We start from the raw sequence: 106,545 nt of genomic DNA on the forward strand, positions 1-106,545 counted from the left end.
TTGTCATTAATATATTTGTAAAAACATTTTTTGTTGTCTCTCATGACAGTGGCCAGGTTGAGTTCTAGCTGGGCTTTTGCCTTTCTAATTTCCTCTCTGCATGACCTAACGAGATCCCTGTACTCTTCTTGAGTTGCCTGCCCCTTCTTCCACAAGCAGTAAACTCTCCTTTTTTTCCTGAGTCCCAGCCAGAGCTCCCCGTTCAGCCAGGCCGGTTGTCTTCCCTGCCCGTTCTTACAGCACATGGGGACAGCCCGCTCCTGTGCCTTTAAGACTTCCTTCTTGAAGAACGTCCAGCCTTCCTGGACCCCTTTGCCCTTCAGGACTGTCTCCCAAGGGACTCTCTCAACCAGTGTCCTGAGCAGGCCAATGTCTGCCCTCCGGAAGTCCATGGTAGCAGTTTTGCTGGCCCCCCTCCTTACTTCACCAAGAATCGAGAATTCTATCATTTCATGGTCGCTAAGCCCAAGACGGCCTCCGACCACCACATCTCCCACCAGTCCTTCTCTGTCTGTGAACAGCAGGTCAAGCGAGGCACCTCCCCTGGTAGGCTCGCTTACCAGCTGCGTCAGGAAGTTATCTTCCACACACTCCAGGAACCTCCTCGACTGTTTCCTCTCTGCCGTGTGGTATTTCCAGCAGATGTCCGGTAAGTTGAAGTCTCCCACGAGAACAAGGGCTAGTGATTGTGAGACTTCTGCCAGCCTCTGGTAGAATGCTTCATCTGCCTCCTCGTCCTGGCTAGGTGGTCTGTAACAGACTCCCAGCAGGATATCTGCCTTGTTGGCCTTCCCCCTCATCCTTACCCACAAGCACTCAACCTGATCATCACAATCATTGAGCTCTAGACAATCGAAGCACTCCCTAACATACAGAGCTACTCCACCGCCTCTCCTTCCTCGCCTGTCCCTTCTGAAGAGCTTATAGCCATCCATTGCAGCACTCCAATTGTGAGACTCATCCCACCATGTTTCCATGATGGCAACTAAGTCATAGCTATCCCGCTGCACAATGGCTTCCAGCTCCTCCTGTTTGCCGCCCATGCTGCGTGCATTGGCATAGATGCACTTGAGCTGGGCTATCGATTTCGCCCCCAATATTGGCGTGCCGCCCCTAGGCTCTAATCTAGTGAGCCTGGTTTTATCCCCTTCCCCCTTCGATCCTAGTTTAAAGCCCTCTCGATGAGCCCGGCCAACTCATAAGCGAGAATCCTTTTCCCCCTGTGAGACAGCTGAACTCCATCCGTGGCCAGCAGGCCCGGTGCTGTGTAAACCTCCCCATGATCAAAGAAGCCAAAATTCTGCCGATGGCACCAGCCCCTGAGCCACGTGTTGATCCGATGAGTTTTCCTGTTCCCTTCAGTATTCTTCCCTGCCAGTAAAGGGATTGAGGAAAACACTACCTGTGCTCCTGATCCTTCCACCAATTGCCCCAGTGCCCTGAAGTCCCTTTTGATCGCTTCGGGACTTCTCTCTGCAACCTCCTCACTGCCAGCCTGTATAACCAATAGTGGGTAGTAATCGGAGGGCCGTACCAGACCAGGGAGTTTCCTAGTAATGTACTTAACCCGGGCCCCAGGGAGGCAGCAGACTTCCCTTGGATTGACTAAAAGACCCTTGGAAAAAGACCATTATTTAATGAAAAAGCCTGTAGAGCTGGTAACCAGCAGCCACCTGAGACCCTACCATGCAGTGACCCTTACTTCAGTTTTAATTGCAGATGACATCAGGTGACGAAAACACAACTAGAAGGGGGGGGGGGGGAAAGACCATTTCAGTTTTAAATACACTAACGAGATATTACTGTAAAAACTAAAAAGTTTTCCAGAGCACTAAATAAACCTTTAAGATAGCAATTTATCATAAATAGGTGAAAACTTAATAAAAAATTACAAATACAGAAACCCTGCTAAAACACCATCACTTCAGTGTTTATGTCATAAGTTTCAGAGGAATGACAAGTAGGAGAAAAATTGTTAAAAATAATTGCTGGTTTTGAGATTGGATCCATGCTTAAATTTCTATTCTTCAAGTTCAAATGCACAGAATTTTATAAGATACAACACCATGTATTTTTATTTAGAACAAAAAGGTTTTGTTAGGAATAAAAATCAGAGCCAATTTTTTACTGGATGATTTTTATACTTCCCCCCTCCCCCCCCCCGATGATGGGGGGGCAGTTCTATTTGGGGAGGGGGGGTGTTGCAAGAATGCCATAGCACTTCAGAACAACTCAATACACATGGGAAAAACCTGCTCAACCTGAAGTCATTGGAAGAAGTAGACCTCACTTCACCAAGCCCAAGATGTCATTCTACATCCTAAATACCAGCAAAATTTTAAGAGCTGACAACTAGACAGGAAGCATTTCAGCAGAAAAGAACATTCTGACACTACAGGAAGTCTGTGTTATTAATACTGTAAAGATTAAGCTCACGAATTAGGGGATACATTTTTATATATAGCTTATATTATGCATTTTATATATTTTCTATTTATTTTACATATTTTGTTATATTGCATATTAATATACTTAGAACATTGTTTATATTTTATTATTTTACATATTTACTAGAAAGATGAAAATTTAGCCAGGAACAGAAAAGTGATGGTACAGTGTGCTCTGGCAGAGGGTTACCTGCATATACATTGACTCATAAGTGAAAAAGACTTACCACAGTTCTTTGTGGCTTAGTCAAGAGGAGACTCTTCTTCCTTTTATTCCAACCTTTTGATAATGTTGTCAGATGTGGCAGTTGGGACTGACATAACAGACAGGCTGTACGCTAGGCACAATTCTGTTTGCACAACACATGACCAGATCAAGTGTAACTACATACGTCGATCCACAGAAGGACAATTAGAATTTGACTGGCGTTGATGTTGCCCATACATTTTTTTCAAGCTGTTCCTTAGCTAGATATTCTGCAGTGCCTGGTCACCAACTCAAGAAGAGAATACTTCCTCTTGGGTTTTGTTCCTTTCTGTCTTTTTTCTCTCTCTCTCTTTTTTTTTTTTAATTGGCTGCATCTTTCCTTTCTCTGCCTTTGATGTATCTTTCTCTACATCCACATTTTCGTCTTTAAGACAAGCCTACAAATGCACAGAAGATCAAAAGCACTGTTGTGAAAAACACATTTCTGTTGACTCAAACTCATGGTGCAAGTCAATGCTAATGCTACAAAGGGGATGGAGATCAGCATGGTAGTGGCAGAAATAGGACCTTCCTGATGGCTGTCTCATGGCTACACATTATAGGAAAAGCCAACATCTAAACCCCACTTAAGAAGCATTATAGGGTAACATAGGCAAAAGTCAGCTACAAGCATCTTGCACTCCAAGATAACAAGTTGTCACTTCAAATTAACCTCTCAATTTTCAGATGAAAAAGCACAAGGCAGAGAAAGAAAAATTCTGCTGCCTGTGCTCACCTAGGCACCATTTCCACATCCACAACAGACACACAAACTATTTTCTCTGATGCCAGACTATTAACTTCTTATATATATATTTATGTGAAAAAAGTGACATCCAGTGGCTGGTACAGTCAATTACTGTTCAACTCTCAAGCCAGGTGCTCCAGCATCTGGATCTTTCTCCCTCCCTTCTGCTCCCTGCTTACTCCAAGTGCCCATAGCAAGTCAACCAGCTTTTCTGTCTGAAGGGAACTGCTTCAGGACCCTCACTGAAAAAAATCACAAGGGAAAATTGACACAAGAATTAGGGAGGTAGACAGGAAGCCCAGATCACATTTAAATAAGGATTTCAACATTACATAAAGACCTAGGAAATCATCTCCTTAATCTGTTTTTACTGAACACTTTTCACAATAACATCATATGGGCAGAATTTATACACCATGGAAGACGGGGCTGGGCAGATCTCTAACCTGGATACACTGGAATGATTTCAAGAAAATGAGAGATCTCCTATAACAGTCTCAAGCATAAGGCCCAGTCACAGCATCTGGGACTTACCATACCTTACTGTTGTTCTTATAATTGATATCAGAACTAACTGAAAAAGAACACAGCACAGAAAAGAAGCTAGGGTCCCATCAAAAGGTAGCCACTGACCATTTCTGTCATAGGAAAAGCTGCTAGAATTAATATATTACATGATTACCAAACAGCTTTGGGATAGCAGGCATTTATTTTATTTCATTACCAATGAGCAAGACAGACTGGAATCCAGTTAAGTAATAAGAGAATGCAATTAACTACGTGATTCTGTAACAGACTGAAATATTTTAGTTAATTTCAAAGAAATATTTGTTAAAAATATTCAAACCAAGTTCCCTGGTCTCAAAGACATCAAATGCTAGAAAACACAATACAGTATTTAAAAAACTTCGACTTTTTTTCTACCTTGAAATATCCTCTATACCTGTTCACCATGCATGCACAACTTCCTATAATTGCTGTAGCTTACTTACAGCAAGACGCTTCAGTTTTTGCTGTGTTTATAGTAAGAATTTAAAATAGAATGCACGTTATCTAAGAATTTTCAAGATTTTAGGATTTAAAATGAGAAGGTTAACAAACATTGCTGCCAAAGAAAAATAGGCAAAGTTATATAAGAATAAATGCAAAAAACCCACACCAGATAGCTTTAATACCACATTAATATTTAATATTTTTAGATCCCATATCAATAAGAAATGTTAGAAGGTACAGGTTTGCCTGACATACCACAGAAAACAAGCTTTGTAAGAAGAAATAATGTAAGACCAAATGATATAGCTGGGAAAAGAACCAGACAAGCTTTCAGGCTGACACACCCTTCGAGGCTGAGAACAAGGCCGTTTCCAACTAGAAGAAGAAAACGAGATCTGAAAAACGTGTCTATTCTTTTCTCAGCTACCTCAGTTTCCTAATAAAAGATGTCAACTCTCCCTTTCATTTTTAGTCTGTTATGACAACAACAAACCACCAAACAATAGCAACAACCAACTCCCAAAAAAGGTCCTTTTCAGAAGACGATGTCATAGCTGCTCCATTACACATTCTGCACAAGGATTATTTCTCAGGGGTAATGGTAACACATGCTAAGCCATAGAGAGCCAACTTTGACATTTCTGGAACAGGAAATCTCTAAATGTGTAACCAGGCAGCAGCGTAGATAAAAGTCATAGCTGTTTGAGCAAAAACGTGTTCATAGAGATAAATATCAGCTGAAACCTACATTTTGGCAACTCACATTTACATACACCAATACACGTACAAACAGCCTTACCTCCACTGTTTGGACCTCAACAGCATTTATTCCCACAGGATTTTAATAAATGATGGCAACACATTAGCATTAAAAGATGTGCTTATTTTGTGGCAACTCATATTCCACATACTGAACCCTCACGTAGTGCTTGGGGTTACAAAGATCCTAACTCCTCTTGTAAAGCAGAGGTATTACCTTCACTGGGCAGTCATGAGGCAAACTAGGACTCTCCTCCTCAGAGTATCAAACCCTGGGACACAAGGGTCTGAATCATACTGTTCTTTAAGGGGCTTCCTTTTCAACCATCCCCTATTTTGGGCTCAAAAAAAATCTTTTCTACACAAGAAATACAATCCAGTATGGGGATAATGGTTTGTTTTATCTATACTTTAATCAGAAAACATGTGTTTCATATTGCATAGATAAAAATCTCAACATTTACATTTCTTAAATTCCTCTATTTTGACAGCTTGTGAATACTGACATAAATTACAAATAATTCCTATTAGGAGCACTCAAATTTGTGGATACAGCGTCAGATGCAGGCTAGATAAAGTATCTTCTTGTGTTTTTATTTTGATGAAACTTTAATATACAAAAACCTAAAATTTTCACACACACACACACACACACACACACACGAAAAGCTGTTTTAGATGCCCAACTCTTATTTGTCTCTGTTCCCTTCCTATTATCTTTGTATTCAACACAATTTAATACTTGGAAACCACGGTAATTTTTTTTGTGTTTCCATTCCTATTAATCATGGCCACCCCCTCCAACATAAAATGCAGACAATTAAGAAAATAACCGAAAGTAATTTTCACCCACAAAATGAACCCAATAAAAGTTATACTGCAAGTTCATCAGAGTAATTCCCAAACCAATTACAACTATTCTTAAAAGAGCCGTATGGGAAGCAATTTTTGGAGCTAAATAGACAAAAGGGAGTTGATATTACCTCTGCTTGGAAATTGAAAAATATTAATGAATTTAAACTCTGGCAAAATGCTTCAGTATTCCCTGCAAAGAACATAAGTCTTCAGGTATGATAAACTTAATGTCAAACTGATCACAACCTAAGCTACTTACCTAATAATATATTAGGTTAGGACAGGGAAGTCTAGCTGAGAGTCAAACCAGTATATTTTGAAGGTAAAAAAAGATACTGGTTGAAAACTAAGGCTCAAATACTGACTTTTGCACCTCATCAACATGCTTTTTTTGGAGGGGGAAAAAAAGCATTGCCTGTGGGAACAATTCCAACAAAACATTTTCTCAAAGACATATCTTCCAAATACTAGAACTTATTTCTGAATTAAAGAGACAAGTAAGCTAAAATGCTTTTACAGCTATTTGCAGTGAAGTTATCTTATTCATGGAAGGATTTGGTATGGGGTTATTGACAACTAATGGTAGAATACAGCCTAACAAAACACAAAACCAACATGGGAGAAGTCTGGAGACTATGTGTGTTCCAGGTTCTGGTTGGTAAAAGATCCAGCTTTCTTCTTTTTCTTTTTAAGAGCTGACAATTTTAAAGGCAATTATTTTGAGAAGAATGCGTGCACAGAAACAATGTGTTGCTAAGGCTACTACTTATTTTATTTTATTTTAAAAATGGTTGCTGTTTGTAAGCCATTGTACATTTTCCGAGATGGAAGGATATCACATCCGTTCAAACACTGAGATTTAACTGTTCAGCCCAAAGCCACAGAGCTGGTCCCTGAATAGAGTGAAACAGAATCGATTGTTACAGAAGTCAAACTCACCTCCTCTTGAAAATTTCCTCATTGCTCATGTCATCAACAGAGGACATAAAGCTTCAGATGCCTCCTTCTCGTCCAGAGGGGTACACTGCAATTCATCAGGGAGACCAACCTGCAGGACAACCAATGCAAGTCTTTTTACCTCCAATGTTACACCATTTGTTAAACTGAGCTCTGAACTGTATTTTGGTCTTCAGTCACCTCAGCTTTACCCCAGCATTGTTTTGCTCAACTTTTTATTAAAATCCATTTTAATAATTCCGGTTTAATCTGAGGAATTTCAATATGTGTCTAACATGAGGACTACGGTAATCTCAAGGTAATACACCAGGGTATGTTTCCAAACTAAAACTGAAGTTTCTCATTCACATCATCTCCCATTCGGGCCATATTCACTCTACTCAGATTTTTAATGAACATAAGGAATTTACAGCTACCTTAAAGAGCAAATGAGCAGGTTTATGTTTGAAAAGAAATGTTAGAAAGGGCAGTAGAGTAACATTTTAGGACCAACCACAATGATCAGTCTACAGCAGAGATGGGAAGCTGCCTCTCTTTTCTAGCTTGATAACAGAGTTTTAGATACAGAACAATAAGGTGGAGCTACTGTATGGTTTCCTGTAAGATCAACTCCACAAAAAAAATGCAAAGATGACCACCTCCTTCAGAGGACAACAGAAATTAGATCCCTCAGCAAGAGTTCACATTTAAATACCAAATGCTATAATGATTTCACACAAACCAAAAAAGGGACGAGTAGGTAAAAAGGCAACAGATACCTACTCTTGCTCCATCGCCCTGCAGAAGAAAAATAGTTCTGAGGTCTACAGACAAAATTCAGCGACTTCATGGATAACTTTAACACTGTTCACAAATCTAATTGACCAGGTAGAAAGAGTGGTTTACGATATCTCTGAAAGTTTAAGAAAAGACGACAATGTTACATCAGGAATATAACATGAAAATTATAGCAATACTTAGCACATTGCACTATGTTGATTACACTTCTCTGGTTTTAAAATTCAGATATAATTAGATCACCTCATATCTTATGTTTCACTAAACTAATATTCAATGAATACATTTGGGGACAGAATGCTGATGAAAAATAAGGACTGTTGATGTGCCTATAAATTAGAGAAAAGCCAACTTCCTGCGTTGTGTCCGCACATTAACAAATCCACCATAAAACACTTGAAAACTTAAGTTCGTTGTACCATGACCTATGACAACAATGAGAATGTAAAATCAGAAAACCAAATGGTTTTTCCTATCCACATCTGTAATATTTTAATAGGGAGAATGGGCAACTGCTAGTTATTACTGCATGAGACAGCTTTAACATCTGCTTGATCTTTTTATGTTCACTAGCTTTTTGTTTCCACTCTGCTAGGGATTTTTTAAGTTATGGGTTAGACTGACCATGTAATAGAATAACTTAATTTCATGCTGTGCTAGAGTTCAACCACAATCTTCTTCCAAAAGATATTTCTTACTGAGTGTGAAGCCTCCTCAGCCCTTTTGTCCTCCAGTTCTTTTGTTGCTTCCTTCCTTTAATAGGGAAAGGGTTGGATAATAACCAGTTTTATGGGTTTTGTCCACAAGGGACAGGAAAAGAATTTCAAGAGACACACAGAGCCTTTTCCTGGTCTCACGCCCAATTGCAAAACATCACACTGTTAGTAAATGTCATATTCAGCACATATAACAGAAGTGCATCATGTATAATCTTATTTTCAAAGCTATATTTACACGTGATCTTTGCAGCATGACTACTGTACTTCTGACATACAATTCCTTCCACATCTTGTCTGACCCACTTCAATCCTATTTTCAAAATGTGTAACAGACATATTTTATACCTCTTGTTCACATAACGTCCAAGACAGCTCTAGTTGGTAAATAAGGTTTAAAAGTTATTTTCTATATCCTTGTCTAACTAGAACTGCTTTGCAGAAGTACAATCTACAGAGTTGAAAAAAGTGTCAAGAGGTATGAATTAAAAAATTAGCAATGTAGAATTCGGAGAGCCATTTCTCTAACAGACAAGTAAAACTGGGTATTAATTTATAATTTATATGTGCTGTGCAGAAAATTGGACTGCAGAATGCTAGGTTTTGGAGTGATGTACAGGGCTACATGCAGTCTTGGAGTATATGGGAAAAAATAAAACTGATCAACCGTCATTAAGGGAAGCACGCAAACTACCTATGCATATGTTCAGTTGAAGAGTATGATCCCCCTCATTCTCAGGGGAATCTGTCTCCAGGTAAAAGTGAAACAGAGAAAGCAAAATAGTTAAGTCATGTTTCCTCTAACAATTTTTTTCTTCACTCTCTTCTCATTAGCTAACATTTCTCATTATCTTTGCAACTGGAGAAAAAAAGTTCTTACTTTAGAAGTCATTATGATGTTTACCCTGGAATAAAGGCTATAAATTAGTGTCTGAATTTCACAAGTAATACTTTAATGTTTTAGGACTGGTTTTGACACTTCAAAACATCACCCTTTTGGGAATTTGGAGCTTCGAATATTACTAAGCCCATTTATGAAAATGTGTAAGTAGATATCTTCCTCTCAGAAAGAACCATGTATCACATTAGACTAACACAGTTAATGTAATATATCCTCTGGGCAGCTACAGAGCAGTTTGATTATGCAAGTCATTATCTTTTTTTTTTTTTTTTTTTAAATCACCCCACACTAGTGATATTGTTGGAACAATACTCATTGCAAGTCTCATGAAATGAGTATTTGAACTGCACTGCTTAGGTACAGAAGAGAGTGCCCAGATCTCCCAGTATTCAAATTCCTTCCTGTAAAGTTTTCCTGCAGAATTTGAAAGCTTACACAACAGCATACATGTGTCAGTGGAGCAAAAATCTTTTTTATTTTGGGGTGGCTTTTTTATAAATTTAAATTTTAAGTTAACTTATTACAAATAATACAGCCCTAGAATGGAAGAAAGTGAATTACACCCTCTAATCTCTCTCTCATGCTCTGGACATCCGGCAGTCTACCTTAGCAGTTATTTTGGCACAATAGAGAAAAACCTGGCAAACAAAGCACTCAGTGCTGAGGATATGTGTACTACAGGGACTTAATCTCCATCTACAGTACGTAAGAGTTTTGATTGGGCAGGGCCAGCTCGATTAACAGATCCCCTGGTGTTGACTAAGCAGGTGGCTTTTGCTAAATGTGTGTCCCAATGCTTGAATGTCCCACCACCCATTGCTCTCAGCGTAGTCTTTAGCAGTCCGTTTTATCGTTCAATTTTCCCGGAGGCTGGTGCATGGTAGGGGATGTGATAGACCCACTCAATGCCATGCTCTTTGGCCCAGGTGTCTAGGAGGGTGTTTCGGAAATGAGTCCCATTGTCTGACTCAATTCTTTCTGGGGTGCCATGTCGCCATAGGACTTGCTTTTCAAGGCCCAGGATGGTGTTCCGGGCGGTGGCATAGGGCACGGGGTATGTTTCCAGCCATCCGGTGGTTGCTTCCACCATGGTGAGCACATAGCGCTTGCCTTGTCGGGTTTGTGGGAGTGTGATATAAACAATCTACCAGGCCTCCCCATATTTATATTTCAACCATCGTCCTCCATACCAAAGAGGCTTTACTCGCTTGGCTTGCTTGATGGCAGCGCATGTTTCACATTCATGGATAACCTGTGCAATAGCGTCCATGGTCAAGTCCACCCCTCGATCACGAGCCCATCTGTATGTTGCATCTCTTCCTTGATGGCCTGAGGCACCATGGGCCCACCGAGCTATAAATAATTCACCCTTATGTTGCCAGTCCAGATCCACCTGAGCCACTTCAATCTTAGCAGCCTGGTCCACCTGCTGGTTGTTTTGGTGTTCTTCAGGGGCCCGACTCTTGGGTACGTGAGCATCTACGTGACGTACTTTTACAGCCAGGTTCTCTACCCGGGCAGCAATATCTTGCCACAGTGCAGCAGCCCAGATGGGTTTACCTCTGCGCTGCCAGTTGTTCTGCTTCCACTGCTGCAACCACCCCCACAGGGCATTTGCCACCATCCATGAATCAGTATAAAGATAAAGTACTGGCCACTTTTCTCGTTCAGCAATGTCCAAGGCCAGCTGGATGGCTTTCACCTCTGCAAACTGGCTCGACTCACCTTCTCCTTCAGCAGTTTCGGCGACTTGTCATACAGGACTCCATACAGCAGCCTTCCACCTCCGATGCTTTCCCACAAGGCGACAGGACCCATCAGTGAACAGGGCATATTGCTTCTCGTTTTCTGGTAGTTTGTTATACAGTGGGGCCTCTTCAGCACGCGTCACCTCCTCCTCTGGGGATATTCCAAAATCTTTGCCTTCTGGCCAGTTCGTGATCACCTCCAAGATTCCTGGGCGACTGGGGTTTCCTGTTCGGGCCCGTTGTGTGATCAGTGCGACCCACTTACTCCACGTAGCATCGGTTGCATGATGTGTAGAGGGGACCCTCCCTTTGAACATCCAGCCCAGCACCGGCAGTCGGGGTGCCAGGAGGAGCTGTGCTTCAGTACCAACCACTTCCGAAGCAGCTCGAACCCCTTCATATGCTGCCAATATCTCCTTCTCAGTTGGAGTGTAGCGGGCCTCCGATCCTCTGTATCCCCGACTCCAGAACCCTAAGGGTCGATCTCGAGTCTCCCCTGGTGCTTTCTGCCAGAGGCTCCAGGTAGGGCCATTCTCCCCGGCTGCGGTGTAGAGCACATTCTTCACATCTTGTCCTGCCCGGACTGGCCCAAGGGCTACTGCATGAACTATCTCCTGTTTAATTTGTTCAAAGGTTTGTTGTTGCTCAGGGCCCCATTTGAAATCGTTCTTCTTCTGGGTCACTTGATAGAGAGGGCTGTAATTTGGGATGTGCATTCTCCAAAAGCCCACAACGCCTAAGAAAGCTGGTGTTTCCCTTTTGCTAGTTGGTGGGGACATGGCTGTTATTTTGTTGATCACATCCGTTGGGATCTGATGACGTCCATCTTGCCATTTTATTCCTAAAACCTGGATCTCCTGTGCAGGTCCCTTGACCTTACTTTGTTTTATGGCAAAACCGGCCCTCAGAAGGATTTGGACTATTTTCTTCCCTTTCTCAAAAACTTCTTCTGCTGTGCTGCCCCATACAATGATGTCATCAATGTATTGCAGGTGTTCCGGAGCCTCATCCTGTTCCAGTGCAGTGTGGATCAGTCCATGGCAAATGGTAGGGCTGTGTTTCCACCCCTGGGGCAGTCGATTCCAGGTGTACTGGACGCCCCTCCAAGTGAAAGCAAACTGTGGCCTGCACTCTGCCGCCAAAGGGATGGAGAAGAATGCATTAGCGATATCATTTGTGGCGTACCACTTGGCTGCCTTTGACTCCAGTTCATACTGAAGTTCTAGCAAGTCCGGCACGGCAGCAGCACTCAGTGGCGGCATGACTTCGTTCAGGCCACGGTAGTCTACTGTTAGTCTCCACTCTCCATTGGACTTCTGCACTGGCCATATGGGACTGTTAAAGGGTGAGCGAGTCTTGCTGATCACTCCTTGGCTCTCCAGTCGACGAATCAGCTTATGGATGGGGACCAGGGAGTCTCGGTTGGTGCAATATTGCCGCCTGTGCACTGTTGTGGTAGCAATTGGTACCTGCTGTTCTTTGACCTTCAACAATCCCACAACAGAAGGGTCCTCCGAGAGACCAGGCAAGGTGGACAGCTGTTTAGTTTCCTCCGTCTCCAGGGCAGCTATACCAAAAGCCCACCGGTACCCTTTTGGGTCCTTGAAATACCCTCTCCTGAGGTAGTCTATGCCAAGGATGCACGGAGCCTCTGGGCCAGTCACAATGGGGTGCTTCTGCCACTCATTCCCGGTTAGGCTCACTTCGGCCTCCAATACAGTTAACTCTTGGGATCCCCCTGTCACTCCAGAAATACAAATGGGTTCTGCCCCTTTATAGCCTGATGGCATCAGGGTACACTGTGCACCGGTGTCTACAAGAGCCTTATACTCCTGTGGGTCTGATGTGCCAGGCCATCGAATCCACACAGTCCAGTAAACCCGGTTGTCCCTTTCCTCCACCTGGCTGGAGGCAGGGCCCCTCTAGTTCTGGTCATAGTATCTGTTTCTCACTTCTTGCAAACGCGAGTCAAGAATTTCTTCGTTACAATCCAAAGTAAGATCAGCCCTTCTACTCTGTCTGGGGAACTGTTCACTGGAAACTGGACTGTCGTGAGACAGGTTTTTCCTGAAAACTGGAGCAGCATTTTTCCTGGGAGAACCCCCTTGTTTGATTTTTTTTCCTTGCAACTCACGTACCCGTGCCTCTAGGGTCAAGGTAGGTTTTCCATCCCACTGCCTCATGTCCTCTCCGTGGTCACGCAGGTAAAACCACAGGGTGCCCCGGGGTGTGTACCTTCTATATCCTCTCTCTTGAGCAGAAGAACGCTGACTCCTAATGGCTGAGATACTGGTCCGTACAGGTGGAGAATAGGACATATCCTCTTTGAATTGCTGGAACTCCCAGGACAGTTTCTCCACAGCCGAGACAAGGGAGGAGGAGACAGTTTCTTCATATTCCCAGAGTCTGCCAACCACGTCATCCACCGTTGGTGCTTCTTCCTCTTTCCAGGACAGTACTGCCTACGAACTGGCATACGATGCTGGTGCGCTCCGTACCAACTTCCACCACATGGGTTGCATGCCCTGGACTTCATCTGGACCTTTGGGCGTTTGGTCGTTGTCCAGGTCACTATAAACCACCTCCAGTACGCCTAGTTCTCTCAGGTACTGGATACCTCTCTCCATAGTGGTCCATTTGCCTGGGCGATATATAACATCTTCCTTGAAGGGATACCTTTCCTTCACGCCTGACAGCAGTCGCCTCCAGAGGCTGAGGGTCTGTGCCCCTTTTCCAATTGCTTTGTCAATGCCCCCTTCCCTAGAAAGGGATCCCAGCTGTTTGGCCTCCTTCCCCTCTAATTCCAAGCTACTGGTCCCATTATCCCAGCATGGGAGCAGCCAGGTAACAATGTGCTCGCCTGGACGACAGCTGAAATCTTTCTGCATATCTCGCAACTCATGCAGGGATAGGGATCGGGTGGTTTCCGTCTCGTTTACGAGTTCTTCCTCTTCCTCCTCCCCTCCTCGTGATGGCCCTGATTTTCCATCATCCCTTTCTTAACGACCTGACTTTCTCTTCCAAGATTTCTTCTCCTCTACAGGGGTGACGGATACCAGCAAGGGTTGGTCCTCTGGTTCAGCCACAGTGCTCGTTGTGGGGGTTGGGGTAGCTGCAGTGCCCATCGTTTTGTCATCAGATCCCGAGACCTTCTCTCCCCCTTGAGAGGGTTCTGAATAGTGTTGAACAGGGCTCGGTAGGCATGGGCCAGGCCCCAGCACATTGCAGTGATTTGTGTTTCTCTGGAATTGCCAGGGTGACAGCATACGTTTTCCAAATATTTTACTAGTTTTTCAGGATTCTGCACTTGTTCAGGGATGAAGCTCCAAAACGCTGGAGGTGACCACTGTCCTAGGCACTTGCCCATACTATCCCACACACCCTGCCACTCATAACTATCCAGCCTCGGGGCAGATCTCTGTGTGGTATTCTTAAATAGTTGTTTTACTTTAAACAGGGCCTGAAACACATTCAGGAGACATAGCAATAGGAACATGCTGGTTTGAACATCCCAAGGATTTTCAAAATCCTCAAGAGCTATTGTAATCAGCCTGCAGGAGAAGGGGAAGGTGAAGGAAGGTGTCTCCCCAGTAAATTGGCTCTCCAAGGAGAAGGGGTAAAAAGTGTAATTATTAATAGTTTCCAAAAGATAGCTCCTGAAGAACAGGGATGATGGCAGTGCTGAGTACAGTCCCCTGATCAATAATTTATCATACCATAAGCCAGTGTTACACAGTGTAGCAAAGCGATGACCTTAATCCATCTCCCAGAGATGACCAACCCCACATAAAAACTGATAATCAGCAGTATAGACAGCCAGTAAGGTGCTACATACCAAAACTCCAAGAACAGATCCAACAACTCTGAGAGCAAATAAACCAACATTGTGACCAGCGAGTACTAAACTGATATAATGAATGCTTATAACCAATTTGTTTTAACCCGTTCGGGTCAGTTGTGTCGTTATCTCAACCCTTCGTGCCCCACAATGGGCGCCAGAAAGGACTGTCATGGTTTAACCTGGCAGGCAGCCAAACGCCACACAGCCGCTCACTCACTCCCCCCCACCCCCAGTGGGATGAGGGGAGAATCGGGAGGAAAAATAAAGTAAAACTCGTGGGTTGAGATAAAGACAGTTTAATAGAACAGAAAAGAGAAAATAATATTAATAATAATGATAGAATATACAAAATGAGTGATGCACAACGCAATTGCTCACCACCCGCGCTGACCGATAACCAAGTAGTGATCGCTACTTCCTGGAACATGCCTACCATTCATATACTGAGCATGACATCACATGGTATGGAATACCCCGTTGGCCAGCTGGGCCAGCTATCCCGGCTATGCTCCCTCCCACCCTCTTGTGCACGGGAAGCTGAATGTCCTTGACTAGCAGGGTACTTAGCAACAACTGAAAACATCAGTGTGTTATCAACATTCTTCTCATACTAAATCCAAAAGACAGCACTAGGACGAAATTTAACTTTATCCCAGCCAAAACCAGGACAGTATGAAATCCACCTCTATATGTTTGAGGGTGTTTACTGTGGACTACCTCTAACCTGGTCCTGCAGACTGAATGTTCATTCACAGCTCAAACTCATCTTCTAGCTTAGTATCAAAAGAAACCAAGTTTGTGTGCTCCAAGACTGCTCCTCAATAGAAACCAAGACATAGCAAGTGAGGGGGGAACAACAGCAGTCACCCCACCCAAAAAAACCTACCCAAAAAAACCCTACCCCTGTGATTCACTCCAAAAGCCAACTTTTTATTCAAACTAAAATGCAGAAGTAGGTTCAGTCCCCTATTTCCTCTACGTGAATGGACCAGAATCACATGCTTGCTACGAGGAACTGATAGCAGGATATGTATGACTCACTAGATTATAATATGGTTTCTAAAACTCCAGACTAAAGCAAGAGTTTGAGAAACTTATTGACAGATTAATAGATCACACAACTGCAAACTCATCATTTTTTAATCAGTTAAATTCCCCTACTTATAAAAAGTTACAAAGCCAATGTACCAGCACAAAACAAAACTTCATACTTTTCAGGACAGAAAGTAAACAATGTATTTGCTAGAAACAGCAGCTTTTACAAAGTTAGAATTTAATTTCCGATCTGAGTAATAAGTCACCAGCTCAAGAAGGGCAAGGGGGAGAACAGGGAAACAATAGGCCACACAGCCTAACCTTGACCCTGGGAAGGTTACATAGCCAACTCTCCTGGGAACTTCATGAAAGACAAGGTGACTAGGAACAGGCTGCACGATTTTACACAGGTAAATCATGCCTGACCAACCTGACTGCCTTCTACAGTGAGATGGCTGACCCTGTGGACACAGGAAGAGCAATAGATGTTGTATACCTTGATTTTAGCAAGGCCTTTGACAAGGTTTCCCACAGTTTCCAGGCACGTTTAGTTTGCACAGGTGGAATATCAACTAGATGGAAAACTAGCTGGTCCACCAGACTCAAATGGTTGCGATTGCAGTATAAAGTCCAGCTAATGGTGAGGTACCAGTAGCATTCATGAGGGGATCAGTACTGAAGTCAACACTTCAATGTCTTTATTACTGACCTGGACAATGAGAAGGAAAGCACTCTCAGCAAGGTCACAGATTTTAGCAAATTGCAGGAACAAATATACTGGAGGGCATGACTGTCAGAGGGACCTCAGCAGACTAAAGAAACAGGTTGACAGGAATCTCATTAAGTTCAAAGGCAAATGCAAAGTCCATTATTCGGGACAGAATAACCCCATACAACAGTACAGGGTGGGGGCTGACTAGCTAGAAAACAGCTCTGCAGAAAAGGTCAAGATGGTCCCACTGGACAAGTTGAACACGAATCAGCAGCACAACCTTGCAGCAAAGGCCAACTGCATATTGGGCTGCATCAGTAAGCATATAGTCAGCAGGTAAGGGAAGTGATAATTCCCCTGCACTTTGTACTTGTGAGACTGCATGTTCAGTACAAGAAACCATTGACATACTGAAGTGAACCAAACTGGGAGCCATCATTCACACATTACATACAAGGAGAAACAGAAAGAACTGGGTTTGTCAGTCTTAGAAGGATAAGGGGAGAATCTTCTTGTTGCTTTCCATGAGACAGTGGAGAAAACAGACTCTTTTCTGAGGGGCACAGCAACAGGATTAGGCTAGGTAAAACACACAAGTTGCAGCAAAGGAAATTCCAATTAGATATCAAAAAAATTTTGTTCACAATAGGAATAACCAAACACTGGAACAGGGGAACAGAGAGGCTGTGGAATCTCCAACCAGGACATGTTCAAATCAAAGCCTGGAGCAATCTGATCTAACTGGATCTGTTTTGAGCAGGGGGTTGGACCAAATTATCTCTAGAGGATCCTTCCAACCTAAATTCCTCTGTAACTTTAATAATGCAACAACTTCTATTAAAAAACAAAGATTCAAGGTGTCTCGAAGCCATGGACACACACTGCAAACTGGAGGAGTTCCACTAGGTGAACAGAAATTAGTGTCTTCCATCCTCTCTCCTTTTGTTCTTGCTGCACTGCTTTGCCATGATCTGATCAGAACAGATTTTCATAGCCTGCTTGAGGCAGGCTAGAGTAAATACCTCTTGGATGATAATAAGCAGCTGGAGACAGGAGAGAGTAAAATCTTCAAACTAGCAGTCAGATCCACAAAAGGCTATGGCTTTACCATTTGTCAGACTACAAATCCATATACTGTGGGTACATGCTCCCCAGGTGGGCTACTCAATCAAGAGGAAAGAGAGGTTACCTCATGAACACCAAGCTGCAGCCTCTAAGAGAAGCCTCGAGTCTCAGCTTGACCAAGGCTTGGAGAAAACGAGTTGCATGTCAGACTTGTGCAACTATACAATTGAACAGACTATCAGATGGCTAACATTATTCATTTATCGTTCACTTTGAAGGTAGATACTGAAATCATCATAACAATCAACTTGACCACCTTGTAGAACTAAATAACTAAGAACTGAAGCAAACTTATATGGTATCAGGCTCAGTGGGATAGGATTCATCTCACACCTCAGCCAATGGAAAATGAAACATTTAGCCAAGTTAAAAAAGAAACATATTGGGATCAACTGCTCTCAGCAGTTGTCTAACCCTCTTCAATTACTAGAAGAGCTCATATAAAAGTTGCTAAGGTCAGGTGATATCAGTCATACCTAGAATGAATATTTTAAAGAACCCTTCAAAAATAAAATTAAAAAAATGCATATTTCACTATGATTCCTTTTCATTACATTCTTTAATATCAACATCCTTCGGTGGCATTTTGATCTTCTAACTCCCAGAAAGAATGTCAGACTACTTATCTACTCAGGAAATACAACAGGAGAGAAAAGAGACAGTGATCGATAAAGAAAAATAATCAACATTTTATTAGCACTTCAACAATTACCTGGTGTTCCATGGTAAAGCATAGTTTTAAAGATAACACTGGTACCTCTGATCCAACATAACTGTATGATTTTTTCCAAATACAAAGGAAAAAATTCCCCTCCTTTTATTTTTTTTAAAGAAAAGCTAAGTCTTATATTAGCTACTTATAAGCAGAGACACATTGCATACCGCAGTTAGATACTTCAAGTTTGACAAGACAAAAATTAACATTTTAGTATGTTAAATCCTTTCAAATCCCTTTTTGCTTAGTTGTGAGGGAGAGAGGATCGTTTCCTAGTCTTCCCCCTTCCCCCATTTCCCTCTTTTTTTTTTGCAGACCTAAAAGAAAAGTTGAATACAATGAAATCAAGAGGCCACACGTGCTACATTCAAACATAGCTGCCACGATGTTTTAATTTAAAAATTAATTACAAGTATTTTCCTGCAGTGTACAACATATTAATGCTTATGTGATAATTTTTATTTCAAATTATATAAAAGATTTGCAATAAGGGTAGCTTCTTTCATACACTGTTACATTTCTTAATGCATTACCTGCTCAAAGTCTGGGTTTTAAGTGATCTTCACATAAAAACAGAGGTAGCTAAGTGGAAATACTATATTTTATATGAGGTCTCAATACATGGTGTAATAAAAAAGTTTGTTCTATCAATCAAGATGGATTAATTTCAAGACTGACTTCATAGTAGTTTGTCTTACCCAGATATGAATGCTTTCTAACACAAAGTACAGCTATTTCTATTTAGCCTTTGTCACCATGGACAGTTGCTAAATCATTATGGAAACATGATAAATTCATTTTATTAGGCAAATATTTGAGTTCCACTCAAGTACACTTAACATAAAAACAAAACAGCAGTCTGTATCATCATTTAATTTAATTCTTTACTGAACTTATTATGGGAATTTAACAGTGCTTTTAATTAGATTAGGGAGAAGTCAAATAATCAAACCACTGGATTTTAAGTTTGGTATGTTTCTGTGCTGTCCAAACAATAGCTTGCTTACTTAGAAAAATTCTAATAAACTCCAGCATCTTAAATATGTTCAAAAGTACCTTTTCCAGCATCACAAAAATGTTAATTCAGAAAGCATCACTAAATTTTAAAGTAGCAAATACAGTTAAAAGTTTAAGTTAACAACAACTGAAACACTGTGGTCCAAATTCTGTGAACAGATCAGGTATGCAAGATGTTCTGCCTGTGCAGAACTGGACCATATTTTTCCTCAGACAGTTAAAAAGGCAACGACTGGAAAAGATGGAGAATTTAGCAGCTGCTGAAAACAGTTAAGCAGTGCAAGTAAGTGTACATTTCCTTGTCAGGCTTGAAGATCACTTGGTGTGTCCCTGAAATCCTGTGTTTTGTTTTACACAATGTAAGTGAGCACTACAAAAAAGTGGAACTGTGTTTTAAAGAAAAATAACTTTCCTAAAGTGTTCCTGATTCACAGCATCCATACAACCCACAAAAGAAAGAGTTCAATTTTTTTTTTTTAATAGAGATTTAACAGAATATTATGTTTAGTATCTCAAATCATGTAAGCATCTGTTTGCAACTCTGCTTTAAGTTTTGATGAAATAAATAGTTATTTTTGTCCATACTGGCCAAAAAACAGCTTTGATGATAAGACAGAACACAATTTTGGCACAGTAATTTTTAATGAATTTCCATGACAGAAGTACAGACAGTTAGGAGGAGGAAGCCAATAACTACTTAAAGATGACAAAGAGTAATTACTTCCTTCTTCTAACAGCTCAACGTTAACCTTAAAAAGTACATTTTCGTTCTTTAATGCATTGCCTCATGGGAGATTTAGTTTGAAGGGCCAATGTGCCCATCCTTTCATAAAAGCCTACATCCCTGACTGAACTACGTCTCCTAGGAGTCAATGCAGTCTTCTCCAAATGCCGGCTGCATTACGACAGTAAGAGATTCTTCTAACTCCTGTTTTCCATTACCTCTGTGACAAAACTGTAGTCGCAATTATGAGTGGAATATAAATTAGTATTTAGCTTTGATATGATTCCCTGACTTTGGCCTGTAGGGCATCACAAGTCTTCTTAGCATCTCCCAACAACATGGCAGTATTGGGTTTGTAGAAGATTGGATTGTCCACAGCTGCATAACCAACTCCCAAAGATCTCTTCATTACAATGACCTGCATATAAAGAGTTCATGTTTGACACAGTGAAAACCAACCATCATTCCCCCTCAAATGGAAGATGACACAAAACCAACCTCTACAAATGAAGGGAGAGGAAGAGAGATCCCTGGCCAAAATAGGGTGCTCACTGCTACAAAACTGTATTTCTGTTGTGGTTTAACCCGGCAGGCAGCCAAACACCACACAGCCGCTCGCTCACTCCCCAGTGGGATGGGGGAGAGAATCGGGGGAGGGGGAGTAAAATTCATGGATTGAGATAAAGACAGTTTAATAGAATAGAAAAGGAAGGGAAAATAATAATAATAATGATAAAAGAATATACAAAATAAGCGATGCACAATGCAATTGCTCACCACCTACCAACCGATGCCCAGCCAGTCCCCAAGCAGCGATCGCTGCCCCCCAGCCAACTCCCCCCAGCTTATATACTGAGCATGACGTCATATGGTATGGAATACCCCGTTGGCCAGTTTGGGTCAGCTGTCCTGGCGATGCTCCCTCCCAGCTTCTTGTGCACCTGGCAGAGCATGGGAAGCTGAAAAGTCCTTGACTAACGTAAGCACTACTTAGCAACAACTCAAACATCAGTGTGTTATCAACATTCTTCTCATACTAAATCGAAAACACAGCACTATACCAGCTACTAGGAAGAAAATTAACTCTATCCCAGCCGAAACCAGGACAATTTCAAATTTTAATATACCAGATAAATTGAAATCTGGACCAGTTTCAGAAATGTTATTGTTAAACACAATATCACATGTCAGATGAAGTGACTGTGGACACTACATCTATTCATATAAAGTCAAAGCAAGATGGGCACCGATGATTATAACGTAGGTTTTTGAGGCTTTTTCATTTTTAAACTATTTTAAGAACCCAATTCCCTGTCAACACCACGATTCAGATGAGCGTTCACATCAATACTTGGTGCAATGCTCTCTGGTACTTCTCCAGACTATTACTCTGTATTACTTCATACATGGGATTAAAAAAAAAAACCAAAAAACTAAAATAAATTTCAGCCAGTTTTAGCCATTAAATGTCAAATTAGTTAACCACTGCACCTTCAGCAGAGAAACTGTGAAGCTGTACCAACTTTAAACATGTAAATGTTTATTTCTCAAATTGCAACACAGCTATGGACAAAACACTGATTAATGTATGTGCCTATGACACTGAGTACTTGAATGGTTCAGAATAACACTGAACTCCAAAAAAAATTCACAAGGGTGCAAAGGAACAGTTAACCCATAGAAGAACTGAGCCTAAGATTGGGTTCAGAAAAAGAGATCAAAAATTTCACATCAAGGAAACTTGATGCAAGCAGAACATCATTTGTTCTAATCACATTTTTTGAGCAGAAGTACTTTCATTGGTCTTTTCGACTGCAGTCACCATTAGTCTCACTAAAGCACTTGCTGATGATTATAAAATCATGAACGCTGCATCATACTTGCAGAGCACTGACTGTTTTGTTGGACACCTTGCAGAAAAGTTTCTCGTGGAAACCAGAAGAGTAAGATAATCTTGTTAGTTTCTCCTATAAACCATGTTTTTAAAAGCATGCTATCCATAGGTAGGTGCTAACACAACCCTGTTAATCTCACCTGTTTGGACTTCCAGACCTCAAGAACTGGCATTCCAGCTATGATAGAGTTCGGATCTTCCTGAGCTGCTGAATTAACTGTATCATTTGCACCAATTACAAGGACCAAGTCAGTTTCTGCAGCAAGAGAAAGAAAATAAAACTGATGAAAAATTATCTGAAACCTGAACACTCAGGCTGATATACATTTGCATGTTAAACCCGATCTTTAGAGGCAGAAGAACCCCTTATGGTAAGCACTCTACAAACATTTATGGGGACTTCATTCACAAATATTTTACAAACTTATCAAGGCAAGTTATACATGAGAGTCCAAGTGTGCTACCAACTACCCCCAGCAAACTGCAAGCATCTAGAACCCCATTTCAAGGGGCTCATTAGGCCACTCTGCCACACAAAGTTAAATCCTTTGATATTTAAATGTGGTTTCATACACACATAGTATCAGCGCTTTCAAATCTCTCTGTGCCTGGCTTTTCCTTTGAATATTCTTTAGAAAAACCTTTTACTAGAAACTTTCTTATTTTTAAATAGAGATGTAAGAAAGCAAGACGTTGTATGTACATTGCTATACTGGTTTGCAAGATATAACAGGATCAAATCATCTGCAGCACCTGACCTAAAGAAATAACAGTAGCTTTCCTGTACAGAGCAGTAACAATCATAAAAAAAAGACACAGCATTTATCATTTATTTCACAGCTATAAGCAATTAAAAAAAGTTCTCTTGGTTCTGGAGGAAACAAGTTTCACAGGCCTATTTATCCCTCTCCCTTCAATACCTACTCTTTTCCATACTCCTGAATCCAATATTTCCCTTTGCTTTAACCTGTCTGTACTCTCTGCTTCTCAGTTTTCTGCTTTTGAGTCAGGCCTTTTCTTGTATTCCTCTGTGCTCACTTGCCATCAGCTGGGAGAGCACTCAGATTGCAAGAGAAAGACCTCTGCTCCTCTACAGTGGTATCACAACAGGCACAAAGAGAAACTGAATAGACTAAGATTTTCTATTTTTAAAATCCTTGTGTGATGTAAAAACAGAAGAATCAAATAAAAATTGACAAGATCAAATCCGATCTACTAGAAACTTATAACTCGCATGCTAACCTGGGAAGTCTTCATTGATCTCATCCATTTCCAGTACAATATCGTAGGGAACACCAGCTTCTGCTAGGAGTACATTCAGCTGACCAGGCATACGGCCAGCCACAGGGTGAATACCAAACCTAACAGGAAAAATTCCAAACCCATTAATAAGTACTGACTACTCTGTTTTATATAACAAAATTGCCACCTGTGACCTACAAGGCTGAGAAGTTCTTAAAGTATAAGCACACATGCCAATTAATAAAAAGAAACAGTTAAATCTTAACAATACTGTAAGTACTTTTCCAGCGTTGCAGGGAACTGAGTGGGTGGGAAAGGGAACAAGGCCCATAGATTTAACTCTTCACCTGGAGAACAACTGTTCCTTTTCTGGAAAGTTGAAAGTATGACTGACACAACAGGTATGCAAAAGAATATGCTCAATTCCCAGTAAAACTAAAAAAAGCTAGGAGTACATTTTCAATCCTTCCATCATAAGAAGACTCTTTCAGAAAGTTGTTGCACCTGCAAAGCGGTTTTGGATAGCCTACTGCAATAAAAATGCCAAGGACACTTATAGTGACAACACGGAAGGAACTAGTAGCCAGAAATGCCCGGAAACACATCACTGCAGGATGGACCAGCAGAGTAAATTTTCCCCCAGCAAAAGCTTATACCAACAAGCTCGGTGGGTTTTCTTCAATTACTTTTTAAAGTAATAGGACTATTTTACCATTCTGTCTGGCTACAATCATCAGCCCGAGCCACATCACGCACAGCAAGCATTCGCATCCACCTTCCAAGCAGTACCGTATTTAAAACCTTGTGACAGATATCTTTAGTTCTTTATGAATAAGCCCGTTTGCTGCAAAACCATCACCCACATTAACATGCTTTGCAGGTCCCTTATTGAAAAGTGAAAGCACCACAGAGTAAGCGAACTGGCTACAACAGAACACACTTCATAAAAAGGCCAAAAGTGTGCAGCCTTCCTGAAGCAAAAGCACTCCTAGACCTAGAAATGTACTTGGCAAATGACCTTTTTGACTCCGGTATCTCTAGAGTATACATGGTTATCACATCCTAACACTCCAATCCAACAGAAAAATTAGCAGGTACTCGACTTCAAGCTCAAGACAATGCTTTGCTGAATTAGGTTAACATGCCACTTTCTTCTTATGATTGATCTTAAGAGGAAAAAGAAAAAAAATGCAGGGGAGTGAGAAGATAGAGAGCTAAGAAGCTATACCAGTTTAAGCATAACAACTTAAGAAATGTTTTCAGAACAGCTCAAAACCAACTTACAGAAAATACACTGCTTATGAGTTACTAAAAACTCAGACAGACACACAGGGTGTCAGCAGGGGGGTATTAAGGCATGACTGCAGGTCTGTAAGAGTAAAAACCTGACAAAATTCAGAACAGACATGTTAAACTGGTTTAGCTGCAACTCCCAAAGACGTATTTTGGTCAGAAGCAAACCTATTTCTTGTGGGCAGATTGTACTCTTCTGCTCATCTACTGGCCCTAAATAAACTAGGCAGATCATGCAAGCTCTCCTGTGCATTTTCTGTCTTTCCAGCTCTGAAGCTATCACCAAATGTAATGCTGACTCAAGCACACCAGAAATGCCTCAGATGAATGTTGTATAGGGCTGAATCTAAATGTTTAATAAGGAAGTCTACACGTATTTTGGAATAGACAGAAAATATCCAAGAAAAAACTGTAAATTCTTGGATTTCTGAACAGAAATTCCTGAGCAGAAATCCAAGTGAGTCAGGAATGCAATAAAAGGACTTCAGACAGACTTCTTGAGAAATCAACTTGCCATGACAGAGGGATTGTCACATATTTTTATTTTCAACTCCACTGCGACGGAAGAGGGCCATTAGTGATGTGTTATCCACAAGTCACAGTCCAATCAATTGGTCAGTCGCCAAGGCGAGCTGCTCCAGAGACGGCCCGATCCACAGAGGAGCGGAAGATCTTGGCGTACAGGTGTGTTTCCTGAGACAGGGAAATGCCAGGGCAGCAGAGGCACCCACCAGGAGCCAGCAGCTCTTGCGAGAGACACTGAAGAGGCCTGGGCGTTGCCAGAGCAACCGCGGCCACCTACACACATATAAAAAAGCAGCCTAGGGAGCGCAGCAAACAGAGCGGGCAAACAGAGCATGGCGCAATAGCCAGGGCATGGCGTGGCAGTTTGCACGGAAGGGCGCGCAGGAAGGGCATCGTCACCCTACCAGCTCAAGAGGTGAGTTCAATTGGTGGTCATCACCCTCTCAGAAGGAGCTTAGCTATGGTATCCACCTGGCAGAAAGCTATGTCCTTTCAACTCACCAGAACAGATGTGGCTACCCAGACAGAGCTCCCACAAAAACACGCAGCCATCCAGGTCTCAGGCTGCAGGGCATGCCAGAGCCTTTCACTAGTAACAGATGGCAGTAGTGAGAACAGCTGTGCGAGGTGTGACCAAGTAGATGATCTGCTCAGCTTGGTGGCAGAGCTATGAGAGGAAGTAGAAAGGTTAAGCAGCATCAGGGAGTCCGAGAAAGAGATAGACTGGTGGAACCATGCTCTGCCCTCCCTGAGACAGAAACAGGAACAGCCACCAGAAAAAAACACAAGATCAAGGGGATCCTGTATCCTCTCCCCACCAGGATGAAGGCAGTAGCTTAAAGGAAAGGAGTGAATGGAGGCAAGTCCACACTCGGGACAGCAGGCGAACCCCCTCCTTGCCTACCTCGCCTTCCCAGGTGCCTTATACAAGTATGAGGCTCTGGATGTGGATGGCCAGTCAATTGATGGTGTGGATGATGGTCCATCTACACCAGAGGTGTTGCCAAGGTCAGAAAGGCCTACCCCCCATATCACAACCACCTCCACAAGGAAGAAAAGACGGGTTATAGTTGTAGGTGACTCCCTTCTGAGGGGACCAGAGTGTCCAATATGCCGGACAGACCCTCCTCTTAGGGAAGTCTGCTGCCTCCCTGGGGCCCGGGTTAAGGACATCACTAGGAAACTTCCTAGCCTGGTACGGCCCTCGGACTATTACCCATTATTGCTCTTCCATGTGGGTGGCGATAAAGCCGCAACACATAGTCCAAGGGCAATCAAAAGAGACTTCAGGGTTTTGGGATGGTTGGTAAGGGAATCTGGAGCACAGGTAATTTTTTCCTCTATCCTTCCAGTTGCAGTGACGTTGGAAGAAACAGATGGACCCAGTCTATTAAAACATGGCTCCGTGGCTGGTGTCACCAACAGAATTTTGGGTTTTTCAATAACGGGATGGTCTACATGGCACCAGGCCTGCTGGCATCAGATAGGATTCATCTTTCTCAAAGGGGGAAGAGGGTATTTGCTCACAAGCTAGTGGGGCTCGTTGACAGAGCTTTAAACTAGACTTGAAGGGGGATAATATCAGGCTTGCCCATGGCAAGCCAAGGGACAATACACCAAGGTTAGAGGGATGGGGTGCTAGCGAGGGCCCTCACCCTGTTGCTCCGAGACTTGCTGGATACACTGGAGCACACTTGAAGTCTTAGAGATGAGCCAGGGGCTCCTGAGGTAATAGGAGCCAACAGGGAAACACCAGTGAAATACCTCAAAGGAATTAAGGGGTGTTCCTCTAAGAAGGTGACACAGCCGACAGCCCAGCTGAAGTGCCTCTACACCAATGCACGCAGCATGGGCAACAAACAGGAGGAGTTGGAAGCCACTGTGCTGCTAGAAAGCTACGACCTAGTTGCCATTACTGAAACTTGGTGGGACAAATCCCATGACTGGAGTGCAGCTATCGATGGCTACAAGCTGTTCAGAAGGGACAGGCGAGGAAGGAGGGGTTGCCCTCTACGTCAAGAAATGGATAGATTGTGAAGAGCTGCTTCTGAAGAATAGGCACGAGCAGGTTGAAAGCTTATGGGTAAGAATTAGAGACCGAGGCAACAAAGGGAACCTTATGGTTGGTGTTTACTACAGGCCGCCTGATCAAGGGGAGCCTATTGACGAAGCCTCCTTACTCCAGCTACAGGAGGCATCGCGCTCGCAGGCTCTCATCCTACTGGGGGACTTCAACCACCCCGACATCTGCTGGAAAAGTAGCACGGAGAGCTACAGGCAATCCAGGAGACTTGGCTTGCCAAGCCACTCTCCATCATTTACCAGAAGTCCTGGTTAACGGGGGAGGTCCCGGACGACGGGAGGCTTGCCAATGTGACGCCCATCTACAAGAAGGGCCGGAAGGAGGATCCGGGGAACTACAGGCCGGTCAGCCTGACCTCGGTGCCAGGGAAGATTATGGAGCGGTTTGTCTTGAGGGCGCTCACAAGCCACGTCCGGGACAACCAGGGGATCAGGCCCAGCCAGCACGGGTTCATGGAAGGCAGGTCCTGCTTGACCAACCTGATCTCCTTCTATGACGAGGTGACCCGCCATGTGGATGAGGGAAAGGCTGTGGATGTGGTCTACCTGGACTTCAGTAAAGCCTTTGACACTGTCTCCCACAACATTCCCGTAGAGAAGCTGGCAGCTCACGGCCTAGACAGGTACACTCTTCGCTGGGTAAAAAACTGACTGGACGGCCGAGCCCAGAGAGTTGTGGTCAACGGAGTTAAATCCAGTTGGCGGCCAATCACGAGCGGTGTTCCCCAGGGCTCAGTACTGGGGCTGGTCCTGTTCAATATCTTTATCAACGATCTGGATGAGGGGATTGAGTGCACCCTCAGGAAGTTTGCAGACGACACCAAGTTGGGCAGGAGTGTTGATCTGCTCGAGGGTAGGAAGGCTCTGCAGAGGGACCTGGACAGGCTGGATCGATGGGCTGAGGCCAACTGTATGAGGTTCAACAAGGCCAAGTGCCGGGTCCTGTACTTCGGCCACAACAACCCCATGCAAGGCTACAGGCTTGGGGAAGAGTGGCTGGAAAGCTGCCCAGAGGAAAAGGACCTGGGGGTGGTGGTTGACAGCCAGCTGAACATGAGCCGGCAGTGTGCCCAGGTGGCCAAGAAGGCCAATGGCATCCTGGCCTGTATCAGAAATAGTGTGGCCAGCAGGAGTAGGGAAGTGATCGTCCGCCTGTACTCGGCACTGGTGAGGCCGCACCTCGAATACTGTGTTCAGTTTTGGGCCCCTCACTACAAGAAGGACATGGAGGTGCTGGAGCGTGTCCAGAGAAGGGCAATGAAGCTGGTGAAGGGTCTGGAGCACAAGTCTTATGAGGAGCAGCTGAGGGAACTGGGGTTGTTTAGTCTGGAGAAGAGGAGGCTCAGGGGAGACCTCATCGCGCTCTACAACTACCTGAAAGGAGGTTGTAGCGAGGTGGGTGTTGGTCTCTTCTCCCAAGTAACTAGCGATAGTACGAGAGGAAATGGCCTCAAGTTGCGCCAAGGGAGGTTTAGATTGGACATTAGGAGAACTTTCTTTACTGAAAGAGTGGTCAGGCCTTGGAACAGGCTGCCCAGGGAAGTGGTTGAGTCACCATCCCTGGAAGTATTTAAAAGACGTGTAGATGAGGCGCTTAGGGACATGGTGTAGTGGGCATGGTAGTGTTGGGTTGACGGTTGGACTTGATGATCTTAGAGGTCTTCTCCAACCTTAATGATTCTATGATTCTATGGAGTGCATTGAGGATAACTTCTTGTTGTGGTTTAGCCTGGCAGGCAGCGAAATACCACGCAGCCGCTCGCTCACTCCCCCCTCGCCACAGTGCGACGGGGAGAGAATCGGAAGGGTAAGAGTGAGAAAACCTTGTGGGTTGAGATAAAGACAGTTTAATAGAACAGAAAAGGGAAAAATAATAATAATAATAATAATGATAATGATAGAATATACAAAATGAGTGATGCACAATGCAATTGCTCACCACCCGCGCTGACCGATAACCAAGTAGCGATCGCTACTTCCTGGAACACGCCTACCATTCATATACTGAGCATGACGTCACATGGTATGGAATACCCCGTTGGCCAGCTGGGCTAGCTGTCCTGGCTGTGCTCCCTCCCAACGCTTGTTTTGTTTTTTTAAGCTGAATGTCCTTGACTAGCAGGGTACTTAGCAACAACTGAAAACATCAGTGTGTTATCAACATTCTTCTCATACTGAATGCAAAACACAGCACTAGGAAGAAATTTAACTCTATCCCAGCCGAAACCAGGACACTTCTTAAGCCAGGTAGTAGACCGCCCTACCAGAGGGGATGCGATACCGGACCTGATGGTCACCAACGCAAGTGAGCTAATCGGTGACGTCAAGACTGGAGGCAGCCTGGGCTGCAGTGATCATGCACTGGTGGAGTTCGCAGTCCTGAGGAATATGGGACAGCTGAAGAGTAAAGTCAGGACCCTGAATTTCAGGAAAGCAAACTTCCAGCTGTTCAAGGAGTTAGTCAGTAGGACCCCCTGGGAAACTGCCCTCAGGGACAAGGGAGCAGAACAGAGCTGGCAGATCTTTAAGGATGCTTTCCATAGAGCGCAAGAGCTCTCGATCCCCAGGTGTAAGAAACCAGGAAAGGACAGCAAGAGACCAGCATGGACAAGTTGAGACCTGCTGGTCAAACTAAAGGGCAAGAAGGAAATGCACAGGCAGAGGAACCAGGGACCAGTATCCTGGGAAGAGTACAGGGATGTTGCCCGGTTGTGTAGGGGTGGGGTCAGGAAGGCCAGGGCGCAGCTGGAGCTGAACTTGGCAAGGGACACCAAGAATAATAAGAAGGGCTTCTACAGGTATGTCAGCCAGAAAAGGAAGGTCAAAGAAAGCGTACCCCTGCTGATGAACAAGACTGGCAAACTGGTAACAACGGACGAGGAGAAGGCTGAGGTACTCAACAACTTTTTTGCCTCAGCCTTCACTGGCAACCTCTCTTCCCACACCTCTCGAGTGGATGGACTGCAAGGCAGGGACTGGGGGAGCAACGTCCCTCCCACTGAAAGAGAAGATCAGGTTCGAGACCACCCGAGGAACCTGAACATACATAGGTCTATGGGACCCAACGAGATGCATCCCAGAGTCCTGAGGGAATTGGCTGATGTAGTTGCCAAGCCACTATCCATGATATTTGAAAAGTCATGGCAGTCAGGTGAAGTCCCCGGTGACTGGAAAAAGGGAAACATTGTACCCATTTTTAAAATGGGTAGAAAGGAGGACCCTGGGAACTACCAACCTGTCAGCCTCACCTCTGTGCCTGGGAAGATCATGGAACAGATCCTCCTGGAAGCTATGCTAAGGCACATGGAGGACAGGGAAGTGATTTGAGACAGCCGGCATGGCTTCACCAAGGGCAAGTCCTGCCTGACCAACCGAGTGGCCTTCTATGATGGAGTGACTACATCCGTGGACATGGGAAGGGCTACGGATGTCGTCTATCTGGACCTCTGTAAGGCCTTTGACACGGTCCCCCACAACATCCTTCTCTCTAAACTGGAGAGGTATGGATTTGATGGGTGGACTGTCCGGTGGATGAGGAATTGGTTGGATGGTCGCATCCAGAGGGTAGTGGTCAACGGCTCAATGTCCAGATGGAGATCGGTGACGAGTGGTGTCCCTCAGGGGTCCGTATTGGGACCAGTACTGTTTAATATCTTCATCAATGACATATAGACAGTGGGATCGAGTGCACCCTCAGCAAGTTTGCAGACGACACCAAGCTGAGTGGTGCGGTTGACATGCCTGAGGGACAAGGATGCTATCCAGAGGGACAGGGATGCTATCCAGAGGGACCTGGACAAGCTCAAGAAGTGGGCCCATGTGAACCTCATGAGGTTCAACAAGGCCAAGTGCAAGGTCCTGCACCTGGGTCGGGGCAACCCCCGGTATCAATACAGGCTGGGGGATGAAGGGATTGAGAGCAGCCCTGCCGAGAAGGACTTGGGGGTACTGGTGGAGGAAAAGCTGGACATGAGCCGACAACGTGCGCTGGCAGCTCAGAAGGCCAACCGTATCCTGGGCTGCATCAAAAGAAGCATGGCCAGCAGGTCGAGGGAGGTGATTCTGCCCCTCTACTCTGCTCTGGTGAGACCCCACCTGGAGTACTGCGTCCAGCTCTGGAGCCCTCAGCACAAGAAAGACATGGACCTGTTGGAGTGGGTCCAGAGGAGGGCCACAAAAATGATTAGGGGGATGGAACGCCTCTCCTATGAGGAAAGGCTGAGAGAGTTGGGGTTGTTCAGCCTGGAGAAGAGAAGGCTTCGGGGAGACCTTATTGCGGCCTTTCAGTACTTAAAGGGGGCTTATAAGAAAGATGGGGACAGACATTTTAGCAGGGCCTGTTGCGACAGGACAAGGGGGAATGGTTTTAAACTAGAAAAGGGTAGATTCAGACTAGATATAAGGAAGAAATGTTTTACAATGAGGGTGGTGAAACACTGGAACAGGTTGCCCAGAGAGGTGGTAGATGCCCCATCCCTGGAAACATTCAAGGTCAGGTTGGACGGGGCTCTGAGCAACCTGATCTAGTTGAAGATGTCCCTGCCCATGGCAGGGGGGTTGGACTAGATGACCTTTAAAGGTCCATTCCAACCCAAACAATTCTGTGAATTTAACACTGTACAAATACATCCTTAAAAGGTCAACTGAGTGCTCCATCAGCAAGACAACATGAAGAAGATGCAAAGATGAGACAATTGGAGCTCCAGAAACTAAATTACGGACATATGATTAATCCACATAATGCTAGATATACCACAATTTAAGCTCTACGTCAAACAGCAAGATAAAAGCTAGCTTTAAAAGGAATGCTTTAAAAAAAAAAAAAAACCCCAAAAAAAAAACGCACAACAGAGAAGAGATTGTATTCAGCTAGTAAACATTTGGGATCCTGTTGCAAAGGATAATACCTAGAATCAGAAAAAGGAGAGCAAATATACAGGACTAAACATTAACAGCTTACATTTCACACCACTCAGTAATATAAACAGTGTGTAGTATGGCAGCTAGACCTGTAGTGTACCAAATTCAATCACTTACAGTACAATAGAGAACTCTTATTCTGAAGGACACTTGAAAAAGCCCATCACTCCTCTGGCAGCGGAAATAGATTTTCCAACAAAATTCTCTTTTGTTACTAATATAATTATTTGAGCGTCTTTGTGACAAAGGCTGCTTTGGCAATACACAAAACAAAATACTTGTGAGGTTTCTATTAAATACTATATACAATCTTATTTCAAGGGCTGGAAAGTCAAAATTTAAGCTGCCAAGAGAATGAATTTCACCTTTGAATTCACCATTCCTGGCAAGATGCAAAGAAAGAAAAGAAAAGAAAGGGACAAGTGATCTTAATTCAGGAAGAGTTATGGCATGAACCATCAGTAGTTAGAGACTTCTGACAGACTCTGCTTGAAACCACATACTGCATATTCACAAAGTTTGAGAAAGCTGCTCATACAAAAGCCTTTTGGACAAATATTGAAGCGACTCCCAGAAGTCTGCTTCTGAGAGCCTGTTAACCAGATAAGAGAGTAGACTGCCAGTACCTCTTGAAACTGGATGTGTAAGTGTGTCAAAAAGCATCATAAAAAATATGCTCCTCTCTAAGGCTTTCATTATTTCATAAGACCAGACCTACATATCTCTGGAGTGAAATTAGCCTGTCCAATTAAAAGCAGAATTCAGGTAAGCATGGAAGAGAGATACCTAAAATCCTTGATGGCTCACAGCATGTCTAACAAGCTGTGTATCTTGCTCCTGACTCTCAACAGCAGCAGTTCTTCAAAGCTACGTCCATTATGGCAGAAATATTTTGTCACATATGCTCTCCCAGATGTTCAAAATATGAGCCTCATTCATATGTAAAAATTCAAAACATGAATCATTGAGAAGCATGTTTTATGGTAAAACTGTTTTAAAGTGAAAAATTGCTAAGTTTCTTTGATATTCTTTTAAAATCAATTATGCAAGAACTCCCTTAGGTTGGTTGGTTTGTTTTTAAATCAAGCAGAAATCTCACTCTTTTTCACTTTCTGTTTACATGACATTAAGTTTTCAGTTTACATATACTTTACCCAAAACAAAGATTCACAATCATGCTGTGTCTGAATCGAAACATTATTCTGGTAGTTCACTGAAACACAGAATTCACCAGGAATTTTCTCTCTTGACCCTGACTGTATAACGTGGGGCTTGCTTATCACCTCCAACTGTCAGGTATACTGAAGTGAGCGTACACCTCCTTGCTAGTAACAGACTTCACACCTACACAGTATGAGTACCTGTCGTGGTTTAACCCCAGCCAGCAAAAATAAACCCCACACAGCCGCTCGATCACCCCCCAACTCCGGTGGGATGGGGGAGAGAATCAGGAGGGCACAAGTAGGAAAGCTCCTGGGTTGAGATAAAAACAGTTTAATAATTGAAATAAAACTAAGTAGAACAGTAGTAATAACAATGAGAACAACAACAATAACAGAATACACAAAGCAGGCAATGCACAACGCAACTGCTCACCAACCGCGTGTCACGAACCCGGGGGGTGAGCCCCCACACACACCTGGTTTTTATACTGAGCATGATGTCACATGGTATAGAATACCCCATTGGCCAGCTGGGTCCACCACCCCAGCTGTGCTCCCCCTCCCCGGTACAAGCATCACCCAGCAACAGCCAAAGCATCAATGGGCCATCAAGGCTCCTCTCATACCAAACCCAAAACACAGCACACCCCCAAGCTACTGGGAAGAAAGTTAACCCTGACCCAGACGGAACCAGGACAATATCCACCCCTTATTCTATACCATCTACATCATGCCCAGGTCTCACATTTTCCCACACATTCCAACTAGTCATCGCCACTTTTCCTGCCTTTTCATATATACACACACAGGGTTATCATTCCCTTAGTCCATGGGCCATCCCTCTAAAATGTCCGTTGAATTCATTTACTCCATGACTTAGGGTTCCATCTGTCATAACAGTCTTTCAGGGCAGGACAGATGGTGTGGTGTTGGACTCTTGCTTGTGGAGGCCAGTTCTGGGCGCTCGTCCGGTTCTATCATCGTTGCACCTTGCTCGGTTTCATCGGAGTTCATCCTACATTAATCTGGGTGATTCTTACTATAATACTGTTAATATGGCATATGGTAACCATAGAAGTAATGACCTACACTATTATATAGTAACTAACATCATATAATTCAGTTCATTGGCTATTTTCACCCACAATTAAATCCCCTTGAAGTACACACCGGACTTGCCAACCTTTTGCATCACCCACCAAGTGCACCCAGGTCCTTAAGCAAAAGCAATCCCAGAGATGGGTTTTCCCTTGCCAGAGGCAGAAGTAACCCAGACTGTCTTCCCCAGCATATTTCTCATATAGAGGACAGGGACTTTATCCCCCTCTACAGTACATAAGGGTTTTGATTGGGCAGGGCCAGCTCGAGTGACAGATCTGCTGATGTTGACTAACCAGGTGCCCTTTGCTAAATGTGTGTCCCAATGCTTGAATGTCCCACCACCCATTGCCCTCAGTGTTGTCATTAACAGCCCGTTTGTCGTGCCTTAACCTGGCAGGCAGCCAAATACCACGCAGCCGCTCGCTCACTCCCCCCCACCCCCAGCGGGACAGGGAGAGAATCGGAAGGGTAAGAGTGAGAAAAACTCGTGGGTTGAGATAAAGACAGTTTAAGAGAACAGAAAAAAGGGAAAATAATAACGATAACGATAAAATATACAAAATGAGTGATACACAAAGCAATTGCTCACCACCCGCGCTGACCGATAACCAAGTAGCGATCGGTACTTCCTGGATCATGCCTACCATTCATATACTGAGCATGATGTCACACGGTATGGAATACCCCATTAGCCAGCTGGGCTGGCTGTCCTGATTATGTTGCCTCCCATCTTCTGTACCTAGCTCAGTCAGTAGGCATGGGAGCGGTCCTTGGACTAGGAGGGCACTTAGCAACAACTGAAAACATCAGTGTGTTATCAACATTCTCCTCATACTAAATCCAAAACACAGCACTAGGAAGAAATTTAACCCTATCCCAGCCGAAACCAGGACACCGTTGTATAGTTCAGTTTTCCCAGAGGCTGGTGCATGGTAGGGGATGTGATATACCCACTCAATACCATGCTCTTTGGCCCAGGTGTCTAGGAGGGTGTTTCGGAAATGAGTCCCGTTGTCTGACTCAATTCTTTCTGGGGTGCCATGTCGCCATAGGACTTGCTTTTCAAGGCCCAGGATGCTGTTCCTGGCGGTGGCATGGGGCACAGGATATGTTTCCAGCCATCCGGTGGTTGCTTCCACCATGGTGAGCACATAGCGCTTGCCCTGGAGGGTTTGTGGGAGCGTGATATAATCAATCTGCCAAGCTTACCCATATTTATACTTCAACCATTGTCCTCCATACCAAAGAGGCTTTACTCGCTTGGCTTGCTTGATTGCAGCGCATGTTTCACATTCATGGATAACTTGTGCAATAGCGTCCATGGTCAAGTCCACCCCTCGCACACGAGCCCATCTGTATGTTGCATCTCATCCTTGGTGGCCTGAAATGTCATGGGCCCACCAAGCTATAAATAATTCACCCTTATGTTGCCAGTCCAGATCCACCTGAGCCACTTCAATCTAAGCAGCCTGGTCCACCTGCTGGTTGTTTTGATGTTCTTCAGTGGCCTGACCCTTGGGTACATGAGCATCTACGTGACGTACTTTTACAGCCAGGTTCTCTACCCGGGCAGCAATATCTTGCCACAATGCGGCAGCCCAGATGGCTTTACCTCTGCGCTGCCAGTTGTTCTGCTTCCACTGCTGCAACCACCCCCACAGGGCATTTGCCAACATCCATGAGTCAGTATAGAGAAAAAGTACTGGCCATTTTTCTCATTCGGCAATGTCCAAGGCCAGCTGGACGGCTTTCACCTCTGCAAACTGGCTCGATTCACCTTCTCCTTCAGCAGTTTCTGAGACTTGTCATACAGGACTCCATACAGCAGCCTTCAACATCTGATGATTTCCTACAAGGCGACAGGACCCATCAGTGAACAGGGCATATTGCTTCTCATTTTCTCGTAGTTGATTATACAGTGGTGCCTCATCAGCATGCGTCACATCCTCCTCCTCTGGGGATATTCCAAAATCTTTGCCTTCTGGCCAGTTCGTGATCACCTCCAAGATTCCTGGGTGACTGGGGTTTCCTATTCGGGCCCGTTGTGTGATCAGTGCGACCCACTTACTCCACGTAGCATCGGTTGCATGATGTGTAGAGGGGACGCTCCCTTTGAACATCCAGCCCAGCACCGGCAGTCGGGGTGCCAGGAGGAGCTGTGCTTCAGTACCAACCACTTCCGAAGCAGCTCGAATACCTTCATATGCTGCCAATATCTCCTTCTCAGTTGGAGTGTAGAGGGCCTCGGATCCTCTGTATCCCCGACTCCAAAACCCTAAGGGTCGACCTCGAGTCTCCCCTGGTGCTTTCTGCCAGAGGCTCCAGGTAGGGCCATTCTCCCCGGCTGCGGTGTAGAGCACATTCTTCACATCTTGTCCTGCCCAAACTGGCCCAAGTGCTACTGCCTGAACTATCTCCTGTTTAATTTGTTTAAAGGCTTGTCGCTGCTCAGGGCCCCATTTGAAGTCTATCTTCATCTGAGTCACGTGATAGAGAGGGCTTACGATCAGGCTGTAATCTGAAATATGCATTCTCCAAAAACCCACAACGCCTAAGAAAGCTGGTGTTTCCTTTTTGCTAGTTGGTGGGGACATGGCTGTTTTTTTGTTCATCACATCCATTGGGATCTGACGACGTCCATCTTGCCATTTTATTTCTAAAAACTGGGTCTCCTGTGCAGGTCCCTTGACCTTACTTTGTTTTATGGCAAAACCAGCCTGCAGAAGGATTTGGACTATTCTCTCCCCTTTCTCAAAATCTTCCTCTGCTGTGCTGCCCCATACAATGATGTCATCAATGTATTGCAGGTGTTCCGGAGCCTCACCCTGTTCCAGTGTAGTGTGGATCAGTCCATGGCAAATGGTAGGGCTGTGTTTCCACCCCTGGGGCAGACGATTCCAGGTGTAGTGGACGCCCCTCCAAGTGAAAGCAAACTGTGGCCTGCACTCTGCCGCCAAAGGGATGGAGAAGAACACATGTCAATTTTGGCGTACCACTTGGCTGCCTTTGAGTCCAGTTCCTATTGGAGTTCTAGCATGTCCGGTACGGCAGTACTCAGTGGCGGCGTGACTTCCTTTAGGCCACGGTAGTCCACTGTTAGTCTCCACTCTCCATTGGACTTTCGCACTGGCCATATGGGACTGTTAAAGGGTGAGCGAGTCTTGCTGATCACTCCTTGGCTCTCCAGTCGACGAATCATCTCATGGATGGGAACCAGGGAGTCTCGGTTGGTGCGATATTGCCGACGGTGCACTGTTGTGGTAGCGATTGGCACCTGTTGTTCTTCAACCTTCAACAACCCCACAACAGAAGGATCCTCCGAGAGACCGGGCAAGGTGGACAGCTGTTTAATTTCCTCCGTCTCCAGGGCAGCTCTACCAAAAGCCCACTGATACCCTTTTGGGTCCCTGAAATACCCTCTCCTGAGGTAGTCTATGCCAAGGATGCACGGAGCCTCTGGGCCAGTCACAATGGGGTGCTTCTGCCACTCATTCCCGGTTAGGCTCACTTCGGCCTCCAATACAGTTAACTCTTGGGATCCCCCTGTCACTCCAGAAATACAGATTGGTTCTGACCCTCTATAGCTTGATGGCATCAGGGTACACTGAGCACCGGTGTCTACAAGAGCCTTAGACTCCTGTGGGTCTGATGTGCCAGGCCATCGAATCCACACAGTCCAGGAAACCCGGTTGTCCCTTTCCTCCACCTGGCTGGAGGCAGGGCCCCTCTAGTCCTGGTCATCATATTCGCTACCCACTTCTTGGAAGTATGAATCAGAAGTCCCTTTGTTAAGGTCAGAAGTGGAATCAGCCCTTCTACTCTGTCTGGGAAACTGCTCACTGGAAATTTGAGCAGCAGTTTTCCTGGAAGAACCCCCTTTTGTGGTTGTTTTTCCTTGCAACTCATGTACCCGTGCCTGTAGGGCTGAGGTAGGTTTTCCATCCCACTTCCTCATGTCCTCTCCGTGGTCACGCAGGTAAAACCACAGGGTGCCCCGGGGTGTGTACCCACGATGTCTCCTCTCTTGAGCAGAGGGACGCTTGCTCCTAATGGCTGAGACACTGGCCCGTGCAGGGGGGGAGCAGGACATATCCTCTTTGAGTTGCTGGACCTCCTGAGACAGTTTCTCCACAGCAGAGACACAGGCCCGTAGGGAGGAAGAGAGACTTTCTTCATATTGCCAGAGTTGGCCAGCCAGTTCATCCACTGTTTGTTCCTCTCCATCTCTCCAGGTCATTACTGCCAATGAGTTTGCATGCGACGCTGGTGCGCTCCGTACAAACTTCTGCCACATGGGTCGGGTGCATTTGACTTCATCTGGGTCTTTGGGTAACTGCTCGTTGTTCAGGTCATCATAAATCACTTCCAGCACACCTAATTCCCTCAGGTACTGGATACCTCTCTCCATGGTGGTCCACTTGCCTGGGTGGCATATAACATCTTCCTTGAAGGGGTACCTTTCCTTCACGCCTGACAGGAGTCGCCTCCAGAGGCTGAGGACTTGTGCCCCTTGTCCAATTGCTTTGTCAATGCCCCCTTCCCTAGAAAGGGATCCCAGCTGCTTGGCTTCCCTACCCTCTAATTCCAGGCTACTGGCCCCATTATCCCAGCATCGGAGCAGCCAGGTGACAATGTGCTCGCCTGGACGACGACTGAAGTCTTTTTGCATATCTCGCAGCTCACCCAGGGATAGGGATCGGGTGGTTACCATCTCATTTACGGGTTCTGCCTCCTCCTCCTCCTGTTCTCGTGATGGCCCTGGTTCATCTTCATCCCTTACTAGACGAGCTGATTTTCTTGTGTGTTTTCCTTTTTGTATAGGGGCGACTGATACCGGCATGGGTTGGTTCCCTGTTGCAGGGGGCAGAGTAGCGGAGTAGCTGCTGTGCCTGCCGTGGGGGGTGGGGTAGCCACTGTGCTTGCCATGGGGGGTGGGGTAGCCGCAGGGCCTGTTGCTTTGTCATCAGCTGCAGAGACCTTTTCTTCCCCTTGGGGGTTCTGAGTGATGTTAAACAGGGCTTGGTAGGCATGGGCCAGGCCCCAGCACATTGCAGTGATTTGTGTCTCCCTGGAATGGCCAGGGTGACAGCATCCTTTTGCCAAATATTCTACTAATTTTTCAGGGTTCTGCACTTGTTCAGGGGTGAAGTTCCAAAACACTGGGGGTGCCCATCGTCCTAGGCATTTGCCCATGCTATCCCACTCACCCTGCCACTCATAACTATCCAGCCTTGGGGCAGATCTCTGGATGACATTCTTAAATTGCTTACTAACCTTGGATAAAACCACAACAATATTCCCAAGGAGTACCAATAGATGTATCTTAACTACCCAGGGATGTTCAAGGTACTGGCAAGTTATTTTAATGAAGGAGACGACATCATAGAGGAAGGTAGTGAGGGTGCCATTCTCTATTTCCTCCATAAAAAATCTCTCCGAGGAAGAGGTATAATTGCTAATGGTCTCCATGAGGTGGTACCCGAAATACACAAACGGCTTCATTACGAATCCCAAATACCAAATAACCCCCAATGCCAGCGTTTTAGTAACAAATCTCCCAGGCAATACATCATTAATCACTGCAGAGCACAGCAGACTACAAAACCCAACTCCAATCTTTAACAGGTACAGTAAAAACAAGAGCATGGTGCAGAACAAATTAATATGTTACCAGATATAAATTCCTTAATATGCTCTAAATAATCTGTCGTTATCTCAACCCTTCGTTGCCCCACGTTGGGCGCCAAAAAGGACTGACGTGGTTTAACCCCAGTCAGCAAAAATAAACCCCACGCAGCCGCTCGATCACCCTCCTCCTCCGGTGGGATGGACAGCTGATGGTTTCAGCACAGAAAGCATTTAAATTCGGAGGGTGGAGTTAAAGTATTTTGAAGTTAATTATATTAGTATGAAAAATACAACTATTGTATTAAAAATTACTGAAAAATTTCAGGATGGAAATTACTTTTTCTATAGTTCATAAAGTCAGCATCTATCTTTATTACAACTGGCTAGATAATATTCTTGTAATAAATGCTGAAAGAGCTAGCACCTATCTATCATTATGCCAAAACTGGACAGAATGATGCAAGTAACATCTGGCTGGTGCCTCATTTAGCTTACTCAACACTTTAGAAGTTGTATATACAGAGAATAATTTGCCCAAGGGTTTTGCCTCACCCCCTCTTTCCCCCCATTCACTTTGTGTTTTGACACCTCTCCACCTCTGTTTCCAGTACAGACAATAATCTGTTATTCAAGGTAACAGGAAGAAGAAAGGAGGAAAAACAAAACCAAAAAACAACCACAACACACACAAAAAAACAAACAACCTAGATGAACTAAGAAGTACATCATTCAGATATTCCACAGCTTGAATCCTGCCATATAACAACAGTTACAGTATAGCACGACTTTCAAGTATCACAGTATAATGCTCTCATCACACATTATAGATGACTATGTAGATTCCTAGCATCAAAGTACATAGCTAGCTAAGCTAGCTCAGGCCTGGTGACATGCCTGAGGCAAAAAGATGTCCCCAGGAACAGTACTTCAGCGTGGACTAAGCTCAGTGGCTCTGCTGGGGTCAGGTCAGTTAAATTTAAACTGAATTTAATTAGTTAAATTAAGCATACTTAAGTGAGGGTTGGTACTGGCTCCCTATTTCTGACCACTATGGTTTATCACAGCAAGGGCAAGATCCAAGTACATGGCATGAACCTTAGCTCAATGCAATAACCCTCCCAAGAACCCAACTGCAGGGAAGAAAGAAGAGCCTGCCTCCACAAAGCATCACAAACTGACCTAGTAAAGTCACCCAGAGCTGAGCTGACCCATATGGAACCAATGGCATACCTACAATACACCCCCAGGAGCATGGAGCTACAGCTGCATCCTTGCAGAAGCAGATCAGGTACAGCAAGGTTTGCTAGTTCTCTCTAGCTACACCGATATGGCACTTGAGCTAACAGATCTGCTGGACTCCATTTGTCCCTCCATCTGCAGCATTAATAATTCAGAACCCACCCAGTTCTCAGTTTGTTTCTTATAGTCAAATTAACTGACACACACATACACACTTAGTGTCGTCTTAGTAAACATACTTCAGCTTCCTAGAAACTTGCATCAGCACACATTGTTCTTAAGCTGCCTATCAGCACTGTGACAGTGATTTCCACCTTATGCACACCTGAGCTATGCAGTATGTTAAGATTGATTGGGACAGCATCTTAACTGCTCATGCTTTAAAATTCTTCCAGATTTTCTTGTAGAGCAAAGAATGATGACTGTAAACTGAAATAATTAAACAATTAAAATTACTCAGTTTTATTTATTAAGTTATAGAGCGATGTGCAAGTGGTACCCATCCACATGTTCGATTACTCACAAGCAATTAGAACCATGGATAGAAAAAAAACTAGAACCCTAAACACATTTGATTAGAGCTCAGGTGTAGAGGTAACAATAAAAATTCAAAAATGCAGATATAACACTAAATTCATTCTGTCACATTTTCAAATATTTAAGAAAGCTGTGTTTCCATGTGCTCAAAAGTAACTAGATTCTCCAGCATCAGAAGACAGAAATGCAAGTCCTGCAAGATATCCACCTATAAAAATTAGGTTTAAAAAAACCCCCAAAAACAGCAAACCCACATAAAACACACTAACATATTAGCAACTAATTTGAAAGGCTGTTAAAGAGATAATCTGCATTTCCCTCAACTATGAGAGTTACCAGAAAACCACCATACTTTAATTATGAGTCAGATTTAGAAAGTCCATACAAAGCACAATTTTAAGAGTCCTTGCACCCTGGAATTCAATTTTATTATTAACATTACTATGCAGGGGAAAAAAAAGCGCCACATTGATAGAAAAAGTCTTAGGAAAGTTGTGCTGTGGCAAAAGCTAAGATACTTAACTTTATGTGGACACGGACAGTGTCAATTACCCATGCACATATGAGAACGTATACAGTTTTAAACTGTATTATAATACTATAGAAAAATTTTATATTCTATATATAGAATTATTATAGAATATAATTTAATTTTATATAAGAAATCTGAATTTCACAAATAGGGGCCTACAAACAACACAGCATATGGTTGAAGAACTTTGTTGCAAGTTCTCGCCTTACCAATTTACTCAGTTGCAACTTTGCAGAAATACAGTGCTAGTTGTAGAACAAGTATTTCCTCTCCAAGGCCAATGAATTCCAGGGACTGCGGGATTTAGCCTATGAAAAGTTTTGTTGTTTTACCCATCCATAACAAGGAAGAGCTATAATGAAGAGTCAGCAATACCCAGCTTTCTATGTGATCCTACTAATGTATTAAAGATGTGATCTGCTGCAAGACCATCTTAAGTAAGCGATGATATTAGCTACGCAATTTAATAACTAAAACAGTCTGAAGTTTCCAAACTCTCCCATATTTCTAAATTTAAACCCTAGTCATAAAAGATTATGCATCATGTTATATAATCTGTGCTCTTCACTGAGAATATTATACCTATAGGCAAAGTAAATGAAAACAATGGTGTCTCTGGATCAATCATGAACCATGAAGCAACAAAAGACCATATGACAGAAGCAATTTTTCTTGGCACGGTATGGGCATTACAGACTGATGACAATCGTATGTCCACACTGGCACCCTTCCACAGCGGATGTGCGAGAGTGTCACTACATCTGGATGGTGAGCGTACTAGGGTCCAGAGGCACTCCAGGCCTACTGAAACCAGAGGGGCAGCAGCTGCATTCAATGAACACCATGGGAGCTCCACAAAGTGATGAAAGGCCTAAACGACCACAAACTGTAAATACAGATTTATTTCATTAAAATACTAGGTAACCACTGCAGTGATCCCTTCCTGAAATTGACTCATTTCAAGTATAAGCCAGTTATTTCAAGAATTCATTCACATTTCTCCCCTGCAAAGCCAACATAAAAGGCAAAACCCAATAATCTTATATATCACCAAGGTTGGTAAAAAATAAAGCTTGCCCACACAGAAGCACTGAAGGGAAAGCCAAAAGCATGCAACACTGTCATCGCATTAGCCAAGAAAGGTTCTTTTGTTGCACAACTAATGGGTCTTCAAAATTTTTAATGCAATTTGGACACACATACAGCTTTTGCTAAACATGGAGGAATAAGGTGTTAAGAGAACTGCTCCAGGAAGCAGATACACCAGCACGCACCCTCATTTCTCATGTATGCATGCACTAATACACCTAAAAAGCAATTTTATATGCAAAATTGTGACATTCTGGGTAAACACTAACAAGTAATTGCTGCTAAACCCTACAACAACCCTGCTGTTATCCATCACAATACATGCTGTAAAACACTTAAGACTTATATACAACTTTTCCACGAACTGGGAAAAATAGTGGAAGAAGAAAAGCAAAACCAAAAAAACCCCCACTAATTGCTGGAGTATTGATTCCAAAGGAAAGTCACCATCTGATTGAAATAAACACATGGAAATCGGAGAATGAGTCTGGCTAACCAGCATCTGTCCAAATATCTTGTTTCAAATGAAAACTGAACCTTGACTAATTTTAAAATATTAAATTACCATAATTAGAAAATAGTTTCCCAAACAATCAGCAAGGGAGGCATGATGTTAGCTTTCCAGTACTTTCAATACCTATAAGGTCTATGAAAAACTGAAGGAGGAAAGGACTTGGGCCAATACTAGCACCTAAGAATTATCTCTGCTTTTTGGAGTAGCACTCCAGCAGAGTAAGTCCATGGGACTGGCCAAGTGCACTCCAATAATCCTTCCATGCAATACTCAAAGAACTCTAATAACAGTATTGCTTGCAATAGCAAAAATTTATGGGAACCTGATAAGAGTAGGTCTAAAATGCTTAAGGGATTGGAGTATTTGTCACGAGAAGAGAGGCTGAGAGCTGGGATTCTTCAGCCTGGAGAAGAGAAGGCTCAGGGGAATCTTATAACTGTGTATAAATACTCCCCTCCATCAGTAAAGAAGACAGAGCCAGATTCTTCTCAGTGGTATCCAATGAACAGACAAGAGGCAATGGTCACAAATTTAAATATAAGAAAAACCCATTTTACTCTAAGGGTGATTGAACATTGGAACAGATTGCTCAGAGAGGCTGTCAAGTCTCCATCCCTGGAGACTGGATATTCAAAACCCAACTGGACAAGATCCTAAGCAACCTGCTCTAGTTGACTCTGCTTTGAGCAAGGGGGCTGGCTGAACTAGACCATCTCCAGAGATCTCCAGCTTCAACTGTTCTGTGATTCTGTGAAGATTCAGGTTATATTAAAATAGTGACAAAAGTTTACATCTTCAGACCTTCCTGTGTTCACTGGCTGCTTTCTAAACAAATCAGACTTTAGAAACCTTAAAAGCATGGTGTGAGAGAAGATACCACAGCCCTAATGCTTGGAAGAGGCAAAGGGAATTCAGGCAGTATATCCTGTGGAAGCTAAAATCCTGCTGTAACATAAGATCACATGGATTGACTTATGAGGATTTCGAGGAATGTAACAGACAGGAGATCTACTTTTAACAGAGACACTATGTGCAGCACATCAGTCCAAACACAGGAGCTCTTGAGCATCTGCAAGACACCTCTCATCAATACACACTGAATGTCTTTAGCTATCCCAGAGCGCAGAAGGGGTTAGTGGAAGAGTAAAAAGGTAATGTAGACCGTGGATTTTTAACTAAAGAAGGAGGACATCTAACATTACAGCGTGGTTAAATTTTTTCCAGCATTGTTTAAACATGCCTGTCAGAATTGGATGTTACTGTCCATTTTTTTGTGGGGTGGTGGTTTTTTGGGTGGGATTTTTTGTTTCTTTGTTTGGTTTTGTTTTTTTGTTTGGCTGGTTTTTTTTGTTTTGTTGGTTTGTTTGTTTGTTTGTTTGGGGTTGGTTTGGTTTTGGGGTGTTTTTTTTTTTGGGGTGTGTGGGGGGGTGTGTGGGGGGGTGTGTGTGTGTTGCTATTAACGCAAGTCAGTTATCCCAGGAAAGAAGTGAGTCCTGTGTACTTGGGTGCAGAGGCTGCTACCTTCCATTTCATACCAGACTGACCCCAGCAAACACTTTCTCCATACTGCAAGGAGGCCCTCATTTCCTGCCTAGAATCCTCAATTGTTCCCATCGCACCTCTTTAACTATTCCCGAACAGTTTCACAAGCAGAGCCGTCAGTTTCCTTAGGAAATAAGGACTTTAAAAAAAAAAAAAATAAAGCTACTTTAGCCTAGGTAAACAATCCCCCTTAATGGAGGTTTCTCTAGGATGCAATTCAAAGCACTTAAGTTAGGCCTGTTCTCTCTCCTCATTGACTAAGCATAGAGAAAAAACTATTCTCCCTGCACTGAAGTCAGCTGTTGCGATTACTCCGCACAGTAACATTTTTTTGACAGAGTGACTGCTTTCACAGAGTTCTCCAAACTACACCTTTAGAAAAGGCTGCTAACTGTTCTCTTGAACAGAATACAAAACGCTACTTTGAAATTTTACTTTTAAAAAAATTTCACTGCTTTTTTTGTAGAAAAGTAGTACTATATCTAAAGGCAGAGCATATGTATCTAAAGGAGCTAGCTAACTTACCTTACAAAAAAAAGTAAGATTTTGTTGCTACAAGAAAACAGCATTAAATTTTAAAGCCATTCTTTTTAACTAAACTTCAGCATGACACCAAACAAAGAAACAAGAAATAAAATTATTCTCCAACTGCTGGGGCTACTTCCAAAACCCAAATTTAAGGACAGTCTAAACTATCTTAATTCCCTGAAATAGTAAAAGGTAGAAATACCTTTTACACTAAAGCATGAAATTTCTAGATATTCAGCTATAAGTTAATAAGACTAAGAGCACTCCTCCAGCTAGTATTTCTGAGAGAGATCAGCATAAGAATGACAGCTGAAAGAAAAATTAAACCAAAAAAGACTTGTAGAAGATTTTAATGGAATGAAAAAAAAAAAAAAAGAAAAAAGAAAAAAAAAAGAGAAGTAATACTTTTCATCAAGTAAAGTACTTACCTGACATTTTTCCCTTGTTCTCTCAACATCTTCACTAGATCAGCTATGGGGTACTGAGCTTTTGCTGCACACAAACCATAACCTGAAAGAATTTCCAGATTTTAAACTATTTTTCTGTTTCAGTGCAGACAGAATAGTTATGGGAAATAAGCGTATCTTCCACACAAACAGAAGCTCTCATAATTAAAACTAAACAAAAAAGCAATATATACATCAGATACTCATATATTCCCCGGGGAGTTTCAGCCTAACCACTGTAATTCAGTAGCTGAATATGGCTTTTAGCAGCAAATACACTTTTCAGTCTTTCTATCTGAATTAACTCAGCAGACCAATAAAGCCCAGGAAAAAAATACAGAATATAAATTATTAATGGTGTCCTCAAGGTTTGACCACAGGAGCAAGAAACAAGCTTGTCTTGGTTTAACCTGGCAGGCAGCCAAACCACATGCAGCCACTTGCTCATTCCCCCCTCGCCACAGTGGGACGGGGAGAGAATCGGAAGGGTAAGAGTGAGAAAAACTTGTGGGTTGAGATAAAGACAGTTTAATAGAACAGAAAAAGGGAAAATAATAATAATAATAATGATAGTGATAAAATATACAAAATGAGTGATGCACAATGCAATTGCTCACCACCCACGCTGACCGATAACCAAGTAGCAATCGCTACTTCCTGGAACACGCCTACCATTCATATACTGAGCGTGACGGCACATGGTATGGAATACCCCGTTGGCCAGCTGGGCCGGCTGTCCCAGTTGTGCTCCCTCCCAGCCTCTGCGTCTGGTAGGGCATGGAAGCTGTCCTTGACACGATACTTAGCAACAACTGAAAACATCAGTGTGTTATCAACATTCTCCTCATACTGAATCCAAAACACAGCACTAGGAAGAAATTTAACCCTATCTCAGCCAGGACAGCATCCACCCCTTATTCTATACCATTTACGTCATGCCTAAGTATCACGTTATTCAATACATTCCAATTAATCACCACCACCTTTCTTGTCTTTATATTTTTTATATATATATATATACACACACACATATATACACACACACATATATACACACACACATATATACACACACACACACAAAGAGTCTACGGGCCATCCCTCTAAAGTGTCCATTGAGTTCATTTAGTCCATGACTTTGGGCTCCATCTGTCATAACAGTCTTTCAGGGCCAAAGAAATGCTGTGTGGTGTTGGAATCCTGCATGCTGAAGCCAGTTCTGATTTAGGTATTGCTGCGCTCGTCCAGTTCTATCACCGTTGCACTTTGCTCGGTTTCATAGGAGCTAGCTCATTCTTCATTAATCTGGGTGATTTTTACGGCTATACCATTGATAGCAACCATAGATAATAATGATATAAAAAATCATAATAACAATTGACATCATACAATTCAGTTCATTGGCTATTTTCACCCAAAATCAAATCCCCTTGAGGTACACACCGGACTTCCCCATCCTTTCGCATTACCCACCAAGGGCACCCAGGTCCTTGAGCAAAAGCAACCCCACGGATGGGTTTTCCCTTGCCAGAGGCAGGAGTAACCTAGACTGTCTTCCCCAGCATATTTCTTATGTGCACGACAGGGACTTTATCCCCCTCTACAGTACGTAAGGGATTTGATTGGGCAGGGCCAGCTCGAGTGACAGATCCCCTAGTTTTGACTAGCCAGGTGGCTTTTGATAAACGTGTGTCCCAATGCTTGAATGTCCCACCACCCATTGCTCTCAGTGTAGTCTTTAGCAGTCCGTTTTATCGTTCGATTTTCCCAGAGGCTGGTGCACGGTAGGGGATGGGATAGACCCACTCAATGCCGTGCTCTTTGGCCCAGGTGTCTAGGAGGGTGTTTCGGAAATGAGTCCCGTTGTCTGACTCAATTCTTTCTGGGGTGCCATGTCGCCATAGGACTTGCTTTTCAAGGCCCAGGATGGTGTTCCGGGCGGTGGCATGGGGCAAGGGGTATGTTTCCAGCCATCTGGTGGTTGCTTCCACCATGGTGAGCACATAGCGCTTACCGTGGAGGGTTTGTGGGAGCGTGATATAATCAATCTGCCAGGCCTCCCCATATTTATATTTCAACCATCGTCCTCCATACCAAAGAGGCTTTACTCGCTTGGCTTGCTTGATGGCAGCGCATGTTTCACATTCATGGATAACCTGTGCAATAGCGTCCATGGTCAAGTCCACCCCTCGATCACGAGCCCATCTATATGTTGCATCTCTTCCTTGATGGCTGGAAGTGTCATGGGCCCACTGAGCTATAAATAATTCACCCTTATGTTGCCAGTCCAGATCCACCTGAGCCACTTCAATCTTAGCAGCCTGGTCCACCTGCTGGTTGTTTTGGTGTTCTTCAGTGGCCTGACCCTTGGGTACATGAGCATCTACGTGACGTACTTCTACAACCAGGTTCTCTACCTGGGCAGCAATATCTTGCCACAATGCGGCAGCCCAGATGGGTTTACCTCTGTGCTGCCAGTTGTTCTGCTTCCACTGCTGCAACCACCCCCACAGGGCATTTGCCACCATCCATGAGTCAGTATAGAGATAAAGTACTGGCCATTTTTCTCATTCGGCAATGTCCAAGGCCAGCTGGACGGCTTTCACCTCTGCAAACTGGCTCGATTCACCTTCTCCTTCAGCAGTTTCTGAGACTTGTCGTATAGGACTCCATACAGCAGCTTTCCACCTCCGATGCTTTCCCACAAGGCGACAGGACCCATCAGTGAACAGGGCATATTGCTTCTCGTTTTCTCGTAGTTGATTATACAGTGGGGCCTCGTCAGCACGCGTCACCTCCTCCTCTGCGGATATTCCAAAATCTTTGCCTTCTGGCCAGTTCGTGATCACCTCCAAGATTCCTGGGCGACTGGGGTTTCCTATTCGGGCCCGTTGTGTGATCAGCGCGACCCACTTACTCCACGTAGCATCGGTTGCATGATGTGTAGAGGGGACCCTCCCTTTGAACATCCAGCCCAGCACCGGCAGTCGGGGTGCCAGGAGGAGCTGTGCTTCAGTACCAACCACGTCCGAAGCAGCTCGAACCCCTTCATATGCTGCCAATATCTCCTTCTCAGTTGGAGTGTAGAGGGCCTCGGATCCTCTGTATCCCCGACCCCAGAACCCTAAGGGTCGACCTCGAGTCTCCCCTGGTGCTTTCTACCAGAGGCTCCAGGTAGGGCCATTCTCCCCGGCTGCGGTGTAGAGCACATTCTTCACATCTTGTCCTGCCCGGACTGGCCCAAGGGCTACTGCCTGAACTATCTCCCGTTTAATTTGTTCAACGGCTTGTTGTTGCTCAGGGCCCCATTTGAAGTCGTTCTTCTTCCGGGTCACTTGATAGAGGGGGCTTACGATCTGACTGTAATCTGGAATATGCATTCTCCCAAAGCCCACAACGCCTAAGAAAGCTTGTGTTTCCTTTTTGCTAGTTGGTGGGGACATGGCTGTTATTTTGTTGATCACATCCATTGGGATCTGACGACGTCCATCTTGCCATTTTATTCCTAAAAACTGGATCTCCTGTGCAGGTCCCTTGACCTTACTTTGTTTTATGGCAAAACCAGCCTTCAGGAGGATTTGGACTATTCTCTCCCCTTTCTCAAAATCTTCCTCTGCTGTGTTGCCCCATACAATGATGTCATCAATGTATTGCAGGTGTTCTGGAGCCTCACCCTGTTCCAGTGCGGTGTGGATCAGTCCATGGCAAATGGTAGGGCTGTGTTTCCACCCCTGGGGCAGTCGGTTCCAGGTGTAGTGGACGCCCCTCCAAGTGAAAGCAAACTGTGGCCTGCACTCTGCTGCCAAAGGGATGGAGAAGAAGGCATTAGCAATGTCAATTGTGGCGTACCACTTGGCTGCCTTTGACTCCAGTTCGTATTGAAGTTCTAGCATGTCCGGCACGGCAGCACTCAGCGTCAGCGTGACTTCGTTCAGGCCACGGTAGTCTACTGTTAGTCTCCACTCTCCATTGGACTTTCGCACTGGCCATATGGGACTGTGAAAGGGTGAGTGAGTCTTGCTGATCACTCCTTGGCTCTCCAGTCGACAAATCAGCTCATGGATGGGAATCAGGGAATCTCGGTGGGTGCGATATTTCCCCCGCTGCACTGTTGTGGTAGCAATTGGTACTTTGACCTTCAACAATCCCACAACAGAAGGGTCCTCTGAGAGACCGGGTAAGGTGGACAGCTGTTTAGTTTCCTCCATCTCCAGAGCAGATATACCAAAAGCCCACCAGTACCCTTTTGGGTCCTTGAAATACCTTCTCCTGAGGTAGTCTATGCCAAGGATGCTCTGGGCCAGTCACAATGGGGTGCTTCTGCCACTCATTCCCGGTTAGGCTCACTTCGGCCTCCAATACAGTTAACTCTTGGGATCCCCCTGTCACTCCAGAAATAGAAATGGGTTCTGCCCCTTTATAGTTTGATGGCATCAGGGTGCACTGTGCACCGGTGTCTACGAGAGCCTTAGACTCCTGTGGGTCTGATGTGCCAGGCCATCGAATCCACACAGTCCAGTAAGCCCATTTGTCCCTTTCCTCCACCTGGCTGGAGGCAGGGCCCCTCTAGTTCTGGTCATAGTATCCGCTTCTCACTTCTTTCAAACACAAGTCAAGAATTTCTTCATTACAATCCAAAGTAAGATCAGCCCTTCTCCTCTGCCTGGGGAACTGCTCACTGGAGACTAGACCGTCGTGAGACAGGTTTTGCCTGAAAACTGGAGCAGCATTTTTCCTGCGAGAATCCCCTTGTGTGATTGTTTTTCCTTGCAACTCCTGTACCCGTGCCCCTAGAATGAAGGTAGCTTTTCCATCCCACTGCCTCATGTCCTCTCCGTGGTCACGCAGGTAAAACCACAGGTTGCCCCGGGATGTGTACTTTCTATATCCGCTCTCTTGAGTGGAAGAATGCTGACTCCTAATGGCTGAGATACTGGTCCGTACAGGTGGAGAATAGGACCTATCCTCTTTGAGTTGCTGGACCTCCCGGGACAGTTTCTCCACAGCTGAGACAAGGGAGGAGGAGACAGTGTCTTCGTATTCCCAGAGTCTGCCAACCACGTCATCCACCGTTGGTGCTTCTTCCTCTTCCCAGCAGAATACTGCCAACAAACTGGCATATGACGCTGGTGCGCTCCGTACCAACTTCCGCCACATGGGTCGCGTGCACTGGACTTCATCTGGACCTTTGGGCGTTTGGTCGTTGTCCAGGTCACTATAAACCACCTCCAGTACGCCTAATTCTCTCAGGTACTGGATACCTCTCTCCATAGTGGTCCATTTGCCTGGGTGACATATAACATCTTCCTTGAAGGGATACCTTTCCTTCACGCCTGACAGCAGTCGCCTCCAGAGGCTGAGGGCCTGCGCCCCTTTTCCAATTGCTTTGACAATGCCCCTTTCCCTAGAAAGGGATCCCAGCTGTTTGGCCTCCTTCCCCTCTAATTCCAGGCTACTGGCCCCATTATCCGAGCATGGGAGCAGCCAGGTAACAATATGCTCGCCTGGACGACAGCTGAAATCTTTCCGCATATCTCGCAACTCATGCAGGGATAGGGATCGGGTGGTTTCCGTCTCGTTTATGAGTTCTTCCTCTTCCTCCTCCCCTCCTCGTGATGGCCCTGCTTTTCCATCATCCCTTTCTAAACGACCTGACTTCCGCTTCCAAGATTTCTTCTTCTGTACAGGGGCGACGGATACCAGCAAGGGTTGGTCCTCTGGTTCAGCCGTAGTACCTGTCGCAGGGGTTGGAGTAGCCGCAGTGCCTGTCGCGGGGGTTGATCTCTGGACAGTATTCCTGAATAGTTTTTTAACCCTAAACATGGCCTGAACCACGTTCAGGAGACATAACAATATGAACATGCTTGTTTGAACATCCCAAGGATATTCAAAATTCTCAGGGAATACTGTGGACATCTTCATGAAGAGGATAGAAGAAAAAGGAGTTTCTGGAGATATGGAAGGGAAGATGAACAAGTGGGAGAAAGTGTCCCATCCTGTCTCCCCCCTGAATTCATTCTCCAAGGAGAAAAAAAACTGTAATTACTAATATTTTCTAAGAGTTGGTTCCTGAGGTACAGAGATGACGGCAGTGCCGAGTACAGGTACCACATTAGACTTATGATCAATGATTTTATCACCTCATAAAACAGCAGGAAAATGATAACCTTGGCCCAGTTCCAAATAATGATAAAGAGCACAAGAGGTAACACATACTGCAAGCAAGCTATTACATGACCCAACATTGAGAGACAGCCCCACAACTTTGAGAGCCAATAAATCAACATTGTGACCAATCAATATAATGAATGCTTATAACCAATTTTGCCTTAACACGCTTTGGTCAGATCTATTGTTATCTCAACCCTTCAAGGCCCACGTTGGACGCTAAAAAGGACTGTCGTGGTTTAACCTGGCAGGCAGCCAAATACCACGCAGCCGCTCGCTCACTCCCCCACACCCCCCACAGTAGGACGGGGAGAGAATCGGAAGGGCAAGAGTGAGAAAAACTCGTGGGTTGAGATAAAGACAGTTTAATAGAACAGAAAAAGTGAAAATAATAATGATAGAATATAAAAAATGAGTGATGCACAATGCAATTGCTCACTACCCACGCTGACCAATAACCAAGTAGCGATCGCTACTTCCTGGAACATGCCTACCATTCATATACTGAGCGTGACGGCACATGGGATGGAATATCCCGTTGGCCAGCTGGGCCAGCTGTCCTGGTTGTGCTCCCTCCCAGCCTCTGCATTTGGTAGAGCATGGAAGCTGTCCTTGACAGAGCACTTAGCAACAACTGAAAACATCAGTGTGTTATCAACATTCTTCTCATACTAAATCCAAAACACAGCACTAGGAAGAAATTCAACTCTATCCCAGCCAAAACCAGGACAAAATTCCTTGAAGATGTTTGCAAGCTTTGTTTGAAACAAATGTAACTTCCCAAATTAGAACCCTATCTCACTGATGTTTTCATTTAAGCTGAAACAAAATGAAAGACTACTTTGGTTTTTAGCATTCTTCTCATTCCGATGCTAAAATATAAATTAACACAATAGTTGTGCCATTCAGTTGAAGAAAAACAAGTCTTGAACTACTCCCCACCTGACTTCTCCTAACAGAAAATAGGCTTATATAGTTCAATAGCACATGGCCAACATAAAAGTTTCAGAGAACTCAGGATTTTGGTTGTTGGGGGTTTTTTCCTCCTTTAATTCTAGTGTTTATTGGATACTAATTAAGTTTGAGATTTTTTTTCTGCAGGCTTTTTAACAAAACTATGCGGAATTGAGCAAGTAGACAAGAAGCATAAATAAAAATCCTCCCTTTCATTAACTTAAAGGACAGATATTTTGTTATTGGTACTGTGGTAGTGCTTGGAAACTCGCACCACAACAGCTGTACACAAAATTAACTGTAAACATAATTTACAAGAGACAGTCTTTGTCCTGAAGAATTTAAAATCTAAATAAATAGGACAAAGTTTGAAGAGACACACACAAGGAAAAGTGAAGTGACACACACATTTCTACAGAGAGGAATGACGACTAACCTGTGAACAAAAACAGATCCCACAACCCCAGTCAACATTTGACATGCTGCTGCTATGTTGCAACTGCAAGACAGACTACAGGTTTTTTGTTTTGTTTTGGGTTTTTTGTTTGTTGTGTTGGTTTGGTTTTTTTTAATAATACATCCTCTGAACATCTTGCTGTATGAGTCAAGAGTGTCTTACCTGGAGTAATAATAATGTTATTGGCTTCATTTATCATTTCAATTGCATTGTCCACATTGATTTCCATGTGGGTTCCAGTAATTTCCATGGGCTTCCCACCAGCTGTTGATGTGGTGCCATAGCCCCCTAGAATCACATTTGCAAGGGAACGGTTCATAGCCTGAAAGACAAGAGGTTTTTGATCAGCTAAAGATGAAATCCAAAAAACAAAGGAGAGGAGATGACCACAAATAAATCTTCTGAATATATTAAAGCCTTCCTGACAATAGTCTTTGTCTGCTGGTTTTGCCTGTTTTCAACTCAAAACTTCTTAAAACAGGCTCCTTAAAACAGAGACCCAGATTAAAACAGCAATAGCCAAACATCAGCTTCTAACACATTACACACGTAACAAGAGATCATCAGCATTTCCCCAAGGCAAAGGAAACAACACAAATTAAAAAATACACCTCAGCAAATATTGGTGTGTCTGTTCTTAAAAGGGAGGGCTATAAAAGAATGCATATTTGTTCACAGATATATATATATTAAAATATATAAAAATAAAATATACACACTTTTTTTGCAAGATATTTTCTTAAGTTCTTGAGCAATTCAACACATAAGCACAGAACTGCTATATGACAGCATGGAAGCCACATAGCTCTTACAGGTGGCACAGAATCAAAGCTCCTACAGCATCAAGACAGAAAAGAACAGAACAAAGCTAAGTAGCCACACAAAACTAACCAAATGCTAACTCAAAACACACTGTAATGAACTGAAAGGGGCCATTAACTGTCAGAGCACCAAAGGGGAACAAGAGATATTAAAATAGGAGCTTTAAGAGAACACATCCTGAAAATTCAGCTCTGTAGGTACATAGCCAGGAAAAGCCACTGGCTAAATGCTTTCACTGGCACGTCTCCTTGTGAGCCTGGTCCCAAAGCAATATCTGGAAGTAGGCAAAACTTGTAGTTGCAGTAAACTAAAATTTAGAAGCAGGAAAGGAACAGGATAAATCGCTTCTTAAAACAAACATGTGTGTCATACATCTGCTGTGCTAGCTCAGAAACCACAGCAAAATTTAAGAATGGATCTGGAGAGGCACACATACAAGCAAGAGGAAACACCCCCACAAAAGTATGCTTTCAAGTGTCCATTTTCCACTAACATTTCAAATCATGCAACTCCACAGGTTTTTTCTGTGGCCTGAGAAGATGTACGATTCTATGAAATTCAGCATCTAGCAAATAAGCACAACAAAGATGTTAGAAGAACTTTTGTTTATCCTGATACATCATTACTGTTTCAGATACTGTAAGGCAGGCACACAAACTCAGGCTCTGTGAAATCAGCATCTTTCTACTGACTGCAGTGGGCAGTAGTTCATATCCTCTAAGAACACACTGCCTTTGACGTATATCACAATATTAAACCTTCAAAGAGAAAAACAGACTACTTAGTATATTGCATCAGTTAAGTGTCAGGTAAGACAGTCTAGACAGAAGAATACCCTCTTCAGATGTTACACACGCTAAGCTTACAAACAGCAAAGCACTTTCTACTCATATCTAAACCAAAAGACAACAGTAAGACCAGACCAAAGGAAAAAAGTTCACATATTAGAAATCTGAGCATCCACACAAAGCAAGCATGAGATTGAAGCACCCTTGCCTGGCTATGCACCACAAAGCGAAGGAAAGAGGAGGGAAATCTGGCAAAAAGGGGGTGGTACAGAAGGCTTCAAAATGAGCCAAGACCTCATCAAGCAACAGTTAACCAACGCAGCTAAGACCTACCCAGCACAGCGGCACTGTGGTAAGTCTTCTATAGCCTCTTTCACCTTCTTTACCATCACAGACCGCAAACAAAGTGCAGGCTTCACCATTCACAGATAATCCAACTACCAGCAAAAAGCCCTCTCTGCTGTGCATACACAGGTGATACTGGCCAGGAGCTTCCAGCCAGGGAAAACCAAACCCTTCATTCCCTGAGAACTCCAGGTCCTTCCACACTACACTGTGCCCACATAAACCACACAGCTAGTACAGGTGATGGGCCAGCATACAATTTGTAAGATTAACACAATTTGTCCCTTCTCTTGCTCTCTTTCATCACTCCAATTAATGGTTCCTCTTCTACTGTTGGAGTGACCACGGGTCGGAATAGGAGCGCGTTCCCGGAGTAATGAGGAGTCCCAATGTGGGTATGGTCATTCTCCTTTATTTCAAGATATTGTGCTACTTTTATAAGCTAGCCACACTAACACGCGCATCTACGAATCCTCTATTGGTTTACAGTCAGCAAGCACACGAATCTTAACATACACAGATTGGTCAAAAGCAGGTGTCCACGCGAACGCTTCCTGCGCCTGCATTCCGTTACATAATCTACTGATATTTACATTCCTCAGCCTGTTTTTCCTACTCTACTATCACTTCAGAGACTCTAAAACTACAATTGCTCTTTAGCAGCCTTATACTATTACTAACAAATCCTCAGTGCTTGGAATGTTCATAGGATGACCGTTATTTAATAAAAATCCCTCCACATTCTACCTGAAGCATTTTCCCCATCCCTAAGCATACTGATTCTAATACTACAGTTGGAATCATCAAGTATTCACTCTGGGGAGGGAGAGGAAGGGAGGGCGGGGGGAAGAAAAAAAAAAGAGAGAGAAGGGAAGGACATGCTAATACGATCAAATGTTCTGAAAAAGTCACATTGTGTTAGTGTTTTAAAAGAAGTCACAATTCACAGGAAGAGTGACTAGTACAGACCTCTGCTTTTTTGTTTTGAAGTTAATTTTTTTTGTCCTTAACTCACCTCAATAGGCACAAAAGAGGGATGGGTGGAAAAATCAAACTAATATGAGTGCAAAAATTAAGATATTATCTGAATATATGTTGGCCAATTTTATCAACTCATGTAAAAGCTTGAAGAGATTATCTGGACAGGCTTTGGAAGATTAAGCTACAGTTTTATCACACAAAGTAATTGGAAATGTTGTAAAAAGAAGTTTTCAACCATTAAGATGTTTCCACAAACACCTTTTAATCTGTAGTAGATAAGCTTCAATAAATATACTGCTTTAGATGAAAGTCATGGGGGGGGGGAAACTGTGTTGCTTCATTAGCACAGGTTACAACAGCCTAAAGCAGAGTTTATTGACACTCTTGAACACTTATTTCTCCTGAAACACAGCTTGAAGACAATGATATTGAATCCCTTGATTATAAGAATGCTTTTAAAGGTAAGGATTTCCATTAAAGGAAGTAAAGCAGAAAAGAAAAATGCTGGGGGAGAAACAAGTTATTCTGCTTATTGTTTAGAAATTATACAAAATAATTTTAATTTTACTACCTGATCAACTTTAATTGTCTAAGCTTATGTGAAGCAGCACAAGATTCCTAGAATATTACCTCAAAAACTAAACTTCCTGAAGCTTGAGAAATACATAGAGGAAAGCCACTCTGTCACTGCATAACTATTTTGCTAATTATTTCCCCAGGCTTCCTATTTACCTACATCCTTCCAAACAACAGATGCAAGTATCTCAAAATTCTGTGAGTTCTGAGAGGAGCTAGCAATAAAAAGGGGACAGTAAAAGAAAAATGAAGCTATAGAGTTACTATGCCTACTGGTAAATACATATCCAACAGATCATATTTTCATCAAGACTTACAAGCATTTGATCTTTAAAGAGCATACTTTTCATACCTGTGTTACCCCATAAGCATCATCTTTCTACTGATATTGACTAAATTGCTGACTATATACAAAAAAAAATATAAAAAGATAACCTATAAGCCACATAATCTGATTTCCTTTTGATAAGGATACACAAAATGTTCAGGAAAGAACAAGATTCTTTAAAATTCATACCTGGGATTGTTCGTTTGAACTCACCTCCATGAAGCTGCACAAAAAAACTTTTTTAAGCTTCTCTGAAATTGTTCCTCAAGAGAGATGAAAACGAATGATACTGAACATTCCTAACGTGATAACACCACCATTTATCAGCAGAGAGGAAGTAAAAGACGACAGCCAGGGATGACCATAGAAAAACATCAGGACAGGAGAACAGCGACACTGATCATACCAGAACACAAGAGCAGAAGTGAAACAGAATTACAAAACAGAGAATCAGGAGGTTGGCAGCTGTTACACTGTGAACAGTTTTCTTTAAGTCGTTACCTCTTCATCTTCAAAAACAAAAAGGAGACACACATGAGACAATGCAATACAATTAACACAGAGTTGAAGCTCAAGTTTGCTATGACACAGACGTTAGCATCAGCAATACATTAATGCAATCCTGCTGCCACCCCGTGGTACTTCAAAGTAGCTGTTCTGAAGAAAGTAGCACTCTCCCCTATAATACAAAAAACAAACTTTAAATCACTCTCTAGTCAAACCAATTGTGTTGGTTTGTTGTCGTTGTTTGGCTTATTTGTTTGGTGTTTTTTTTGTTTTGGTTTGGGTTTTTTTTGGTTTTGTTTTGTTGGGTTTTTTTGGGGGTTTTTTTGGTTTTTTTAAAGGAACTCACTACTTAAAATATCTCCTGCTGAAAAATTTTAAATTTAGTTTAAATTTAATAACACTGCAGAGGGACATAACTAAAAAGACAGCTGAGCACAAGAAATCATATCTATTTGAGCCCAGATTCAAACCCTGAAAGCCCAAATCAATGCAAAGGCTTTCCTCAGTTTTAAAGTGGGTCTCTCTCCAAACCAGAAAGAGATACGACTGACATCTAGTCCAAAAGTTTCAATCAAGAATATTCTAATCTCTAAACACCCAGCAGTCTGGTCTTCTGACTGCTTATCTTCCTGCTGTCGCGGTTTAACCCCAGCCAGCAAATAAACCCCACGCAGCTGCTCGCTCACCCCCCAACTCCGGTGGGATGGGGGAGAGAATCGGGAGGGCACAAGTAGGAAAGCTCCTGGGTTGAGATAAAAACAGTTTAATAATTGAAATAAAACAAAGTAGAACAGTAATAATAACAATGAGAACAACAACAATAACAGAATACACAAAGCAGGCAATGCACAACGCAACTGCTCACCAACTGCGTGTACACGAACCCGGGGGGCGAGCCCCCCCACACACCTGGTTTTTATACTGAGCATGATGTCACATTGTATAGAATACCCCATTGGCCAGCTGGGTCCACCACCCCAGCTGTGCTCCCCCTCCCCGGTACAAGCATCACCCAGCAACAGCCAAAGCATCAATGGGCCATCAACGCTCCTCTCATACCAAACCCAAAACACAGCACACCCCCAAGCTACTGGGAAGAAAGTTAACCCTGTCCCAGACGGAACCAGGACAATATCCACCCCTTATTCTATACCATCTACATCATGCCCAGGTCTCACATTTTCCCACACATTCCAACTACTCATCGCCACTTTTCCTGCCTTTTGATATATACACAAACAGGGATATCATTCCCTTAGTCCATGGGCCTTCCCTCTAAAATGTCCGTTGAGTTCATTTAGTCCATGACTTAGGATTCCATCTGTCATAACAGTCTTCCAGGGCAGGAGAGATGGTGTGTGCTGTTGGACTGTTGCATGCTGAAGCCAGTTCTGGGCGCTCGTCCAGTTTTATCATCGTTCCACTTTGCACGGTTTCATCAGAGTTCATTCTACATTAATCTGGGTGATTCTTACTGAAATACTGTTAATATGGCATATAGCAACCATAGAAGTGATGACATACAGTATTATATAGCAATTAACATCATACAATTCAGTTCATTGGCTATTTTCACCCAAAATCAAATCCTCTTGAGGTACACACCGCACTTCCCCATCCTTTTGCATTACCCACCAAGTGCACCGAGATACTTGAGCAAAAGCAATCCCATGGATGGGTTTTCCCTTGCCAGAGGCAGGAGTAACCCAGACTGTCTTCCCCAGCATATCTCTCATATGCACGACAGGGACTTTATCCCCCTCTACAGTACGTAAGGGTTTTGACTGGGCAGGGCCAGCTCGAGTGACACATCCCGTGGTGTTGACTAACCAGGTGGCTTTTCCTAAATGAGTCTCCCAATGCTTGAATGTCCCACCGCCCATTGCCCTCAGTGTAGTCTTTAGCAGTCCATTGTATCGTTCAATTTTCCCAGCGGCTGGTGCATGATAAGGTATGTGATATACCCACTCAATGCCATGCTCTTTGGCCCAGGTGTCTAGGAGGGTGTTTCGGAAATGAGTCCCGTTGTCTGACTCAATTCTTTCTGGGGTGCCATGTCGCCATAGGACTTGCTTTTCAAGGCCCAGGATGGTGTTCCGGGCAGTGGCATGGGGCACAGGGTATGTTTCCAGCCATCCTGTGGTTGCTTCCACCATGGTGAGCGCATAGCGCTTGCCGTGGCGGGTTTGTGGGAGCGTGATATAATCCATCTGCCAGGCCTCCCCATATTTATATTTCAACCATCGTCCTCCATACCAGAGAGGCTTTACTCGCTTGGCTTGCTTGATGGCAGCGCATGTTTCACATTCATGGATAACCTGTGCAATAGCGTCCATGGTCAAGTCCACCCCTCGATCACGAGCCCATCTATATGTTGCATCTCTTCCTTGATGGCCTGAGGTGTCATGGGCCCACTGAGCTATAAATAATTCACCCTTATGTTGCCAGTCCAGATCCACCTGAGCCACTTCAATCTTAGCAGCCTGGTCCACCTGCTGGTTGTTTTGGTGTTCTTCAGTGGCCAGACTCTTGGGTACATGAGCATCTACGTGACGTACTTTTACAACCAGGTTCTCTACCCGGGCAGCAATATCTTGCCACAATGCGGCAGCCCAGATGGGTTTACCTCTGCGCTGCCAGTTGTTCTGCTTCCACTGCTGCAACCACCCCCACAGAGCATTTGCCACCATCCATGAGTCAGTATAAAGATAAAGTACTGGTCATTTTTCTCATTCAGCAATGTCCAAGGCCAGCTGGATGGCTTTCACCTCTGCAAACTGGCTCGACTCACCTTCTCCTTCAGCAGTTTCTGCAACTTGGCATACAGGACTCCATACAGCAGCCTTCCACCTCCGATGCTTTCCCACAAGGCGACAGGACCCATCAGTGAACAGGGCATATTGCTTCTTGTTTTCTGGTAGTTTGTTATACAGTGGGGCCTCTTCAGCACGCGTCACCTCCGCCTCCTCTGGGGATATTCCAAAATCTTTGCCTTCTGGCCAGTTCACGATCACCTCCAAGATTCCTGGGCGACTGGGGTTTCCTATTCGGGCCCGTTGTGTGATCAGTGCGACCCACTTACTCCACGTAGCATCGGTTGCATGATGTGTAGAGGGGACCCTCCCTTTGAACATCCAGCCCAGCACCGGCAGTCGGGGTGCCAGGAGGAGCTGTGCTTCAGTACCAACCACTTCCGAAGCAGCTCGAACCCCTTCATATGCTGCCAATATCTCCTTCTCAGTTGGAGTGTAGTGGGCCTCAGATCCTCTGTATCCCCGACTCCAGAACCCCAGGGGTCGACCTCGAGTCTCCCCTGGTGCTTTCTGCCAGAGGCTCCAGGTAGGGCTATTCTCCCCAGCTGCGGTGTAGAGCACATTCGTTACATCTTGTCCTACCCGGACTGGCCTAAGGGCTACTGCATGAACTAATCTCCTGTTTAATTTGTTCAAAAGCTTGTTGTTGCTCAGGGTCCCATTTGAAGTCGTTCTTCTTCCTGGTCACTGGATAGAGAGGGCTTACAATTAGGCTGTAATCTGGAATATGCATTCTCCAAAAGTTATTTTGTTGATAACATCCATTGGGATCCGACGACATCCGTCCTGCCATTTTATTCCTAAGAACTGGATCTCCTGTGCAGGTCCCTTGACCTTACTTTGTTTTATGGCAAAACCAGCCTGCAGAAGGATTCGAATTGTTTTCTTCCCTTTCTCAAAAACTTCTTCTGCTGTGTTGCCCCATACAATGATGTCATCAACGTACTGCAGGTGTTCCAGAGCCTCACCCTGTTCCAGTGCAGTGTGGATCAGTCCATGGCAAATGGTAGGGCTGTGTTTCCAGCCCTGGGGCAGGCGGTTCCAGGTGTACTGGACGCCCCTCCAAGTGAAAGCAAACTGTGGCCTTCACTCTACCGCCAAAGGGATTGAGAAGAACGCATTAGCGATATCATTTGTGGCGTACCACTTGGCTGCCTTTGATTCCAGTTCGTATTGAAGTTCTAGCATGTCTGGCACGGCAGCACTCAGTGGCGGCGTGACTTCGTTCAGGCCACGGTAGTCTACTGTTAGTCTCCACTCTCCATTGGACTTTCGCACTGGGCATATGGGACTGTTGAAGGGTGAGCGAGTCTTGCTGATCACTCCTTGGCTCTCCAGTCGACGAATCATCTCGTGGATGGGGATCAGGGAATCTCGGTTGGTGCGATATTGTCGCCGGTGCACCGTTGTGGTAGTGATTGGTACCTGTTGTTCCTCTACCGTCAGCAACCCGACAACAGAAGGGTCCTCTGAGAGACCAGGCAAGGTGGACAGCTGTTTAATTTCCTCCGTCTCCAGGGCAGCTATACCAAAAGCCCACCGGTACCCTTTTGGGTCCTTGAAATACCCTCTCCTGAGGTAGTCTATGCCAAGGATGCACGGAGCCTCTGGGCCAGTCACAATGGGCTGCTTCTGCCACTCATTCCCGGTTAGGCTCACTTCGGCCTCCAATACAGTTAACTCTTGGGATCCCCCTGTCACTCCAGAAACACAAATGGGTTCTGCCCCTTTATAGCTTGGTGGCATCAGGGTACACTGTGCACCAGTGTCTACTAGAGCCTTAAACTCCTGTGTGTCTGATGTGCCAGGCCATCGAATCCACACAGTCCAGGAACCCCGGTTGTCCCTTTCCTCCACCTGGCCGGAGGCAGGGCCCCTCTAGTTCTGGTCATAGTATCTGTTTCTCACTTCTTGCAAACATGAGTCAAGGATTTCTTCATTACAATCCAAACTAAGATCAGCCCTTCTCCTCTGCCTGGGGAACTGTTAACTGGAGACTAGACCGTCGTGAGACAGGTTTTGCCTGAAAACTGGAGCAGCGTTTTTCCTGAGAGAACCCCCTTGTGTGACTGTTTTTCCTTGCAACTCACGTACCCGTGCCTCTAGGGTGAAGGTAGCTTTTCCATCCCACTGCCTCATGTCCTCTCCGTGGTCACGCAGGTAAAACCACAGGTTGCCCCGGGATGTGTACTTTCTATATCCTCCCTCTTGAGCAGAAGAATGCTGACTCCTAATGGCTGAGATACTGGTCCGTACAGGTGGAGAATAGGACATATCCTCTTCGAATTGCTGGACTTCCCAGGACAGTTTCTCCACAGCCGAGACAAGGGAGGAGGAGACAGTGTCTTCGTATTCCCAGAGTCTGCCAACCACATCATCCACCGTTGGTGCTTCTTTCTCTTTCCAGCAGAATACTGCCAACAAACTGGTATACGACGCTGGTGCGCTCCATACCAGCTTCCTCCACGTGGGTCGCGTGCACTGGACTTCATCTGGATCTTTGGGCGTTTGCTCGTTGTCCAGGTCACTATAAACCACCTCCAGCACACCTAATTCTCTCAGGTACTGGATACCTCTCTCCATGGTGGTCTATTTGCCTGGGCGATATATAACATCTTCTTTGAAGGGATATCTTTCCTTCATGCCTGACAGCAGTCGCCTCCAGAGGCTGAGGACCTGTGCCCCTTTTCCAATCGCTTTGTCAATGCCCCCTTCCCTAGCAAGGGATCCCAGCTGTCTGGCTTCCTTCCCCTCTAATTCCAGGCTACTTGCCCCATTATCCCAGCATCGGAGCAGCCAGGTAACAATGTGCTCGCCTGGACGACAGCTGAAATCTTTCCGCATATCTCGCAACTCATGCAGGGATAGGGATCGGGTGGTTTCCATCTCGTTTATGAGTTCTTCCTCTTCCTCCTCCCCTCCTCGTGATGGCCCTGCTCTTCCATCATCCCTTTCTACAGGACCTGACTTCCGCTTCATAGATTTCTTCTTCTGTACAGGGGCGATGGATACCAGCAAGGGTTGATCCTCTGGTTCAGCCACAGCGCCTGTCACAGAGGTTGGAGTAGCCAGTGTTTGTTGCTGGGGTTGATCTCTGGACGGTATTCCTGTATAGTTGTTTAACCCTAAACAAGGCCTGAACCACATTCAGGAGACATAGCAATATAAACATGCTTGTTTGAACATCCCAAGGATATTCAAAATTCTCAGGGAATACTGTGGACATCTTCATGAAGAGGATAGAAGAAAAAGGAGTTTCTGGAGATATGGAAGGGAAGATGAACAAGTGGGAGAAAGTGTCCTATCCTGTCTCCCCCCTGAATTCATTCTCCAAGGAGAAAAAAGTGTAATTACTAATAGTTTCTAAGAGTTGGTTCCTGAGGTACAGAGATGACGGCAGTGCCGAGTACAGGTACCACATTAGACTTATGATCAATGATTTTATCACCTCATAAAACAGCAGGAAAATGATAACCTTGGCCCAGTTCCAAATAATGATTAAGAGCACAACAGGGAACATATACTGCAAGCAAGGTATTATATAACCCAACATTGAGAGCCAGCCCCACAACTTTGACAGCCAATAAATCAACATTGTGACCAATCAATATAACGAATGCTTATAACCAATTTTGCCTTAACACGCTTTGGTCAGATCTATTGTTATCTCAACCCTTCGAGCCCCACGTTGGGCGCCAAAAAGGATTGTCGTGGTTTAACGCAGCAGGCAGCCAAATACCACGCAGCCGCTCGCTCACTCCCACCCACCCCCAGTGGGACGGGGAGAGAATCGGAAGGGCAAGAGTGAGAAAAACTCGTGGGTTGAGATAAAGACAGTTTAATAGAAGAGAAAAGAGAAAATAATAATAATAATAATAATAATAATAATAGAATATACAAAATGAGTGATGCACAACACAATTGCTCACCACCCACGCTGACCGATAACCAAGTAGCAATCGCTACTTCCTGGATCACGCCTACTATTCATATACTGAGCATGACGCCACATAGTATGGAACACCCCATTGGCCAGCTGGGCCAGCTGTCCTGGCTATGCTCCCTCCCAGCCTCTGAAGAGTCCTTGACTAGTAGGGTACTTAGCAACAACTGAAAACATCAGTGTGTTATCAACATTCTTCTCATACTGAATGCAAAACACAGCACTAGGAATAAATTTAACTCTATCTCAGCCAAAAGCAGGACACTGGTCTTCTGATTGCTTATCTTCCTAGCAAACATGCTGAATAAGGTTTCTCATTACTTGGAAAACAAGCACAATTTCTGCTCACTTCTTACCACACACATGATGTAAGAGAGGATGGCGCCAGAGGAGCCAATGAGTGCACCAACAATGGTCAACAAGTTGTTGTTCAGTAGGAAGCCCTCAGCACACAAAGCCCATCCAGAATAACTGTTCAGGACAGTAATAACTACAGGCATGTCAGCACCTCCAATAGCTGCTGTTAAAGTAACACCCTGGAAAAGGAAAGAAAACACACACTTCAGTATAAGCCACGACTAAGGAGAACATGCAAAGAGGACAGTCTGCCTGCAGCATTGAAAAATAAATATGAAGTTTCTTAATAACCCAATCCAAGTATTTTCAACATAGGAGACATCAAGCTATGGCCCGAGCATTTGACTTACTGATTCTGCCTTCTGAGAGGACAGGAAGGTACTCCACTGTCCTCATCCTGTACTTAGTCACATATTTTTACTCACAAAAATATCCCACCAGCTCCAATGAATTTTTCATACCAGTAAAGTATTCATACTGAGCAGACTTTGCAAGACTCGGTTTACAGAATGGTAATATGTAGGGTAAATTTTGCAACAGCCAGTGTGAGTGAATGGGGGAAGTTACACATGGGGATAATCTTATTAAGTTATCACGACAACCTGTACATCCAGTGCCTTTATAAGTATTTTAAGGATGAACTTTTTAGAAAGTCTTTTAAAATATCAGTTATTATTATCCATTATCAGTTATTAATATCCATTAAGTCATAGCTGTAAAAAGAAATTATATACATACGTGCCTGTTTTTCGGAACAGTTCTGTTTTACAGCTAGATTTAGTAAAGTCAGTTGCTACTTGCTACTGCAAGTTAACATACAGACACTATGATGATAGTGACTCAGGATGGTAAAATACAATCATCGAGAGGAAACTTGCAAAGCTGAAGAATGAACCGCTTGTTTAATTTGTTTCACCTCCTATAATTTCTCAACTTACCATTATGGCTGAGAGAGCTGAGACAGAACCTAAACAAGTAATTCCCATAGTGTAACTAGGATCAATCATGTATGGAACCATTCCACCAATGCTGGCAACTAGTAATCCTGCATTCAATGCATGTCGACCAGGCAAGAGCAGTGGTGCAGAATTCAGGATACCTGCAGTCAAATGCATATTCAGAGATTGATACATACATGCAGGAGAACCTGTCTCTTGCCCCAGAGAAGACTGAATACCTCAGCAAAAGAAAAATTTAAAAAAGAAGAAAAAAAAAGGGAAGAGCAGAAAATAAAACAAGTTAGTTGAAGCTGAGACCTTGTGCTGACTCAGTATTGCAACACATTCCAACTTATACCAGATTCTCAAATACTCCTGTTTAAACTCGTTTTACTTCCTAATCTCTCTTAAGTGTTTCAGAATAATCACAAAGACCTCTTTTCCTCTTGAAAAGTGCCCTTTTTTTTCCTTTATTAAACTTACTTAAATTCTGGCCCCAAGTCTTTGCATGCTGTGCATGAAGCTCTGTAATACGAAGCTCTTAGCTGGAACTTCTTACTACAGGTATTATTCTCAGTCTCTCTGTCCTGGTTTCGGCTGGGATAGGGTTAAATTTCTTCCTAGTGCTGTGTTTTGGTTTTAGTATGAGGAGAATGTTGATAACACTGATGTTTTCAGTTGTTGCTAAGTGCCCTCCTAGTCCAAGGACAGCTCCCATGCCTACTGACTGAGCTAGGTACACAAGATGGGAGGGAACATAATCAGGACAGCCAGCCCAGCTGGCCAATGGGGTATTCCATACCATGTGATGTCATGCTCAGTATATGAAGGGTAGGCGTGATCCAGGAAGTACCGATCGCTACTTGGTTATCGGTCAGCGCGGGTGGTGAGCAATTGCATTGTGCATCACTCATTTTGTATATTTTATCATTATCATTATAATTTTCCCTTTTTTTCCCTGTTCTATTAAACTGTCTTTATCTCAACCCACAAGTTTTTTTCACTCTTACCCTTCCGATTCTCTCCCCGTCCCGCTGGGGGGGCGGGGGGAGTGAGTGGGCGGCTGCGTGGTATTTGGCTGCCTGCCAGGTTAAACCATGACAGTCCTTTTTGGCGCCCAACGTGGGGCTCGAAGGGTTGAGATAACGACACATCTGACCCGAACGGGTTAAAACAAATTTGTTAGAAGCATTCATTATATCACTTTAGTACTCGATGTTCACAATGTTGATTTATTTGCTCTCAGAGTTTTTGGATCTGTTCTTGCAGTTTTGGTATGTAGCACCTTACTGGCTGTCTATACTGCTGATTATCAGTTTTTATGTGGGGTTGGTCATCTCTGGGAAATGGACTAAGGTCATTGCTTTGCTATACTGTGTGACACTGGTTTATGTTATGATAAAATTATTGGTCACGAGCCTGTACTCAGCACTGCCATCATTCCTGTTCTTCGGGAGCTATCTTTTGGAAACTATTAATAATTACACTTCTTACGTCTTCACCTCAGAGGATGAATTTAGTGGGGAGACAGGATGGGACACTTTCTCCCACTTGTTCACCTTCCCCTCCATATCTTCAAAAACTCCTTTTTCTTCTATCCTCTTCATGAAGACGTCCACAATATTCCCTGAGAATTTTGAATATCCTTGGGATGTTCAAACAAGCATGATCATATTGCTATGTCTCCTGAATGTGGTTCAGGCCTTGTTTAGGGTTAAACAACTATTCAGGAATACTGTCCAGAGATCAACCCCAGCAACAGATACAGCGACTACTCAAACCCCCACGACAGGCACTGTAGCTACTTCAACCCGCACGACAACCACCGTGGCTACTTCAACCCCCAGAACAACCACTATGGCTACTCAGACCCCGGCAACAGTCACTACAGTTACTCCAACCCCCGCAACAGGCACTGCAGCTACTCAAACTCCGCCAACAGTCACTGCAGTTACTTCAACCAGTGCGACAAGCACTGCAGCCACTCAAACCCCAGCAACAGTCACTACAAATACTCCAACCCCCGCGACAGGCACTGCAGCTACCCAAACCCTCGCGACGGGTACTACAGCTGAACCAGAGGACCAACCATCGCTGGTATCCGTCGCCCCTGTACAGAAGAAGAAATCTTTGAAGCGGAAGTCAGGTCATGTAGAAAAGGATGATGGAAAAGCAGGGACATCACGAGGAGGGGAGGAGGAAGAGGAAGAACTCATAAATGAGACGGAAACCACCCGATCCCTATCCCTGAATGAGTTGCGAGATATGCGGAAAGATTTCGGCCGTCGTCCAGACGAGCATATTGTTATCCGGCTGCTCCGATGCTGGGATAATGGGGCCAGTAGCCTGGAATTAGAGGGGAAGGAGGCCAGACAGCTGGGATCCCTTGCTAGGGAGGGGGGCATTGACAAAGCAATTGGAAAAGGGACACAGGTCCTCAGCCTCTGGAGGCGACTGCTGTCAGGCGTAAAGGAAAGGTATCCCTTCAAGGAAGATGTTATATATCGCCTAGGCAAATGGACCACTATGGAGAGAGATATCCAGTACCTGAGAGAACTAGGCGTGCTGGAGGTGGTTTATAGTGACCTGGACGATGCGCGAACACCCAAATATCCAGATGACGTCCAGTGCACCCGACCCATGTGGCGGAAGTTGGTACGGAGCGCACCAGCATCGTACGCCAGTTCGTTGGCAGTACTGTGCTGGAAAGAGGAAGAAGCACCAACGGTGGATGTCTTAGTTAGCAGACTTCGGGATTTCGAAGAAACTATCTCCTCCTCCCTTGTCTCGGCTGTGGAGAAACTGTCCCGGGAGGTCCAGCAACTCAAAGACGATAGGTCCTATTCTCCACCTGTATGGACCAGTATCTCAGCCATTAGGAGTCAGCTTTTTCTCCTCAAGAGAGAGGATATCGAAAGTACACACCACGGGGCACCCTGTGGTTTTACCTGCGTGACCACGGAGAGGACATGAGGCAGTGGGATGGAAAACCTACCTTCATCCTAGAGGCACGTGTACGTGAGTTGCAAGGAAAAACAATCACACAAGGGGGTTCTCCCACGAAAAATGCTGCTCCAGTTGTCAGGAAAAACCTGTCTCACAACAGTCCAGTTTCCAGTGAACAGTTCCCCAGACAGAGTAGAAGGGCTGATCTTACTTTGGATTGTAATTGCAATGAAGAAATTCCTGATTCACGTTTGCAAGAAGTGAGAGATGGATACTATGACCAGAACTAGAGGGGCCCTGCCTCCAGCCAGGTGGAGGAAAGGGACAACCGGGTTTACTGGACTGTGTGGATTTGGTGGCCTGGCACATCAGACCCACAGGAGTATAAGGCTCTAGTAGACACCGGTGCACAGTGTACCCTGATGCCATCAGACTATAAAGGGGCAGAACCCATTTGTATTTCTGGAGTGACAGGGGGATCCCAAGAGTTAACTGTATTGGAGGCCGAAGAGAGCCTAACCGGGAATGAGTGGCAGAAGCACCCCATTGTGACTGGCCCAGAGGCTCCGTGCATCCTTGGCATAGACTACCTCAGGAGAGGGTATTTCAAGGACCCAAAAGGGTACCAGTGGGCTTTTGGTATAGCTGCCCTGGAGACGGAGGAAATTAAACAGCTGTCCACCTTGCCCGGTCTCTCGGAGGACCCTTCTGTTGTGGGGTTGTTGAAGGTCCAAGAACAACAGGTACCAATCGCTACCACAAGAGTGCACCAGCGGCAATACCGCACCAACCGAGACTGATCCCCATCCATGAGATGATTCGTCGACTGGAGAGCCAAGGAGTGATCAGCAAGACTCGCTCACCCTTTAACAGTCCCATACGGCCAGTGCGGAAGTCTAATGGAGAGTGGAGACTAACAGTAGACTATCGTGGCCTGAACGAAGTCACGCCGCCACTGAGTGCTGCCGTGCCGGACATGCTAGAACTTCAATACGAACTGGAGTCAAAGGCAGCCAAGTGGTACGCCACAAATGATATCGCTAATGCATTCTTCTCCATCCCTTTGGCGGCAGAGTGAAGGCCACAGTTTGCTTTCACTTGGAGGGGCGTCCAGTACACCTGGAACCGACTGCCCCAGGGGTGGAAACACAGCCCTACCATTTGCCATGGACTGATCCACACCGCACTGGAACAGGGTGAGGCTCCAGAACACCTGCAGTACATTGATGATATCATCGTATGGGGCAACACAGCAGAAGAAGTTTTTGAGAAATGGAAGAAAATAATTCAAATCCTTCTGAAATCTGGTTTTGCCATAAAACAAAGTAAGGTCAAGGGACCTGCACAGGAGATCCAGTTTTTAGGAATAAAATGGCAAGACGGACGTCGTCAGATCCCAACGGATGTGATCAACAAAATAACAGCCATGTCCCCACCAACTAGCAAAAAGGAAACACAAGCTTTCTTAGGCGTTGTGGGCTTTTGGAGAATGCATATTCCAGATTACAGTCAGATCATAAGCCCTCTCTATCATGTGACCAGGAAGAAGAACGACTTCAAATGGGGCCCTGAGCAACGACAAGCCTTTGAACAAATTAAACGGGAGATAGTTCAGGCAGTAGCCCTTGGGCCAGTCCGGGCAGGACAAGATGTAACGAATGTGCTCTACACCGCAGCCAGGGAGAATGGTCCTACCTGGAGCCTCTGGCAGAAAGCACTAGGGGAGACTCGAGGTCGACCCTTAGGGTTCTGGAGTCGGGGATACAGAGGATCCGAGGCCCGCTACACTCCAACTGAGAAGGAGATATTGGCAGCATATGAAGGGATTCGAGCTGCTTCAGAAGTGGTTGGTACTGAAGCACAGCTCCTCCTGGCACCCCAAGTGCCGGTGCTGGGCTGGATGTTCAAGGGGAGGGTCCCCTCTACACATCATGCAACCGATGCTACGTGGAGTAAGTGGGTCGCACTGATCACACAACGGGCCCGAATAGGAAACCCCAGTCGCCCAGGAATCTTGGAGGTGATCATGAACTGGCCAGAAGGCAAAGATTTTGGAATATCCACAGAGGAGGAGGTGACACATGCTGAAGAGGCCCCACTGTATAATAAACTACCAGAAAACGAGAAGCAATATGCCCTGTTCACTGATGGGTCCTGTCGCCTTGTGGGAAAGCATCGGAGATGGAAAGCTGCGGTATGGAGTCCTATACGCCAAGTTGCAGAAACTGCTGAAGGAGAAGGTGAATCGAGTCAGTTTGCAGAGGTGAAAGCCATCCAGCTGGCCTTGGACATTGCTGAACGAGAAAAATGGCCAGTACTTTATCTCTATACTGACTCATGGATGGTGGCAAATGCCCTGTGGGGGTGGCTGCAGCAGTGGAAGCAGAACAACTGGCAGCACAGAGGTAAACCCATCTGGGCTGCCGCATTGTGGCAAGATATTGCTGCCCGGGTAGAGAACCTGGCTGTAAAAGTACGTCACGTAGATGCTCACGTACCCAAGAGTCGGGCCACTGAAGAACATCAAAACAACCAGCAGGTGGACCAGGCTGCTAAGATTGAAGTGGCCCAGGTGGATTTGGACTGGCAACATAAGGGTGAATTATTTATAGCTCAGTGGGCCCATGACACCTCAGGCCATCAAGGAAGAGATGCAACATATAGATGGGCTCGTGATCGAGGGGTGGACTTAACCATGGACGCTATTGCACAGGTTATCCACGAATGTGAAACGTGCGCTGCAATCAAACAAGCCAAGCAACGATGATAGAACTGGACGAGCGCAGCAGTACGGAAATGAGAACTGGCTTCAGGAAGCAACGGCCCAACACCGCACACCATCCTTCTGGCCCTGAAAGACTGTTATAACAGATGGAGCCCAAAGTCATGGACTAAATGAACTCAGTGGACATTTTAGAGGGATAGTCCATAGACCGAGGGAATGATATCTGTGCGTGCATATATATATATGTGTGTATATATAAAGAAAGATAGTGGTGGTTAATTGAAATGTATTAAAAAAAGATGTGAGACCTAAGCACGACGTAAATGGTATGGAATAAGGGGTGGATACTGTCCTGGTTTCGGCAGGGATAGGGTTACATTTCTTCCTAGTGCTGTGTTTTGGATTTAGTATGAGGAGAATGTTGATAACACACCGATGTTTTCAGTTGTTGCTAAGTGCCCTCCTAGTCCAAGGACAGCTCCCATGCCTACTGACTGAGCTAGGTACACAAGATGGGAGGGAACATAATCAGGACAGCCAGCCCAGCTGGCCAATGGGGTATTCCATACCATGTGACATCATGCTCAGTATATGAAGGGTAGGCGTGATCCAGGAAGTACCGATCGCTACTTGGTTATCGGTCAGCGCGGGTGGTGAGCAATTGCATTGTGCATCACTCATTTTGTATATTTTATCATTATCATTATTATTTTCCCTTTTTTTCCCTGTTCTATTAAACTGTCTTTATCTCAACCCACGAGTTTTTCCTCACTCTTACCCTTCCGATTCTCTCCCTGTCCCGCTGGGGGTGGGGGGAGTGAGTGAGCGGCTGCGTGGTATTTGGCTGCCTGCCAGGTTAAACCACGACACACTCAAAAGCTGTATGCTTAGAAAAATATGACTACACAGATAACCCCAAATATAAAATACTCCTGCTTTCAAATGCTTTATTTTCACCAGTACCCTCAGTCACACAGACTTCCCACGTTGGCAGAGACTTGAGGGGAAGAGAGGTTTGGGGATTTGTGTGATTCATTTTCAATAGACAAACAAGTATTTATTTTCACCCTAGGCTTTAAAACAACACAGCAAAAAGTAAAAATAATTATCCATTACTTTTGGTGTAATTACTTACCGAGTGTCTCATTTAAATTTAGCTGAATTCAAGAGAAAGAATGAACTGATCAAATTGTGTGACCTGCTACCTCTAGTTCAATAGTATAGACAAACTTATTATTATGGTGCTGATATGACAATGGAAGGAGAAAAAAAACCAAACAAACAACCAGGAGAGTGGGCTGAAACAGGCAGTGAAGTTCACCAGAGACATGTGCATAAATCACTAGGAGGAGTGGAGGGGGAAGATGGAGACGAGAAAGAAAATAATCAAGAAGAAATAAATGAGTAACTACTTAGCAGAAATACATCAGAAATACATACTACTGACAAAGCCTTCAAAAGATTTTAAAGATGACAGCTTTCCATCCATATCATGCTTCCTCCTTCAATGGCTGGTCTCAAACACTGAAGAAAGCAAACAGATGTTTCCCCAAAGGAACTATTGCAAGGCTAATAACAAGATTAGTAATAGGAAGCTCTTAATACCTGTACTAAGAAGTTCCAGCTATCTCAGTCTCTCAGAAGCTGTGTGCTTACAAAACCAAAAATAAATGCAATAAAGAAGCCTTCAGGTGCATAAGAATCAGGAATTAGCAAGTGTTTAACTTAGAAGGCATATTTACTAAAATAGTAAGAGGCATGGAGTTTGCATAGTAGGTAAACAGATAGTGGATTGGATGGTTTAAAGTGAGTCAGTCTTAACTGATACTGCAGAACTACCTACCTAAACGAAGCCTGTAATGCTAAGAACAAAATCCCATAAATATTAGCAGTGCTCACTGAGTCCAGCAACACCAGGGTTTCAATTAAAATGTCTGCTCAGGAAGACGAAGTTGTGATCATAAAGGTTCAATAAAATAGTCAGGTACAGTGTCTTAACAACATTAAAGCAACACTCATTTCTAGATGAGATGAATTGAGGGAAGCTTATATGATTTGGTAATTAATAGCAGTAATATGTCCAAGCACTGAAGACAAACCTTTCATAACTAAAGCTGTACACAAGCAAGAACAGAATTTTAAAAAGTACACTCATAAGAATTAAACATATAAACTTTTACCTGATGCAAAATACAATGTTTCTTTCCAATTACACAGCAGTCTAAAGGCAGAGCTTAATCTTGGGGGGGGGGGGGGGGGGGGGGAATCTTTAACAAATACTTAGTTCTAAATGGAAGGTCTCACCTTGCAGTTTTCCATAAGCAACAAGAGAGCCACTGAAAGTCACCCCGCCAATGTATGTGCCAAGGTACGCCACAATCTTGGTGAGGTTTGCAGCTGGATCAGTAGCGAAGTGAGGATATTCAATCATGTATTCTGCTACACAGGTGAGCACAGCAGCCAAACCAACCAAACTATGGAAAGCAGCCACTAGCTGAGGCAGATCTGTAATCTGGATGCGCTTAGCAATCGTCAAACCTATTGAGAGTTGAAGACAGGAAGGAAGTCTTACAAAACACAACTAATCTGTGCAGCTAGAAATTGATATATCATAGTTCAGTGTGCAATGAATACATGCACATGCCTGTTCCAATGGAAAAATTTGTTCTACACTAGAAATTGCTATGGCATTTAACCAAAAGCTGCATATGTGTATTTTGTGCAATGAGGATATCATGGAAATTAGAGAGAAGATTAAAGTATATCATGTTCTTCAAAACTTCATTAAATATTGAGAAATTCAACATTTTCTGTTAAGAAAGCACAGTATGAAAAAGTGAATTTGGCAGCATTCAGTCAGCAACTGAACAGAAGTATGAAGTTGGGCAAGTTCATTCACCTCTGCATAGCCAGTTTCCCTAACAGGGATGATGTGCTCCTGCTTTTCCACCAGTCTCTCCATTCTTTACTGCATCCTGATGCATTAACAAAAGCCCTAGGACTTATGATTCTTTGTTCACATACTTGCAAAATAACATAAGCAAGCCATAAATGTAAGTTAGTCAATTCACCTGTGACCTATACAATATTTTGCGTATATACAGCTTGCATAAATGCACGTATAGAGCATATATTGTTAGTTTATAGTATCATACACATACCTATGGTACTACCGAGTGCCACTGCACCTGACATCTGCGACAACAACTCAGATGAGGGTTTAAGGCCTCCAAGAGTTGCTGCTAAACCTCCTGCAACACCAATCATACCCAAAGCATTTCCAAGACGAGCTGTTCCTTGGGTGGACAGACCAGCCAGGGCACCAACACAGCATAAGCCTGAGCCCAGATAAATCATCTTTAAAATAAGAAAAACATCAATATGCATACATGAAGTAGAGGCACAAAGTGCATAATCATTATCAAAATCTTTCTGATTATTACACAAAAGGGCAAATTTCTCCAGAATGCGTATAAGTCACCAGATGGCTTGTTCTTAACTGAAGTAGAAGTCAAACTCTTGACTGTAAGAAATTGTTGTATGGGATGGGTTGTGATTCTGGCCAATTAATATGCGATATCTATTAAAACTTTTTCCCCACTTTATGAGCTTGGTTTATCTGCACTGTGAATACTAAACTTGCATCAAGCCAGCTTTCCTCATCAGTTCAGAAGCAAGTTTTTCTTTAGTACAATCCCAAAGCTAAACTGTCCTGTTCATTATAGGAATAGTTTTGGAATTTGCTTATGGTGCATCTGAACTCCTGTTTTCAGAAAGTATAAACAAGCTTAAATGAACTGAGCTATACATGTCTAGATAACTGAAAAAAAAAAGCCTCAATGTATTGCAAGCCCCCAGAATAAAGCCATGCTTGGATTCACTTTTTCCAAACACAGAAGGCAATACACATTGATTTTTCTTACTATTAAAACAAATGCAAATAGAAGTCCATCTACCATAAAAGGTGCTATAGGTACAATCCCTGTACATCCCTCTGTGCTGAAATCTCATCCCATTCAGATGTCATACTTACTTTAACTGTCACTCCAAGTTAAACTTTCAGAAACATTTAAACCAAAGACTGGTTTCTATAGTCGCTCTAATATTTTAAGCTGTAATTTAGGAAAACTGTCCAATAAATAACAAAGTACCTGCTGCTTTTTTTTTTTTTTTTGGGGGGGGGGGGGGGAAGGGGGGAATTAAAGCTTTCAAAATTTGCAGATTCAGCATTTGAGGTACGATTACAAGCTTAAAGTTAAATCAACTTCATATTGGCTTTGTTGGAATACATAGCTGATTAAAAGACCATGGCTAATTTGCTATTTACTCCTTAACAAAGCAGTGAAGAAGCATACCTTGCTGTGAACAGCGGGCTGAGAGCCACAAAGTTATCTTCTTACCTGTTCAATATTATAGCCGCCATTGAGAGCAGCTGCATAGCCTCCTACAAATACACCACCAGGAAGTAGGTACAAGTAGTTGTACTCAGGAGGGTCTGCGGGACGTTTGAACATATCCAGCATTCTCTGTGTAACTAGAAACCCACCTGGCCAAAAGAAAGCAACAATTCTTTAAAAAATAAAATCTAAAACTAAGCATATGCCAAGCTATAAGAGAAATATTTGGTTAAACCATATTACCACACAAAAGTTAGCAACTGACACCAATAAAGCCTCTGAAAAGCTAGTAAGCTGGAAAACCACCAGGAAAAAGTGTAATCAGGGTGAGATCCTGTTATCTTTTTTAACCTTTGGAGGGAATTTATGAAAGCCTGGAGGACTTGCTCTGGGCTCCATACTCTACGCTGACTATAGGGTACAGCTTAGTTTATGACTATGCTCTTTTCCCCCCCATCTACTCTAGCAAAACATAGTATTTATAAGTCACATTGGTCACTTTCGCATCTTCTTTTATTCATGAAGCCGGGACTTTTTAAGATTGAGCAAGCAGAATTTTCTTCTATGCCACTAGTATATTTTTCAAGTGGGAAAAGGAATACAAAGACAAATGCAGTACCATCTTGGGATATACAGGAAAAAGCTATTTTATATAGTCATCACCCAAAGGATACTGTAAAAGAAAAATGCACATTTAAATGCTTCTCTAAAAAAAAAAAAGGTTATACCACAGGGTGTGTGAACCAGATACAGTAACTACCATGAAATTTAGGTTTGTTTTTTTTTTCTTTACTGATGGATGCTCTCAGATCCTATTCCCAGAATATTTCTGGAATCTACACACTGTAAGAGCTAGAAGAATTAAAAGAATTACACAAGTGTTTTAAGTTAGCCTCAGGGAAAAAAAAAAAAAAAAAAAAACACACAACACACACACAAAACACCACACAACACAAAAACACCCCCACAACACAAAACACACACACCAACACCTAACATTCATACCTGCAATATTGACTGAAGAGATAAAGGTTGAAAGTACTGCTAGACTTTGAGGAGTGTTTTCAGGGAGATAGTTTCCTCCCATCAATACCAGTCCACCAACTGCAGTTAGTCCTATTTAAAAGGGAAAAAAGTGTTACTGAACCTTAAAAGGCTCTATACCTAGAGCAAGTTTCCTTCTACCTGTCAAAAAAAATACTAGTCAACTCAAATTTTTACCCCTACTCTACACATTACTATTTAAACAAAGACTGCCATGATCTTTTTCAGCAATATAAACATGTTTCAAAAGAAAAAAAATAGTAGTATATGAATGTAGTTTTGAAGTACAGTGCCTCAAGCAGAGAGTCAGCCTCCGAGTACTTGTTCAATAAAAGAAACTTTGCTTTTAATAGTCAAAATACATCATACTCGTGACCTGTCATATATATACACACAGAGATATATAAAATCTTACATATTTATAACGTTATGAATCTTACAGGTCACTGTTAGGAAATTTTTCTTTTTTTCCCCTCCTCAAAACACATAGTTTGAGGAGAGGAAAAAAAGAAAGCAGAAAACATGAAAGACAAGTTATTTTCAGGGAAACATTTTGGGAAGAAAGATGTGTTGTATGAAAGGAGAGACTGCAGCACTCCAAGTAAAACAAACTTTAAAGCAAACAGTTTAAGAGTTGAAAATTATTTATAAAAATAAAAAATACACAGCACCGCATTTGCCTTTCTTTTGAAAAAAAACATACTCTTGGAAAGAATATGTTCCATGTTACTTTCATAAATAGCAAGGACAACTCAGAGATGCAAAGGAGTACTAGGCTCTTTGGCATATTAAAAGGCATATCAGACGACTTTTGTCTAAAGTTCTAGTAAAAGGAGCAGCGTTTATTTCAAATAGAAAACAAGAAGTTGTATGACAGCTACTTACCTGAGATAGCATTAGTCACTGACATGAGTGGAGAGTGAAGAGCAGGAGTCACACCCCATACTGTATGGTACCCCACTATTCCAGCTAGGCCAAACGTCGTCACCATTTGTGTGAAAGCAGTATTAGGAGCTACGATGCCCAGTCCTAACATGCCCACTAAACCTAAAAGAAAAGCACAGCAAAACTTTTCTATAACTTTTCAATTGTTTCTTACATTTAAGCTCTGTACAACAGCTCAATACTGGACTCCTAAAAACAAAAAGGAGTTTTGTGCATGGACTTGTTTCAAGATCAGCTGGATCATCTTTGTCAACTACAAGGCTCTTTAAGCACTAGTGGTTCTTTTACAATAGAAAATAAATCCTGTCGTGGTTTAACCTGGCAGGCAGCCAAATACCACGCAGCCGCTCACTCACTCCCCCCGCCCCCCAATGGGACGGGGAGAGAATCGGAAGGGTAAGAGTGAGAAAAACTCGTGGGTTGAGATAAAGACAGTTTAATAGAACAGAAAAGGGAGAATAATGATAATAAATAATGATAGAATATACAAAATGAGTGATGCACAATGCAATTGCTCACCACCCGCGCTGACCGATAACCAAGTAGCGATCGGTACTTCCTGGATCACGCCTACCATTCATATACTGAGCATGACGTCACATGGTATGGAATACTCCATTGGCCAGCTGGGCTGGCTGTCCTGATTATGTTCCCTCCCATCTTGTGTACCTAGCTCAGTCAGTAGGCACAGGAGCTGTCCTTGGACTAGGAGGGCACTTAGCAACAACTGAAAACATCAGTGTGTTATCAACATTCTCCTCATACTAAATCCAAAACACAGCACTAGGAAGAAATTTAACCCTATCCCAACCGAAACCAGGACAGTATCCACCCCTTATTCCATACCATTTACGTTATGCTTAGGTCTCACATTTTTCGATACCTTTCAATTAATCACCACTATCTTTTTATATATATACATATATAATACATATACATACATATATACATATAATACATATACATACATATATACACATAAATATATATAAATGTCCATTGAGTTCTTTTAGTCCACAACTTTGGGCTCCATCTGTCATAACAGTCTTTCAGGGCCAGAAGGATGGTGTGTGGTGTTGGGCTGTTGCATCCTGAAGCCAGTTCTCATTTCGGTACTGCTGCACTCGTTCAGTTCTATCATCGTTGCACGTTGCTCGGTTTCATCGGAGTTAGTTCATTCTTCATTAATCTGGGTGATTTTCACTGCTATACCATTGATAGCAACCATAGAAATAATGATATACAATATCATATAACAATTGACATCATAAAATTCAGTTCATTGGCTATTTTCACCCAAAATCAAATCCCCTTGAGGTACACACCGGACTTCCCCATCCTTTCGCATCACCCACCAAGTGCACCCAGGTCCTTGAGCAAAAGCAATCCCACGGATGGGTTTTCCCTTGCCAGAGGCAGGAGTAACCCAGACTGTCTTCCCCAGGATATTTCTTATGTGCACGACAGGGACTTTATCTCCATCTACAGTACGTAAAAGTCTTGACTGGGCAGGGCCAGCTCGAGTGACAGACCCCCTAGTGTTGACTAACCAGGTGGCTTTTGCTAAATGTGTATCCCAATGCTTGAATGTCCCACCACCCATTGCCCTCAGTGTTGTCTTTAGCAGCCCGTTGTATCGTTCGATTTTCCCGGAGGCTGGTGCGTGGTAGGGGATGTGATAGACCCACTCAATGCCGTGCTCTTTGGCCCAGGTGTCTATGAGGGTGTTTCGGAAATGAGTCCCGTTGTCTGACTCAATTCTTTCTGGGGTGCCATGTCGCCATAGGACTTGCTTTTCAAGGCCCAGGATGGTGTTCCGGGCAGTGGCATGAGGCACAGGGTATGTTTCTAGCCAGCCGGTGGTTGCTTCCACCATGGTGAGCACATAGCGTTTGCCGTGCCGGGTTTGTGGGAGTGTGATATAATCAATCTGCCAGGCCTCCCCATATTTGTATTTCAACCATCGTCCCCCATACCAAAGAGGCTTTACTTGCTTGGCTTGTTTGATTGCAGCGCACGTTTCACATTCATGGATAACCTGTGCAATAGCGTCCATGGTTAAGTCCACCCCTCGATCACGAGCCCATCTATATGTTGCATCTCTTCCTTGATGGCCTGAGGCATCATGGGCCCACCGAGCTATAAATAATTCACCCTTATGTTGCCAGTCCAGATCCACCTGAGCCACTTCAATCTTAGCAGCCTGGTCCACCTGCTGGTTGTTTTGGTGTTCTTCAGTGGCCCGACTCTTGGGTACGTGAGCATCTACGTGACGTACTTTTACAACCAGATTCTCTACCCGGGCAGCAATATCTTGCCACAATGCGGCAGCCCAGATGGGTTTACCTCTGCGCTGCCAGTTGTTCTGCTTCCACTGCTGCAACCACCCCCACAGGGCATTTGCCACCATCCATGAGTCAGTATAGAGATAAAGTACTGGCCATTTTTCTCGTTCAGCAATGTCCAAGGCCAGCTGGATGGCTTTCACCTCTGCAAACTGGCTCGATTCACCTTCTCCTTCAGCAGTTTCTGCAACTTGGCGTATAGGACTCCATACAGCAGCTTTCCATCTCCGATGTTTTCCCACAAGGCGACAGGACCCATCAGTGAACAGGGCATATTGCTTCTCGTTTTCTGGTAGTTTATTATACAGTGGGGCTTCTTCAGCACGTATCACCTCCTCCTCTGGGGATATGCCAAAATCTTTGCCTTCTGGCCAGTTCGTGATCACCTCCAAGATTCCTGGGCGACTGGGGTTTCCTATTCGGGCCCGTTGTGTGATCAGTGCGACCCACTTACTCCACGTAGCATCGGTTGCATGATGTGTGGAGGGGACTCTCCCTTTGAACATCCAGCCCAGCACCGGCAGTCGGGGTGCCAGGAGGAGCTGTGCTTCAGTGCCAACCACTTCCGAAGCAGCTCGAACCCCTTCATATGCTGCCAATATCTCCTTCTCAGTTGGAGTGTAGCGGGCCTCGGATCCTCTGTATCCCCGACTCCAGAACCCTAAGGGTCGACCTCGAGTCTCCCCTGGTGCTTTCTGCCAGAGGCTCCAGGTAGGGCCATTCTCCCCGGCTGCGGTGTAGAGCACATTCTTCACATCTTGTCCTGCCCGGACTGGCCCAAGGGCTACTGCATGAACTATCTCCCGTTTAATTTGTTCAAAGGCTTGTCGTTGCTCAGGGCCCCATCTGAAGTCGTTCTTCTTCCTGGTCACTTGATAGAGGGGGCTTACGATCTGACTGTAATTTGGAATATGCATTCTCCAAAAACCCACAACGCCTAAGAAAGCTTGTGTTTCCTTTTTGCTAGTTGGTGGGGACATGGCTGTTATTTTGTTGATCACATCCATTGGGATCTGACGACGTCCATCTTGCCATTTTATTCCTAAAACCTGGATCTCCTGTGCAGGTCCCTTGACCTTACTTTGTTTTATGGCAAAACCGGCTTTCAGAAGGATTTGAATTATTCTCTCCCCTTTCTCAAAAACTTCCTCTGCTGTGTTGCCCCACACGATGATGTCATCAATGTATTGCAGGTGTTCTGGAGCCTCACCCTGTTCCAGTGCGGTGTGGATCAGTCCATGGCAAATGGTAGGGCTGTGTTTCCACCCCTGGGGCAGTCAGTTCCAGGTGTACTGGACGCCCCTCCAAGTGAAAGCAAACTGTGGCCTGCACTCTGCTGCCAAAGGGATGGAGAAGAAGGCATTAGCGATATCATTTGTGGCGTACCACTTGGCTGCCTTCGACTCCAGTTCGTATTGAAGTTCTAGCATGTCCGGCACGGCAGCACTCAGTGGCGGCGTGACTTCGTTCAGGCCACGGTAGTCTACTGTTAGTCTCCACTCTCCATTAGACTTTCGCACTGGCCATATGGGACTGTTGAAGGGTGAGCGAGTCTTGCTGATCACTCCTTGGCTCTCCAGTCGACGAATCAGCTCATGGATGGGGATCAGGGAGTCTCGGTTGGTGCGGTATTGCCGCCGGTGCACTGTTGTGGTAGCGATTGGTACCTGTTGTTCTTCAACCCTCAACAACCCCACAACAGAAGGGTCCTCTGAGAGACCGGGCAAGGTGGACAGCTGTTTAATTTCCTCCGTCTCCAGGGCAGCTATACCAAAAGCCCACCGATACCCTTTTGGGTCCTTAAAATACCCTCTCCTGAGGTAGTCTATGCCAAGGATGCACGGAGCCTCTGGGCCAGTCACAATGGGCTGCTTCTGCCACTCGTTCCCGGTTAGGCTCACTTCGGCCTCCAACACAGTTAACTCTTGGGATCCCCCTGTCACTCCAGAAATACAAATGGGTTCTGCCCCTTTATAGCCTGATGGCATTAGGGTGCACTGTGCACCAGTGTCTACGAGAGCCTTATACTCCTGTGGCTCTGATGTGCCAGGCCATCGAATCCACACAGTCCAGTAAACCCGGTTGTCCCTTTCCTCCACCTGGCCGGAGGCAGGGCCCCTCTAGTTCTGGTCATAGTATCCGCTTCTCACTTCTTGCAAACGTGAGTCAAGAATTCCTTCATTGCAGTCCAAAGTAAGATCAGCCCTTCTACTCTGTCTGGGGAACTGTTCACTGGAAACTGGACCGTCATGAGACAGGGTTTTCCTGAAAACTGGAGCAGCATTTTTCCTGGGAGAACCCCCTTGTGTGATTGTTTTTCCTTGCAACTCACGTACACGTGCCTCTAGGATGAAGGTAGGTTTTCCATCCCACTGCCTCATGTCCTCTCCGTGGTCATGCAGGTAAAACCACAGGGTGCCCCGGGGTGTGTACTTTCGATATCCTCTCTCTTGAGGAGAAAAACGTTGACTCCTAATGGCTGAGATACTGGTCCGTACAGGTGGAGAATAGGACCTATTGTCTTTGAGTTGCTGGACCTCTCGGGACAGTTTCTCTACAGCCGAGACAAGGGAGGAGGAGATAGTTTCTTCAAAATCCCGAAGTCTGCTAACCACCTCATCCACCGTTGGTGCTTCTTCCTCTTTCCAGCACAGTACTGCCAACGAACTGGCGTACGATGCTGGTGCACTCCGTACCAACTTCCGCCACATGGGTCGGGTGCACTGGACGTCATCTGGATCTTTGGGTGTTCGGACATCGTCCAGGTCACTATAAACCACCTCCAGCACGCCTAGTTCTCTCAGGTACTGGATACCTCTCTCCATAGTGGTCCATTTGCCTAGGCGATATATAACATCTTCCTTGAAGGGATACCTTTCCTTCACGCCTGACAGCAGTCGCCTCCAGAGGCTGAGGACCTGTGTCCCTTTTCCAATTGCTTTGTCAATGCCTCCTTCCCTAGCAAGGGATCCCAGCTGTTTGGCTTCCTTCCCCTCCAATTCCAGGCTACTGGCCCCATTATCCCAGCATCGGAGCAGCCAGGTAACAATATGCTCGCCTGGACGACGGCCGAAATCTTTCCGCATATCTCGCAGCTCACTCAGGGATAGGGATCGGGTGGTTTCCGTCTCATTTATGAGTTCTTCCTCTTCCTCCTCCCCTCCATGTGATGGCCCTGCTCTTTCATCATCTCTTTCTAAACGACCTGATCTCCGCTTCCAAGATTTCCTCTTCTGTACAGGGGCAACGGATACCAGCAAGGGTTGGTCCTCTGGTTCAGCTGTAGTGCCTGTTGCTGGGGTTTGGGTAGCTGCAGTGCTTGTCATGGGGGTTGGAGTAATTGTAGTGCCCGTTGCCGGAGCTTGAGTGGCTGCAGTGCCTGTCGCAGGGGTTGGAGAAGCTACGGTGACTGTTGCCGGGGTTTGAGTAGCCACAGGGGTTGTCATGGGGGTTGGAGTAGCTGCAGTGCCTGTCGTGGGGTTTTGAGTAGCCACCGTGTCTGTTGCCACCCCCGAGACTCGCCGCTCCGCCCGCCCCGATGAGGCACCGCTGCTTGCCCTCCCTCTTTTCTTGTTCCTGAGGGTTGATCTCTGGACAGTATTCCTGAATAGTTGTTTAACCCTAAACAAGGCCTGAACCACATTCAGGAGACATAGCAATATGAACATGCTTGTTTGAGCATCCCAAGGATATTCAAAATTCTCAGGGAATATTGTGGACATCTTTGTGAAGAGGATAGAAGAAAAAGGAGTTTCTGACGATATGGAAGGGAAGATGAACAAGGGGGAGAGAGTGTCCCTTCCCGTCTCCCCCTTAAATTCATTCTCCGAGGAGAAACAAGTGCAATTACCAATAATCTCTAAGAGGTGGTTCCCGAGGTACAGAAATGACGGCAGTGCCGAGTACAGATACCAGATTAGACTTACGACCAATGATTTTATCACCTCATAAAACAGCAACAAAATGATAATCTTGGCCCAGTTCCGAATAATGATAAACAGCACAAAAGGGAACATATACTGCAAGCAAGGTATTACATGACCCAACATTGAGAGCCAGCCCCACAACGTTGACAGCCAATACATCAACATTGTGACCAATCAATATAATGGATGCTTATAACAATTTTGCCTTAACACACTTTGGTCAGATCTATCGTTATCTCAACCCTTCGTGCCCCACGTTGGGCGCCAAAAAGGACTGTCGTGGTTTAACCTGGCAGGCAGCCAAATACCACGCAGCCGCTCACTCACTCCCCCCGCCCCCCAATGGGACGGGGAGAGAATCGGAAGGGTAAGAGTGAGAAAAACTCGTGGGTTGAGATAAAGACAGTTTAATAGAACAGAAAAGGGAGAATAATGATAATAAATAATGATAGAATATACAAAATGAGTGATGCACAATGCAATTGCTCACCACCCGCGCTGACCGATAACCAAGTAGCGATCGGTACTTCCTGGATCACGCCTACCATTCATATACTGAGCATGACGTCACATGGTATGGAATACTCCATTGGCCAGCTGGGCTGGCTGTCCTGATTATGTTCCCTCCCATCTTGTGTACCTAGCTCAGTCAGTAGGCACGGGAGCTGTCCTTGGACTAGGAGGGCACTTAGCAACAACTGAAAACATCAGTGTGTTATCAACATTCTCCTCATACTAAATCCAAAACACAGCACTAGGAAGAAATTTAACCCTATCCCAGCCGAAACCAGGACAGTATATAAATATAATACCAACATCTTTGTTATGCATGCAGACAAAGCATGCAAGGATAGGTTTCTACCCCAACGTTGGCTCCTGTCACGCTCCTGTTCTATAGAAAAAAAAAAAAGAAAAAATGTAGAAGAGTCACAATCATGTTGAGATACTACTTGAAAGACTCAAAGAGTGAGTATGAAGAACAGAGGTTAACATTAAGAATACTCAATTCATTAATTACCTCGTGCAGAAGTTCTGACGCACACAGAATACCAGATGACAGGAAGAGACAATATTTATTTGTAAAGACAATGTCCTGTTCCCAATACTTGAGTAGATTGTGTGCATTTAAGTCTCATACAATACATTAAAGACTGAAGAAAGCAATGGCATTAAATTGATTCTGCTGCAAAGTATGGGCACAGTCCCTAGCAGGATTCCTTCAGAATTTTAAGTATTTTACTGATATTTAAATAAAGCCAAACACACATACATGCACACAGCATGAGTCAGCACTGTTTGAAGTGTTAATACTTTTGCTTAAACTTCTAAAATTTTATTTTCCCCCTCTCAAACGCAATTATTACACTACACTGATTTTGCACTAGGATACACCAGCCAGTTATTAAATTGAACGAGTAAAATGAGGAGTCACTGAAAAGTATTAGCCAAATGAGGAACACTCTACACCGATTCTCCAACTCTGGAAGTTGCCTACCTGCTGTGTATACAGATGCACTAGTCATAGTTTTTCTAAAAGGTGTAATAGTAGCTGCTTTTTCCGCTTCCAGCTCTGCTACAGTCTTCTGCTTCACAGGGGCTCCTTGAGGAATGTTATTTGGTGGAGGTGCTGGGAAAATCACCTCGCCATCCTGACAAGAGATATTTACAGTTATCCCTAACATGGCAGATGCTTTATAGTTCGAGGAGTCTACTACTCTTAATCCTGCAACTCAGATAAGTCTTAAGACCCTAGAGCCATGCCACAAGAACATCTTCCTTTTTTCCTGCATCAGCAGAAGTTAGCAAGGCTGGATGAACAGTACAGCCAGACCAAGTTAACCATACTGGTTTACACATTTTTCAGACAAGATTTAATATCAGTGTCCAAGAGCACCTGGCAGAAACACAGCACAGGGCTTGAAAGCAGGAACCAAAACAAAGAGGGAAAGTTCCTTAAATGGAAAACATTTATCCAAAATAAAACAATGTCTTGGAAAAAGCAAGTTCTGCTACAGATCTGAACTGTAATCAGAGCCTGCCCAGATCTCAGCAAGGTTCCAGACATGATGTCTCACATTTCTTGTTGTTCTCCAGGCCTCTAGAGGAACAACTGCTGGAGATGTCAGACCTAAAAATTGTACATGCCACTTTAGTGGTCTGAGAGAGCTGAAGTCAATGCAAGCCTCCTCCAGAGTAGATATTAATAAGCATTACAAAATCTTGGCAACATTATCCAGCAAAACTCAACAGAAATGAATACTTCTTACCTAAACTGCAGATTATTATTTCCTAATAGTTGCACAAGGAGAGCCCATACTGGCCCATGCCCCAAGTTTGTATTTTATTATTTCCTAATAGATTATCCTGCATATTCTAGTTCCGCCAGTTTTTTTTTTCCTGAAGTTACTCTTATAAGAGCAGAAACATGTGTTTCTGGTCCTGTAGTAATGTTTCAAAAAGTGTTTTAAATAACTATGTTTTTATCACATTAATATAACATGCAAATTTAATCTTTTTCTTATTTTTCAATAGTAGACACATTAGGTATTTGTTTAACCTTGACAAGAAGACAAAAGCAAAGAGGTTTCCCTTCACAAAAAGGGACAGAGGAATATTCAGCTGAACACAAACAATTACCCACACTCTCCATCAAGCCACCTCTGAAGTCTGTTGGTATGCAATATCTTTGAATGCATTTTAAAGAGACAGCACTGATAAATGTAAAAGTATGTACTCACAAATTAAGAGGAGAATATTTACTGACTTACCTTCATTACTACAGTTCCTCTAATAACATGATCCAGAGTCCCATAATCAAATTCATCTTTTGGATCAAAGTAGAAGTTCTCTTTGTCAGGACTAATAGCCTTTAGGAGTTTGATAATATTATTGGAATACAGAGTACTAGCCTGAGTAGCCATTCTGCTAGGCAGGTCTGTGTAGCCAATGTGTGTAACACCCTGGGGGGGGAATCAAGTAAAATATTAAGGATTAGTTCAATCTCTGAAAAAGCAGCATCTCTTCCAATACATCCTTCTGGAAATATACATCTAAACTGTTTAATTTATTTCTGTTTTTAACCCCAGCTAAAACTGTTACCTGCAGCTCTAACATTATTAGTTGGGGGGAGGATTATTCACAACAGTTACAAAATTCAATGTGATCAAACCCAACACCTTAAATGCTATTAGCAACAAGCCTACAGAGAGAGGAGAACATATTGGTGCAAGAGCTTGTCCTCTCCAAATCCTACCATTCTCTCAGAATTTAGCTTCTTAAAGCAACCAAGTAACAGATTATCCTGCTTGGCATCTTCTCAGTCCTTCTGAAGGCATGCACTGGAGGCAACGTTCTACATGACAGAGGAGCGACAGGAGCTTCCTCAGAGCTAGCTAGCTGTGCAAGTAATATGCCCAGGTTCACGTTTATGTAAATATGTAACATAATATATCCACACTGTTTAAAGAATAAATGTGAATATACCTGGCTATCAGGCTCTTAGCTTTTAGGTGTAGGAAGCTGAGGCTGGCATACACTCTTCATGCTCAAGCAGGCTTGTGTTAAAACACTGCTCCTCACAACTTACAGCTAAGATCCATGCATGCTTCCAGGAACTCTGGCTTCTTAATGCAATGCTCCAACACACTACTAGTAGTTCTGCACTGCTGCTCTTTTCCACAGCTCAGTGCCAGTACGCTATATCCAGAGATAATATTCTCTAGCTAAAAGCACTCCATATAAATTCTTCACGGAAGTATCTGCTTATTTCTGTTCTACATACTCTAATTTCAGTTTTTAAGCAATGACATCAAAAGCCCTAGAAAACCACAAAGCCAAATACAATGCGTGACTCATGATATACACACACGGCCCTGTTAATATTAAGGACAACCATGGCAGCAATATGTCCTACAGGCTTCCCTAGAGCAGAATAATAATGGCATTATGCCCTTACATTACCAAATAACAAACTTGGAAATCTGCTACTTTAAATCTCATCACCCAGGTTTCTATAACTGCTAGTAGATTTCTCACAAGTACCAAAAATAAACCCCAAAAAACAGAAAACAAGCTCTCAACTGAGCCAATGAACATTGGAGCAAAACCAAAGTAGTTAGCTCAGTCCAGGGCAAAATTGCTTAGTTTAACGAACCAATTCATGCTACTCCTAGTTTGGGTTACAAGTGGTTTGGATACTCTAGAGCAGACACACTCATGTTGGCGAAGCTAAAGATGTATGAAGACGGCACCCTCCTGAAGCTGAAATAATATTGAGCTGGCTGTTTAGCTGTACCTGTGACAGGGATTGTAACCTCCAGTTGTGGGAAGTGATGAGCAAGTCAAAGAAGCTATTGCTACTGCTGTCTCTTTAGGTATACCAAGAAATAGACATCAAACCACACCCTCAAATCAGAAACAAATCACTGGACTTGGAAGTCTAAGAAATAACACTTCCATACTTACCAACTAAATTAACACTATACAAAGGTATTTGTTTCTTTAAAAATCTTCAAATTGTTATACATAGAGATGATTAGTGACCAAATGCAAACCTAAAGGATTACGTAAGCCTAAATAGCAAAATCAGCTACTCATTTTCAGCATACAGTTTACAAAATACAATGTGAATTCATGCAGAGAATGATCTGCAGACCAAAATGCTCACCTTATGAACATACATTTCTCCAGGCTTTGTAGTCTCAATGTTTCCCCCTGCTTCTGCAGCTAAATCCACAACAACTGAACCTTCCTTCATTGATTCAATCATATCTTTCTTAAACAAGATAGGAGCTTTTTTGCCTGACAAGACAAGACATAGTTAAGTTAAACACAAAATACAGCTTTTATCTGTAGAGCTCAGGAGATGAGTTCTCCCCTTCTCTCTCTCTAAAAAACTTATTTTTGTAAGCAAAATTTTCAACTAATTGGTACCTAGGATGAAATGTCACAGAGGGTTTATTTATACAGGCAGAAAGAAGAGATGCTAAAACATCTTGCACCCAAGCATATTTAAAAAGAAAAAAAGTACGCATGGGCAGTCTACCAAAGATGCTGGCAAGTCCAATTTTGTCCTCAGTAAACAGACAACATCCAACCTTACAATTTCAAGTCATAACCGAAAAAAAGAAATGCCACATCATAAGTTATTAAAAGACAGATGTTGTGCAATACAAAGTACTAAAACCTAAGTTCTACCTTACTACGTTTCAATTACAAAAGACAGTACTGTTTCAATTGGACTTGTTTCAGTGCACAAGCTGCATAGCAGAAGTAGCAGTGATGCAATAAGTATGCAAGAGAATTATATATTCTTACTTTATTACTATCTACTCCTTTTTAATAAGAAAACATGATGATATTGAGTCAAAAACTGCTAGTTCGTGAAAACAAAAATTGTAAAAAGAGACACACACTTTAAAAACAGGCATTTATCAGGGAAGGGAAAAGGTACATGCTCACCTCTGTTTTCACTGCAGGCGCAGCTCCAAACATGCAAACTTACACAAGATAAAGGAAAATTAGTATCTTGCATGTAAAACATACCTGGAATAAGCGCTGTAGTGATTATAATATCAACGTCTTGGCACTGTTTGGCAAAGAGTTTCATTTCAGCTTCAATAAATTCTTTGGACATTTCTTTAGCATAACCACCTTGTCCCTCTCCAGATTCCTTTAAGTCTACTTCCAAAGGCTCAGCACCAAGAGACTTGAACTGTTCCAGAGCTGCAGCTCTAGGAAAAGAAAATGGGGGGGGTGGTGGTGTATGGGGGACATGGGACAGAACACACAACCACTACTTTAAAAAAGGAGATCCATGTTTAGAGGCAGCTCAATCCACCATGACTTTTCTGGTCTTTTAGTAGTAGTCTTCTTCAGACAAGAGATCTAAAGCTTATTCTAGAACTAAGGAGACCATAACTAAAGTCCTCAACTTTCTGTGTTTAGTGAAAAAAGTAATTGTATCACTAATTTTAGGTCCCTAATGAAGATACTTGGATAAGGAACGAAGGCAGCCTACAGTTTCCTGTATAGTCAACAGTTGCTCCAAGAAGAGACCCAAAGCTGGGAGCTTAACTGTTGACTAACGCTGCTCACCCATTTCTCTTGTCATGACTAGGTAAGTCCACAGCCCAAACTTAGATGCCTAAAATAGGCAATAAATACACAGCCTGTGGCCCTGTCTTTAATCTGTGAAATGGAAGATACCAGCAAGTCTGTTTTTCCACAGGGGTTTTTGGGTGGTTTTTTTTTTTTGGTTTTTTTACAGTTATCCTGTAAATCTGTCATTTATTTTGCATCATGTGATATCACAGTAAATAATGACGGACTAATTTCCAGTGTGAGGTGAACATTCACAACATGCAGAGGATTTAACACAAACATTCTTGCACATCAAGATAAAAGTATACAAGGATGCTTAAAGAAGGGAATTTTTTAAAAGTCTGAAAAGTTTTAGACAGATTTTGATCATGCTTTTAAGAAAAAGAAACTCTTTCCAGTTTAAGGCATATGCAGATTTTCTAACAAACCAGAGTGAAGGTTTTTTCATATTGCACATCATAAACCTGGAGATATATTCATTTTTATTCTTTCATATTACATATAGCTAAGTAACACTAGATGCCACTTCTGCATAAAAACAAACATGTATAAGTAATTTTAATGCAGATATAATACTGAATTTGTATGTGCTTAATACAAGAAGGCCATTTAATAGAGGGGAAAAAAAAAAATATCAAGTTTGCAGTTCCTGTAGCAATAAGAAGAAAAATGTTTGTGGTCTGCAATTTTCCCAGTCTATTGCTCTAAAAATGGCTACGGGACAAAATAATCCTTCTGAACATAAAGAAGAGACCCTAAGACAGCAGCATTTAAAGCAGCTTCAACTGCAGTTCCTGATCTTTCATCTTGAGTTTAATATATAAAATAACTTGATCTCTTTCTTTCCTTCAGCAGATTGAAGTAGTGTGTCTCCAAAGAGTTCCTAACAGGCCTCTCTGGGATTAGGAGAGTAGAGGTGAATGAGAGTATGCAGCTATGAACCTGGATCAAAGCAAGCTCTAAATGATGGCATACAGATTCTTTCTTTACTATTCTTCCTTGTGTCCCCAAGAATTGGGGAAACATGAAATTCTAGACAAAAGCCCTAACTTTCTCATTTTCATAAAGCAACAATTTTTTATTCATATAGTTCTCAATTATTTAATGAGATGAACTCTTTGGAAGGTTTGGTTGTTTTGAGGAATAAAAAAAATGGAGGAATAATGCAGGAATAAAAATGGTATCAAGGGAATTGTGATTCAGTGCAGTACAAGTGCTTTCATCTGTAATACAGCTACAAACTACTTAATCTTAAAATAATTCTAGATTGCTATTATCATTTCACATACCTACCTAGTATCAAATCCACGAACAACTGCACCCATTGATTTAGCTGCTCCTGCAGAAGCCAGGCCAGCAACTCCTCCTCCGATGATCAAGACCTAGAATGATACCATCATCATGCTTGGAGCATAAACTAAAACTAGAGCTGGTTAGAAAAGCAGCAGCATTATACTGCTTTTGCAACAGCAGATACGCCTCATTAGCCAGCGATTTAAACAAGTTACCTTTGTAACACAGAACCAAAAATGACTTCGGTAAAGCTGCCCTGTAAATGTAACTGTTTAAAAGCTGTAACTACTAACTTCACTTATTGAGAGCAGACTCATCTGTAGCTAACAGTTTATGTAAGTAAATACAGGTTTTCTACTTAGTTTCTCTTCCTTTTTTTTCTTCTTCCCCAATTCTTTTACTTTCATTTCTCTTCATCCCAAGCCACCTGCAATTCCAATCAAGCAATCCCTTCCATCACAGCCTTCAACGCACCAGAAATCTCAACATCTCTGACTTTTCTTAACTGCTTCCTTGCCTTTCCCCATCTGGGAAGGAAAAAAAAAAAAAAAAAATCCATCCATGTATAGCTAGTCTGAAGTTTAAAGCTAAGCAAGCTTACATAAAACTCAAATTATTCTATTATTAAAAAAAAAACCAACCACACACCAAACTACACTACAGGTAGTGAACAAAAATTGGTATGGGAATAACTATATGGGTTTCCAAAGTCTCTAGAACTAGCCCCAAGGCAGGAAAAAAGCCTTTAACATGGGTTCAGCAGTGGTTAGCTGTGCTCAGGAACTCACATATTCTTCTGCCACAGTATTTGTGTAATTGCACATACCTTCGCTGGAGGAACTTTACCAGCAGCTGTGATCTGACCCGTGAAAAATCGACCAAAGTGATTTGCTGCCAGTACTACAGCCTTGTAACTGTCAAGTAAGGACAAACACATATCAGTATTTTCCCAGGCTCAGCGTGATTCCATTCATGACAGCAATCAAAATGATGTACATTTGACCATAGCATGCGTAGGATGAAGCAAGTTTAATATTTTACTACTGAGCACAAGTTTAATAGTCTTTCTCTCTTTGTTCATATTTCTTGTTTTTTAAATCATGGAATGCATTTTCAGAGAGAATTTTTGGACTGCAATATACTGGACATCCACAACTATTCACTCTCTCAAATAAAATTTTACATGAATAATAAACACTAACTTGCCAGAAGTTAACTTTGTCATTTTTGAAGCTACCTTCAAAGGCTGTAACCTGAGGCTTGTTAGGGAAGGAAACACGAACAAGCAATTGCAAAACCCAGAGTAATTTTGCAGCAAGCTCACTTAGACAAGCAAGCACACATTCAAAAAAGATACCCTAACTCTGCAGAGCTATATGGCTTAGGGCAAGTAGCTTAACCTTGCTGCTTCTTTTTGCCCCATCTGCTTTTTAGCCATCCTAGAATGAGCAGCTGGACACCAAGTTAACATCAGTAGAGATATCTGAAAATGCAGATTAATGTGCAATTATGTCTTTTCTTAACAACAGTGCACATTTTCTTGCATTTTTACTAGCACTGTTGTAAGTTCAACAGTCCCATTCCACTCTCTTTCCCATCCCTAACAGGGACATATGGAGGTCTGTATGCCGTAAAATCAGTTTTAATTTGGAATACAGCTTGTAGATTTTATACCTTTAAATACATTATGAATTCTTATGATATTTTAGTAAAATTACACAGAATGAAAACACAGAGAAGCAACCAAACATATACATTGATAAATACTGCTGGTGTCCACAAAAATAATCTGGCAGCCTTCTCCCAACAACATCAGATCCCAATGACAGACAATCTGTGTTCAACCTGTCTTAAGGATATCTTTGAGCCTGCTCTGATCTAGTTCAGAGCAAAGAGGTACTAGACAAAGCAGTCAAAGAATTAGAAGAATTGCCTTCAATTTTTGTTTGTTTGTTTATTTTAAAAAAGCCTTCCTTTGATCTGCTGCAAAGCTGACCATAAGAAACTTAAAAAGTTGTTTGGCACCTCCAACAGCTTCATCCTGCTTGAAACAGCTGTATAAAAACAGAGATACAGAATTGGTTTAGATATACCTAATATCAAAGTACATAGCTTTTAATCCAGCTATACTTACTCAAGCTAGGGGGGGAAGAAAGAAAAAAAAAAGTAAGATTCATACCCAGCAATGTTGGCCATGGAACTAAGTGCATCATATCCCTGAGCAATGGTGACCCGTGGAACCTGATCCATAGCCAAGACAGTAGTCTTCTTTTCTGCAAGTTTTTTCAGGAGGTCTGGATTTTGTGCTGGGTAGATAAAACTAATCAGGGTAGCCGCCATCTTAAAAAGATCTGCCTCATGTACACCTAGAGCCGAGTTATATATAGGAGCCCTCACCTGAAGAAAGAGAGAAAAGTTTCCAAATTAATCAGTGGAAATAAATCAGTGCACGCTCCACTTCCTTTCTCCCAACTTGCAGTCTGTCTATTCCCATCCATAAAGTACATGAGGAAGAAGCATGTTAGTTTACACAACTAAACTGAGTAACTGCACTTCTTAGCTGCAGTCCACATATTAGAATTAACTCTAGGCAGATAGGTGACAGAGCAGTAATAGTCAGCACACACTTTCAGAAAGTTCTGATGGCTTCTAACCAGCAGTTACTGGCTTTTATGACAGACAGCTGCCCCAAAACCAGCCATTCTCAGGCAAAATGATCACTGAACAGATGTGCCGATTAAACTCTACAGGCTAAGAATCACTAATTAGTCTGCAATGCACCATCACATGCAGGGAATTTCAAGCATGAAGTCCAGTAGAAACACATCTCGATCTGTATTCATTTCTTTGGAATTTCTCACTTTTCTTCAAACACAAACCACAACATTCAAAAAGAAACCTACTTAAAAGGGTTGTTCACAAACTAGAACACAGAAATTCTGTGTTCAATCCTGACAGGATAACTCCATATAAAACATTTAAAAGGAAGCCTCAACATCAAGTTTAAGGTCTTTTTTTTTTTTCCTTCAGGACTCTGCACAACCTAATACCTCTCAAGCAACTTGACTTTTAGCGGTCTTCCCAGACCAGCTACAACTCCTCTAGTTACAAGTACTTTTGAAACACACTGTTGCTGTGAAGTTGTTGGATATCTTATTGAGAAAAGTTAGAAACCCGCATCTTCAAAATTCCAAGCAACTTTCTCCGAAGAGTAACTTGGAGTTGTATGTTACTGCTCTGAGCAAAAGTTTCTTAGAGCAGGGATCTTGTCTGATTGAGTCCGGAACTAGTCTATCTCACTCTAGAAAACACAACTTCTCCAAGGTAGTTAAAAACTTGGTAAGAAGTTATCCTCATTTTTTTTTCAGTGCTGCTATTTGCTAGTTTATTACTGTAGGTGCACATCTGAGCTATTAAAAAACAAAAGACAGACTAAAATTAAATCAGAACTTTAAATTCATATTTTCCATTCTAAGGAGCTTATTTACTGAACTTTCAGCAGACTATTCGAAAAATTTGACCTATATGTTTTTCCAAAAAGAATGTGGTAGGAAATACATTAATAAAGCAATTACTTTGACAATCAGATCAGAAGCCAGGACTTCCTTGGTCCCCTGGATCTTTGCTCCAACTTCTCTGTAATGGTCATCAGAAAATTTGGAAGCTTCTCCAGCACCAGACTCCACCACAACAATGAAGCCTTGTTTAACCAAGGCTTGAACTCCAGCTGGCGATAGAGCCACTCTCTTCTCATTCTCAAATATCTCCTTGGGGACACCTACAGTCAACTGTTTATAAGGAATTCCTGTAAGAGTGGCAGATAAGACAGCATTAGTTGCACTAAAGATTATTGAATTGATATTAACAGAACTCTTCAGTGTTGTAGAAAAAGTTATTTGAAACTTAGCACTAGCAGCTTAAACATTAATAGCTAGAGCAGACAAAGCCTATAGATCGCAGTACATGAACTGTAACAACCGTATTACAACATGCCGAAAAGCTAACTACAGAACCAGCCAAAACTGACCTAAGAGGATGTGAAACAGGATATAGAACCACTGTATATTGTATAAGAAAATGACCACTTAGCAACCACTTAGTAACAAAACAGCAAACAAATCAAACCAATAAAAAACAAGACAACCCCAGACCTTAATATTACTATTGGTCCGAACTGTCACATGAGGGGTGAGGAACTTGGATTGTAAGGGTATAATTGCCCAGGGATTTCTTTGTTCGGGGTCCCTCTTCAGAGGCACCCAGCTCGAGCTGTAGCGCTACTAATAAAAAGGACTTTATAGAAGAATCTCTTTTGGACCCATTGATTCAGCAGAAACCTAGAGTCAAACCCTGTTATGGTGGCTGGCATGTGTAATTTCCATAACAATAGACACATGCAGACATGTCACATTAGTGATTCTCCCTCCTCAGGGATGAGGAAGCAGAATGATATTCTCTAGCAGTGTAGTTTACATTTCCTTAAATTACACCATCTTTCTAGAAATCCCTGTTCTCTCAGGCATCAGCAGGTCAGTATAATCAGCCACACAAGCAACAAGTGTTTGGTGCAGTTCATACCCATCTGAAATTATACAGTTTGATTGTATAAATCAGAATACCAGTTATACAATACACAGTGTTCTGGTGATAACACATTCTAACTGGGGTAAGAAGAATTTAAATCCCACTCTAGTTATTTCAACTTTACTGTGAAGAAATAAACAAATGAGCTTGAACAGCTGAACTGCATTTTAATTGAAAATGTTTTAAATGTCTATCAAAACCAAATTACAGTTGTCTCAGATCACTGTTAATGAGCGTACCACAAAAGTACATTGAAAGGCACAATTACATTGATAAGGTACTCAAAGAGTTGCAACAGAAATGAAAAATGTGAATTCAGGAGTAGTTGAAGAAAAATGGAATATCAGTCTACTAGTTTGTTCAATTATACTTCTCTTCAATGTTATCTCCTTGTCTTAACTTGTTCCAAGCTCTGCTAAATAACACCAGAAAACTGCAGAAGATGCAATTTATCAGTTTTAGCTTAAGGTTTCAAATTACAAACATCTAACTTTGTTCATGTACAATTTGCAGGCTTTCAGTCTAATACCTGACAGTTAAACTCCTCTGATCCAATCAAGTGTTTAAATACATTATTTATAAATACATGGACTCAGGCAGAATAATAGTATATCAAACTACCACACTGATTCAATTACACTAGACAGCATGCAGTCCAGCACCCAGGCCCAGTTCTGCACCAGCTTTCACTGATGTCTATCCGCAACAGCTTTCACTGATACCTATCCAGAATTTAAATCCAGATTGTGACATTTATACATGAGAGACCTACACCACATACATATTAATGAAATATAACTTGAGCAGCCTAAGCAGTCACTCATATTAAAGGTCAAGCAAACAAACAAACCACCAAAAAACCCACAACACACCACCAAAAAACACAACCAAACACACACACAAAAAAAGGATGAAAGGCTTGTTTTAAATTACAAAAATCTGCTTTTAATTTGGCCGCCAATACTATGCATTTTGTTACAAAAATTGTACCAGACTAGTAATGTGTTGCATGTTTTAGGAAGGCCTCCTTTTCACTTTTTTTTCCTGTTTGTTTTTTAAGATAGAAACAAGCAAAACAAAGCCCAAAACATACCATACTATAAGAACTTTGAGAAAATTAATTATTTTGATATTTTTAAATCTAAATCTATCTATGAAATAAAACTGGGACTGCAAGGTGCTTAAAATTGAACATCTGAAAATGTATTTTCAGAACATAAGTTGATAGTATCATGAGAGTTGTTAATCTAAAACAATACAGAGTTGCTAAGAACCGGTATTTAAATATCTACCTGTACTTGTCAGTCTTCTCACCCATTTAAAAAAAACTAATGACTGAACACATCCAACAAGACGACAGAATGAAAGATCACCAAAGTGCATTACTTCTAATTATTTTTTACTTTTTTTTTAATTTTAGCTTTCTCTTTGAAATTAAACTAATAAAATGGTAAGAAATAATTTGAAGACACAAGTTTTTTGATATTTAATATGTTGGAGAACATTTAAAATTCTTTAAATTACAAGACAAAATCAAATTCAGAAAAACATGCTTTAAAGGAACACAAAGTCATAACAGGAGCAAGAACGCACATCTAAAACAGACCCACAAAGGTAACAATGCTTTGCAAAGATTTGCTTCATCAGCATACACCACATCTAAGCATCACCGTGCAACTCAGGGCATCCCTATCACAGCAGCACTAGCCACTTGAAAGCTATGGTAACTGTTGCTGCCACTCATACAAATTACCCTCGTCATTTGAAAAGAACTTTCCCCTCACATCTTCTCCTAATTACTACACAATAAAGTCCTGCTTCTGATTTTCATTAAACAAACTCAGTAGAAATGAGCTCTCTTGTCTTTTAAAAGCAGAAATGAAACCTAGAAGATTGAAAATTGTTAGAATAAGAGAGATGAATCATAATTTCAGAAAGGAAGTAGCTCCAGGACAGAAGGCAAAAAGCTTCTCAAGAAGCACTGAGAAAATAAAAAGTGGAGTACTACCTTCCCTTTCTCCTTTTGGAAGTTTTTGCAGTGCACAAATGCAGAGGAAGGACGGAATAAGTTATAGCATACAGGGAATAGAAGGATGACTGCACCCATTTTTAAAAAGGGAAAAAAGGAAGACCCGGGGAACTACAGGCCAGTCAGCCTCACCTCTGTGCCTGGGAAGATCATGGAACAGATCCTCCTGGAAGCTATGCTAAGGCACATGGAGGACAGGGAGGTGCTTCGAGACAGCCAGCATGGCTTCACCAAGGGCAAGTCCTGCCTGACCAACCTAGTGGCCTTCTATGATGGAGTGACTACATCAGTGGACATGGGAAGGGCTACGGATGTCGTCTATCTGGACCTCTGTAAGGCCTTTGACACGGTCCCCCACAACATCCTTCTCTCTAAACTGGAGAGGTATGGATTTGATGGGTGGACTGTCCGGTGGGTGAGGAATTGGTCAGATGGACGCATCCAGAGGGTAGTGGTCAACAGCTCAATGTCCAGATGGAGGTCGGTGACGAGTGGTGTCCCTCAGGGGTCCGTATTGGGACCAGTACTGTTTAATATCTTCATCAATGACATATAGACAGTGGGATCGAGTGCACCCTCAGCAAGTTTGCAGACGACACCAAGCTGAGTGGTGCGGTCGACACGCCTGAGGGACTGGATGCCATCCAGAGGGACCTGGACAAGCTCGAGAAGTGGAACCTCATGAGGTTCAACAAGGCCAAGTGCAAGGTCCTGCACCTGGGTCGGGGCAACCCCCGGTATCAATACAGGCTGGGGGATGAAGGGATTGAGAGCAGCCCTGCCGAGAAGGACTTGGGGGTACTGGTGGAGGAAAAGCTGGACATGAGCTGACAATGTGCCCTCGCAGCCCAGAAGGCCAACCGAATCCTGGGCTGCATCAAAAGAAGCGTGGCCAGCAGGTCGAGGGAGGTGATTCTGCCCCTCTACTCTGCTCTGTTGAGACCCCACCTGGAGTACTGCGTCCAGCTCTGGAGTCCTCAGCACAAGACAGACATGGACCTGTTGGAGTGGGTCCAGAGGAGGGCCAGAGGAGGGCCACAAAAATGATCAGGGGGATGGAACGCCTCTCCTATGAGGAAAGGCTGAGAGAGTTGGGGTTATTCAGCCTGGAGAAGAGAAGGCTTCGGGGAGACCTTATTGCAGCCTTTCAGTACTTAAAGGGGGCTTATAAGAAAGATGGGGACAAACTTTTTAGCAGGGCCTGTTGCGACAGGACAAGGGGCAATGGTTTTAAACTAAAAGAGGGTAGATTCAGACTAGATATAAGGAAGAAATCTTTGACGATGAGGGTGGTGAAGCACTGGAACAGGTTGCCCAGAGAGGCGGTAGATGCCCCATCCCTGGAAACATTCAAGGTCAGGTTGGACGGGGCTCTGAGCAACCTGATCTAGTTGAAGATGTCCCTGCCCATGGCAGGGAGTTGGACTAGATGACCTTTAAAGGTCCCTTCCAATCCAAACTATTCTATGATTCTATGACTGCAAATTTAAAGGCACACACACACTTGAATAAAGCTTATACACTTCTCAAGAAAAAAAAAAATCTGGATTTTTTTTTTTTTAAGCTCCTAAGGCCCAAGTTCAAATGACAACTGATGCTTCTGATTTCTTTTTTGTTCACTTGATTTTGTGTGAGGTACCAGAGTAGAAGAGTAAATGGCTAGGAGGGATGGGACAGGAACATGCACTCGCTATATGCCATATGTGTTTCCTCATTTATTTATTTCTTTCACATTATTGCATCTTGCATGCAATAAAAAAATAGGTAAAATAGGTAAAACTTTTTCAGATAGAAAGTATTTGCACCTTCTTTAGTAAGCAGAATGATCAGAGACCAATACTGAGGACTATGCCCTCCTCCAATGCTTTGGGGAGATCAAATCCAAGCTAAACATTCAACAAGTCTCATTCGTCTCTCACCTTCTTTTCTCCTCTGGCCCACTACCAAATTTCTAGCAACCAGTGAATATAGAAGCAAGTGAATATAGAAGCAAACAAATGTCAGTTTGCCAGCCTTCAACTAGAACAGGTATACGATGTTTTTCAAGCAGACTACCCTGAGCTATCACATCATTCAACACCAAAAAGGAGCAGATGTCTACAACCGCAAAGCAAAGATCTATGCTAAAACTTCAGGACAGGATATGATAAATAATATGTTTGAAGGAAGCTATACTATTAACACAGATTTGGTTTGTTGAACTCAGCAATTTCATCAAAGTCATTAGTTTTGAAAGGTTGAAATCTAGAATTATAGACTTAGGATCTTGATTTAGGTTTTATTTTGAGAGTACATCCGCTATCCTTGCCATGGGTTTAAAACCATGTGAGGGAGAAAAGCTTCCAAGTTGCCTTTTTAAGCCTCCACATCAGATAATCTCTTTAAGAACTGCCTTGGGTATGTTTTAGTAACTTACTGCTTTATGACATCAAGAATATTTTCCAAAAACAGACCAAGGTACACATACCTTGAGCACCTTTTTGAGTCACATGATTTTGAGTGTATTGTTCATTGAGTATGAGATACAAAGAAACAACACAGAAAAGGTTTTGCCACTATCAAAAGTGGAATCATTAAATTTCACAGGCCTTAGAATCTTAGTATGCAATGTACATAAATTAGAATTTAGAAAAACTAATAAGAATACTGTATTTTTAAGTAAGCCATTCTTATTACTATGCTTTCTCACCCCCTTAACATAATCTCCACTGCATAACGAGGACAACATGCAAAGCACAGTCTCAATCTTCAAGTAAACAAATTAAGTAGGTAATCTACATCTCCAAGCTTTAGAAATCAAACAATTTAAAATAACTATAAAAGCGATCTCCATTTAACTTCCATCTACAAACTGAGTGTTTAGAGAAGATCCTAAATTAAAACTATCAAGAAAACTCAGAACATTGTATGTAGAGAAATAGAGAAAAATACAGGTCGTTTATCTCCTTAACCCAATTTCAGGAAGTAGCCTGTAGCAAAATATTATCAACAAATAGATAGAGACTGACTTAGAGAAAAGAGAAAGGAGAAGTTTTGACTATATGCCACGTTAGGCAGGTTTCGTATCCTGTTTTCCCATCCCAGAACTTCTAAGTTACTCTAACATCAGCTTTAAACAAACCACCTCACCTGTTCTGAAGATGAGGACATATTCCAAAGAACAGCAATATGATGTTTGGGGGGGGGGGGGGGGGGGGGGAAGGAATGGTACAGAAGATTAAACAAACACCTCTTCTTACACAAGTAAGGAGATACAAAAAACCCAAAGGAGAATGTCTATGGTTTAGAAATAATGTACAGCTTATCTAGAGAATTAATTGACAATAAACTGTAATAGGTTTAAAAGTTCTGCAAGATTTAGAAAAAACACACAGGAAATTTTAAGAAAAAGGCATAAAAATAAAAAGGACATTAAAAAGCCTAAGATAGAGAGGGGTAAAAGTCACAGAGCTGCAGGACAAACCAATCTGGAAGTATATTGGAAACCTCAGAATTGGTCACTCCATAAGCACCTTTCCCAGGGCTTGGGAAAGTTTTGCATCTGTTTCTGAAGCATGCTAGCGACTATTTGAGATAGTTACTGGAATACTTGTTTATTCCTGTATGAAAATTCCTATGTTTCTAAAAAACAAGAAAATAGCAGCAAAATAAATAGCAATAAAAAAAAAGTATCCATCCTCCAAGTTTACTTTTCAACTGACTCCAAATCTCTTCACTCCCCAGGCAGCTGTTATTCCTGTATATAACATATCCTGGACTAAATGAAAGCTAATCTGAGAGAATGGAAGTAATAACTACAGACTTCAGAAGAATTACTGTGACAGTAGTCTTTTCAGAAAACTTACTCTTCTTAGTATTACAGTGATTTTACCAAGTGTCGCTATAATCAAAGATAATTTCTAGAAGTAAGAATAAAACATAGTTATTTTATATGCTGTTAAATTTTGATTCAAGAGCACTTAAGAAGTATACATAGGCAACAGTACTGCTACTGATTTGTCATTCAATTGCCGTTTTATCCTTGATTCGTCCTCTACTGAATGACAAATCTCATATTACCAAAATGAACTATAAGGACAACTTAATTATCAACCAAAAGGCTTATCAAACTTAAAATTCTCAGCATTAAATAACTGCATTGCATGAATACTACTCTCCCTTAAATAAGGGCTTCCACATGAGAGATCTGAAGGGACAGCACTGAATGCTTAAACACATGACGCTAATCAGAATTCTCCATCCTTGTGGAAAAATTTCTGAAGACTGATTCATAAAAACAAGAAAACATACATACACACACACGAGCATACTGATTTCAGTAAAACTGAAGAGATCTTTCAGTTTCACAATCAAATTTGTGGTCAAAGTCAAATACAAAGATTTATTCCAAACTCAGACAACAAGGGCACTTACCTGGAACATCTGAGAAAGGACTTTGAACCTAGTTTCCTGCTTCCCAGGTTAACACTCCCAACCAAGGGACAATTTGCCATATCAAGACAGACAGATGTCTCTTTCATTCAGATACCAAATATTAAAAAAAAAAAAAAAAAAAAAATATGTGGAGCACCACAAATTCATTGGATGGCAAAACTGTTACCTGATCAGTTCTGACAGACCCCAGATCCCTGGGCTGTCAGTCAGAGCAAAGAAATTCAGGTTTCACCATGCAACTGTGGTAAAAAGCCATACGATACAGATTACCAGGAGCCCTCAGAGTAAAGAAACTCTTCTTCTCATCACATTTCTTCAGAAGCGCCAAATATTGGGTCATTGATTTGAAAGGACCCCAAAATGCACCAGCCACTGTTAGTATTGCCAGAAATTCCATGCAACAAAGGCTTCTCTGAGTTATATGGTCTAATCTTATGTCCTGTGTTTTTACAGCCAGACACTTCTGTTCACAAACAGCGCTACTTTTCTAAGCCTCCAAAATATCTAGTGCAGTACCTACTGTGCATGTGTAGAAGAACCAAACATGACGCGTACCATCAGTCTAACTCCCCACATTAATCTGTCCCAGATTGAGAAGACCCTAGATCAGCACTGAAGCAGGGTCTCTAAATTCCTTCAGGGAGACATGACCCATGCAGGATCATGGGCAAAAACATCATTAAACCAGTTTTACATATTCTCCAGTCTTCTAGCTGTCAGGCTATGCACAGTGTAGGACAGAGCAAAAAAAATGTCAGTTCTGATTTTCATACACCTGGCTCACATCATAAACTGGAACCAAGGATGCCCCCATTCCCCTCTCCTTTTTTTTTTTTCCTGAAAATACCTGAACCTGTCCATTATCTGTACTAAAATGTAATCTGCTGACATTATTTAAGAGTGTTCTTTTTATTTTAATTCTTTTCTGTACTAACGCATATCTGAAAGAAAAATTCAAGCTATCTTCAAGTTTTAAAATAAAAGATTATTTACAATAGTTTAATCAATTTACCTGGCTTTGGAGCTGCCTGAGACCTGAGCATCTGGTGGGTTCTACACATTCGCAAACACGGCATTTTTGCAGAATACACCTTAGGTGGTAACACATTGCCAAAAACAGGAGTTGAGCACCCACTAACAGCAATACGCAGAAGGCTCGCCATTTCACCCAGACCTCACAGCAGACTCCTTGCCACGTACGGAATCCCTGCTGCACATGTAAAAACAAAGCAAGAATTATTAACGATACTAGACAGAAGGTATGTAAACTCAGCAGCTTAAGTCCAGTCAACTGACACTAGCCACGAGATGATCATTTCTCCCCACCTTTTCTTTCTAGCTAGAAAACAAAATCCACTGTTTTTCCAAACTGAGTAAGGCAAATATCAAACTGAAGCAGTAAGCCCATGAGAGAATTGACATTACAAGTTGACCTACAGATTGATATTTCTGTGACTCAAGACCATATTCTCTTTACGCCATTGCTCTAAACAAGCAACTCTGACAAGTGAAACTCTCCTGCACCCCAAGGAACCAGACAAACAATTCAAACTCCAGCCAGAGCTCCCAAAGGAGTTACCCTGAGCGGGACAGCAGCTTACAGGCGTCAGGAGACATACCAAAGCAGGCACTCGGAGTGGGAAAGGCACCACCGGGAAAAGTGGGGCAGCGGGCAGGGGAGCTGGTCCGCGCTCCCCGCCGGCTGCCGGGCCACCCTCGCTAGCAGGTGTCTGCCAGCGGAGGGAAGGGCTCTTCGCCTAGAATCCTTCCGTCTGCATTTATGGAGACACTAACGTGCCGTGCCTGCTCACGGCGGCGGCCCACCACGCCCCGCCGGCCCGGCCCACAAGGCAGCAACCCCATTTCACTCCCACCACTATTTATAGCCCGCAGCCACTGACTGACCTTGGGCAGGCGGCTCGCCCTCCACCGCCCGGGCCCACCGCTCTCCACAGCCACAACGGCCGGTGGCCATCGCGCCTACCCAGGAGGAAGCCCGGAGCCACCTCCTCCCGCCTGGGAGCGCTCCCAGGGGCCCCTTTCTGCGTCACCTACCTTCTACACACGCCCGCCTGCCCTTCGTTCCCGCCGCTCCCTGGGCGCTGCGAAAGCGGGACACCACAGCCTTCTCCTCAACAACGACCGTCCCCCACCCGCGCCAGGAGAAAGCGAAGGTGCCCTCGCACCCCCCAGCCCGCCACACCACAGAACAACACACCCAGCGGCCGATACTGCCGGCCCCGCCACGGTACTGACCGACCTTGGGGCGAGGGGGCGGGGCGGGGCGGGGCGGCCGGCCGGCCTGCCTGCCCGCCCGCCAACCCGGAAGGAGCGAGGGGAACGCAGAGGTCAGAGCGGGCGGGTCACGCGGTGTCCCTCTCCCCGCTCTGGAAGGGGGCGGTGGGGGTGCCCGTCACGTGGCGCCTGCGTGCCGCCGGCGGCTCGTGCTCGTGCTCCAGGCGCCCGCGCGTGGGGGAGGGGTGGCCCGGCGGCTCTCTACAATACGGGAGGATAAAAGAAAAAGAGGAACTCTTGCAACTGTATAAATACTAATATATGAATCGATAAAGAGAACGTGCTATTGTGAAATGTGTTCACTTGATTCGTGTCAATATGGAACAATGCTAGGGCCGCATGGTGAAGTGTGACCCTTTCTGTATATGTAATCTTTAACCATTTTGTTTGTTCTTGTATAACCGCAGGCTAATGGTTGCCTTAAAAAGAAGATAGTTCAAGTCATCAGGTCTGTTCCAGACGGACTGTCCTGATGGTGCCTTGGTGGGTGTGTCTGCGGGGCCTCTGCGTCCTGGTTGTTTGGGTGGAGGAGCCCAATCTTTGAAATTAAGTTTCAACTTTTGTTCTTGCCTCTTGCAAAAGCCACCTCTGGAATACCAGCTTAAACTGGTTTTGTTGCTAACTGCATAGTGATAAGCAAGAGGGCATGCGCCGAAGAAGATACACCATTCGTGGAATAGTTATGAATATGTATTAGCAGGGGGGATATAAACCGAGGGCAGGAACTGTACGGTGTGCGTCTTGGTAGAGCAGAGACTCCCGGCGCACCCAGTGCTGTTTGCTTGCCTCTATTCGTTTAATAAATTGTAAACTTAAATTGGAATCCTGTTTGGGACTAAATCATTTATCACACATTCCTTAGAAAAGGTGGTCTTATGGTAATGAGTTCCTGGAAGTCATTTACATAGTCC

The 106,545-nt window shown here is 43.5% G+C and overlaps 1 protein-coding gene across 8 annotated transcripts; it reads right to left on the reverse strand.

Moving 5' to 3' along the window:
• Positions 1-18,766: 18,766 nt before the first annotated feature.
• On the reverse strand, positions 18,767-105,482 carry LOC142075029 (NAD(P) transhydrogenase, mitochondrial-like). 8 transcript variants are annotated; one of them, XM_075136019.1, is made up of 22 exons: positions 105,395-105,471; positions 104,352-104,549; positions 95,868-96,097; positions 94,472-94,689; positions 93,119-93,206; positions 92,293-92,381; positions 90,442-90,629; positions 89,564-89,697; positions 87,666-87,857; positions 86,393-86,546; positions 78,567-78,728; positions 77,643-77,753; positions 76,641-76,786; positions 75,402-75,597; positions 74,545-74,778; positions 66,570-66,730; positions 65,631-65,810; positions 54,334-54,493; positions 46,575-46,656; positions 23,454-23,572; positions 22,352-22,467; positions 18,767-20,735 (listed from the first exon to the last, which is right to left on the reverse strand). In XM_075136019.1, exons 2-22 carry the CDS (start codon positions 104,500-104,502, stop codon positions 20,586-20,588), a joined length of 3,261 nt encoding a protein of 1,086 aa, XP_074992120.1. In that variant the 5' UTR covers positions 104,503-104,549; positions 105,395-105,471; the 3' UTR covers positions 18,767-20,585. The 8 variants fall into 8 exon arrangements, with proteins under 8 accessions (XP_074992120.1, XP_074992126.1, XP_074992121.1 ...); XM_075136025.1 differs by lacking the exons at positions 95,868-96,097; positions 104,352-104,549 and having other exon boundaries at positions 105,395-105,482; XM_075136020.1 differs by lacking the exons at positions 23,454-23,572; positions 46,575-46,656.
• Between the last annotated feature and the right edge of the window lie 1,063 nt (positions 105,483-106,545).

Source organism: Calonectris borealis, chromosome W, assembly GCF_964195595.1.
Source record: "Calonectris borealis chromosome W, bCalBor7.hap1.2, whole genome shotgun sequence".
NCBI lineage: Eukaryota > Metazoa > Chordata > Aves > Procellariiformes > Procellariidae > Calonectris > Calonectris borealis.

Excerpts from the sequence above, each read along its gene's own strand:
- LOC142075029 (XM_075136019.1), bottom strand. The coding sequence starts at position 104,502 with ATGGCGAGCCTTCTGCGTATTGCTGTTAGTGGGTGCTCAACTCCTGTT. Across the intron at positions 75,598-76,640 it reads GCGGCTATAATATTGAACAG|ATGATTTATCTGGGCTCAGG; the intron begins GTAAGAAGATAA and ends CTTATTTTAAAG. Across the intron at positions 65,811-66,569 it reads CAGCTCTCTCAGCCATAATG|GGTGTTACTTTAACAGCAGC; the intron begins GTAAGTTGAGAA and ends TTCCTTTTCCAG.